This window comes from Pholis gunnellus (genome assembly GCF_910591455.1).
Source record: "Pholis gunnellus genome assembly, chromosome: 7".
NCBI lineage: Eukaryota > Metazoa > Chordata > Actinopteri > Perciformes > Pholidae > Pholis > Pholis gunnellus.
The window spans coordinates 8,305,841-8,450,019 of record NC_136533.1 but is presented as its reverse complement, the minus strand read 5'-3'; the positions used below and the strand labels follow the sequence as shown (position 1 = coordinate 8,450,019).

The 144,179-nt window shown below is 42.6% G+C and overlaps 2 protein-coding genes across 2 annotated transcripts; both read left to right on the top strand.

Moving 5' to 3' along the window:
* Nucleotides 1-31,099: 31,099 nt before the first annotated feature.
* nrcamb (neuronal cell adhesion molecule b) lies at nt 31,100-53,261 on the top strand (the record flags this gene model as incomplete). The annotated part of the gene is made up of 30 exons (XM_079163538.1): nt 31,100-31,181; nt 32,986-33,091; nt 33,834-34,027; nt 34,389-34,511; nt 34,806-34,976; nt 35,643-35,699; nt 36,910-37,021; nt 37,129-37,313; nt 37,503-37,637; nt 38,094-38,237; nt 38,347-38,458; nt 38,539-38,705; nt 39,214-39,361; nt 39,505-39,629; nt 39,956-39,982; nt 40,735-40,836; nt 41,546-41,743; nt 41,989-42,059; nt 42,280-42,505; nt 42,625-42,740; nt 42,873-43,059; nt 44,050-44,172; nt 44,567-44,743; nt 45,900-45,935; nt 46,421-46,480; nt 46,802-46,921; nt 48,059-48,220; nt 48,909-49,040; nt 49,687-49,765; nt 52,525-53,261. The coding sequence occupies 30 exons, from the start codon at nt 31,100-31,102 to the stop codon at nt 52,760-52,762; spliced, it is 3,915 nt and encodes a 1,304-aa protein (XP_079019664.1). The 3' UTR covers nt 52,763-53,261.
* A 6,869-nt stretch (nt 53,262-60,130) lies between these two features.
* On the top strand, nt 60,131-119,966 carry cntn1a (contactin 1a). The gene is made up of 24 exons (XM_079163659.1): nt 60,131-60,143; nt 89,399-89,533; nt 91,448-91,486; nt 98,690-98,816; nt 99,620-99,798; nt 100,192-100,287; nt 101,358-101,564; nt 104,191-104,290; nt 104,799-104,980; nt 105,293-105,417; nt 105,921-106,038; nt 106,337-106,484; nt 107,392-107,519; nt 108,215-108,387; nt 109,259-109,382; nt 111,883-112,044; nt 112,364-112,513; nt 113,113-113,183; nt 114,200-114,434; nt 115,508-115,611; nt 115,856-116,039; nt 116,149-116,261; nt 116,378-116,534; nt 117,665-119,966. The coding sequence occupies exons 2-24, from the start codon at nt 89,479-89,481 to the stop codon at nt 117,739-117,741; spliced, it is 3,054 nt and encodes a 1,017-aa protein (XP_079019785.1). The 5' UTR covers nt 60,131-60,143; nt 89,399-89,478; the 3' UTR covers nt 117,742-119,966.
* The last annotated feature ends 24,213 nt before the right edge of the window (nt 119,967-144,179 follow it).

Sequence of the window (144,179 nt, the reverse complement as noted above, 5' to 3'; positions counted from 1 at the left end):
TTGCAGCTTCTGCTTATCTTTTCGGAGCCAGTTTCTCTGACATCGTGCATTCAGGCACAGCTTGTCTGTCAGCTTCCTTCTGTTACTAATTTATTCATTTAAGCAGCGGCAGCCACATTCAAAGACAATGGTGCACAAGCTCTGCGATGAATTAACCTCAATAATTATGCAGATTTAGGGAAAGAAAAGCCCAATTGTTACACACTCCTCAAAATTCCGGCCCCCTCCTGTGCTTGACATCCAAGTGTATACATTACTAGACTCATGAAAATGTTCAAACTTTCCCTCTTAAGAAGCCACTCTGAACAACAGTGCACTGCATTATTAGTGTAAGAATATTGTGATTGTACGCTCCAAGGTCAGCCATTCTTGTTTATGTTTGCTCTACTGATCATTTTCATATAGTCTTCAGCCTAATGGAATCCATGTATCCACAATGAGTGCATTATCCCATGCCTGTAGTGCAGGAGATCCATTTTCTCAAAACATTTTAAAGGAATTCACGTTAAGCGTTTCCAATACAGACCTGGTTGAAAGCGCTAATGGCTCGTTTGATCAATACATGAGCCTTTCCACTGTAAATACCAAAGCTGGTTGAACACATTTGAAAGGAGAGCATTAGAATCCATTAAGTGTTCATTAGAATCCAGGAGCCATTTGAGCTGCAATAGGATGTTTATGGATGTTGTATTTTGAGGATGTATCGTATCACTCACCCATGAAATGTCATGCTGTTAAGATATATTCCTATAGTCTTATAGTTAGCTATAGTTTAATTTCTGCATCAAGCCAAACATTTGGCCTTATCCCACATGGGAATAAAACCAACTGCTGTATACATAACAATAACAACATAACAACATAAATTCCAGTATACAAAAATACTAAATACATCTACTTAATATAAACATGTTTATGATTATTTTCAGCTTCTCAAATGTCAGATGCTGCTGCCTTTCTCTGTTTTACGCTAATGTTGTGTGAATATCTTTGAGTGTTGGACTGTAAGCCGAACAAATGAAGCAATTAGAAAGAGCTTTGGACCAGAGAAATCGTGGTTTGACATGAAATGATTGATAACTACAATACTTAGTTAGTTAGTTTTGCTAATACTCAAAAGAGAACATATCAAAACTTGTAAATGCTGGACAGATGCCTCAGTAACGACACCTGGCCACATCTAATCACACAGTTGTGATCTAACAATTGAGGAGTGTGGAAGGAAAAAACCGACAACAACAACGGATCAAAACAACAGTAACAGACGCCCATTTGCATCCGGTACTCAGCTGCTAAAAACAGGGGCAGCTGAAATTCTGGCTAATGCACAACGCGGTGGAGGAGATGAGAGCGTCTCTCCAGCAGTGTGTCTGGTACTCAGCCGGTCCCACATGAAGTGTAATGACGGATCTGGAAAATAGGAAGCCCAGGGATGTTGTTTTTATTCAAGGGGGTTTCAAAGAATAGGACAGAGAAGTCTCCTCACCGTCTGTGTTTACACGGCTCATAATTGGCTTAATATCTGAGGTAATTTGTGCTGTAATAATGCAGAATCAGTCCGTGGGACACGTGTTCGCCTCAAACCAAAGTTATTCCCCGGTTCTCTCAGTACCATTGTGTGTTTGTGACGACTGCCTCCTCTTACTCAAAGACAACCTGTGTCGAGTGTGTGTGTGTGTGTGTGTGTGTGTGTGTGTGTGTGTGTGTGTGTTTGTGGATAGAATGTGAGGGTGAATTATTGATGCAGTGTAAATCCAATCTGCCTCATGGCAGGTGTGCTGTTTGCTGTGTGTGTGTGTGTGTGTGTGTGTGTGTGTGTGTGTGTTTATGTATGTGTGTGAGACTTTGTCAGAGAGGAGGAAGGAGCAGCGCTGTAATTAAAAGGCAGCACAGTCTGCAGTCCTGCCCACACATATTCAGCTATAGGCACATAGGCGATAGGCTCAGTGTAGTTTGCATACACACATGACCACCAGTGTTCACACACACAACAACACACACACACACACTGATGCTAGAGAGAGTACAGCTTGTCTTTCCTCCTCACTCTTCCTTCCCTTCTCCTCCATTCAGCCTCAGTTGTGCAGTACAGTTAGTTTTTCTCTCTCTCTCTCCATCCCTCACCCACTGTCTCTCTCACTCTTTGCACTCCTTATTTCTCTGCCACAAACTTCACACTGTGCCACACTCGAGCTGCAGCCGTCTGTTATTGTGCAGCATGCAGACAAGCTGCTAGGAGCCGAGCGGTGATATCATCCCATTGTCCCTGCGCTGTCACCTGCATCAGAGAGCATGGAGTCCGGGAAGAGAAGGGAGGGAAGGACCGGAGGACGGAGAAGGGAGTAGGAGACAAGAGGTGGAGAGGGAGAGGGGTGTAGGACTGTGTGGTCTTCCTCCACTGGGCCAGTTAGAAATGGGAAAGACACTTAAGTCTTTTGGGGGCAAACAACAGAGAAGGCCAAGCAGTAATCATTTCTGTAACACGAAGGTCAGGGCCGATATTTACCGTTGTTGGAAACCTATTCGAGACAGGCCTGTATTTATAATTTCACACATCGCCAATAACCAGGTACTTTTATTTTGTCCCTTCAATGCTTTGTACCCAGCCTTTATTTGTTTGTCCCGGACAATCGCCCGGTGGTTATTTGAGAATTTACACTACATCCCCACACACACACACACACAAATACACACTCACACAGGGGATTCATGTTTCAGTGATGTACTCGTATGCCAGACACACAACCGAACACTTACACTGACGTCCAAACACAAACATTTGCAGATTCATGTTGCACAAACGTTCACACACACACAAACACATATATATTGTTCGGTCCACACACATAGCAGCTAGCTAGCCAACACATCCACCGCCCTTCACTCCTGCTCCTCTAATTTGCTCCTGCCTTCAGCATACCTCCTTTCTCTCCTACATTTCATTCTGTCTTCCTGCCTCTGCATTTTTATCTCGGCACCTGCAGCAACATAATGTGTGTGTGTGTGTGTGTGTGTAGCATCAGTCTACTGTAGACAGGCTGATTAAACCCTTCAGCGCTGTCTCCTTCACCACTGGCCCAGCACACCTCGACATAATGCCGCGTCACTGACACCCCCACCCCGCCAGCTGTCTGCGACTTGTTTCACTTCGATCAGAGTTATTTATCTTTTCATAGGTATATCTGTCAACGCTCTGTGTATTGGAGGAGTGAGCAGAATATGTTATTTTTACGCAGCCTTTGCCTTTCTTCCGTTGTTGCTGTTGACTCATTGAGCAATATGGATTTCACATGAGAGCAGGAGTAGGAGGCGAAAGATCAGATTGTCAGTTTTTGGACTCACTAAAAAGCAAATACTTTTGCCTCACAGCGTTTCCTGTGATGTAGGTGCTTCAAGGTGTTTCTCTTTGCTTTTGCTTTGCCATCTGTTTTATCTCGCTGCGTCTATCTCGTGTAGTCGTGTATTTGAAGTGAAGCCTGTAGAAAGTTCAGCCATTATCACCTTTATCTGCTCATTCAGTACATTGCAGGTTGGAATGCTGATGCAATCAATAGGCCAACGTTTGCATATTTTAAGCTAAGATGGTGAACATCGTACCTTCTAAACATCAACATGCTAGTATGCATGTTAGCATGCTGACGTTAGCATATAGCTCAAAACTGACTTTGCTTAAGTGCTTACAGAGCTGCTTGCATAGCCCCGGTTAAACTCCCAAGTGACTGCTTGGAGCTTTGTTTAAACTCACGTGAGGCATCGTGGCGCCTCCACAGATGGTGCGAGCTGCAAGCACGCACAAAATGCGCTGTTCGTTGCATTATTCTCCGAAACGCCAGAGGGAATACAAACAAAATATACTGGAAAGAAGCATGAAGTCAACTGGCAAAACATGAGCTAAACTCCACAATGCCGAGAAAGAATTGTGATTAACTGTAAACTCATATCTCATATTAATGGACACTTGATTTGCCAACATGTCTGATAGTGAAACGAAGGTTGAAAACCCTGTAAACAATCTGATTTTGCTCACAAACTTTTTTGTCGATTTGTAAGCCCTCCTGTTTCTAAAGCGTTTTAAAACAAATTGGTCGTGTTTGTAAAATTGCCAGAAACTTTAATGCATAAATTAGCAGCCGGCACCTAGTTACAAATATTCAGAGGTGCACAACCGAGCGCTGCAACAACTTGTGCTCGCCGCAAAAGCCGTTTTCTGGCGTGCGCACTTCGCTCGGACAAATTCTGTGTGGTAACAACAAAATCCCTAGAGGACCCTCATGGTTGCATGAAGTATATTTCATCTTGAATTAAAATGTACGTTTTTTTTTGCACCGAACACCTCACAGCACTACTACATCACTTCTGTTGGACTGTGCGTGCGTTTGTGTGGGTACCATATGTGTTTGTGTGGTCTTGGGAGGCTCAGGTGGTGCTGAGGAGACAGGTGGCGTGAGAGCTGAACACACAGCATGGGTGAGGATGAAGAAGAGGATAAGAAGGAGGGAAGAAGAGGAATCTCATTCCCCTCCTGCTGCCACAAACATGCACTTCAAAGATGGCACCGGGCGCTCTCAGCTGTTGTTGTGGTTCGCTAATGAAAACTGATGACATGTACATCGGGAATGACAGTCGAGGAGCGAACGCTAGTTCTGCTTTTTACTGCGCTAACGAGTTAATGCTTTAGCTTGCCGTTAAATGAAACTGACGTCCATTCATCCGGGCTGTGGCTGGAGTGTAATGCGTCAGCGGGCCGGGTTGTTTCTGCTCATGGCTGCAGTGTTGCCAACAGTAATGAACAGCCTGGATGACGCGCCCCGTGCAGCATCGATCGCACACTCTCACACAGACGGTGGATGGAAATTGGTCCTGGTGGGGAAGCAAAGGAGGCTCACACATGCCTGCGCCTTCTGTGGACACATATGGATGCAGGGCTGAGCACACATGTACATACTGAGAGAATGTGTGTGTGCGTGCGTGTGTGTTGTTTGTGTGTGTGTGTGTGTGTGTGGGGTAGTGTGTTATTTTTCCACCTCGGATGCTCACCGGACCTAGGATGATCTTCTTATTGGTGACAGAATGGAGCGTATAGAGGATTGAGACCTGCTCAGTGGGCCTCTCTCCCTCTTTGCTGCGGAAAACTCTGGATCCCTTCCACCTCCCCTCACGTCCTCAGCTGGTGCTCTCTGCAGTTGGAGGAAAGGCCCTCGCACACACTGTATCAAACCAGGCCGTAGTGCTTCCTCTTCTGCTTCATTACCACATGAATGGTTGCCATATTGCCATATACTGTATGGCTATTGTTGGCAAGTCACTCAAAGTCATTGACTCGAACATGGTGAGTTAACAATAGCCAAGGGAGGAGGGGTTCCTGTTTCAGTGGGCTACGAAGCAGTATTGGTGGTCTATCTTCAAAGCGAAATTTGGTTTATTACAACTTGGGCTTTATTTTTTTACAATTTTGGCTGAGTTATGATAACATTATACTCATCAACTCAATTGTGGAAATCTGGGAAAGCAACACCATCGAGGATCAGACGGGTTGCAAACAAGCCAACAATCTAAATCACTTCATACTTAAAACTCAAAATGTGCACAGTGGAAATATCAGTGGTAATTCTTCATTGCACAGAGAAGCTGTGCAACATGGCAAACAGCAGCGAAACATGCAATACAAACAAACCTAAAGTGGCCTCCAGTTACAGTACAGTCAAACAGAAACAATGTAGACAGCAAGTGTATTTGCTTTTTAGTCCTTCTGAGATACAAAGCTTATGATGTCCATCGAGTTGGGAGGAAAACTACGAGTTACTACACATTAGGTTTTATTGGCTATGATACCATTGTACTCACCAAAGTAATTACTGAGATCCAAGAACACAGCAACATTTCTAGAAATGGATACAATGAGGAAACAAACACAAATGTTCAGACAATCGTACATGTAAACAAATCCTCTCATCCCAGTGACTTATTTGAAAGAGATAATGAAGGGGAACATTCAAATTTGTATTCATTGTCAATAATCCATTGCAATTTACACATTCATTACACTACTTGCTGTAGTTGTGTGCGAGTTTCTCTCTCTTGGTCAGTTGCTTGGACAATGGGTTTACATTGGTGTTAGTTGAAAGTCTGGTGCGTCTCGTACACACACTAAAGCGTGCCTCGGTGTGTCAGTATCAGACGCCGAGGGCCACTGACCAAGCTTCAGGATTTTAAGATTGTTTTCTCGGAAGCCAACCTTTTGAGTTATAACTTCACCCTTTGCCTTTCTTATCTCTCACAAATAAGTTTGGCTCCCCTGAGGGTTTGTTTGAAAATCTGTGTGATTGTCTGATCGCACTTGTTTCTTGCCTTGTTGGACTTCCTCTTTGCAGTGTTGTTGCATTCCCAGTTCTCAGCAATTAACGTGAATATTACAATGTATATATTAATTATTATAGGAATAATGGCCTAAATTACAAAAATAAGACCCAAATTGAAATATAACTCAATTACTCCTTTTAAGCTAGGGTCGATAATCTTGAGAAACTACCAAGAGTATACGTTTAGATTTTTCCAATGAAAGTAGCTAGCAGCACTGCTAAAGTTGCTAAATTTAGCCAGAAAGTCTCTAAGTCGGCAACATTAACAGCCCGTTCCTTAAGGCCTCCCTTGATGATCATTAGGAACATAAACAACGAACATGGCTATTGTTGGTACTTAAAACTGTTAAGCTAGCAGCTTGTAGAAGACTCCGGTGACCATCAATGAGTGCAGGAGCAGAATAAGCAGAGGCAGGCAGGTAAACAAAGGTAGCCGTCTAATTGTTTCATTTGGGCGATCGAGCTCATTGGAGTCCTGCGACAGCCACAGATCGTTTCCTCTTTTTGTCCGAGCATTTGATTATTGATAGCTTTTGGGATGTAAGAAGAATTCTTCCAAAGATATCCTAACTTTTTTTTTAAGAAGATTACCAACCCTAACTCTCTCACAGAAACAGAATTGATGCTGTAAACTGTTGAGGGGAAAGTAAAAAGAGACCAGTGCTTCTCTGGCTCCTGTTAAGTTGGACTATTGTGTGTTTTGAATTGTGTCATTACGGGTCTTTCAGTTAAAAAGAAATACGATACGAGACACTACAGGTCCTTAACCTCGGGGACGGTCTGCTGCCTGTGTGTGGTAAATCTCTCCTATTCTACACTTTCTTTGTTTTATTTTACTGCGCTCTCTCTGCCTCTCTCTCTCACTCCGTCCTTTTCTTTTTCTCTCCATCATCCTCTCTGTTGTCTGTGAGCATGTTAACACTCCAGCCCTGTCAGTGAGCCTCATGGCTCCATGGTAACCAGTCACACCATTCTTTACCAGTGTGTGTGTGTGTGTGTGTGTGTGTGTGTGTGTGTGTGTGTGTGTGTGTGTGTGTTCTGAGGAGAGGTCGCGGCCGTCCCTATGGGCCTCTTGCTGTAATTCATGTAAATTCCCTTAAGACCCCGTCCGCTTTGTTTTCCTCACAGTCAGATCAGATGCCTGTGTCATCAATGCAGCTTGATGCAACACAAGCAAAAAAAACAACAACAATCCTTAATGCCTTCACCCAGCTCCTAGTGACAGTTAACCAGATACCTCAAATTATCCTGATAGTCTTGCTACGTGATACCTCTGAGTCCTCAGCGTTATTGTGCTGTAATGAGTTCAGCCAGAGTTAACAAGGCGAAAATTAATACAGACATGGACGAGGGCAAAATGAACAAAGTACCAGAGAACAGCGCTGTTCTGTGTTATCGGGGGTTATTGTCACGGCTTGAATACTTGATAGAGGATCACATTCAAACCATTGCTGATTCGATGGCCTGAAAAACGTGTTTTGGAGTAGTCAAACAAACAAGCGTTGAAAATTACTTTCATTAGGAGAAAACTTAAAAAGGGCTAAATCATCTATACTTGTCTGAAGTACCCCCCCCCCCCCCCTCTGCCTAGATAGCCTTCTGAACCCAGCCCTCATTCTCTCCTCGAGCCAATCATATTTCACTCCCATTCACATTTCTGAATAGGACATTTGAAAGGAGTCCTCGCCACGAACACCCACTGATAAACAAATGCACACAAACACACACACACACACACACACACACACACACACACACACACCTAAACACACAAAACTACACACACACATAAAGACAGGGTGCAGCTCTAGTTAGGAGGGCTTGGTCTAGACCGCAGCATGAACTTTGTTCTGTTAAAAGTTGCCATTGAAATATGCAGTTGCCATTGAAATATTGTTATTCTATTGGTGTTGTGACAAAGAGCAGGGAGGGCGTCGGTCCTATCTCAGTGTGAGTCTGAAGGAGCAATGGGCCGGCGGGGTTCGCCCAGTGTCTCCGCTCAACAGAGTCAGTGTGCAGAAATAATGCCCATTAGACTTGGTCAATCACGCCCCTCGCTCAATGAAATATGGCCCTTTCTCTCATTTCATCCCATAATGCATACACCTCACCGCTATCCATCATCTCTCCCAAAGATGTCTGCCTATGAATGCTTTTATTTATGATACATTTTTTTAAATGAATGCCTTCTCATGCGGTGGCGTTGGATGCTGTGAAAGCTCAACGTGAAGAGTTATGTGCACATAGAAAAACGACTGAAGCCGTTCATTAGCGAATTAAGGTGGAATTCCAGCGCAGAGGTTTCTGCTCTCTCGACCACCAATGAAGCCCTGCCGCTCTGCAGGCTGATGGTTTCATCATGGTAAGTGGGAGGAAATGATATACTCGCAGTTGCATGCAACAATAACCATGTTGTGAAGCCATTGAACTTCTCCCACTGCGGTGGACAGAATTCATATGCCTTTGTGGGATAATTAAGTGGCTATTCACAAGCCTGCAAGGAACACCACACATAGTACTCAGAGGTTTTACTTAAAGGTGGGCAACTAAACGCAATGTTTGTAACCTTGAGCTCAAACAAATGTGTGAAAATGATTTGCTTCCTCACTAAACATTTGCAAAAATTCAACACATCCATGTTTACTTGCTTGCAGTCTTCTTCTTCTTCTTCTTTACATCTGCACCAACTTCTGCACCAATATGCAATTGCAATATGGATGTAAAGGTATTTTGTCACAAATAAGTTTTCCACCATATTGGCCAACCCTTCCTAATACAATGTATTGGTGACTGGTTCAACAGTAACATTTCCTCTTTTACTAATTGTTGCTGCTGACACTGCATCAACGTGTAAGCAGCATTTTACCGTTGTGGTGGAGGGTAATATATATATATTTTGTATATACTCCTAGTCCAGTGGTTCCCTAGCTCGGGGTTGGGCCCCTCCAAGGGGTCACAAGACAAATGTAAAGGGTCTTGAGACGATTCATAAAAAAGATTAAGAATCACTGCTTTCATTTCTTAACAATTTGTTGAATTTTACACGCTCATCATTTGTTCTTCTATGTAAAATATTAATCTGAAAAGTATCTAGTCTGCCAAATAAATGTAGTGGAATATAGTTATTTCCCTCATGTTGTACATGAAGTACAGTTCATAAGTAATTGTACTTAGTTACTTTCCACCGCTGCAACTGAGAGGGAAAAAGTGTTAAAAATGTTTTTTAGATACTGGCGTCTAAATCATTGTTCAGTTTGACGGACAATGTGCTTTGAGGCAGATAACGTTACATTTTCTGTGCTTTTGTAATGAGAGGAGCATTATTTAGGGCCGGGCCCAGAGAATAGTGACTCTTTCAAAGGGATAGCTCCCACCATTGTTGCCCTCTGCAACCATAGCTAACGGACGTCAAAAGACCTTTTCCACATCTATTCTTTTACAGCGGGTCGCTATAATACCGGTGAGGAGTCGGCAATAAATAAGCTTCCTCTCACGGAGTCGACTAGATTGGATTGCATGGGGACATCTGTTGAGTGTAGGTGAGCACTTTCTCTGGCTTCTCACTGTCTGGGAAAGGAAGTCCTCGGGATGTGCTTTGAGGCCTTTTCCTTTTTATTCATGTCACTTTGCTGGTTTTGCTCCACCCTCCACCCTCCATTGAACATGCAGAAAGCTGCATTGACTCAAGCACAATCAGTGCAGCTGACAGTTATTCTAGTGTACACTGGGTGCCATTTGATTTAACATGCAATTACAGTGTCAATGTTGCTTTTATGCTCTGCCAAATTCATATCGCAGCAGGATGTTCTGCTCTGTCATCTCCTCATCCTGCCGACGGTCGTTTTGTGATACGAAACAAATAACTTATGGAATATTTAATGCGTCTGTACAAATGTGTTTTTAAAAGAAAAACCCACCCGGTAACTTTGTGGGTTCTGCTAGCTGTTCATGTGATACCAGGAAATGTTTAACCTCTATTGTAGAGAGACAAAAGGTTGTTTTAATCCCCCTGTGAGAGGGGAGGGAGGGTCAGGGGAGGGACGTGGGAGGAGGGGGAGGAGGGTCTGTGGGTGTGTTGGAGGGGGTGTGGGTGGGGGGGTGGTTTTGTGAGGGGAATCGGCTCGTCTCTCTTTACTGTCACTCAGTCCCAGCAGACACATCGAGGAATACGCAGCCTCTGGGATTATGTCAACTGAACTATGCTCTCACACAGCGGACGCTCACTCTGAGGGGACTTATTCTTCTTGACTCGTCCAGAGATAAAGGTGATGTATTGTCTCTTTTGATTAATGGGTGGTCTATGACATATAGTCACCCGTTGTGTGGAAAGTGTAGCTTTTGTGATGCTCTTGACGGTCTGCAGGTGATCCAAGTCAAGTGAAGATTTGTTGTTAAAGTTCAGAAGATGTTTTTGCTTCTCCTGAACTAATGAAACTTCTTGAATGATTCTACTGCTGAAACATTGAATCGATCTCCTCATCAAGAATTTTGATAATCAAGAAATCGTTTATTTATAAGGAAAAATATTATATTAAATATTTAATGGTGTAAGCCTCTAAAATGTGAGGATTTGCTGATCTTCTTTCTTTTAATTTGATAATTGATTAATCAGGAGTGATTTTAGTCATTTTTTCAAGCAAAACACTTTCAAACATTCCTTAAACTATTTAAGCAATTTAAGCTTCTGCATTGTGAAGATGTGCTGTTTTTCTTTTTCTCATGTGATAGTACTCTGAATATCTTTGGGTTGTAGACGGTTCGACAAAACAAAACATTCAGTTTGGGCCCGAGGAAAGTGTTGCAGACATTTTCCACTATTTTTTTTCCTATTCACAAAACAATGAATCGGTAAGAAATATGATCAGTTACAGCTCTAGATGATTTGCAAAATGTCTAATAAAACAGCAAATCCATTTGTTTTTGTCTGCTAACTGAAGCCTGCAGCGTGACAGTTGAGGATGTCAGGATATTTCTTACAGTGTGGTACATTTGATGCTCATTGAGATGTACATTGAGATGTCCTCTGACAATCAACTGGGTTTTTAACAGTCTCATAGATAGTTTGCACTTTTCCAGCACTCACAAAACAACACATCATCTTCATAGCGCTGTTTATTCTGCTGAATCTCATCTTGTCTTCAGCATAATGGCATAAAAGCAGATCCCCGCTTCTGTGAGCCGTGTCCCGTGATGTAAATTCATCATAGAGGAAGAGAGGCTGTGTTCCGGCTGCAATTATTTCTCCCCTCTTTGGAGCTAATGATGCTTCATCGGGAGAGCGGTATCTTCTGCAGCCATACTCTGCCTCTCATTAGGCAAGAGTCTAAAATTAAACCCACAGGCCGCTACGCTGGTGCTGCTGAGCCTCCTTCCCTTTTCTGAGGACATACACAAACACACACACACACACACACACACACACCTACACACACACACACACACACACACACACACACACACACACATCAAAACAACACAGCCTGCAGGAGACAACCAGCAGACTCTCATTAGAGAAATGTGTGACACCTCACTACCTTTACCCATTGTCTCAACAGGAGGACATCTCACTTCACTGGACAGTCGCGTGAAGCGACTAATGGAAACGTAAACTATCTCCTCAGAAGTTTAAATGGAGGAAAAGAAAGTTTCCCAAGTCTGTAATGCAGCATTGCAGTTCAGTGACTGCTGTGTTGAATGAAATGAACAGCACTCATTCAACTGTGTGTCAGCATAGTCACATTACTGAATACTAAATATCTTATATTTCAGAATTTAAATTCATAGAGTATTCATGTATTTCGTAAAAGATACCCAGGATGAATCATTTATGATGCAGCTCTACTATTTAGCAGCTTTTTGCAGCCTTTATTGGCCTCTTGGAGGCAGCACCACCAGCTGTAACCACAACACCGATGTACGATCACTTTTTAGAGTTGACACGGCTAACGTGTTAACGAATGGTTTCTTATTTACACCAGCTATGGAGCAACATTATCATTCATTTGGAGTCGTGTTTCTGGCCGTGCCGATGTTAGTCATTTTGATATTCATTTGATATTATCTCTTCAGTCACTAAACGTTACGTTCTGTGTGACATCTGTTGGTGGGCAGGTAATATACAGTGGACTGGTTTTGAATGCTGTGAGCAGTGAGAGTGAACCAGTGGGCTATAAAACCAAAACTAGGTACTAAAAACCCTCAATAGAGCTCAGAGGAACTGTAGTCAGGTGATGATTCTATGTGGGTTCATCAACCATGAGGAAGCCCTTTTGGGTCCCACATTCATTTGATCAGGTGTTAACATAAAAATATTCATTAGTTTCAGGACACACAGTTCCTCTGTTTTATTCTCTGTTACGTCTAATGCTGGTATGCGATCTATATTCAGCTTCGTTTGTCGGCACTCGTGACACGAGAGTGCTCCCCAAGGTTTTGAGGCCACCGCGTGTCTCCTGCTGTGTGGTGTTTTGTAGTCCTGCTCGACTGTCGGCATCCGATCTCAGGCTATTTTCAGTCTTGTTTCTCTCTCCTTATCACCATGGCAGCCGAGCTGGACTGAGCTCAGCTCGCCTCTGTGGTGTCGAAGAGCTGAGGTAGCGTGGCGGGATGGCTGGCTCGGTGTCATGGGGGGGGGCGGCGCGCGCTTTTGATGGGATCAGCCCTTCAGTTCATTCAAACAGGATGTGGAAAGGTCATTTTGCTGTTGTGTTTTATTCATAGGTCTCAGCTGTAATCAGATGTTTTACTGCCATCTATGCACAGCGAGGCAGCAATGATCCTGTAAAAGAGCCGAACAACATGATAGCCGGACTGTGTAGCTCTGTGCACAGGTATGGTGTCAGCACAGGTGTCAGCAATAACGTGATGCTGTGAGTGAATAGTATATATGTCAGTGGTTTATAAATGTGGGCCAGGAGCCTTTCAAATTCAGGGCTGTGGGACGTCCAGATTTTCTGTTGTAATATTCTGTAAGAAGTCATATTTTATAGAGTAGAGCTCTAAGGCTTTCTGAATCCTTGTATTGCACAAAGGTTTGAAGTGAATTATGAACGTTTTAGGAGAACAGCATTAAGAAACACATCAAATGTTTCTCGACGTGTTTCCAGTGTGCACGTGCTGCAGGATCGATTCCTGGGTGGTGAGAAAACAACCGAAGAAACCACATCTGTTATTTGTGTGAAACAGAATTAATATAAACCTGTATTTCGCAACAGTGTCTGGGTAGCGGTGCAGAAAGCAGTGTTCGTATTTAACCGGGTGGAAACGGCAGCGTCTCTCAATGGGGCTTCCGCACTCTTATGTGGCGCAGCAGACTGAAGTCGATAAGCCTTTGCTAGAAGTAAATTGGATCGGCTTCTTCAATCATTTTCCCATCGATTCCGATATGTGTGTCTGTGTTCACTGTGACAGTGTTTGAGAAGAGGAGAGGATCAGGCTTGAAATAAAGGAGGGGGGGGGGGACATAATAACAAGGTAGGGAAGAGAGTAGATATAATGTAAGGAGATTATTAGAGAGGAGGAGGAGGGGGAAAAAGGACAGGACAGGTTAAGAGAGGACATTGGAGCCTTTTCTGGGCCGTGACCTCGTGTTAAGAGATAATCGGAAAGGAGAAGACAAAGGAAAAGGACATAATGGATCTGAACAGACTGTTCTGACCCTCCCAAATTCAGAGAAGAGCATTGAGTTGTCATGTGAAACACACTTTTGTACGTTCTACTACTGAAAATAGGATCATCCATATATCATTTAACATCACTTTCTGCTTTTGGGGGTTTTGATCTAAAGGCTGAAAAACTCTGGGATGAAGGAATTTAAGGAAAGGAGATTATTTGCTTCTCACATCTGCATATTATCCGTCTCCACATGGGATCCTGAACGTAAAGTACCAACACTAAAAGAAGGGAGGAGATGAGTAAAAAAAGACACGAGATCAGGGAGATGAGACGAGACAAGAGGAGAGACGAAGGGAGGAGATGTGTCCTCTTCCAGCTCTCAGCATCAGGCTTTTGTGTCTATCAGTTTGGATTACACACACAGAAAATCCATGTTCACACTTTGGTTTGCACAGCTTGGATGTTTGCTTTCTTTTCTCCATCAAAACTAGTCACAGCTGGAAGTGATTTAAATACATTTCCAAAGAGTTAACACACTCAAGGATGATTACGCTTAAAAAAGAAGTCACTCCTTTCACAAGACCAAGCGTTTGACGGAGAGGAGAGATTTAAAGTGGGAACCCACCGGTGTGTAATCTGTGACAGAGCAGGAGACTTCCAATATGATAAGGATTTTAACAGATTGTAATAAAACCAAACATGGATGAGTAGGCCCATTGTGAAGTCAAATTGATCGACAGGTTGTTAGAAAATATGCGTACTGTTGCCGCGCCAAATTTCTCCCCCGAAAACTTAAGAAAGATTGTATTTTCTTTGTGGTTGGTTTAAAGCCCCGGGTTGAGAAATCTGAGTTATGAGCACTCAATCTTTTTATTCTCTCCCATTTTTGTTGAACCAGATTGAAGAAAACCACAGAAGAAGACGAAGCAGCAGCAGACAACTAGCCAGGGAGGAGGAGGAGAGAGGGGATTTGAGTTTCTGTGGTAAGTTGGAAACATTTCCATCAGGCTTTGAATCCATTTTTTTTTTTTTTTCCCTCAAGACTTATATCTTCACCAACATCATCATTTTCCAAAACTGTGTGAACTTCCTGCCTCTCGGAATCAAACGTTCTTGTTCTTCTCAAAGGCATTTCCCCTCCCGTAGGATGTGAACACACACAAATGTCAGTCTGTTTGCCATGCCTGGCAAGCGTCCCCAGTCCAAATATCTCCATCTATGCTACTGCCAGAGTGTGAATGTATTAATACGAACGCTCTCTGTGGAGCTCCTCCGTCCCTGAGCGACTTCCACCGCTACGTCTCTTCCTCTCTCGCTCTCCGTTGTGATGCCTGCTCTCTTGCTCTAGCTGGAAAGCAAAGGTCACCGCTTGCTGGACTGGCATTCGTCCGCTGGCAACGTGTCTTTTTGTGTCGACCTCCATTTTGGCAGCCAGGTTTGGCAGGGAATGTATAAGAAAAAACAACGGATTTCAAGTGTCGAACTGTGTGTTTGATGCATATGGTTGTCAAGGTAACACACCCTCTCATCCTCACCCACTGCTGTGACGGTGGGCGTCAATACGTAGAAAATCACGAAATAGCACTCAGAGCCTTTATTATATGCCAAGTGGCGCTCTCTTATTGACACATAATGCGTCGTAATGGAGCACGCAGATGTGTAAAAGTTCCCTAATGGCAGTTGCACAATTAAGAGCTAAAGTAGCTCCCTTAAGCAGAAGGTCTCGGTGTGCATTAGAGCCCAGAGAATTGACCCACAGCTCACACAGGTTACTTTCATTTTTTTTTTTTTAAATGACCCTCATTAACCTTTGGCTCATCCCCTCATTCGGTAGTACTCAAAGTGTATCTGTGATTCAGCGGGGAGTTGATCTAATGCTCTGTGAGCGGAGGTGACACGGTGTGATGTGTGTCCACCGCCCAGTGGAGTGTGAAGGAGGGATCCCACCTCGGCCTCGCAGCGCGCCGAGCCGGGAGGGGAGGGGAGGCTGCACGCACAGCCCGGGCGGAGAGCTAAGGGACTCTGACGGCTCGGAGCTCATCTACCTCTGCTGTCGGTGCTGCTACGCTTGTTTTATTTCTGCCGATAGGTATGGGCTCGCGCTCTCTCTCTCAGTTTATCCATTCATGTGCCTCTTTTAATCTTTTCGCTTTGCCCCTGCCTATCTGTCAGTCTGTTTGTCTCTGAATCGCTCATTCTTTCCGTTCCTCTCTCGTCATCCCGCTGTGGCAGTCGCGGGTTTGTTGTTGTGAATGTGCGCTGCCGGGCCAGAGAGGCTGAGTCCACATTTTTCAATGGCCGAGTCATAGAGGGCCACACTTAGGAGCGGCAGACCGAATTTGCGGTTTGAAACACAGCGAGGCGTGAAGCGACCATTGTGAGCAGCAGCATTCAGGTCCCAGGCCCTTCAATAGAAGGCCGCAGAGGTTTCTGTTTACCTCCATAGTGCTGTCTTTCACTGTTTTTTTTCTCACATGGCCGACAGGGAGTGTGGTATTATTGTTTGTGTGTTTTATTGCCAAGTGGGGGGAAGGTGGGGAAAAGATTGGGGATCGGCCAATCAGAGCTTTGCCTTTTATAGAAATAGCTATGATATTGTTAACTCTACATGAGTATGACTTTTGATTGATTGCATAACCCGGTCTTTTCATATACAGTGCAGTCAGAACGCATTTGTGGATTGATGCACTTTCTATTTGACTCTGCTCCAGCACATTGGATTAGAAATGAGAACGTGACTGTGAGGTTAGAGTGCTGACTCCATCATTTCACATGAAGAGAAGGACGCTTAGCCCTTTTTAAAAGCCTCAATTTTAATGCTGCAGGACGACAATCTTCAACACACAGAAATGGCAACCGAGGAGTTTCACTCTTGATCGTCTATCTGACCTCAGGCCAGCTCATCATGTGTTTCACTTGCTCAAGACCAGACTGAAGGCAAGCAAGAAGTGCAGATGGCTGCAGTACAGGCCTGGCAGAGCAACCGCAGGGAAGATGCCAATCCTCTGATGCCTATGGGTTGTAGAATCCAGTCATTTTCTGCAAAGGATTTGCAACCAAATATTAACTATGATGATGAGATACTTAAAAGAAAATAAATCTAGTGTATTGCTTAGAGTTTAAGGATAACATGAACTGCAAAAACCTTTGCTGCATCTCATTTTACATTCCAAAACACTTAAGAAATGAAATTAACAGTAATTAAATAAAACCTGTTAATTACGACTTGGATGGTATTAGTTTTAGTTCTTCTCCCATCATTTGTATCAATAATGATAACTTCACGATCGCTCAAATACGTTTGGCTCACTTCCTCTGACTGCTCATGTTTCCTGCCCTGTATGACTTCTCTTTACCAATGTCACCATTTTCCCACATCTCCTCAGCTAACAGGTGAGTACAATGTTGAAATGCATACCAGAAACCAGAATTCCCCCTTTAATTTGTCCAATTATAAAGCTTAGAATTGGCACTTTAACCTCAGAGTTATTGTTTCTTTTCAAAAGCAATGTACCGCAGCGGTTCTGAGATTAGACGAGCTGCAGATGAGTAAAGGGATCCAAACGCCCACAGAGGGCCCCTGGGCAGCTCCCAGTACGCCGCAGTTTCAGATGAACGCGTCGAGATATTTCTTAGGTACCACTTTCACAAGCCTGACAATTCTCTGACGGTTCTGTGTCAACGCTCCTGTCGGCGCATGTTACGTGCAAGAGCTACTGTGTGAGAAACAGGTTGTGTGGATGTGATTGAGTGGATGTCTATGTGTGTGTGTGTGTGTGTGTGCGTGTATTTCAGTGTCTCGGCAGGCCGCATGAGAATCAGGGAGACACAGCCTAAGTGTCAGAAAGAAGGACATGAATAAACAGATAGATGAATAGATGGATACAAAGACGTTGAGGGAGAGAGAAAACGGCTGGGTGATGTGAAAGAGGTTTGTGAGGCCCCTCCTCAGGGGCTTCTGCATCTTTCAGGCTTGTGGAGAAAGCCGGCTTCATGCACAACTGACTCACAAACTGTTCAGCAGACAGCCCGGAGAGTCTGAGGAGACACCGTTCTATATCCGGCTCTGCGTCTCCGTCTTTCTTTTTCTTTTCCCAACTCCGCTCACCTTCTCTCACCTGCACAACCTTCCTCCAGGCCCTGTTCTACCTCCGCTGCCCTCTCTGTGCAATTATCTGGTCCAGTCCTCTCTTGCACTGCTGAATGCTTCGATACTAACTCCTCTATATTCTGTATTCTATATAGAAAAACAACAGCTCAATTCGAAGAATTTCAAGTCGACCGAGGGGTCACCAACAGACAATCCAGCTCATTGACTTTCAGCGGGCAGCCCCACTATATTCATTTGTCATGTTAATGACAAGTTAATTAATCTAGTGTTAATTAGTAATCCTGAGGCCAGCAGCCGATTAGCTTAGCTTAGCATAAGAACATAAGCAGCCGGCCGGGGTCTTTCCAAAGTTGTGATTTTATCAGTGAGTTATATGCTGGAACTATTTTTCGGACAAAGCCAGGCTAGCTGTTTCCCCCGGCTTCCAGTCTTTATGCTAAGCTAAGCTAATCATCTCCTGGCTCTAGCTCCATATTTAGTGTACAGACATGAGAGTGGTGTCAATCTTCTCATCTAACTCTCTGCAAAAAAATATCCAATAAGTATAGTTTCACATTTAATGACTTATTCCTTTAAAAGACTGATCCAAGAAACTGGATTTCTCACTTGAGCTAAAGGAAGAAAAGATGTTCAGACAGAATACTTGACTGGCCACAGAGGTTGGATATTTTTTTGAAGTGTGAAAGTAGAGCATGTGTAGTCTTCTCTCTTGTAGTGAATTTATTCTTTATATTGACAGAGTGATACAAGTAGAGGAAATAGAGGCCGGGTTATATTCGCCCTATGGTTCCAAACCCTAACCATCTTAAAGCAGGCGTTGTAAAGAAACTCAGCGTGATTAAAGATATTTTTGTTTCATCTTTTTTGACTTATTATGCCTCTGAATCCTTCTTCACACCGTGGACATATTCGGAGTATCGACGTGGCTTCAGGACGGAGAATATTGTCCTCACACCATCATAAGCTGGTGGGGTCTCTCGGTTTGAGGGGCCTCTAAGAAACCAAATGATTTATGTGGCTGTTAGGCGCGGGTCCTGGTCCAAGGCCAAGTCTATCTGCTCATCAATATAAACAGCCTGCGCTCCGGGTGTTGTGGTGGAATACAAATGGATGAATTTAGATGTAACCCCTCGCTCACCTGCATCTCCGCCAATTCTAATGAGAAATCTCTCTCTTTACATACTGAGAGAGAGAGAGAGAGAGAGAGAGTAAAGGAATGAGATGAATATGAGAGCATACTGAAATAACAAGCTCTATACTGTAGTCTTTTGTCTCTGGATTTTTACCACCTAGTCAATTACATCAAACCTCTATCTACCAATATTTTATTTTTTATGTAAAAAAAAAAAAAAAGATATTTGTATTGTGATGCATTTTGTAGTCTTAGATGGAATGATCATTTTTACATTTATACATCATTAAATTATACTTTTTACAATTTGACAGACATCAGTATTCTCATCTTCATTGAAACATTGTGTGATTTTTCTTTTTGCGCTTTCCACTATTTCTGGTCTGGCTGCCTTTTTTTTTTAGAATTTAACACTGAATACCCTGCTCTTAAATGATTGTAGAAAAGTGTACCAGTGCATTTGAGTCCCACTGTTTAATGCTATATTTAGGTGACCATAAAATGCATCCATTCATTCGTCATGTGCAGACAGCGGAGGGCGAGGTGGTTCCAGCAGAGCCACTGTACCATTATCGGTTATGGCAGTAATTCATTCCTCTGTCATGTTTGACCCTGAGGGCACAAACACACCGAAACACCCTCTGGTCTCCCTCCCTGGAGGCAAGTCACACACGCCTTGTCCAGCGGTGCTGCTCAACCTCCCGGTGCCGACCTTTTTATATACAAGCACCGAGCGATAGGCAGTCAGAAAAACCTCCACTACCGCCTCCACCAGCCATTATCAAACCCTCAGCAGGTACTTCTCCTGCATTAGGGACCAGTCTCATCCCGTCAGACACAGACACAGGACAGAGGCTGTTAGCGGAAGCCGGGTGGACTGTTAGTGTTAAACGGGAGCAATGTTTCCGCCGGAATCACCATTTGACAAATGAGGGCTGATGGTGCAGTTCTTGCCGGGGCCATTATTTCTGATGGGGCCAGACGATCTGTAAGGATGGAGCACTGTTTGTCTGAGCTGCGACACCCTCTGGGCCGAACACCAGACCCACTCGAAACGCACTCAAACTCTGCACATGATGGATGTAAAAGGGAAAATCTCTAAGCTATAACACCAGGAAACGTCTGAGTCTCCGGTGAGTTTTCACATCTCGTCTTCGCATTACTTAAGAGTTTTGCAGCACATAAATGGACTTCCTTTATGAGAAAGCTAAGTCCTTCGTTAGCATCATTATTACTCATTAGCCAACATTTCAGTCATCCCGACCCATGAGACGGATAGAAACATGTTCACATGTTGCCTTGTTGAAGGGCCATCAGTCAGTCACCACCAGGGGCTTTTCCGTAGTATTCTTTTATCTTTAAAATTCTCTCTTTAATTTCACAAAAAAAAAACAGTGCTTCAAATAAAATGGGGTCATCCAATTAGTTGCTAGCAAAATAAATACTTCCATTCACTGAAGGGAGATGTTATCTCTTCCCCTGTTATTTAACTTTTGGTAAAATATCATATGTTTCTCAGCCTCAGAACTGAATTAGATCAAATTCCATCAAAAGTCAGGATGGGGAAGTTTTAAAATTCAAATTCTCGTAGGTTCAAATATAGTCTGAGGAGTTTACTTCGAGCTATCTTTGATGAATTGTTCACCTCCCCTGAGTTGTTTGTTGAGTTTAGCATATGAAAACCTGACTCGTGAAATAAGTGGCAATAGCTCAAGCCAGTGTAATCAAAGCTCATTCAGACTTGGCTGAAAGAGAGTGTTTGGATCAGTGCAGCTGGCACACACACTATTCTCACATTAAGCAGCATTTCTGCATGTGTTATTTCGGTGTCTCCAGTGGATTATATTCTGCTTGATTCAGTTTTCATACACTAACAGGTTGGATGAATGCTGTGTGCTTAGTTTCACTGCTTCTGTCTGAATAGAGGGACTACAAAAGAAATGGAAGTCTGTCCAACATTTAACCAAAAGTGTCACTTCAAGTCGATTCATCAATTGATTATGATGATGCAGCTAGATTAACTGTTTTAAGTCATTTATCAAGCAACAATTATAAAACATTACTGCTTCCACGTGCATCAATTAGTCGATCTGAATACTAATCGCTTAGTATTTGGCTAATCAATTAAACATTTTGAGGTATTTATTCAGCCTTTAAATTTAACGATTTCTTACTTTTACCTGCCAAGCTTTTTTATCACAACCAGAACAAGACTACAATGAAATAATATTCATCAGAAATAAAACTTGAAAGAATGATGAACATTTTTGTCAACTAATACAAACTAAGCAATGATGAGCAAAGATGGACAAACGGACATGTGACTTAATGTCACGCTTTCCATGATGCCCATGTCTATTATGATGCATTATGAACTTATAATTCATGAATATTAGAATTTAAATTGTTGGAATAAGTGTTAACCTTTTAATAATGCTTTGTAATCACTGTTATGATGCATTATAATGTGGTTATAAGTGGCCATTGTTTGCTTCATAGAACGTTTTAACAAATGAATTACTCTTTCTGCATGCGTCTGCAAAATCACACATTTTTTTATCTCGATGAGTGAAACGGTATCTCCGCTGACCCAAACCATCTCCTCTTTAGAAGTCTCTCTGCTTCACCTGTTGCTCTTGTATGCAGTATCCTACGTTTCAGTAATGGTCTGTCTCATCTCATCAAAACAAGTAGTGAAACAAGGAACAAAGTAATCATTAGTTGCAGTTATGTTTCAAAGCTTTCTACCATTATTGAGTGAAAGACATAACTCACAGATCCTTTGATAAGTCTGCATGAGAGCAGTGTTGTCAGAACATTTTGCAAGGGTTAACTCCTGATTGTGTCTTTCATTAAAAGAAATGCCATGATTTGATTTTCTCACATTTTGAAAGGACTATTCTTTGTGTCCTCTATGTCTGAAATTGGATGGTGAGTCCTTTTAGAGAGCAGCGGAGGGGAAATGATTTGTATTCACCTGCCGTATCTGAAAGGAGCTGAGGAGGGGCTGAGCGAGGGGGCAACTACATAGTGCCTCCTTTATGTGATAATGGATTGCTCTGACATTCACACACATTGTGGTGTGGTGTGTCTATCAGTCAATACTCACTAACTCGTGGGATGAATGGCACATTTTAAACAGATGCCATTAAAGAACTGTCTCGCGGTGACACCACAGGTGACGGGGTTGTGTGTTTCTGTCCCGTCTGAATACGCTGCACTAACGCATACATGTGTGTCTTGTCGTCATCCAGTCCTGCAAATGAATCCTTTTTTCTTTCTCTTTTTTACGTAACTGCACTCTCTTTTATTGGCCCGGTTGGGCAAATGGATTCTTCCGTCAGCTGCACAAAGGAGACAAAGTGGAACCGGGGACGGGCGGTAATGAGCAACTCCTCTTACAGTGTTGCATGCGGACCGGCCTCGGTGTGGGGAAGCCTTCTGGAGACAATGGAGGGGTTTGAGAGGTCCCAAACCTTCTGAAGCCCCCTCTTTGATTGAGTTTCCTGGCACTGGGCTCCAGTGTTGGGGCTGATTGTGGATTGGGAGCTGTAGGTTTAGGGAGGGGGTGAGGACCCTCCTCTGCGCTGACCTTTCACAGACACAGGTGGGGTGGAGTGGAAGGGGCTTGATGAGGAGGAGGGGAGCGACAGGAGAGGCCTATTGTGGTGCTCTGTGAATGTAGAGGTGGCACTCAATAACACTAGACCTCGCTGCCTCTGTCCACCTGCTGAGGATTTTCTCACCAATACTTTATCACTGGCAAAGTACATGTTCTGGTAACAGACTGTCCCAGCACACTGTATGTCTTCAGGCTTTGTCATCTGATGTTGTAATTAGATTTTTCTAGTTCTACTGCAAAATTTGCTCTTTTTTTTTAGCCATGCAAGCGATTTATCTCTATTGCAATGCCGGTGTGTGGACATTGGTTAGTCGGTCCACCACTTTGATCCAGACCAAAATATTTCAACAGCTATTTGGAAGATTTCCAATGCAGGCATTCATGGCCCCCAGAGGATGAATGCCACTGACTTTGGTGATCCGCTGACTTTTCCACTAGCGCCAACAAGTTATCATTTTTGTCTCTCAGTGATTTATCTTGACAATTGATAATTGGATTGCTATGAAAGTTCGTACAGATATCCACGATGCCCAAAAACTTTGGTGATCCCCTGATTTTTCCTGTAGCGTCAGGAAGTGTCTCAGTAATTGTTAGCATGTTAAACTAAGAAGGCACATATATTATATGCATTATACCAGCTAAACATGAGCATGTTAGCGTTGTCACTGTGAGCATGTTAGCAAGCTGATTTAGCTCTGAAAGGACAGCTTCATAGTGCCACTAGGAAGGCTCTAGACCCATGTTTCAGCGTCATTTAGAGGTCTATATCGTTTTAAAGACTGCATGAAAGGTTTTTCCTTCATCTCCTATACTTGAAATGCCTCTGAGTTCTTTTCACACGGTGGAGGAATTCCAGCATGCTGTTTAGTCTGATTGTAAGTACCGACATGACCTCAGGGCAGAGAAGATTGTACTCAATAAGACGAGACTTTGCTGCCTCTGTCCACCTGCTACTTTCTCACTGGCAAATTACATGTTCTGGTAACACGCAGTGGTAAAGGATCGTTCCAGCCCACTGTCAGTGTTCATGCTTTGTTATCTGATGTTGGCGGCTGATGCTTTGCTAGACTGAATGGTACCATACAAAAGCGTACACTGCTCTAAATGACTCGCCGCTGCCTGCCTGCCGGTACTGTATCAGCACAATCCAAACTCCACCAGAACAGTGTATATTATACAGTAGCGTTTTTCCAGAAAGGCCTGGCCGCATTAACTGTTGACTCTGAGCAATCATACATAGACACTGTTTCTTTGTGTTAGCCCGGCTCACTTTGCCCGCAGGGGTTCATTTGCTGCAAAACATCACGGCTGCCAGATTTTGTGTGTCCGAGATGAACCTTTCCTCCACTGCCTGTCTCACACACTCTTTCTGTTGCGCCCCTAAGCTTTAAGTAAACTCCACATATTGGCCCCATCGTGAGAGACCCTTCACATGTGCAGTAAGCCATCCGGTGCGGACACGGTGGCAAACTGAGATTCTAATCATACCTCTTTTGTTGAGCTCAGAGGAGGTTGAGACGTTTTTTTTTTTTTGAGGCAGAGCAGATGCCAAGCGTACAGTTTCTCTCCAAGGTTACTCATGAGATGACAAATGGGTCTGGACCTCTTTGTTCCTTTATTCTCCCCTATATGTCTGTGTTTGATGAGAGGGTTGACAACTTCTTGTCAGCATGGAGATCTGAGAACAGGAGGGGATCTCCATGGATACAGAGTGCCCTTTTGGAGTGCACTTTTGAGTGGCTCCGCTCTGCTGAAAGCTGTATGGAGTGTCCCTGTATTTAGCTTTAAAATACTTTCCTGCATTTGCTGAACTGTGAGTCAGTCGTATGGATTAAATTGTATAACTATAACAACGTATGCACGGGTGTTTCTGTCTGCCGTCTCAAAGGATTCGCTTGTCTTGCCACAGAAGATTGGTTTTATGTTGATTACTTTCTGAAAGCTGTTATTTTTTCTGTATCTAAAGTGTGTTTTGTGACGTTGTATGCCGAGGATTCTGAGAGTCCTTTTTAGCTATTCAGGAAGCCAGGCGGCATGCATTCCACCCACTCTCCTGCATTTGCTCATGATAATGAACCTCTGCTCAGCATATGAATGGCTTCACCCATAACACACTCATGTGGTCGGGCCTAGCGTACTCGAGCTCCATCTTGAATTGTCTGACCCCCCCTACACTGACCCAAAGACTCTGTGAACACACACACAAACAAGAAGGATGCAAATGGTTGTAAGCGAGTAATTCACATCCACAAAATACATGAGCAGGACTGCTTGGCAATATTGAATTGAAGGAGTAATGACAGCATTGGGATCAGCTATCAAATAAAGGTCAAGTTCAGATCCACAGTTGCGATCGTGAGGCAGTGGGAAGATTGAAAGACCTCCAATTTGCCACCAACAATGATCCTCAGGAGAAAGAGAGGGCTTTGTATAATGCTGGTATAATGTGAGGACGTGACTCGCCGACTATATGTCATATTTAGCTGGTCTGCAGTGATAAGATGAAAGCAAAACGCCCTTCGGTACCATTCAGGTTGAACAGGCAGGGATTTCCTCCTTCACACAGCCGTCCCATCTAGCGGCGCTGCTTCCATCTGCATGCTAAAGAGGAGCTCCCTCTCAGAAGTGCCGGCGCCGGCAGTGATTAGCATTTGGGCAGAGGGGACAGAGAGCAAATCCCAGAGTGTTTTTGGCGTGTACATGCAGGCAGCTCAGTGAATGCCAATGTGCGGTGCTCTGTGAAAGGAGGAGGACCAAACAAATTGCCGGACACGTTGCATTAGTAGCAGATGCCCATTAGCATTAGGAGTCGAGGTGGATTGATAGCTGGGGGAGAAGTATTTCAAACACGGCAACATATCTTTACAGGACTGCGCCAGTGATTTAATATGTGCCGTTCCATCAAGTTTATTGAGAATGATCCAAATGTATGCAGCAAAAGTCGAAAACAACCCTGACTTTTACTTCCTGGTATGGCTCCAGCTTAAAAAATGTCCCATAATGCGGCCCGATTTTTTTAAATTAAACTCTCCCTGCCTATTGAATGCCTGCATTTTTAACTATGCATCAGTTTGCCTGTTTGTACCACGTGCTTTCTGTTAAAACCGTGTAGCCTTCAAACCCAAACCAAGGTTTAAGTTCATGATCTTTTAATGTGTAAAATGTAGGTTTTTTATCAGGAAATGTAAGAATAATGTGGATCAGATGTCCATGTATCAAAACTAGTTTTAGTTTGCAGTATTCATCCATCAAGAGAGAAAGGAGAGGGGCACATTCACCGTGTAGCAGATCTTCTCTTTATTGTCTGGCATTGTACGGTGCAGATGAAAGGGCCACGGCGTGTTTTTGAGCTGCCGGGTCTCCCTGAACAACAGGACCCCAATTCATATGTTAACCACACCAATTATTTGCATACGGTCCCCCAATTATAAAAGCTAATGAGAAGATTATAGGAAACGCACGCTGAAGCCGGCCCGCGGAATTTAGCATTGTGATCCTGTAGCTGCAGATACAAGGCCTGTGAGAGGTATTAGTCAAAGCCACTGAACATTCATGGCTGTAATTCATATCAGTGCTTATGCCTAATGTCAGCTACATTAGCTTTGAATCCGTAGCAGCACAATTAAAGACAGTAAAACATGTAATGCTCCTTTCAGCTTTTGTTTAAAAACGACATACATTACATTGTATCCCAATCTAATATGATTGTGACTTTCCAAACATAACCAAATGAAGGACTTTCTCACATCATCTTCTACATCGAGGCCTTTCAAGCAACCTCCCTTTCCCCCATAGATGTTTAATGGCACAGAGAAATGGGCACGCAGCCCTGGGCGTGAATACCATGCAGCGACATCCTGCGCTGCAGCGGGAGCGCCCGGCAGCCTCGGAAAAATAAACTCTTCCAACCGCATCCGTTTTCTCATCACCACCTTCCTGAATGCGAGCCATTCTCATCATTATACCCCCACATTCAGCTGCCTGTAGGGGATCCCCGCTGCTCCATTAAGGCCATACCGAGGCTCACAACCCCCCCCCCCCCCCCCCCCCCGATTTCATGAGCCATCAATACCACTGATTATAGGAGTTAATTAGGGTGCTTGGCGCGAGAGAAGGGCTTTTTCTTTCATCATGGATGTTAAAACTGTACACAGTACTGATGCAACGGAAGTGATTCTGTCAGCGTTGCAGTGTCCCATCACTGTTGTTTGGCACAGACAATGGCAGTATCCTCACTAGTGGTTAGCATAAAGCATATGGAGTAGTATTATCTGTTGCTGTAAGAGAAATTCAATTGGGCTTTTTTTCCCCTGCTGACTGCTATTCATTTACACGTGGTGTGCTTCAGTTCTCGGAGCTCGTGCCCCTGTCAGCTCCATCTGTGTGCGCAGACATGTCCTGACCCTCACGTTCTGCAGCCAGCGTGCATGCATATGTTGCTTGTGTGTGTGTGTGTGTGTGTGTGTGTGTGTGTGCGTGTGCGTGTACGTTGCTGCAATGAGCTACGTCTCTGACATGTGCACAAAACCAATTAGTTTTGGGAGGGTGAAGTAGCTGGCCATGGAAAAAAATGACAATGGAGTAATTGAAGAGGCTGGAAGAATGAGTGACCAGACCGCTCAATGCAGCTTTTACACAAGCACAGAGTGTTTTCTCCACGGACAAAATGAACGGAGAGAGAACCGAGTCCTGATTGAAGGTGGTCTTGTGTCGTTACAGACAGTAATTAACATTGGAGAATTTCATTTAGCTTATTTCTATTGAAGATACACAATATGGGTTATGTAGTGGCATGTAAAGGTCCTTAAAGGTGGTTTTGTATTCATTAGTCCATTTAATACAAATCTAATTTACCTTACATCACAGCTTACCATTTTGTGAACCATGCTGTTGTGTTTCAGGTTGTTTTTCCAAGCAATCCAGGCAGCCATTGACTTCCACCACCAGACGGCAGACAGACCCGGTCAGCCACTAGCTGGTGAACATAGTGGCGCATTTAGCAGCTAAGGAGCCAGATAATTCTCTCAGGAGTTAGAGACCAAACAAAGAGGGTGAAAGGGTGAATATTGGACTTGCATTCATCAGGTGGCCAAAAAAACGACATCACTACGACTTCAACTGCTGTTTGCCAACGTGTTCATCATATCAACTTATAAGGAGATTTGCCCGAATGGCCAAAACACAAGTTAAAGAAGTTAGGAGTTTAAACTCTTTAATGCAATACAAGCACTCTTGGAGTTGTCACCATGAGGTAGTGACTTTAGTAACTATTGTTCTGAGTTTTTTATACAGTAGCTCTGTTTATCATCCTCTTGCCCTCATCTATTTTGAAAGATTGCTTAAATTCCTCACTGGAAGTGGACCAACCTGCCATGTTTCTTTCGAAGAGACCATTTCCTGTTCGATTTCATCAGCAGTCTGACAGCTTTTGGCACAGCACTCCAAACACTGCTGTGTTTTTATCTCGGCCTCAGCAGTCTGTGCCCAAGTGAGCCTTATTGACTTTGGCTCTTCCAGTTCCGTCAGCACGAGATGCATAGGAAGTTCAGCAATTGTGATGGATATTTTCTGATTGCGTGTCCCCTCGAAGAATCGTGTGTTCAAATGAGAAGTGGGCTTTGAACTGTAGTTTCCTCTTCAAGATGCAGGGCTTAAGCTCAGAATACACTCATTATGCAAGCTTCTGCCTCATGTCACATCGGTAAAGTGAAGGTTTTAGAATTAAGAACCTGAATACTCCACTGCTTGATTTAAATAGGGTGAAGTCTGGCTGTTTTAATTCATTTGTGTGCTCTCTGTTCAGGCAGGATGTCGGTAGTTTCTGGTGGTTAGTTTCACGTCTTAAGAGCCCCAATTGAGTTTCCACTGTCGTCCTGCTGTGAGAGGGATGTAAGGGGTTGTTCCCGTATCACTGCAGCTCACAGGGATAATTATAGCACACATACACACAAATGAATACAGGCACAGACATGTATAGTATGCACACAGAGACACACACATGCTGACCGGCTTGAGCTGAGCTGCTACACCTCATTAAATTGGGAAATGAATCCTGGATGAAGCCCTGGCTCCTTTCCAGATAAGAATCACTAGGCATTCGAGGACTCACCGTAAGATGTATAATTAACACATTTATTCTCTTGCTGTCGCATGCTGCCCCTCCCCCTTTTTTTCACTTCACCTGTGACTGTGCACTGCCAAGTTCAGGCTTTTTTTTTTTTAAATGTCTTGTTTAGAAATTATAGAAATCTTAACAACTTCTTACATCAAAAAAATGTATTTGGCACTGAGAAATTATAACAATGCAATTCTTAACTAATCTGCCATCTGACTGTAAATTCCGAACACATTGCGGATTGAAAATAGACATCGATGACAAAAGTGTGTTGCAGGTTTTCTGCTCAGTGCTGCTGCAAACACCTCTCCTTCCCTGCAGCCTATTAGCTTGATGAAATCCCCCTCCTCGTTTCCCTCCCTGGATCTTTTAATGTCAAACAGCAGTGGGATTGGCTGCCCTAGGCGTATAATACATGCCTTCCCTAGAGAGGTGTAGTGGAACCCGGGGGCAGCCGGCGTTAGCCTTGCTCGCTTCCCATGGCACCAGACGCCGGTGCCAAATCATGACTGAAGGGCAGCACTAACAAATACATCACATCCCCAAGGAGAACCAGGCCAGGGTCTGACTGCCTAGCCTCTGGTCCCAGACACAGCTCCCACCACCTCATCTGCAGCCCTGACCCGCCCCAAACCCAAAGGCAGGAGAGCAGCACACCGGCAGCTCCACTCTTAATGGGCTCGGTTTGATTCGTTCATACAGTAACCGGCATTAGTATCTTAAATTTGATAATGTGCTTTTGTGATAACGCCGCAAATTACTCCGCCTGAGCTCCAAATTGAGCTGTGACATTTTAATACTGTGCCAGCGGATGCCTGGGGTAAGACAGACAGGAGAGCAAGATAAAAACAGGTCAGACTGTAGTTTTTGAAAGATAGAAAACGACTCCTCATAAGTTCCGTTTTACCTTTTTTACTGGTCATTTGCAAGCTGTGCTCACATTCATAGGAAAGCAATGAATTATGCTTCTCAGTTCTTCGTGACAGTGCTGAATTATGCAGATGAATATGAATTAAATTGCGCAAAGTCGTTTTGACCGAGAGTTATGATTATTCTCTGAAGCATGGGGGTCACGCTGGCTTTTATGACCCTGGCACTGATTATTTCAACATTAGCATTTTGCTTTCATTCCAGCTTTTTCTCACAAAAATAATTGCTGATGGTTGGATGGAGGTGTGATTTGGCAACACTGAGCTGCCTGGCAACAAGAGAAAGATTTCAAACCTGTTCAATACAGTACAAACATGTTTGTTTCCAGTCTATTCACAGTCCATCCACACTGATGTTGTGATGGAGGCATAATTAAGTTATATTGTGTAACAAAGGAAAAGAAAAGCCTCACTCCATTAACAGTTAATCAATAGCCAATTAGCCTTTCACCATTTGGAAAACCTGTAAACAAGTCACCTTGCTTGAACCTGAACACTCTGTTGAACTTGTAACATCTGTCCTCATTGGAGGGTGTCCACTGAGATGTCAGAGATTGAAGATCCGCCCAATCACACACGATGTTTCCCACGTCGACAGTCTCTGTGAAAGGTTGATGGTTCGCTGCCTGGGATCTGACCTCATTGCGGATCAGTCTGCTGCAGGCTCAGTCCGTCACTCAGTCAATCACACTGATGAAGCTGAGAGTGAAATGGAAAGTAAAGTCCCCTTGTTTTGTCAAACGGCATGTCATCTGCCGGCTGATGTGATCGATATGGCAGAGAGGCCTAATGGCATCGCTGGCCACGGCGGTGATTAGCCGAGCAAAGTGAGCCCATGTGAGCCGTGTCGGTCTGCATTGGAGTGCACCAGATCAAAAAGATAGCTTCCAGCCAACTGCACTGCATTGCAACTAACATTGATCTGTTGCCAGAGCTCATTCTCTCTCTCTCTCTCTCTCTCTCTCTCTCTCTCTCTCTTTCTCTCACCATGAGCACAAAACAGAACAAACTCAGTATTATGATGGATAGAAGCAGTAACTGGATGTGCTATTCAACCCAGTGATGTTCCTGCCTCTACCCTCTTATCTCTGACGCTTTCTTTCTTTCTTTCTTTCTCTCCCTGTAGTTGTGGATGAGCACGTGTCCTCAGACAGTGTGACTGAGCAGAAAGGCGGGGCGTCGCTGTATTTGGGGGCAGACCTTCGCGGCACACACCGATGATGGAGAGGAGGATGGACGCAGCACTGCTGGTGCTGTTCCTGGTACACCTCGCCACAACGCTGGAGGTCCCACTAGACCGTAAGGCAACACATCGCACAGCACAGAATGCATTAATATCCAAGAGAGTGTAACCGGACTAACGTCTGCGCAAAAGTTACAAAAGTGCAATTTGATGGTTGCTTCTTCTCAGATGTGAGGATTTGCTGCTTTTCTTTATCGAATATGAGAAAAAACTGAATGTGTTATTTGGACAAAACAAGCAATTTTGATATATACTGTAACTGCGGGCTAATTTCTCAATCTTCTGACAGGTTAGCCGTTTCCCTCTGTTTCCAGTCATTGTGCTAAGCTAAGCTAACTAGCTGTTTTCAGTATAATATTTACCATACAAACAGGAGGGTGGCTTTAAGCTTCTAATGTAACTCTTGGCAATTAAGTGTATAAGACTTTTCCCAAAATGTTTAACTATTCCTTAGTTAGAAGACAAAATAATCAGATTGATTGATTTGGAAAATAATTGTCACCGTCAATCCGTATTTTATCAAATTGAGAATTTGGTCGGTGAAAATTCCCCTTTTATTTCCCCTTAAGAAGCCTTATGGTTCATCTTGTTACACTGTTTGATATCATCACACTAAGGAATATATTTAACTGTTGTAAAATAATAATCTCAAAAAGTAGTGAAAAATGAAATTCTATAAACAAATAAAAATCTAACCTAAAAAACTGAAGACAAAGACATTCAGTCTAACATCGTGTATGACAAAAAAAGCATCAAATTTGAAAAGCAGGAACTGGTGCCTGTTTGGCGTTCTTGCTTGAATATTTAATGAAACAAATATGTTATTATCTACAAAGCTGCAGATTAGTGTTCTGAGGATTGATTAATGGAATACAGTCGTTTCCGCTCTAATCACATTTACTCTACCCATCTATCGATATATGGTCGACATATCTACCTATTTCCTGTTTTCCTGTTTTATTTTTGGAGGACATTTTGTCTTGGTTTTGTAAAGCAATTATTGTTCCTCCTTAAGACTGATGTGGAATAGCGGCAAGTATTCCAGACTGACATCCTGCACCACAGTCTGATGTCCCGGTGGCACTCTACTGTCATAGATCTGCTACATATTGTTTGGTTGGAGCTGTTGACCACTGAAGGCTGGCGTTCCACAACTGGGAGCTGGCCTTGTTTAAACTAAGTTTGAAGCTGAAAGATCTTTTTCCTCCACTAACGTCCGGTTCTCTTTACTGTCACAATGTTTCTTTCTTGTTTGCTGATTCTTGGGGAAAACACTAAAGTTCTGGAAGGATGTAAGTCTCAAACTGGTGTGCATTGACTGCTGAGGTTGTGCTAGCGTTTTTGTTGTGCATTAAAGGCTATATTTCATCATTTTTTTATTTATTATAGTTTTGTATTATATTTTGTTATAAGATGCTGAGTGTGTTTTGCAGTGGACTTCAACATATTGCATGCATTGATCTCTTTGTTTCTCTGGTTGCTGTTTTTGTTCTGTGTGTTTCTGCAGTGCTAGAGCGTTTTCCGTAGAGCGTTATTGCAAAGAGCATGAGTATCATTTGTGTCGTCATGGTCCATTAGTTATTTCCCCGGCACTGACAGGAATACATTAAGCATCGGATCATTACAATAAAGGGAAATGTACCTGCGTGTGTGCCGCATGGTCTTTTTTTTTTTGCTGTTGCCAATGTTATGAGAGCTTTTCTTGTCTTGTCAGCAAACAGCCGTCTGGTTTGTTTCAGTGTGGTAAGTCTGCATGTGATTGGTAATGGCTGCTTGTGTGGTCAATACAGCTACAGAAAAAGGCTTAGTTATGCAGTAAAGGTCATGATTAAATATCACACTCTTTCTGATCGCCTTCAGTGCCGCAGCCACCGACCATAACTCACCAATCCCCCAAGGATTACATCATCGACCCACGAGAGAACATTGTAATCCACTGCGAGGCGAAGGGCAAGCCACACCCCAGGTAGGAATCTGTGAAGTCTCCAGAATTTCAGTCTAAATGTGAGGAAGTAAAGTTCTGGTTTATTCAAGCTACAATGAATAAAGAAGGAGTTTTATTCATGCACCGGCTACCCTTGCCAATTGATGTTTGTAGCTAATGCTTTTGAATCTTTCGCTCCAAGTTATGGCATTCTCTTTGCTTCATCTATCTCAGTGTAACACCTCATTCATCTGCTGGCACCAACACTGCATGCAAACGCACCGTACTTCAATACTTGCAAGGACTCTCATTGACAAAATGTATTCATTAGCCCTGAACCTTCACTTTACTTGAACATAACCTTAACCCTGAAAAGTCTTATGTACACCCCTTTGAAGAAGTGAAGCCCAGCAAGTGCAAAAGAGATTGAGTCTTTTGAAAGGCTGTTTTAAAGCCCCATGAAAACTTGAATTGAAATCATAAGAATTTCTCTTTATTATTAAATCAATGCGAGGATTTACAGTCAAAAAGCTAAACAGCTTCATCAGGACTTGTGTGATTTTATGAGAATTGATTGGCTTTGATTTAAATGTTGCAAACCTCTGATTGGTGCACAGAACTACAGTATGTGACATCATTTCAAAGCTATTTCACCATCCTAACCAGTAAACGTTTGTCTTAACCTTTCCTCAGTACCATTTTAAACCTGTATTAATATACAGTGTTGTGTCTGTACACTTTCACCAGATTATCACAATTTAACACAATGTTTTTTTCCCCTCAGTTTCTCCTGGACCAGAAATGGGACCCACTTTGACATCGACGAGGACCCCAACGTGACCATGAAGCCCCACACTGGGACCCTGGTGGTGGACATCAGCAGAGCGAAGGCCGAGCATTACGAGTGCGTGTACCAGTGCACAGCGAGGAACAAACATGGAACTGCTGTTTCCAACAACATAGTCGTACAACAGTCCAGTAAGTGGAGTGCAGTCTATCATTTCATTTTTCTTTCTCTTCCATTTTCTCAATGTCATGCATATGTCACATCTTTCTCTCATCATTCTTTTTTCTTTTCTTTTTCTAACAATTAAGTTGCCTTTTCCATCTTAAGAGCGCTCCTGGAAGGTAAAGGTTGCATGTAGGATGTGAAATAGAGCGAATACCCCTTTTGTATTTCCCCTTCTGCGTATTGTTATTCAGTTAGGCATCATCCCTCTCATTCTACCTCGTCACATCTGTCATCATGTCAGCGATGGCTCATTAGCAACCCACATGTGATGTCAAATTACAAGACTCCTCATCCACTGATGTGTGTATCCTTCTCCCACCGATGCAGGGTCCCCCTTGTGGTCGAAGGAGAAAGTCAAGCCGTTCGTCGTTCAGGAGGGCGTGTCCTTGGTGCTGCCGTGTCGACCCCCTGCTGGCCTGCCTCCTCCCATCATATTCTGGATGGACAATAGTGAGCGCTTCAGTCGTGGAAGATAACGTTTTGGTTGCATACATGAGCACATTACAACACACTGTTGCTGACACGTGTCCTTGATGTGTCTGCTCTCAAAGAATCCCCATCAGTGTTCTTTTCTATAGATTTATGCCTCTTTTCAAAAACAGTTGCTTGGGATAATCCACAGAACACGCTGTGTATTTCTTTAGTAGAACGATGTGCCAATGAAAACTTGAAGGCCATACCACTTATCAGCATGTATTGGAATTGCTGTATGCTTCAAATTATTAAATTTGCGGTACATTTCAGACTTCCAGAGGCTGCCGCAGAGCAGCAGGGTGTCCCAGTCCCTGAACGGAGACCTTTACTTCTCCAGTGTACTCCGAGAGGATTCCAGGAGCGACTACATCTGCTACGCCCGCTTCCCGTACACACAAACCATCCAGCAGAAGCAACCCATCACCGTCACGGTCCTCAACCGTAAGTCTGACTGGAGAGAGAGAGAGAGAGAGAGAGAGAGAGAGAGAGAGAGAGAGAGAGAGAGAGAGAGAGAGAGAGAGAGAGAGAGAGAGAGAGAGAGAGAGAGAGAGAGAGAGAGAGAGAGAGAGAGAGAGAGAGAGAGAGAGAGACCAAGTTAAAGGAAGTCAAATGTGGGTCTAATTAGTGAGCATCACTGAGACGCCGACAGTGTAAGTTTGTGTGCAACGTGCCCGCGTGAGAGGCCGTTAATTCACAGTAGTATGTGCTAGCGTGACTGCGTGGGAGGGAAACAGCCTTTCCTATCTCTGATCCTATCCTCCGAGACGCCAGCGGTCGTCATCCCACTGAAAAGACATATTGTCAGAGCTCTCATGGCCTCCCAGCGCTATCTGCCAGGCAGGCGTGCATTTTATTACTTCTGTGAGACGTTCTGTATACGCATTCTCCGCCAACAACAAAGGCCGCTCTCATTCAGGGAGGCATTTTGCAGTTGACATTTCTTGATCCCACAAGATGTTTAGGATTATCATTACTCATCTCCCAACTTTTTGAGTCATTTTACAGTTTTGTTTTAATCCTGAACACTCATGTTGATTTGTTATTTTTTTCTCCATGTGCCTGATGATTTCAACTTGTTGCGTGTTTGATTCTTTTGTTGTGTTACAGTGGATGCAATCAATGACACAATGGCAGCTTTTTACAATGACACTGATTTATTTAGTGGTGAGTTTTGGCACCCTCTAGTGTTTACCCCCCCTTCAACGTAGAGCTCCAAACTCTAGCTTTTACCCACTAACACTAACCCTTCTCCCGGACAACCCAAAGCTTTTCACCCTCTCACTGATTTATTTGGTGGTGAGATCTGGAACCCCCTAGTGTTCACCCCCAAACATAGAGCTCTCAACTAAAGCTGTTACCCACTAACCCCTAAATCCAAGAAGTTAATTCTCCATCCCTCTGTCACTCCTGCTCTATCCAATCGAAACCCTTCTGATAACTATTCACTTCCTCCTGTGAATTGCTTAAACCAGCACTGCATGATGATTCTAATGTCAACTGAGCTGATCGTGTAACTTGGACATGTAACATGACTGTGCAGAATTGATGTTTGATAGCTACATTTTAAATAATATTAAAGTGGTTAAGTAACAATGTGAAAATGTAATCTGATGAATGATAAAAAGTCCTGTAACTCCTGTAAGTATAGATTTGTTCAAATTCTCCTTTTTCTTTGCCTTTCCTGTCAAACAGCCGGCTGCAATCTTCCTCTTCAAAATCACGCTTTACCCGCTGCCCTGCCTAAGTTTAAAGCGCAGCTAGTTGTTAATCTCTCTCTGTCACCGATCATTTTCACATCACTTCTTTTCTAATTGCTCCAAATATCTTACGCTTTGTCTCTTTGTGTAAACTTTAACACACGTTTTCTAACCCGAAACATGCAAGCACTTTCTCATCGAATTGCTCACATGCCAGGGTGTTAATTAATCATCGTCACCATCATCACAAACATTTAGTCTGACTTTTGTATTATTGGTGTAGCAGATTACTTCTTAACACATTCAGTAGCAGAAAGCAGCTCTTAATGTCTCTAATTCTCAATTCCGTATCGGATTCATTTGAGTCTTTATTATAAGCCCAGAGGGGGATTAATTGGCTATAAACACCCACAGAAAACAGTGCAGTAAAACACAACATGACAATAAAATGTACATCAAACCATAAAATATGAGAATGTGGTGTGTAATGAAGTGGCTCAGTGCCTCGTGCATTACAGACCCATTGTAGGGGAGATGTTACATTATACCGCAGAGAAGAAAGGATTGTGAATGTGAAGGGTCTGTTTAAGGCCTGGATCTTCACTCTGCTATGGACAAATGCAGAAGAGCTGCTCATGGTTCTCTTTATGCATCTGTGTGTGTGTGTGTAACTATAGAAGACCCAGCAGATGAGAGGAAGCCAACCTTCCTCATCCCATCTGGGCCCTCCAGCTCCAAGATGGTGTTGAGAGGACAGGTGCTGGAGATGGAGTGTATTGCCGAAGGACTGTAAGTGAAAGAATCCGCCATTACTTCAGCCCTGAAAGCCTCAAGTGCCCACCTGCTCAAGTGCCATCATCACTTTTTTCTCTTTGTCTCTTTCTATTTGAATCCAGGCCCACCCCTGAAATATCTTGGACCAAAGTGAGCGGCGACCTCCCGGCCAAGCGCACATCTTTCCTGCACTACCAGAAGACCCTACGGATTGTGGACGCGTCAGAGTCGGACGCAGGAGATTACCGCTGCACCGCCAGGAACCGGCTGGGCTCGGTGCACCACACCATCCACATCACGGTCAAAGGTGTGTCTGTGATGAAGTGCCCGGTATCCCATCAGGCCATTCGTTCACCATGTGGCGACACAGACAATCCCTCTTTCTGTCTCTTCATTCTCCCTCCATCTCATAATGGATTTATGCACAGATGCCAACAGGGCAGCATGTTCAGTGATTAATTCTCCAGCCTTCTGCTGCGCTCTGTTCTATTTTCAGCTGCTCCATATTGGATCAGCGGCGCCCCCAGGAACCTTGTCCTAGCTCCAGGAGAGAGCAGTGTGCTGACCTGCAGGGCCAGTGGCACGCCCAAGCCCTCCGTCTCCTGGTCTATGAACGGCATCCCCATAGAGAGTGAGTGCAACCTGTTCCTTAGTCTGAAACTCACTGTCTTTATGGCCTCATTCATTTTAGAGCAGCTGTGAGTTTTAATATTTGAGACATGATTTTGGTTCTGATTTGTAAATGCCTCGGTATTGTGTAGCATTTTCTTCCATATGCTGTTGATGTTTTATATTTACGTTACCTGAGAGAGCTAACAGAAAGTGATGTAAAAAGCAGAAAAAAGATTTTGTTACTTTTGGACTGAACCATGCTAGATTTCCGCCATGTTTTTTGTCTTTATGCTAAGCTGAGCTAACCAGCTGCTGGCTGTAGCCTCTCCTTTAATTTGGCAAGAAAGCAATAACTATTACTTCAACAAAGTGCAGCCATAAAATAACTTAAAATGAGGAAATATCTTCTCAATAAGATTCATCGGGAATTCAATGAGCCAGAGTTACATCTGTAACCTCTGTTATCCACACACAGATTCCCCGAAGGATCTCAGCAGAAAGGTGGAGGACGACACCATCATCTTCACTGATGTGCAGACTGGATCCAGCGCCGTCTTCCAGTGTAATGTCTCCAATGACTTTGGTTACCTGCTGTCCAACGCATTCGTCAATGTGCTCTGTAAGTTCATTTCCAAAGATCCATTTGTATTAGAATGCTGTTCCCCATTCACATTGATTTCCGTGGTGTAATAAATAACATGGCAATAATTGCTGCTGCCTCACTGCAGCGGAGCCGCCCAGAGTGCTGACGCAAGCCAACAAAGTTTACCAGATCATCAAAAATCACCAGGCCTTGATAGACTGCGCTTCCTTCGGTTCACCCATCCCGAAAATTACATGGTGAGTTAATGACCCTTTTTAACTGAGGAGAGCGTTTTGTGTTGCTTCAAAAGCTCACCGTGGCTGCCTCTCTGTCTCAGGTTCAAAGACAGTCGGTCCAGTACCCTCGATGGAGACCCTTACATCCTGCATGACAATGGGACTTTGGAGATCCACGTCGCTCAAGCTCACAATAGTGGCAAATACACATGTGTGGCCAGAAACATCCTCGGTATCTACGAGAATCACATCTACCTGGAGGTCAAAGGTGAGAGTGTTCCTTCACTTAAGATCCAAATATGATCACAACTAGCTCAGAACTCACACGATGCTATTGCAGTGGGATATTTATGATTAAGCATGTACAATTTGGGTATTTAAAGTACATGTATGTCAAAAATGTCTGGTTACGGTGTCCAACAAGAAGAAGTGAAGAAGATCCACAAGAAAAGTCAATTGAATAAAAGTAGGAAAAAGAATAGAAATAGATAATGAATTGTTTAAAACTGTAAAAAAAAATAGTATTTGTGGATACATCTTCTCAAATGATTTGCTTTTCTCCTGTTGTTCATTAAAGAGAATACAAAATATGACATTTTATCACCAAAACGATTATTGATCAATCAAAAAATAAAGTTTTGTTAATCAAAATGATAGTTGCAGCCCTAATATTAACCTTTGGAGTCAGCCCTATTCCAAACACATGGTATGTGTTTGTTCACACTGATGAGGCTGATAGTTCATTCAAACTGAACCGAACCTCCCTCTCCCATCAGAGCCCACCCGAATCCTGAAGCAGCCGGAGTACAAAGTGGTCCAGATGGGCAGGTCTGTGGTGTTTGAGTGTAAGGTGAAACACGACCCCTCGCTCATCCCCACCATGACCTGGCTCAAAGACGACGGAGAGCTGCCCGATGATGAGAGGTCAGCGCTGTCTGCAGAACTCTCACTTCTTAGACCTGTGTTTGCTGTCTGTCTACATTAGTTATGATCCTACCTTCTAAAAAACAAGATTTGACACAGTCAGATGCATCGCTAAACTGTCTGTTTAAATGCCTTGTTCACAGATTAATCGTAGACTCTGACAGCCTCACCATCCTGGATGTGACAGAGAACGATGCGGGGGTGTACACCTGCATCATGAACACCACTCTGGACCATGACTCAGCCAGCGCTGAGCTCACTGTTGTCGGTATGTTCAGCTTTGCCGGAGCTCAATTTCACCGACTCCGAAAACAAACTCACAAATTATTAAAGTGTAAAACTTCTCTCCGCCTCAGCTCTTCCCAGAGAAGTGAATCTGTCCAATAACTGACACGACAGATTGCCTTTCAGCCCTTCAAGATTAATTGCCTGAGAGTTTACTTAAGAGGGCCGGGACGGCTTTAGTCAGCTATCGTGTCAGCAGCATGAATATTCGATTGTTGTCTTCTCGGCGAGCCAGATAATCTTCTTTGTTTACTTACGGCTGACTGACCACTAAACTCCCTATTTCACTCCTGTCCTCCTACCTGGCAGAGGCCACGACACCAGCTGTTGTCTACGGTAAACCTGCGGCACACAAGAGCACCCAGATGTGCTCAGCTGACATGGGCTTGTGTTGTTTGTTGGATGTTTTTGTTAAGTGAAGCATGTTTTAAGAAGATTTATTTTGGACAATCACAGAGCATTTTTGTATTTTTTGTATTTTATTTTGATGTAATTGTATTTTGTATTTTTTTTTTCTAAATTAATTGTTTTTCCATTTTCACAAAAGTGCATAAAGTTTGAATGCATTAACATTTCAGCAAAAGGGAGGACATTTCCACTCGTACCCAAGATAATTTGTAAAGCAGACATCTCCCCAAAGCACCGGTTGGATTCTTTTCAAATGCTCCGTTTTCCTCATGATTAATTTATTCCAAGCATGCCTTTCACTCTATCATTACAATTCCAAAACATGAGCATCAATTTAACCTCTCTGGTGAGCCCGGGACTCTATTTCATGCAGCGTGATTATGGAAGATGCTCAGTTGAGCGTCAGTCGTTTCATTTGCATGGGGCGTCGTGTGCATGTGCATCACCGCGCACATAACACGGTCTAATGTAACATGTAAAGAAACAGAGGAGTAACTGAAAGGTGTGCTTGATTAAACCAACATACACAGAATCTGTTATGATACTAGTATCAGAGAAACACATTTATGCAACCAGATACCCTGTTTTGTTTTTGCTTCATCTTCTCGTGGCATGAACCCTCCATATTCTGTAACTGTAACTGTGTGTTGATGTTGCTGCCTGTACTGTTTCTCCCCCAGAGCGACCCGACCCCCCAACTGACCTGGAGCTGACAGACCACAAAAAGAGGAGTGTTCAGCTCACTTGGATCCCTGGCGATGAACACAACAGTCCTATTCAGAGTAAGACTTAAGTGTGTTTGTATCAGGGTGTATTTATCAGTCTGTTTGGGATTTTTAATGCGAAGGGACAATTCACTTATTTCACATACGAATAGAGATATTTGTATTATCTTCTAAAGGAAAGCCTGTATTCAAAACATGTGTCGATTGAGAGAAGTTGGCATTTAGGATGCAAGGAGGGTCTAATTCAAAATGCTTTTAATTTGCATTATGGGAATTGTAGTATCGAGCATTTTTGGAGCTTGATCCATACAGGGACTAAAAGATATCTTCAGATATGCATCAGTTTTGACTTTAAAAAGATAATTGTCTCTGATGGGTCTCCCAAAGATGCAAAACTAAATCACTGAATTCACCTTTTGATTAATTACATTGTTGACATTTACCTAGGTATGTGAACAAAATCACAATGATTTATAAAAAAATCCATAATTACAATCAACCAATAATATAGTCCGCAACCAACCCTACAGGACTGAGAGGGGTTAGTAACGGAGTGTAGTTTCTTCAATGACAGCTGAGGTCAGCTTGAAATAATTGGTTACTATGGGGTGCAATGGTGAAGTTTTAACAGCATACATTTTTTTTGCTTTGAGTTACAGCATCCAAAAATTACTTGAGGGCATTTATTTCAGTTATGCAAATATCCTGTCAAGCTGGGTATCAAGTTTCCAGTCATGTACAATACTTTTTTTCAAATTTTCCACAGAATTTCTGATCCAGTATGAAGACTCCCTGCACCACCGAGGGCACTGGCATAATCTTACCGAGGTCCCCGGCACCAGGACGACAGCTCACCTCAAACTGTCACCATACATCCACTACACCTTCAGAGTTTTGGCCCTCAACGCCGTGGACTTCAGCCGCCCCAGCTTCCCCTCCAGAATGGTTAAGACAGAACCTGCAGGTACAGACTCCTCCGCCTTTTGTTTGGGGTGTTTCTGAGGCCTGTAAATTCATTGTGTCACGCTTAAATATCACATAAATAATCGACTAATCTTCTAAATACAAATGATCTTTCTCTAAAAATCACAACTGTTTTGTGAGTAAACGGGTAACATCAGATTTTGAGCTGAGCCTCAGTGACGTTTTTTCAGGTTTTCCTTTAAATACCTTTTCATTTTTTCTTTATTATTATTTTTTTGTTTTTAGCTCCAGACGAGAACCCAACAGGTGTACAGGGATTTGGAACAGAACATGATAATCTTGTAATCTCATGGAAGGTAATAAAGTTGTATGAAGCCATCTGTTTTAATCCTGAAGCATTTACTGTTGTCCAGGGAGAACCATGAGAAACGTGTCCTTGTACTGTGAAGCATGGTTTTGTTATTGCCTGTTCTTATGAGATTCCTATCATCTGCCAAAATCATATACATCATGGTGTACAGTCATTGTTCTCCTGAAAAAAATGTCATGAAAAATAAGCCACTTTCTCCTCTGCAGCCGCTGTCAGGCCTCCAGTCTAACGGTGCAGGGCTTCACTATAAAGTAATGTGGAGGCAGAAGGTGGTGGACAGCGATTGGACCGCAGTGACTGTGGCTAACAACTCAAAGTTTGTTGTGTCTGGAACGCCCACATTTGTTCCTTATGAGCTAAAAGTTCAGGCAGTGAACGACCATGGAGCTGGACCTGAGCCTGCTATTGCCCACGGCTACTCAGGAGAGGACTGTGAGTTGGATCGACTCTTTTGACCCTTCAAAATTAATTATGTGCAAGAGTCTGGGGCGATGCATTCGGCTGTGTAACCTAAAACATTTACTCTGTATGTTTCCATGTCTATTGTACAGTGCCAGTAGCAGCTCCAGAGAATGTGCAGGCCATGTTGCTAAACAGCACTCTGGCAGAGGTGCACTGGGATCCTGTTCCCTCTAAATTAATACGAGGACATCTCAAAGGATACAAGGTACAGTCCAAAAGACCACATGCAGTGTAACATGTACACCAATCCCGCCTACCATAACACACACACACACATACACACACACACACACACACACACACACCTCTTACTGTATACTAACTGTGTAACTCGCAGGTGTACTACTGGAGAGAGCACAGCCTCCACAAACACAACCAGATCCTGACCTTCAGTGGGAACCACACCCACAGAATGCTGCCTGGCCTGCACCCCTTCAGTGTCTACTCATTCAATGTCAGGGTTTATAACGGCAAGGGAGAGGGTCCCCCCAGCACCCCCCTGCAGTTTCGGACACCTGAAGGAGGTAAGACAAGGAATACTCTTAGTTTCTTTTTTTCTTTGTATTTTATCACAACTGAGACCTATTGTCTTATGGTGCACCTATTTAACAATATATATATATATATATATATATATATATATATACTGTATACATAATACCAAATATCACTTAATCTGTGTTAAATCCAATCATACGTCCTTCCTGTTAAACCAAATATGACGTGTGCTTACATAAGCGAGTACCAACCAATTTCAACAGATTAATGACATCACCCATCTATCAATTTGCAGCTTTTAGCAACAATGGAGGTGTGTGTGTGTGTGTGTGTGTGTGTGTGTGTCTCTGTTGCTCTGTATTGTGCTGCATTTTAAGCCAGCCTACGCTTTAGCGGTCCAATCAAATGCAAGGGATTTGATTTAATTCTCTTTTGTAACTACCGATCAAATGTTCCGTTTCACTGGAGAATGTGTCACAGTGCAGAAGCTGAGGACACTCTAACTTCTGTTTCACTGGGTTTTTAATATAACAACATCAAATGATACAAAAGTTGATTAAATCTGAAAAATCAATTACCGAGAGAATAAATGGACATCTTCTGCTTCTCCCTCATTGAAAAACAATCCAGAATCCATTAATAAACTAATATTTTCAAGTTTAACTACTGTTAGAAATTGCCTTCTACTTCACTGAAAATTCCAATCTCAGTGCATCACCACTGGAAGTTTCAAGCATCAAACTTGTTGCAACCACGATTGGCAAACTAGTTGGGATGTCACAAAATCATGCTTCATCTTCTACACGTTTAAGACTGTGAGTTGAGCACGGAGAAACTTTCCTCCTTTAGCAGATGAACGTAAAATGTTAAACATCCAAATGAATTAAGAAGAAGCAAAACCCATGTTTTAGTGAAAGGGGGACTTTAAAATTCCTTTCAAATATCATTTTGTAGTCCTGTTTAGCTTTACATGGATGAACTTGTGGAAGGTTTCATGATAACTGTGTTTTCTGTAGTGCCGGGTGCTCCTACTTCCCTGGTAGTCACCAATCCCAACCTGGACTCTCTGACCCTTGAATGGAGTCCTCCTCATGACCATAATGGACTCATCACTGGCTACACCCTCAAATATCAGCCAGGTGAGGCTTCTATATCTTTGCCTCGTTCCTTCATGTAGTTTGTAGTTTTGTACGTCTTCCTTTTACATGTCTTGTAGTGTCATCCTGTTCAGAGATTATAAGACAGAAAGAAATGAAAAATAAAAATGTAGAGTAGTACTAAGACCATTTAAAACAAGTTATTTTGCCTAAATTACAACGCAAATTAACAAATCAACTTTTGTCACTCCCGTCTTCTATTCCTGAACCCTACACCTCTGTACCCCAAACATTTTCATTTCCACCTTTCTCATCATTGACACTGCGACCCCATCTCCGACCTCCCCCTCCTCATACCTCTATTCAACTTATCTCACTGCTTCCCAACCTCCATCCCCGTCCCATTATTCTTCTCACCCATCCTCCATCCCAGTAGTCAATAACTCCAATGAGCTGGGCCCAGTGGAGGAGCTGGCCCTGCCCGCCAATGAGACCTCAGTCACTTTGCTCAACCTCAAGTACAGCACGCGCTACAAGTTTTATTTGAATGCGAAAACAGTCAGGGGGGAAGGCCTGGCCATTTCTCAGGAAGCTGTCACCATCGTGGATGAAGGTAAGTCAGCAAATGCAGACTGTTTAAAAGTAAATGACCTTAATTGTATTCATGTTTCTTTAACTGGAAAGCTGACTGACAAGAATTAATATATCTATAACTCGGGTGAGATAATCCAAACATGCTGTTAATTTACAGATCATATTTACAAAGTATGAAGTCCATGCAAAAAGAAAACACATAACAGAACTCTTCAGTACACCATATTTCATTCGCCAAATGTTTTGACTATGTTGCCTTCATCAAGAAGCATATATTTAAAAAAGGATGACGGCAATGTAGTTTGTAATTTATTTTTTATGTGAAACCAGAATCAGACACCATGGAGGCAGGGCGGCCCAAAACATTAGAAGAATAAAGCATGGTGTTCTGGATAGGAGTGTGTGACATGTTTAAAGTTTGGATGGAGTCCCATTGAAGCTCACACTGGTTGCACCTCGCTGTGTGTGTCTTCTCAAATTTAGAAATTGTTGGTTTGAATTGAAAAACATTCCTCCAAACAGTGAAATGCTCTTTATTGTGAATCAGGGCGTTTTTGTTTTTGTGTGTTTTCTGTAAAGTAGTGGATAAGAAACAATAATTCAATTTGATTAGTTGACACTTGACAGCATCAACAGCCAATTTTAAATCAGAAAATTGCTGTTTTTATAATTTAATACAGTATGTTGTAGTTTTGGACTGCTGGACTGAGAAAACAAGCAATTTGAAGGTGCCAACTTCAAGATTATGATCTGCATTTTCTTACTATTTTCTGACATTTTACAGACTGAACAATTAATTAACTGACAAAATGCTCAAGACATTAATTGATGAGTCAGAACGTTGTCGTGTGTTTTGTGAATGTCACATCCTCGTCATTCTGCCATGTATGATGCACACTATTCCATAGCATCGTGTTTGATTTCTAGCATTTTACATTCAGTAGCATGACGTACATAAGCTCTTCATCCACGTCTAGTGGAACATGAGTGTGATCCAGTTGCATTGTTACATAAGGCGACCCATGCCGTTGTAAACATCGTCTCTTATATTACTCGGCATGAGCAACATGAATGTTGTTACTGTTTCATGCAGTGACACGGAGGGGGGGGGGGGTGGGTCCTCCCATAGTGACCCGTGTCCTGTTGTTTCTCTGTGTCCTGTTTCTCTCTACAAGCTCTAATATCACAGCATGGCGTAGATGTGGGCGCAGGTACCGCTCGTATCTAGACTCGTGCATGTTTTTACAGATACAGCCATAGCTTCAAATACCCCCGCAAGCATGCACTCATTGAGCAATTTCCCCTCGTCTCTATCAATTTCTGCAGCGCACCAAAATGCTCCGCTGAGTTCAAAGCTGAGTAAAGTTCAAAGCCACATAGATAAAGATGCTATTTGACGTGTGCCTTTTTTAATGCCATGTGATAAAACTAGATGAGTCTCTGCTGTTTTTTTTGTTTTTTTTTGTCTTTCTGTGCCTTTGGCGACTTTGGCTCTCTTACTCACTTCTTCCACGCTGGCCGCTAGTGATGCTTCCCCGCTGCATGACAAGCGTTTGCTTGGCATGCTAATGAACTGTGTGCGCATTGTGTAAGATGACTTCAGTGTCTGTGGTGTCTCTGCCTGTGGAAAGTGTTTTGCGTCTCTTGTGTGTCTCGTGTGTGGTGCGGTCTTCACCCCTCTCCATGTTGTTTACAGGAAACACGCAAACCCCTCATCCCATTGCACGGTCTCCTCCACGCCGTCCGCCCCACCAGGGTACAGATACTGCTGTGATCTTAGTGCACTACTGTACATGTCCGATTTGTTACATGGTCAGCTTTGTGTATTCCTTTGTTTGCTGGCATAGTGTCCCCATTTTTAAATTGCTGTTGTGTAAGGCTATGAGGTAAGATAAGATAATCCTTTATTAGTCCCACGGGGGGGGGGGGGGGGGATTTGCTGGTTCTAGATTTGGTGATGCTAAGAGCTTTTATTGGGACTTAATTTATAAAATCAAAGCAAATAATTGCCAGTTATTGGACTGTCTTTTGACCAGCAGACCGAGCTTGATGGTTGTCTCTTCTTTTGTGTGCTCAGCGCTGCCTGTGAATCCTTTCGGGAACGTTAGCTCCTCGTTTGGAGAGGACGGGACCCTGATCAGTTGGGAGTACTGGGGCCCCGAGCAAAACTTTTATGTAGAATACATAGTGAAAAACAGTAAGCAAAGCAACACACCTTTATTTCAGTTCCACACATAGGTGGCAAGAGACTCCTACTTCATTATTGGCATGTGCAGGTGAATAGAAATATTGGCAGTCACGTTGACGCTGGCTCCTGCCAACGTGGACCCAGATGTGATAAACAAGGCCGTCTGTGATTGGATTTCTAATTAACCAGGCCTGTTATTGATTGGAGTTGCATGCAGCTCCCGTTAACAATCTCGTTGGAATTTACGCAGACAAACATCATAAAAGGCAGAACAAGCATTCTTGTTGTGCCAGCCGATTTTGACTGAAGCGCTCTCCATTGTTTTTATCCACCTGCAGTGAGGATGAAAAACTGTGTTGTTTGTAGTATGGCTCTCTCTCACCTACCGTTTAAATGGCTTCAATTAGGGAATATCACAATCATAGATTCCCAGTAATTTAGAAAAATGTTGTCATCAAAAACAATATCTTGTGATCATCAGTCAAACACATGTCATATTTTAGCTCATCACCACATGTATAATTCATCGTGGCCCCGAGAGCTCGACACACTGCAACTTAAGAAACGCGTGCAAATGGACTCAAGAAAAGCTAAAAGAAGAAACGATCTCCACCAAGTTGACAACACGTGCACAGCAACAGATGTGGCTACCGTGGCTAACAATGCTGCAAAGTGAGATAACCTAATACAGGAAACAATCACAAATCACTGCAAATCCTGCAGATTATAACACAAATGAGTTACAAAACAAGTGTCCAGGTGTGTTTAGCACTTTTTGTCGTCCCCTAGAAACTTCGGCTTTGTAACTCATTTGTGTTGCAACTTGCAGCATTTCTGTATATGGTCATGTTGCAGCATGCTGTACGTGTTGTTAGTGAAGTTGGTAAAATGTGTTTTCTTAAATTACAGTGTGTTTTTACTTTAAGGGCAATAATTAATTCATAGACTTAATTGGTTTTAGAACTCCATAATCCCATGAATATTAACAGTTTAAAGCTAATATAGACAGAATTATTTGCAGCGTAATCCTATGTAAGTAGATGTTTGTTCAAGTAATTAGATCCCATGATCCCGTGATGTCATGATCCCATTTGAAGTGTTTGCTCCCCTCAAACGTACCTCTCTTCATGAACGTCCCTCCTGCAGGTGAAGGTGAAGAGAAGTGGCAGAAAGAGCTTGTGAACGGCACTCAGAATGTTATGCTGAAGGGCTTAAAGGGGGGCCACTCCTATAGGGTGCGTTTGGTGGCCAAAGGTCACCACGACCAGCCGCTCCACCTGTCTGAGGAGCTTTTGGTCTCGGTCCCAGGTGAGGCAGTTCCTCGGCGGTCGCCTCCACCATGGTCTGGCCCGGCCTGGCCTTGCACTGTGCCGCGTGTGAACTGTGTGGTAGTTGGTGCCGTTGTGTAGTCATAATCCAGTCAAGCATGGGTTCAACAGATGTGTTGTGGTGGCTCTGTATGCCAGGCATGTACTGCAACGACAGAGAGACAGTGTGTAGCAGCGTGCATGATTGTGTGGTTTCATTTCAGTTTAATTAAAGTCAGTCCTGTAGATTTGGTAATCCTCATATAGAAGTTTGATATCTGTTTAGTGATATAATATCCCACCTAATTTCACCAACCGTAATCCTCCGTACGTACAGTTTGTGTGTTATCTGTGTGTATCTGTGACTGTCTGTGTGTGCACCTGTGAGAGACGGATTGATTTCCTACGCTGTGTACTAATGTGGTTTCGATAATGTGTCTAAGTCACCATTAGCTTAATCTAGGAGATTTCTAACTTCTCTAACATGAAAGTCGTCCTTTTCTGTGACAATAAGCAATCATGATCCACACTCATGAACTGAATTCTCTTAACAAATAGATACCAAGAGGATGGCTTGTTACACATTTGTTTTAGCACATGACTGTGGATGAATGTTTCTATTTTACCGTCCCAATGGGAAAAGATCATCCAGTCATAAATGTTATGTCTTCCTCTCCTCCCCTGGCCAGCTGTGGCGAGCAGACAGGTGGACATCGCCACTCAGGGATGGTTCATTGGCCTCATGTGTGCCATCGCTCTGCTCATCCTGATCCTGCTCATTATCTGCTTCATCCAGAGGAATAAGGGAGGAAAGTACCCTGGTGAGTAGTCGCACAAACACAACCACTTACACACTCGCATATAAACCCACACTATAATGCTTCAATTATGTTTAATATGATTTTATGATTAGATTTTATGTTTTCTGCAATATTGGTGTGTTTTTATAGCTATTTGTGGCAGTGTGTGGCTGCCGCAATGACAACAAGATATTTGCCCAGTTTTTTTTATGAAGATACATTTTCTCGGATCATAATTAATTAAAGATCCACAAACATCTTGCTGCAATGTTTTTTTTACACTATAACATATTTAATGGTATTTTGACATTTCATTCTCAGTATGTCATTTCTTGTTACGACACAAAATCAATATCTGTTTTCACTAAAACAACATGCTGACTTGTCTCATTAAAGCAGGAAACCTTTCTCGTTAAAACATGTGGAAGTCTCTTGAACATGCCAATGTATTATGTATTAACATAAAGTCATACATTATTATAACGGGTAATGTTTCTTGTTTTAACCGGTTAATTTGATATGTAGTAATGACAAGAAACATATCTTGTTCTACCGAGAAAAGGGTCTGCCACAGCTTTTTGCCACATTCCGTCTGAATAATGAGGAATTATAAACATTGTTTCTCACTTTACCTTATAAGCCGGTTTGCTTCCTCTCCTCTCACTAGTCAAAGAGAAGGAGGACGCACACACAGACCCAGAGTTCCAGCCAATGAAAGACGATGACTGTACTTTTGGGGAATACAGGTGAGAGAAAAGTGCTCCGGCCTCTGGAGCCCCCAGAGCCCCATTGTACCCATCAACCCCTGCTCCGTCCCTGCTTTCTGCCCAGATCTGCTCTCTCTGGCTGGGCTGAAGCTCTGCACTCCCTCCCTCCCTCCTCTCAACCTTTACAGCTGACCAATAACTGACCCAGGATCAACATTAAGAGAAACACAAAACAAAAAGAAGAAGTGAACCTCTTCTGAACCTCTTCTGAACCTCTACACCGTGAAGCACAAGATTTTTTTTTTTTTTTTCTTTTCTGGGTTCTGGGAGGTCCTGGATGCCACTTGTGTCGGACTCTATTAATATGACATTGTGGTGTCATTTGAGAAGCAGGATTCTTCAGGTTCAAGGGATTTGGGGTTTAGATGTTTTAAATCTTTAAAGAAAACTGTCAGGAAAACAAATATATAAGCTAGAATCATTTGCAACGCATCCTAAACTGACCCAAAGCATCAAATCCCATTCCAACTAATAAGCTATTCATTAACATCCTGTGTACAGTATATATAGTTTTAACACTTTGCCTTGTGTATTGCTACTTACATACACGACCCTGATAGGATTGAAAATCGCTGAAATCATCATTCCTTCTAACTTACAGCAGTTATCCAGATGTGCTTGTTAGCATCCTCATAGGCTGCTTCTCCAATCGCACGCAGAATAAAGAAAAACAAAGCACTTTACTTCTGTATACATAGCATTATTGAATTGTTTTTTATAAGTCAATTTATAAAATGGTCTTGCTTTTATATTTTATATTAATTTTTGTATTATGTAAACATAAATCTGTTCTATGGATTTTATGCTGTGATGAATACATATCGATACATATATATAGATATATATATAATATGTGACATGCATGGTGTGAAGATTTGACATATGAAGATTAGCTCTAGGCAATAATGTGTTGAATGGAATCATGTTCATATATAGATAAACGGTACAAAGATGAATACGGATCTTATATGAAATTATCAGCATGTTTGAGGGAAGCAATCCTCACTGAGTGTACAAGAGCTGGTTATTGCTGTTTATATGAAGCCAGTAGCCATTCTTTAATAGTCATACATTCTTAAAGGATGAGGCTGTGATATTCTACATTTGTATTACTGTCAACAAATTCTTTTAAAAGACCAAAAGTCTCACAATACTTTTTTTTATTTTTAAGGTCACATATATAAGTTATAAGATTTCCTAAAACTGCTGGGAACTTTTATTTTTTTAAGTTTAAGAAATACATTTTCAGCCGCAGAATTAAAAATACACAGATGTTCATCGTAATGAAGCAATATGTCGCTCAGTGTGGTTCACTGGTGTTTTGTTTTTGTTTTTGGACAATAATGCAACACTATGGCCCAGAAGTAGAATCTATGTGAGACTTATAGAATGAGTTCATTGATGGTTTTGGTCTTTTCACAGGATTTGTTGACACCACCAGACTTATCCTTTACAACTCATGTAGAGAGACCCATTTACACGGCTGGGGAATCTCTCAAATGGACATCAACTCGAAGGACGAAGTAGACAATAAATCACAAGGCAAAGTGTACAAATATTATAGTGCCTTTGTGAGAGTATACTTTCTATCCATGCTGTTTCATTAAGCTCAGCTGGAACCTTGCAGTATGTCAATAAAGGCATAACTTCACTCTACTGAGCTGTTCTTGTTTGACTGCAGGAGAGTGTACTGTAAGTTCAGACTATACGTGTACGTGGCGTATGTGCCTGTTAAAGTGCATTGTGAGGAGTGACCGTTGTGTTGTGTGGGATCTCAGCTGGATCTCCTCATCTGACGGCAGGGGTGTAGGTCTCAGGAAAGGTAAGGGTGACGATGGTGTGTCGGTGGGTTGAGGGTCAACATGTAAATCTAGCACGTGAGGAGGGTCAGTGGACAGCCACGTCACTGTGGAGAAAAGCGCTCGCTGTGTTAGCATCCCAGGTTCTTTCACGGCTGTCATCAAGTTTAATATTTGGTCATAAAGCCTTCATCATGTCTTAAGTCATTAACTGCTTACCTGTGCACGTTTTCTCCCTGAAAAATGCTTTTGCCTCCCGATTAATCTCTATTCTAAATTTAAAAACATTTCAGCATTATGATGGCTTTTGTGATCTTATCTCATTGATGTTCAACTCATGTATGTGGAATGTATCTGATATCCAAAGAAATCTTTCTTTGCAGATTTGTCATGCATTGTGCCAACTTGTGATTATTATCATGCTTGCTTTGGGGGGATGTTTGGCTGAAAACCTTGCTTTTCCAAGTTTTATTCACATCATTGCCTTGGATTTTCTGTTTTTCATCACAACCTCTGCCTCGGGGGGGGAGGGGTGGGGGGGGAAATGCTTTTGTCAAACAATACATTTATCACTTCATATTTGGTTTCAGGGGGAATTTGAACAGGGTATGGCTGCTTGAGCTTTATTCCCCTGTTGCCTGATGGAAACCAACTAATCATTCATTGCTACTGTTTTTTTTAGACATGGAGCAAGCTAAATCCAAATTTGCTTCTTGTGCAGTGGTTCACTGTTGCATATTCATGGGCTGAGTTTACACTTTTAAAAAGTGAAGAGCTAAAGAAACGAACCAATACGTTAGTTTTACCATAACCAAAAAGTGCAGTAGGTTTTGGTAAAATTAGCAGTTCAGTGCTCCATCTAAAAAAAGTCACTAATCTCCTTGTTGCATCTGTCACACCATCTCACCTGTAACACCTGCATGTTATTTTCTCCTTCAGTGACAATGAGGACCATAAACCGTTAAAAGGGAGCCGCACGCCGTCTAATGGGACAGTTAAGAGAGACGACAGTGACGACAGTTTAGTTGACTACGGGGAAGGAGGAGATGGACAGTTCAACGAGGATGGCTCGTTTATCGGCCAGTATAGTGGAAAGAGTGCCACCAGGGAGACTGCTGAGGGCCACGAGAGCTCCGAGGCCCCGTCCCCGATTAATGCCATGAACTCATTTGTGTAGCCAATCAGTCCTCACAGACCGGTATGAGGCGCTGCACGGACTCCTCAATCCCCCACATCTCTCTTAGAGGGCTGTCCCAACGCTGCATGGCTTTATGATCACATCTCCATCCCCAGTGTCGTACACGAAATGCACACAACTCATCTAAGACATTTATGTTTTCACGTGGAAGTCTTTATGGAGAGGCTTTTGGAGACCTGTGGCTCATTGTACCTTACGCAGCATTTAGGAATGAAGTAGCTCAACCACACATTTGATTTTAACAGTGCACGCATGAAACACCTGATATGACCCAAATCCATATTTAAATGAACACTTTGATAGTAACAAGTGAAGCATTCTTACCGGAAACCTCTTATGGACTATGCAGTGCTCGTCTCAACTATATTGGATTTTGTTACTGGTTATTATATTATCTACTATGTTCAAATAGTAATCAGTGTCTAAAGACTATTACTCCATGTTTTGTTTCTTCAACACAGAAGCTTGGACTAGAATCTGTATTTAATTATGTAATTCCTTCATGCAATTCCATCAGTGCACAAGGCAGATGTACAGTGTGTGTGTATGTATATATAAATATATGTATATATACATAAAGTGAACTATCTGTAAACTGAATATTGGGAGCCGTGCACAAAGCATGCTTGAGATCTCTGCATTGATACATCCTCATCTGTCACCACTCTGTATTGAATGATCCAACTTTACCTATGAAGGAGGAAGCTGAAATGCTGCATGGCGTGTCATGTGACCCTCTGACCCGCATGTAACCTGTTCTTATTGAGCTTGATCTGAAGGCCGATGGGAAATGCTGAGGGTGCGACAGCTTGCGTCAGTCCCTGCAGTGCTCCTTCAGCAGGTAGTGCCTTTTCTTCAAAGCATCGATTCCATTCTGGAGTCTCTTCCCGGAGTTCAGTGACTGGAACAGAGACAGTAGTAGGACTGCGGAAGTCACATCCAAGAAAGGATCAGATAAGCTTGAGAAGAGGACTCTGTGGAAGGAGGAATAATTCATATACTCTTGTTATCTTTTTTTTGTAAAGACGTCCCAATGCCTTGAGACACAGGACTGGCTTTGATTCCTCCAAGAAGCTAAGCACACCTCAATTGGATCAGACTGAAACATCATTAAAACCACGTCTGGTGCATTTTCAAAGTCTGCAGTCATTATGTACAGAACCTGATTGTATTTCTGCAGTGTATGAATGTATGGATATCTGAGTGGGTATGTGTGTGTGAATACTACACATTATTCAATTCCTTTTAGGCAAAGATCGTTCACTTGTACTAACTACACTTGAGGGCCTTTGGATGGAATCAAGATTTCTTTTCTCTTAACTTGCATCAAGTTTCTTTTTTTTTTTTAATGACGTGTAGAATATCTGTTGAATTTGTAAATACCTTAATTGATTGTACAGGGACAAGCAGCCGAAGAGGCAATATTGTGCATGGTATGGTTTAACTTGTTGATAGGACTGTATTAAATATAGAGTACTTGTAGAAAATATATATATTCTTTTTTTTTTTTTTGCTGTGCAGTGTAAATTGTATTGTAACTAACTGGACAGAAAATTGCATATAAATTTGAATTTTGATCGTTTTCTGAGTTGCTTGTCAGCGAGTTATATGACTTTGGTATTGTACAACATGTAGTATTTAGCAACAATATTAATTGATGCACAAAACTCTTATTATTCTGATTTGTATTGGCTCTACGCAGTCCCAGTTTACTGCCGAAACGATGCTCTTTTCTGACGGTATTGCAAATGGTTTTGTATTTAAGAAACTGATTTGTACTAACAGATACTTTCTTTGTCTCTATTTAAGTTTCTCCTTTTTAGTGCAAGTATGAAATTCAAGCTACTGGAAATATAATGAATGAATAAATAATGATCTGCTTTAATTTCAGTTTCCAGACTGTTTACTCAATAATGTCATTGCCCTCTCTCGAAGAGATGAGTAGTGATCTGAATCACGTAGATTTCAATTGAGTCATGAAAGTTATTTAGTCCATGCCTGCTCATTGCTACATTAAGATAACCTTCAATTATTTATTCTAACAAAAAATACTTTTTATGAAATAATGGAGAGTTTTACTTATTTATGCCTCAAACAGTTATTGAACTGAAACATTTAGAGAAGTTTAGAGGGCTTTAGTGGATCTGCTAAAATATCTAAAAGGTGACCAGGAGTCCCAACTAGACGCTGCCTTTTTTAATTGGGAATCACTGATTTATGGTGTGTTATATTTTAGTTTAATATATATATTTTATGTAGAATATATTACCTACCAAGTAGTTACACCTGTCAAATGAATAGAGGGCAGGGAGACCTCTTAATTACAGTGGAATAAAAGTATATAGTAGCATAAAATGGAAATCTTCCAGTATTGTGCCTCAAAATTGTGCGTTCAGTACTTGAGTAAATTACTCTAAATGACTTAACACCACTGTCAGTGTGGTTGTGTTGGCATTGGACCAATACCATCTCCTGCTTCACGTGCCTGGAATATATTTAGAGCGAGATGGATTTCAGCCCTCCAGAACTTCATTGCAGGAGTAGCAAGACCAACGTACAAATGCACACACAGCCATGTACACCGCACACTTGAACCTACATCCTCAAATACGCACCGCACAGTAACACTCCGCTGTGCAGTGAGCAGGGGCTGCTGGGGGCTGTGATGCCAACACCTGCCTCAGTCTCCTTAGTGTGAAGCAGCTATAGTGAGGCCTTATGGAACACGACAGTTGGGCTCCATCTTTCTGGCTACTACTTGTGGCACTTCCACTTCCATTACAGTCATATTGTCAGGGTAATAGCGAGAGACCAGCTCGCCATCTGGTGCATTATGACACAGTAATGGTGTCAGGAAGCGAGGAAGTCTGGTATAGTGTCTTGGAAATATTTTTCTCTCCCTCTGGCAAGGACTTTTTCAGCCTTCTGTTCCTTCAGGTACTTTAATTCATGTTCCCAGGTAAAGCTGTTTGGGGATATTTCGCAGCATTGTTTGCAGATAACAACAGCAGTGATAGAAAATGAATTACTGCTACACATATTAATGAACTAGGCTTGATGATGTTTTTTTTGTTTTCCAAAATGAAAGCCAAAGATAGTTTTGTGAAGGATGAGTGCATCGGTGTGAGCGGCAGCTGGTCGGAAGAATGTCCATAATATCTCAACCGAAATGACTCTCTCTCAGCAGCAATGAGCTCAAAGACCTGATGACCTTCAGCTACCCGGTGACGATTCATCAAGATGCAATTTGACAGATCTTTCCTCTTGACTTTACTGCCCCCTAGTGATGTGAGGCAATTACACCGATGACTGAAACAAGCAACAGGCTTTTTAAACAGTGAATATAGGAAATGTCATGCAAGGCACATGATTTAAACTCTCAATAGAATTGTTTGAAAACATTTTTTCTGGTAATCCATTTCCGGGGGACAACAATGAAAAAAATCGTAACTGTATTCAAATCACAATATACTCAATTACCTCATACATTTAAGCCGACAGCCTATGAATTTGTTTGGCCCTCTCTTGACATCCCTACTCCTCAATTACAAAGGCTTCCGGTAAGAGGCTTAGCTATTTACTTTCATGGCAACAGAATCACATTATTTGTCTGTCGATTGGTGATGATTGAGACCAAACAAGCAGCTGCCCCATTACCCCTCTGAACTCCACCCACCCCTCCTTCCTGCCGCTCCACACAACCCCTCCCTCCGTCCTCTCATTCCTCATCCAATCCTCGGTGGATTCATTCAGGGTTGGCTGTGCGTCTGCCATAGCATCCATTACCCATTCCTCCTCTTGTGTCCAGCTCCTTGATTTACTGCTGGGCCGAAAGCCTGGTTTGAGTTGATCTATGGCTGGTTTTATGTCTACCTCCAGTCTGCTTTCAATGGGGGAGTAAGATCATTACATGGTCTCTCAGTGATGTTCTGTTTCCAAACCACCTGCGAGCTTTAAAACGCATCATTTGCATCCCAGACGCTCAAGTGAAGGACATGATCTTTCAGCTTCTACAAGCTTCCCAACAAGACACCATGTAGAATAAAGGACATCAAAGGCAGGTATTAGTTTCTGATATTTCTTAAGTGTGCGCTGAGCTTGGGGTCATCTGTTTCTTAGATGTGAGTGGCAGAGCCTTTGTGTCTTTATGGAGATTTGCCCTATCCTGAATGCTCTGAGAGCTGGGGAGGATAATTGTTTATGATTACTCTGTGACATTTCCATATGGCTGACAAATGGTTTGCCAACACAAACACAAACACACACGCACACACACACACACACACACTCACTTATGCACACACATCTGTCAAGACCAAGCTGCTTGGAGGCAGAATGGTAGGTTTAGTTTGCCTGAAATTGAAAACCCCAATTGTAGGAGGAAATTCACCCCTTCCAAGTGTAATGGTATCTTTTCTTCCCCAGTGTTTCTATCAACTCAAGGAGGATGATTTCCCTGAGGGGGGGAGGGGAGTGAGCTGATTTGGTGGCAGATATCATTGGCGTCCTGTTGGATGGATGCTACATAAAGTGAGAGTGCTTTGTTCTATTGATCAGATACTCTAAATCCCCCCCCCCCCCCCCCAATACTTTCTTTTTTATCATGATAGCACCAGGATTATAGCTCATTCCCTGCCCTGATTCCTATTCCCCATGCACCCCCCCCCCTCCGTGTCCCATGTGTATTTGGACTGAGTGGGTGGGGGTTACCTTTGCATGAGCCCCCTGTGGAGATCATCGGGGCTAAATCATATTTACCCTCACCCCTCCCTCCTCTTCCTCCTCCTCTGCCAGGCAGATAGATGACAGCCACCCATTCTTTCCTCCAGACAGCAGGGTGTTTGCTGTTCCTCTTATCCACCCCAGAGACCGGCATTGTAATAGTGTTATTCACCAGCAGGATCTGTCTCTATTTGCATTGCCATGTTGTAAGAGGAACAAAAGTGTTTGTCTGAGGCTTGAATACACCTAGATCTTGGATAACCCGCACACAACATAATATCCTTCTGGGCCCAGTATTGTGCTGCTCTATTTGGATTTCATGAATTTCCTCAGTGTTACTGAATCCCTCTGGCTTGGCTATTTTCTGTGGAGCGACATGTTTTTCTAATACATCCCCCTCGGCTCAAGATAATGTCTTTTTTTCTTGTGGATTAACAGCAGTTCCCATCTCAAAGGAAACAATACGTTTTTTTTGCTGAAATTCTGAATAATAACAACAGCCTTAGGGAACAAAGCAGCAACATTCAAAAAGAGATAGAGCCATAACCATCATGTAAAGTCAGTTTGTGGTCACATTAAGAAGATATTCTTTAATATGTTCCCCCAAATTCATCCAAGAGGGCTAAGACCCTCAATTAATTCTACCCTGCTCTTTCTCAAAGATTCCTGCATTATTTATGGGCCGCCGCCACAGCAGATTATTATTTGCTGTGTGGTGTTTACATCCAAGATTTAAATCTAATCCCAAGGGATTGAGACGGTCTCATGTTTGGACCGACACGCGGGCAAGGCTTTGTAATTAGCAGAGGTGCCCTTTTGATATCTGCCAGATGAAAAACATGGCATCGGTTAACATGCAGGCTGCCGTGTCACTCATTTCTCATCTACCCCTGGTTATGTCTAGTCATGCAAATGCATTTAACTGCTCATGTTTTGTGATTTCTTTCTCTGAAACTTTAACTGCTGCTACAAACAATGGAATGGAATGGAATTAACTGAGAGGTAAATACACTTGGAAAGGTTTTTAGAAGCATTTTGATACAAACCTCACTGTCAATTTTTATAAGGACTCCTTTTTTTGAAGAGGTTAAACAAAACATTGTGTGATCTTTGACATCGCTTAAACATATTTTTTTTGCGAGAATCAAAGACAAGAATGATGTCTTAAGTGTACCAGAGGTTGATGAGCAAAACAGTTCATCATTACAAGAAGTGAAAGGAGGCAAGATGGCATAGAGGTCTAAAAACCACTGTGGACAAAAGTGAATGCTTGGTGGGAAGCAGGTGTGTAGGCAGGAGATCGGTCAGGTGATACATTGTTGACAGGAAACACACTGAGGACCACTTGTGGCCAGGTGAGGAATGACAGGTAGTGACTGGAGAGGATAGCAAAGCCTGACAACTGAAAAGAAATAAGAATTGGAGTCAGAAGCAGATAAAGTAGATGAAACATCACAGTTTTGTGACATAACAGATGGTGCATCCGCTATTCATTCCTGTGAACGAATAGCATGATGACAATATCAATTTATGTGCACACAGGTTTTTTTTTACTTTAAATTCAGGAACATCGTTATTTATTTGTAGGCACAATTAACATAACTGCAATTCTGTCCATTTGAAGAAAAAAACAACAACTCTGCCATGTCTTTGGTGAAGATATGTCACCATTTAAGATACATATTCATATTTTTGATATTAATACTGAACAAAACAAACACTGGAGAAAGCCAACTCTGCATCTCTATGAAGCTTTTCCCCCCCTTTTATGACTGCACATTTAATGTACGATTGAGTTCCAGCAGCTCTTATCATCAACTGCCATTATGAGCCGTTACCAGCAACAAAGCTCTGATAAACTCCCTTTACGCTCCCTGCCCAAACGGGAGACAAAGATTAAGTTAGCAAATGGAAAGTGAACACAGTAAAGCCTCTATCAAAAAACCCAGATATGTTCTCAGGAGTCGGGGGAGACTAAAAGAGCTGACAATTAGTAACAAGCATCGGCTGAAACCACGACTAAAGAGTTAAATTACATCACATTAATAATAAAACAAAACAATAACAAAAACTAAGATATTGTGGATGGCATATGTTTCCCCATTAATTACATGTCGGTCAACTATGAATCCACATGGGACCGTTTAATGAAAAGACCCCTCAAACCATTAGTCCATTGACAAGACCATTAATCAACCCTTTTAAGGATTTTGACTGTGGATATTGGGAGTTACTGCTAATCAAAACTGATATTATATTACACGACGAGCGCTTATGTATCTAATTGTATCACACACTGAGGCAAACGTGTGTCATTAAATGTATAAAGATATTAAAGGTTCTTTTAAATGTCCCTCAGGTCTTCCTCGTGCTGGGGAACCCCTTTGAAGGAGCTCAGGAGAAACCGGACACCACTGTGGGAGCCACCAGCTCCGTGTTGCTGCGTGGAAAACAAGCAAGTCTAGCGCCCCCCTAAGTTGACAGTCATAACCCTTCATCCAATCCACGGGGACAGGACCGCCAGTTTATTTCCCCTCTCTTGAGCGCCCGGCGATGCGGTGCTGAGCAGGTGCGAGCGTCGTGAAGGGCACACGGACGGACGGACGGACGGACGGACGCGTTTAACACGCTACGGAAGGTAAGGACGCGAGCAGCGGGCAAGATATAAAGTGAAAACGGATTGTTTTACAGTACGATCAGAGATGCCGGGCGCTGCATTTTGACAGCTGGGAAATCAGTGTTGTTTACAACAGACTGAGTGTGGGATGCGCGGATGGGATGGAGCTCATGCAGCCCCTCCGCAATGCAGAATCGGACGACATGGTTACGAGGAAACTGCATTTTGTTGTTTTTGTGTGTGTCGTATTGACAGACGCAGAGACATACTGCCTGTGTGCAATATCTGACATATCGTGGCGTGGTGGTGGGGAGTGATGCTGTAACATGATCTGCTGCATATCTTGCCATGCACCCCCCCCCCCCCAAAAAAAAATGAGTCGATGCACAGAGCAGATGTAAGGATGTATTTCAACACACAGCAAACGTGCTTTTAAAGCAATTCATTAAGTATTACATTCTGCAGACCACGCCAGAGGCCATAGCCTATAACAGCGCCGCACATACCGATGATTCAAACTGCCGCCTGCCTTACAGCCACAAGATTTCGAAGCACCCGACGGCTGTAAACAATTCCATCTGGGGTGGAACTAAAACGCGTGTTCTGGTGTTAGTGCCGCGATCGATTGAGGCGTGTGATTCGGCTGTGTCATCTTCACTGGCAGATTGAGCCGTGTTGTGCTCGGTAATGGCCCATCGCAGGGTTATTCTTTCAGGATGTCAGGTGCTAGAGAAGGTGTCATGGGCGCGTCCTGACTCACCAGACTAAAGGGCTTCAGTGGAGAGAAACCGTCCATTGCTACATGTTGCTAAAGTAATGTTGAGGGACCTCAGGAAGTTCTAGAGAGATTACTAAGGGGGGTCTTCATTAGTAGTTATTCTTTTTGTTATGATAGTTTGTTTATTGATGACATATAGTAAAAAAAAAAGGATGATGGTAGCCTCATAGAAATCATGCAACTATGCACTGACTTGTGAATTACACAAATTCCAGATGTGAGTTTTGAAATATTACATTGGTTTTCTGCATCTAAGTGTGTGTGTGTGTGTGGGGCGGGGGTCATTGATCAGACATTGTTTTTCCTGTGATCTCAGTTAATAGCTGCACTGACGCCGGTCACCATGAATAAGCTATATGGTCAAGTCTCTGCAACTCAAAATTGTTGATTTGGATGCAAGCGCAGTTATGGTTTTCATAATGCCGTTGACTAATGACTTGGTTTGGCACAGCTCCCTGCAGCAGATAGCAGAGTATGATTTAAGCAGCCACAGCTTTCCATTGTGGTCTAATGAGCTTTCAAAGCCTGTGATTAATGATCAGTAATCAATACCAACAAACTAAAAGGGAATTATGATATCTCATGGACTGCTAGAGTTGTTTTGCTGAACCACGTGGTCTCTTGGTTTATTGGTTCTAGATTAACATGTTAATGTTGGTTTATGGACAAGTTGATTATTACAGCATATTCCTGTAAAATTGCTCTTGGCCTTGTGTACCTGTGAGCTGTACGCAAAAATGTGTATATTTCCAGATGATCAATTGATAAATGTCTGACCTCCTCCTGTTCCTGGGCACTGTACACCTACGTGTTTTTGAGTACAATTTTCATTTCAACCTTATTTGCCGTTCGGTGCCATGTGTGAAATTCTTCACTGTGTATTTGTCCTGATTGAATCAGAGCAATAAATGTGGCACACAATGTCAGAGGGATTCCGTGGCCGCCTGTCAGGTGGAGCACTTTGTGAATCTTCTAAGCTTGACTGCTGCTAATGCATCCTGTGCTGTCCTGTGTACACCCCGAGGACAGTCCCCCTCATCCATGCTAGGTGAATGAATTTACTCTGCTCAGAAGTAGGCTAACCTGCTCCATGCAAAGGCATCATCTTACATTTTTGATCTCCCTTGCTGCGTAGCGAAACATGTCTTTAAATTTTGCAATGAGCTGTTCCCTGCCAGCATATTGGCTGTGGTCTGCATGACGGGGAACTTTTTTTACGTAACACAGTACCCTGCAGGATGATGCCGTTCTGTGATGCATTTCAAGGCTACAGCCTCAGCCTCCATTAGTGTCACAGTGAAATGACTCGACATAGCCCTATACACTTACTTCTCCTTTGGTTTGAAGCTTCGGTCACACATCTGTCGTAGCCCTTAACGGTGGACAGGTTAACCTCGACTCAGGCAGAAAATAGAGCCGCCTTCAACCTCCCCATCTCCACTTAAGTCACAATGTAACTTATGAACATGAGTACGAACGTGAGAGAGATTGCTTCTATTCATCTGGTGTATAAATGTTGACTGCAAATTTGTCAAATGCATGAACAGTTTTAGTTTTTTTATATATATATATACACAAAGACAATGATTTTCCAATTCAATTAATGTCTTTATACAAGCAGCATTATTTTGGTGCTCAAAGTAGTACCTTGGCTGTAAGCCATGTAAGATTAAGTCATTTTAGAGTCGTTTCACGAGATTAGATTTGTTTCCAGATGTCCTTCTGAGCCCTGGGCGACAAATTTGTGGGCAAAGAGTCAAAGCATTAGCTAAAAAGAGGGAAAGATCTTGTGTGCGATTTTGAGCAGACTTTAAACTGATTGGCATCGTTGGCATTTGCCAGCAACAGGGCTGGTTTGTTCGTCGCTGTTTGTGCTGTCACACTGAATACAGCGTCGGTCACGCTGGAGGGAATTCGTCCTGTGGACTTGCTTCATTGCTGAATTGAATGCACTGAATGAATGAGGATATATCAACACGAGACAGCCTAAGCACATGAACGTCTGTGTGCAGAAACACACACACAAACACAAGCCCTCATTGCGGCGACTGTCTTCACTGCATGTACAAGTGCTTCTCTCTGTCCTGCTGACAAAACTGCTCTCGTCTTGACGCTTCCTTTAGATTGCTCAGCAATTTACGCAGTGGCGATCAATAGCGAGTTCCACTAATGGTACGGGCGGTGAGGCAGAGGCGTGACGTCTTCTATGTTTGCCTGGAGACAGACCTCTCCTCTGTTCATGCCTGAGGAGGAGAAAGGACCTCAGTCCCCCATCTGCCATCTCTGTCTGTCTGAATACAGTTTGCACCAGACCGACCATAGATTCTCCCACTGCGGACAGCTCCCTGCTCGCTGCATCCATGTGGCAAAGCTTTCAGATATTTCATAGTTTTGTAAAATGGTGGTACTTGTTGGCTTTGTGTAGCCAATAGGTAGAAAAGAGAGCCATGCAGGTTCGAGCTGAAGTGAAAAATTGGGTTGTTTTGGTAATTCAAACACACTTGCTTCTAGCTTCTCAGATGTAAGAAATTGCTGCTTATCTTGGCTGATGTGATAGCCAGCTGGATCTTTGAAGCACCTTACATTGTGTTAAATACATAGGACTTTTCTCTCAAATCAGTCACTTTGTTTCACTGAATAAGGTTTTGTTGCCGGGGCTCAAGTTCTATTTCTGGGGCCATTGTTGCCTACTTGAATCTAATGATCTTAAATAGCTGCTCCCAGCACTTCTGGAGGCTAGTTACTTTTAAAGGCAGAACCCAAATGAATAATCATTCAGCCACACTGGATTAAAGTTGTTTTAGTGTGCGCACGCATAAATGCATGTGTATGGCTCATCTAGGTCTTCTGCAGTCCATGATTTGTATCTGCCATGTCTAAGATTTGGATAAAATACCGCCTGCATAAATGGCTTTTTGTTGCTTTACACAAAAGCAGCACAATGCTGAAGATAAAAATAGTTATTTGATTTCAACTGCTGGCTTTTTGTCTATTTATAGCATTAAAGCTCCCGGAGAAAGATGTTATTCATTTACTGACAAGGTTTTTGATGAAATGGCTTAAAGATGTAACTTAAAGTGTCTTTTCTCCTGGAACATTTAATCTGTTCCCCTGCTCTTTATCAGTGTGATTTTGTTTGTTGATAAAGTGCTGAGCTTCCTCTGTGGCTCCTACGCTTTGTCTATCTAAACTGATGTCTCATTCAAAATCAGATTACTCCATTTCCATTAAGATAATGTGGGCCGGACAAGCAGGTAGCGTTCTGAAATGACCTGGTATCGCCCCCTGTCACTCATGGGGGAAATAAGACGACATTGATCAATGTCATCAGAGTGTTATCTAGAAGTGGGTACAAGTTTCATGAGCAGGGATTTGTTTGTGGTCTGTTCGGGAAGCTCAGGGCTTCAACTGCTCAAAATCACATTTAAATGATATTGAGGAACCAAGCATGAAGATTTATTTATTAAAGAGGTCACTGATGAACTGGGTAAAGGATTCATTTTCTGAATGATTAATTAATTAAAGACCTTCTGTCTGATGATTTTAAATGTTGAGTTGAAGTGAAGACATCATTTAACTAGGTTATATTTGACACGTTTCCACTGCTTTCCTCTGATTTGTCGCTCAGTTTCTCTATTTTTAGACTTTACAATCACAGTAAATCTTTTGGGATTTATGGACTCAATTAGAAGAAGATTACAAATGTGTGCCCTTCGCCTCCTAATTTCTATACAGCATGATCAGCTTTTTGAGATTTCTCAGATAATATTTGACTTCCCTACATTACAATAACAGCACAAACAACAGTTTGTTTTCTTATTAGCAGAGCAAACCTTATCTGGCTCCATTGGCATGCATTCAATTTCCGCAGTAATATCAAGAGTTGTTTGCTCATCAAATACTTAATTGCATTTTGCTTTTTATCAACTCGTACTAAAGACTTTTGTATTTAATGAAGATAAGAAGTGAAAGTGACAGTACTGGAAGGTTAACAAGTTCAGAGGACAGTTTCCCCTAATTAAGTAGTCAATTTGAAGCATCCTAATATGAATGGGTCTTAATTAAACTCTTTCTCTAAAGTGTCAGATTACCTCTTGTGTATTTGTGAAACATTTCACTGAGCAGAAAGATATATGAGATATGCACAGTGGACTTCTGAGCCATCTGTTTGTGCACCTTCTTAACTGCAGTCAGATACATTGTTTACAGGGCTGCTGAGAAGCTGTGCAGTCAGACAACACTATCTGCTATTTTGGTCCAGTACGAGGTTATTTTCAATTTCATGCAATTTGAAAATCATTGGCGTGTGTCTGATTTATTCCCTGGGATTTCAGCCAGAGTGTTGTTTGTGCAGTGGTTAACATGTACATTCCTCATCTGTTCAGATATTGTAGTTCCTTTCATGGCTCCACACATTTTTTTTTTTGTATCTTAATCAGGCCAGATCATAAGACTGCAAAAATACGGGCTAGCTTTTGTACAGAGTAGAAGAGACGCTTTGGATGAGTAAAGGTTGCAACAGAAATAATCACCTTTGATGCTGGCAAAGCCTTACCTATACAGCCATATCCCATCTGACAGCAATTTATTCCATAATCTTCACATGAAAGCAAGAATTTAGCATCATTATAAAGTTTAGTTTACCTTTGTATCCATCGTCATTCATAGTCTCAGTAATGGCCTGCATTGTTTTGGTTTTAATCCTATTTAATCTGTGTTTATTATGGGATTGTGAAAGCTTAACCGTAGTTTCAACCACTAGCATTGTTATCTTATAATGCCGGGGATAAAAAAAAACAAGCCCGATGGTGCAGGGAACTGTCCAATTAGGTACCAAAGCGTCTTTCTCATTGGGGCCAAGCCACTCTTGGGGCCTTTGAGCAAAGGCCTGTTGCTATGGCGCTGGGAGCACGTGTGGAAGACACAACTTCATCTACATGCTAGTTCAGCACGCAACGCTCCCAAGCATCACCAACGCACTCCTCATCGTATACTATCACCTTTCAGGTATACTGAATGTTGTTTCTCATGCTATCCCAGTGCACGCTACCTCACAGTGATGATGCATGCTGTTTACAGCTCAGCCCCGTCACTGTGATACTAAACTGGAGTCATGAACTCTCCGTCAGTTGTGTGTGTTGAATGTAATGAAAGACTGAGGGGGGTCAAAGTGGATTCCTGCACTAATCAGAAACGTCCTTGGTGAGAAGCGTACTAGTTCTTTAGCTGGCTGACCTTTAGCCTGCTCCGGGAGGGACTGTATGTGTGAGGAGTGTATGGATGGAAGGCTAGTCGCAGAGAGACCCAAAGGCGAAGGCCTCCTGGCACGCGGAGCGAATACTGAGCTCTTGGGAAGCCTCATTATACATTTAGGGGCGTCCTGTTTTCCCTCTCTCTGGACAGCTGGACAGCTAAATTGTTTGTGGATCAATAGTTTAGCTTCCCACTGGCTCCACAGAGTGAGCAAAGTGCATTTAAACCCAAGAAATCCCATTACCTTTGGCAGAGATGGGAAGCATAGCACTCGGGGGCCTCCGCAAGTGCTATTGCTATGCCCATTATTCATTCTCGCTGTTTGTTTACCTGCACTGCTTCTGCTGAGACCACCCGTAGTCATTCTATGCCCATGTTATCAAATTGTCTTTGATTTCCAGTTTCTTTGCTATACAGTTTCATCCATAAATATCCCATGGTAATCCCATTTGGTGTTATTTTTAAGGATAATGCTATATGCACTGCACTTTTAAATCATGTCATTTCCAGGACACTGACAGATCCTCACTAAGGTCGATTGAAAGTTCCAAGTTTGCGGTGTGCAAGCTGATTGTATATTAATGCTGCTGACCAGAGCCTGGCTACCAGCCTGTCTGTATTGATTCAACACTTATTTAAAATGCCTGTTGTTTGTCAGTTCAGCTTTTCGGTTATGTAAAAGGCAGAGAGAGAAAGGGGATTGAGAGAGAGAAAGAAGGGGGTTGGGGGGGTTTGGGGGTATAATGAGAAACGGAGAAGAACAAAACATTTGGAGCTCTCCCTTCATTCCTTAGATCAGTGTAACCAGAAATAAAAGCTGTGGCTGGTGCAAGCTCTGGGCTGCGGGCCGCCGCTGTCCTCTCCTGGCTCTGTTGCTGTGCTGCTGGCACGCTTGTGTTTCACTGGTCAGCCTCCGAGCTTCCTGGGCCCAAGGCTGCATCTTGACATGAAGAGCCCATTGATGTGGCCAACATTAGCATTCGTTGTAGGCGAGCACGACAAACAGGTTGGTTTTCCGTTTCTCGCTGACAAACCTGCGCTCTCTGGATCCTCTCAAAGGGTCTCAAATCAACCCTCTTGTTGCATAGATAATGAGCGCGGATAAAAGAGGTCAAAGAATGCTAATGCAGGCCTCTTTTAGTCCAAGCTGTGTCCCATTTGTATAAATCACAGCCCTGCCAACTGACACGTCAGGGCATCGCTGTCACATCTGGCTCACAAACTCACAAGGTGATGTAACCACCTGCGTCATGTTTTCTGTAAGCGCTGGTGGGACAATACACCAGCGCTAATAGCTTCCGACAAACTAGCCTAAAACGTCCCTGAACAAAAGTTGTTCCTTTCAGTTGGCATATCATTATTCAGATCTGAACCCAGCATTCTGAGGGAATCTGGCTGACTTATGCATGAGATTTGTGCACTAATTATGCCGCAGATTCTTTTCCTTGGCTTGGTTTGTTGCTGCAGGAGCTTTTGTTGCAATCTGCTAATTCACGCTGCTGAAATTATCCTCGCAATTTTGCTCAGCAACATCTAATTGCCCCCAGAGAAGAGGCGGGCTACTATCACCCCATGGAAAATAACACATTCATCTTTTTTTTAATTATCATGAGTCAAACTACTGCTTGAGCAAGTCATCCTGGTGCCAATAGAGAGAGAGAGAGAGAGAGAGAGAGAGGTCAAGGGCGAGAAGGAAAGAAAGAGAGAGAAGGGGAAGCCAGCTTCCTAATTATAGATCTTTTCCTACCATTGTACATTCCAGCCTGACTGTAAACGAATTTATATGAACAGTAAATGGGCATCTCCCTTTTTATTCTCATTACTGGCAGTCTAGACTGAGGGAGGTGCAACTCACCGCCCGACTGAAACTATCTCTCACATTATTCCATGTAGAAAACTAAGCCATGCATGCATATTAATATGGCATTTGTTCAGAGTTCAGTTGGGCATGGAGGTGGGCTGCCTCCACACTGTATGTGTGGGCCGGGTGGTGAAATCTGTCAGTAGTATAGTGGTCAGTGTCACTGGTTGGATTATTCATGAGGAAGGTGTAATGACAGTGAGTGGAGGAAAGGGCATCCAGAGGTGAATCTGACTGGGAGAAAGGACACTGAATCATTTTTTTTGTGCACACACGCACACGCACACACACGCCTTTGCAGCGCTCTGACTCTTATCTGCAACACACAGCTTCACTCATGCTGCACACACAGGGCCATAGTGTGTGGAGGACAGACGGAGCGAAGGGCACAGTGTCGAAGCCAGGCAAGCACACATGGACTCCATATGCACACTCACAAACACGCACACACACACACACTTTTCTTAATTCCCCTGCAACAGAGGACAACAAGACAAAGCAAAACACTGCTCTTCTCTGTGACTGAAGAGGGGTAGGAACTACTCTGTGTTTAGAAAGACTTCTGGAGACTTAATGTTATTCACACTGACCCATGACCAACCAGATTATAATTTGGCTCCAGCACAATGAAAAGAAACACTGAATGCCTCAAATAAGTGAGCATGAAGCTAAATAACTTCATTTTCCACAAAAGGTTTTCAAACAAAACACAAAACTGAGAATATTATCATGGATACAAAATTAGAAATAAGTAAGTAAATTGTTATACCATTTTTTATTATAGGAATAGTTTGACATTCTAAGGAGGTGATTATAATGTCTGTCTGTTAATAAATATGAAGCTGGAGCCAGGCAGACAGGTAGGTTAAGTTAGCTTAGCATAAAGACTTGAGGCAGGGGAATATGGCTAGCTTGGTTGTGTCCAAATGTAAAAGAAACAACCTAAACCACTAACATAAACATGTTGTATTACATACAAAAAACAAAGTCTAACATTCACAAGAAGTAGTTTTAGGGCGAGTGCAGTGACTTCTTGGAGTCTTGTTGTCACCATTAGGTTTCCCCCTGCTCCCTGTCTTTAACTGTCTCTTGGTATTAATCTTCTTCAAAACTGAAGAATTGAAAAAAAATTTTTTTTTTGTAATTTTTCCATGAAATATGAGATTTGCTGAATACAAAAATATAGGTTAAATTAGGGAGCGAGAGTCATAACAATATTACTTAAAAAAAACACTGCTCAGAGTTGCAGTTTTACTTATTTACTGGCAGGAATAAAACCCAACACAATGTAGGTGAAAAGGCCCTGTGAGAACTCTTTGGGCAGTCAAGCAAAAGAGTCTCGTTTGAAGCATAAAATATGAAAAGTCTCTTAACCTAGTTTAGCGTTCTGGCTGCTACTGTAGAGAACACAAGCTTGATTGGAAATGCTGTAAGCTGCGTGGGCTGTTATCGGAGCTGTGTCTTCTACAGCAGTTGGACTGTGCGCAAGCAGCTTCATAACAGTGCCGATGGTTTCCTTTATGGGATAATCTTGTGATCTGAATGCCAGAAAGCTCCTACACATCTGCACCTCCGTACGCTGACACAGCCACGTAAGGTGAGGACGTAGCAATTTTGTGTTAAAAAACGTCAGTGTTTGAAGAGACGGCACACTAGCCTTGTCATAGTTGCAGAATTATCTACACAATTGGTTGATCATGGTCTGGCAACATGACCTAAGTACTGTTTATCAGTAACTCTGTTCTTCTCTGTTGTTTAAGTTGGCACCTGTTCGGCCTTATGAGCCACGATCACATGGCGTGACTTGGCCAAAAGGCACCAGATGACTCAGGTCTTTGCCCAGGCTGTGCTCGTTGTCAGTCGACACACACACACACACACACACTGCTTTTTCAACAGGCCGTCTGACTGTGGCCATGTGCTCTGCGCTAAACACAGCTCACTGGGTTTGTTGACATGGACACTGTGTCCCCGAACATGAAGGTATATGATGGTGGAGGGGTCTGGTCCTAATGAAGTGTTTATCCCCGTTGCAGATAGCCCTGCTTGCACAAATGAACAGAATCTTTTAATTCATGCAAAGGAAACAACCAACAGAGAAACAGTAAATTGGATAATGTGTTCACATGCTGTAATATTTCAGCAAATATTTGCTTGGCCAGCTGTCATACTGAGGTTTCTAGCTCATGCTGACTATTTTAAATAGTATATGCAGCTTTTGAAGGAGGGAGTTACTTGAGTGCCTAATAACAGGGGAATATAATTTTACACATAAATGCAGCCATTGAGACAGACTGTGGAGCTCGCCGTGGCACAAGAAGTGGAGAAAGACGTCCTGATGGGTAGGCATGAATATGCATGGCACTGCTTAGAAGCACCGGCACACACTAATACAGTATGGCAGTCTATGGTCTCACAGAGCAGGCTTTGTCTCGTGTACACTTTCAACTCTGAAAGAGGTGTCTGAGCCTCTTGTTTGAACTGTTCAGCCCTGAAGTGCCTCTGCAGAAGTATCAGAAAGAGAAATCTCTCATGTTATAAACGCAACGAGGAGCCTTATTTTGTGTTAATTATGTCTCCTCACTCGCTAGTTAATCACTCAGTAAGATCGTAGGGTGTTTACATTCCTCTACCCTACTTGGAATTATGACTTTTCATTTTGTGATTTATTCAGATCGAGTTGGTTTAAAGAACCGCTAAGTGAAAAGTTACCACAGTAAACAACTCAGCATGTGTGGTGCACAAGGGATCGTTAAAAGGGCTTGTTAATATGTCCCAACAAAGATCTTCTTATGGTCCATACGTCACTTCTTCTCATTTCCTGGAATGATCTGTCATCCGCCCACATCTGCCTGGGAGAGAAATTTGGAAATAGGAACTATCAGAAGTAATATCTGCAGAGCTCGCTTAATTAACCCCAAAATGCTCCCGCCAGCGTTGTATGAATGGGAAGGTGCATGGTAGTCCCTGCCATCCATGTATGAATGGGTGAATGATGACATCTACAGTCCATTTACTTAACAATGTGAGTGAAGCTGCATCCGCAGGTTTCTCTACAGGGACAGATGTTGCTGAGGAAAAAAACTAACAAAACAGATCTGGCTGTTTGGCCGATCCATTTCAGACACATTGTTCTTGTACAAACATACAGCCACACACTGCTGATTGGGAAGGAAACATAGATATACAAATGTATATATGCTTGTATAATCTGAGCAAAACAAAATATGGGGACTTGCTGTATATAGCAAAGTCAGGGTTTAGTGTAATTTCTGTGAACAAACCATAAAAACTCTGCGAGATTGCCTCATGGCACGAAGGGACATTTCATTACAGCATGAGAGTCTGCGCAGGCTCCACTGCAAACAAAGAGCTTTTCAATATGGTGAAGTAACTGAAAGGCCTGTTGTAAAATAATGTCCCGGGTAGAGTACTTGATGTTGAAGCCTGACTCCCTCTGAGCATGGGGAGCCAAGAGGCCCGACATCCACAGTTCATCAGGGCTCAACAATGGAGATTGTTAGAACAATGTCCTACCGTAAACACTCACTTGGGCACCAAATCCACAGCGGAAAAGTACCCAACACATGTATTATTCAGTCCTAACACAGTGCTCAGCTGCTTTAGGAAATTATTTTTGCAGTTTTTAAAAGTTAAAGTATATATTCTTGAACAGTTCTGAAATATCTTTTTCCTCAGTGGCAATGACTGTGCTGAGAGCCCCAGACAGGGTTGGGTAGTCAGAAAGTAAACACGGATGGTTTTGGTCTATACTTGGGCTTTGTTGACAATAGGAACAATACAGAATAGCACACGTCTTTGTTCGAGACAGTGGGAAACACAACCACTAACTGCAGCACTGGAATCAATGGAGGTTCCTTCTGTAAGTATCCTAATTCTAGGGTCCCATGATACCGAGGTATTCAGCACCGTATTAACAAATCAATTCAGTGCGATTGATCCAGCATCTCTGACTCAGACTTACCTGAGCTTTACTCACGAACATTGATTCATCTCCTGATGGATTCCCTTTCTCAGGCATCGCTCTGTGTATTCTAGTGCACAAAGTGAATTGATTTATAAATGTAAATGATTGGCTGACGTCTCGCCCGCATCCACAAAGACGTTGCTGTATGTCTTGCAGTATCTCTCTCAGTGGTCATTATATTCTCGTGTGCTTGGAAGGTATACCCTTTCTTCCTGCCATTTTACAATCATTTTTGCCAGAGGTGAAAACGTCCACTCAAGTGTTGAGGCGACGAAACACTGGACTCCAGCTGACTTGCACTTACAAAAGGTTGGCACTCACACACCCACCCACACACTCGCTCACTCTTGAGTTGCTGAATTTCTCTGACAAAGCTGATGAAAAAACGCGTAAATTAGGCAGTGAGTGGAGGATTGTTTGGTTTGACTGTGTGTGTCAAACCTCTGCTCCTGAACCTTTCCCTTTAAATTCTTAAAGATGCAAATTGGGCCACGCTGCCCTTTGGCAATCGGGCCGCTGTTGCATCAAAGCTACAGTGGCGTCGGGAGTTAACAGCCGCGTCGACTTCACCAAATGCAATTATCGCTCCAAAAGCTTCAGCGCGTCAAGTAAGTCAAGTAAGTCCTTCTGCTCCTGTCTGCATGAAGCTGTACGGTTTGACATTAGAATGTGAGTGAAGCTGCATCCACAGGTTTCTCTACAGGGACAGATGCTCCTGAGGAAAAAAACAAACAGAACAGATCTGGCTGTTTGGCAGATCCGTTTCAGACACATTGTTCTTGTGCAAACATACAGCCACACACTGCAGAGTGGGCAGTTAGCTGCCATGGACACTGTGTCTTTATGATTAATGCTTTGATATACAGCAATAATTGACAGACAGCTTGATTTTCAGTGTTCAGTTCCATACTCTATTGTTGGAGGGAAAGAGATTGTGTTCTATTTATATTGAGAATGTTTGCATTTGGGTGCTTCAGAGAGAGAGAGAGTGTCACATCTCCAGGACAGTGGGAGACACAAACGTGGGACATGGGCTCTGTGCTGTGACCTTGTTTGCTAATTAAGTGTCAGACCTATTTTTCCACTCCAGAGAAAAAAAGCCCATGTCTTAGGGCTTGGATTGCCAGAAGGCGATGGGAACACTCATTTCACTACTGTTGGCCGGCTCCCCGGGTTTTTTATTACTTTGTCTGCGAGCGTGTGTGTATGTGAATAAAAGTCAGGGGTATCATTAGATACAACTCTATGGGCTGCCCTTTCTCATGAATACTGTATAAAGCTGTGAACATAGACGTAACAACGCGATTCAATGCGGCAAAAATGGCACTCTTACTGTCACAAGCGTTGGTTCCCGTGATCGGTTTCACCAGGGCCCAGTTTGGCACGATCTGAATCCTTTAAACACAAATAGGAAATTTGTCACATGGAAGACAACTCAAGAAGTAGAGTTGAGCAAGAAGTCACTATTGTGAAGTAAGATTCAATATGGCCTGAGATACGGTTATTGTTTATTGTTGTATCTTTAACATTCCAGGCAGTTAGGCGGAGCCCCATTTAAATAATATCATTTTCTAAGCTTATTGTGTTTGGCTCAATAACATGACTCATTCTTCTTGTTTGCGCATCATAATCAAATTTAAAGCTAATTTGCCAGGAAATTAATCTGCAACCATTTATAAGCAAAACCGTATGGGTTTCAGATTTTTTTATGTGAATATTTCAAAGCCTTCTATGATATCACATTTATTATCTTTGTGCTTTGGTCTCTTCGTAAGCGGAAAACAAGCAATATGGCTATTTCAACATGAATTGTGAAAGGCATTTCTTTCTTATTTTCGACATTGATATTTTGGCATTTCTTTGCAAATACTGGCCCATGCTATTATGTTTCATCCATAAATGGTTTCTCAGCTGAATTACAGAAAATGTGCTTCAGTGTGTAATATATGACTGTTGTGATATAAAGATAGTGCGGTGGGAGATTGTAGCCTTAGCTGACCCCAATTTATGCATTCTTAACTACTAGAGAGATCATGTTTTTTCTTTCCACTAACATCCATCTACCATTCCCTTTACATCAAATTCCAGCCTTGAAAATGTGTTGTCTTGACATATTTTCTCTTGTCTCTTTGCATCTAGCCGCCCACTACGTACATTGTATGCGTTTTGTTCAGCGGGCATGAAAATTGCCCTATTTAATGACGCCCTACCATGTTCCTTAAGATGCAACGCTTCTTGAAGCACAGAGAACAACTCACTGACCCTCCCCATATAAAGGCTCCTTTAACTTCATAGAAGGTGCTGCTTTAAGTGAACAACAGATTTCTGGTGTGTCCCCGTTTGTACAGGACATTGTTATATTCTGACGCTGCAGGGCATAAGTGATTGTCTGTCCAGTCCTTAAAAGAGCAGCATTGTGTGTGTGAGACATGTTAGTCACTTGACTGCCAATGTTGACCTATATATGAAGACCTGGGTCAAAGGAGGGGCAGGCTAGCCACAGCACAGGGCAGATATCTAGTCTAATGAGCCTCAAAGCGGCACCCAGTGACGCAACACACGTCAGACTGTGGCACGCACAGATCGCCGAGAAGAGACTGGATTTCTGTGGCTTCGGTGAATTCCTCTAGCTGAAACAAATTATCCTTATTTTTCTGGGTTTATTGTTGTGCAATGCAGACCGCTGCCTTCTGGATAAGAATGACACGCATGAAAACCTTCCCACACATTTGCTAGGGACTCCATATCCTCTCTGAGTCCCCTCTCCGCTTAATCTTGCTCCTACTCTCATGTCTTTTACTCACTTAGATACTTGTGTATACACCTTCAGATTGGATAAATCACAATTTTTAACCGAATAATCCATATTGTAATTTGGATTTGTGTGCATCTTATGATGGACAGGACAGACAGTATAGGACAGAAGAAGATCGATGTGAGGGAAGGATGCAGAAAATTCAGTGTGACTATAAGCCTTATTATCTATGCCTTGATGACTTCTCTGGAGCAGGAATCAATACAGTCTGACTGGCTCCAGGGGCACGGGGCCCACTACAGGAAGCGGATATCTCCAAACTATCCATTATGGATGAGAGGAGGGTTGTATGGAAAATTAAAAAAGAGGAGGAAGCATGGAAGACAAGGCCAGAAGAGATGGATAAGAGGGCGGAAATAGAGAAAAGAGAGGGAATGAGAAGAGGGGGGAAGTGAAGATGGGAGGAAGAGTTGATCCACAAGAAAAGTGAATGAGTGAAGGAGGAAGAGGGGATGAAGGTGAAGATTGCAGCAGGGCAGGGAGCCCTCACAGCTGTTTTTTTGTTGTTGTTGTTGTTGTTGTTGTTGCAGCTCAGCTGCCTCGCTGTGGCTGGTTTCCTCTAGTGTGGTTATATTGTTTATTTCCAGCTGAGGGAACAGAGAAAGTTGTTGCTCTTCTTCTTCTCCTTTTCCAGCAGCATCCCTCACATGGTACATACTGTAATCTTACTTCTCCTTCCATGCTGTCATTTTTTCCTCCCCTCTGTGACTGCCATGCTTTCTGGCCATACCCTGTCATCACTCACCCTCTCTATGTAACACACACACATATGCAACCCCATCCCCCTCTCTCTCTCTCTCTCTCTCTCTCTCTCTCTCTCTCTCTCTCATCACTCTCATGCTCTCTTTGCTCCCCCTCCACTGTGATGTGAGGTCACAACTGGGAAGCCATATGATTTGACAGCTCAATGTTTACGTGAGTGCGCGTTTGTTTGTGAGTGTGTGTGTGTTTGTGTGTGTGATGGAGAGGGCTCCTGTGCCCCTGAGTGCTTGTGATAGAAGGGGGCAGGATGCCATGACAGCGGTTGCTAACCAGCACTAGCAGACTAGTGGTTTTATCCCGAGGCATACTGTAGCGGAGAGATATACAGCTGGCACCACTGCTGCCAACTCAACGCTCGCAGGGCTGCAGCTACAGGGGTGTTGGGGTGCGTCTGCGTGCACCTCAGGGCTGTGTGCGCCGAAACAGAGGTGGGTGGCCGACTGGGCTCACTGTTTGGTCTGTGTGTGTGCTGTGTGGAAGAGCCAGAGCAGGGCGAAGTTCGCTAGCTTCTCTTGGGCTGTTGTAAACTGTGTGTGTGTGTGTGTGTGTGTGTGTCTGCTGGCTCTGTGATTTTGTCCTCTGCAGAGGGAATTGCTCATTATCTGCCCCTCAGAATGAAACATCCTTCGTCAACACTGCAGTGCTGCACACCGAAAGGATTAACCTATTGAAGCGTTATGTGTGTGTGTGTGTGTGTGGTCACTGAACATGTGTCTGTTAGTTTGCAGGATGTTATAAGGAATGGCATCACAGTATGTGTGTCTCTGTTGTGTGTCTGTAAGCGCATCATGTAAGTGACAATAGTCTTGTCTTGTTGACATTTTCTCCACTTGAGGCATTACTCGCACATGTTTGAGCCAACAAGGCAGCAGTTCATCAAATATGAATTGTTTATTTTCATTCTTTTTGGTGCATTATACTGTATCAGGTGTCACATGGACAGTGTTTGATTTATTCACATCAAGCCTTAACTCTGAGGTATTTGTCCTATATGCCCAGCGTAGCTTCTTAGGGCAAAACGTAGTCTAGCTTTATCGTAATGTATGCTGTGATAATGTAATGTGCCCTATATGTGCATTGTTCATTCATGTATGTTGCGTTTGTAGGCCAGAAGTATTGAACAGTGTTGGAAATGTCGCTTGTGGTGAGTGTTTTTCCAGCTTGGAAGCTGTTAATGAGTCTCAATGACCTTTTTGTATCGCCTTTCTATGCATCATTTTATGTCATTGGGCCTGTGCCATCAACAGAATGACATGTTTCCTCTCTTTCTCTAAGAATTCAGGCGCTCTCGCTTTGCTTTCAGAATATGTTGCGAGAGCCAACCCTCCATGTGCGATGGTGACGGAGAGATCATTTTCAACTAAATGAGCAAAATGAATATTGAATAAATTACTTTGGTAAAGTCAAGTAAATGAAAACCCAAGGTGAAATAACCTTAGCTTGAATTTGGCACAACTTGAAAGGCCATGGAAACCTATTTTCTCATTCAGCATTTTACTGATAGTAACGGGGTTCCACATGAACACTGACATGTCTCAACATTTCTGGTTATTTTACAGACTTCTGCTTTGAAGTGGGTGGGGCTCAGTTTGAAAAGACATGATGTGACTTACTACTGTGCACCGAAAAGGATTTGGCAACATTCGAATCAAAATATGATGAAAGATTTGGGGATGATTGCGTATGTCACCAGGTCACTGTCAATCAAATTGATCAAAACACACACACACACACACTCCTGAAGAAAAGGATTCTCATTAGCACATTGCATAACCAGCCGAGTCATTGTGAAACTCGTATTTTTAGGGGCTTGAAAGAAGTTGTTTTTATTTTCTCTCCCCGATCAAGTAATCAAAGTAATCCAATTGTGCTCCACTCCCTACCTCATTCCCCAGCTGACGTACAAAAACAGCACTTGCTATAAGAGCTGAACGCCTTTCAAGGTAGCTTCATTCACCCAAACCTCTCAGCACGACTCATATTAACATGCACACAAAAGCTCTTTTGGGCAGGTTGGGCCCAAATGGGGCTCTTCTCCGAAGTCACAAGTTGGCCAGCTTTTGCTGCTCTGTTTTGACACTCACTGAGCAGCAATGAAAGGTTTATACAAAGAAAGGATCGGATCTGGGCAATCAGGGGTAATTTACTTTGGCTTAAAGTCAAGCCATGGAGAGACTGTCGTCGTGTCTGTGCTTTTATCAATCAACCATAAACAGCAGCAGTAAATCCATATTAACATTATGCAAGTTGGTTAATTCATGTGTGGCGTCAATACGTTCTGATTCACTGACCTGCTTTTAACCTGCAGTACACGAGGTTGCAGTTCACTACTTTGAGCGGGACAGCTGGTGACACACACACACATAGCTACTTATTCAGACGCTCTTATCTACATGAACCAGCTCACAGTTTAAGAAACCCAAGAGGGTGTTTTGGAGAATAAAAACGGTTCAAATTGGTAAACAACTGTATGTTAGAGGTCAGGAATAATGGATGTACTGTTAAAAGCTGAAGAAGAAGATTGTAGACCCCCAAATCTCTGTAGAGTACAGAAAACAAGAACCATGCACATTGTCGTTGAATATGTATTTCTGTTCTTCCTTTTATGCATCCAGTCTCCTCGTTATACTACTGACATGCAACTCCAAATCAAATGTGATCATAGGGAGCAGACAACCAGGGCAAGACAGATATTTGAAGGCGAAAAAACGAACCACAAATGAGGCTCACGTGCCTTCCATCAGTGTTAAATAGTTTAATCTGGTTCATGTTAACACCAGATGAAACCGTATTTGCAGTGGAGCAAAAGGAGCAAAATGTGTCACTCAGCTACTGATGTTATTGTAAGATACTCTAGATAATTGGTGAATGGTGGATGGTTTTTAATTACATTGCTTATGATCTGAGATTACAGCCAGTTTAATGTATTGAACCGAAAGCCAAGTTGCAAATGGAAAACGCGTCCTGCACATTAAGTGCGAGTTTGGAATTTCATTGTTTATGTTTTCCGCGCACTTTTAGACAATGTGCTGTGTTTCTTTAATTGTTTATTCATTTGTTTTCTGCAGCTGTGCTGTAGAGCACAAGGTGGAAGTGGGTATGGCATAATTTTGATTCATATATTTTATTGGCTAAGTGAGAAATATTGGCAGAAATAGTGTTTTTGATGAGTTTGTATGCAGGTATAAATTGGAGTGTATTCCTTGAATGACTGTATTCAGTCTCCTTTGTGTTAGCTTCCTTCCTGTATACCTTTGTCCCAAGTACAACTGGTCACAATACAGAAGAGAATATTTATGTATAATCAATATGAAATGCCGCACATCTCACTTAAAAAAAACGTAGTATTAGTCTCAGAACATCTAATTCGTCCTTCCCCAATCTAACATGCAGTTGACTTCCAATAAACACTCAGTTGCAGACTTTACAATATTAAAGTAATTCCTGCTCATGTTGTTCCCCAAATGATATACAACAAATAACTATATCCAATTAAAACAAACAGCAACATTCATCTGTAACTGCTAATGGCATTTTTGCCTTTTGTGGTCAGAGTGGTAGTGAGAAGCAGCACAAACACTATTTACCCACTCTGAATGTATACCGCAACTCTGTAACATAGACAGAAGGGAGGAAAGGATCCTCTTGTATTCCCGTCAGCGGTGGGATTGTGCTGAGTCAGATGTCTTGGGTAAATCGCATCCGAAGAAAAAATCCGGAGCAGTGAGGCCAGCCAGACACAGGCCGTATGCTCTGCCGCTGCGCTCTGCCCTGCGCCACATGCCGTATGCTTTTGACAGATTTGCATCGGTTTAGATTACCCAGGGAGCTCATGGTTTATGAAAAGTAACGGAGTGTTTGCTAAAAAGAAGAAATTCTACTTCTTGCTTCTTTGCACAATTCTCCTGGCTTTTGAGTGTCCTGTCTGACTGGTCTTAATGGAAGCCATTAGGTTGGCTTTTGTCTCAAGCATCATCTGCAGCTCTCCTCTTGAACTCATCCATTAGCTTTGATGACTTGAAGGTTAAGTGCAGACATTTGTAGATTTCAGATTTCATTAGGAACATTTTAGTACGAAATGCACTGACTTTTATCTGCTTTCAGCACTGAAACACACTGCTCTCACCACTTGCCCTCCATAATCCCTTTTATTTTCTGTAATCACTTATGTAAGTTGAATGACCCACAAAGTTAATGTTACTTACAGCCTTAGATGTTACGAGTGGATCTTCTTTACTGTATTTTATAATTCTCCAGTCTTGTCTGGGTCATTCCCAATCCCTCCATGACATAACTTAAGGTTTTAGGAGTGAATCATATCAATTAAGATGCAGTTTCTTCCTTTAGAGCTTCAGCCGGACATACATTACACAGTAAGATAGATGGTATTAGGGTATCTGGACCTCTGCATGATTAAGCACCATGGAATCCAATAATTTAAATCACTTCATTGCTCTCTGTTTTGTTGTCCTAGCATAAAGCCTGCCTTTTTTTTTTAGCTCGACTACGCAATTTATCATGTTGTCAAATCTGGCTGGGCTGAAAATGCTGCTGCGTGTGTTAACACCAACATAAAGCTCATTGAAACAAATGTGTTTTGTGGGCCATACAAGGCTCCAAATCTCCTAAATCTACTCTAGTGCCCCCTGTACCAAATCCCTGCACCACTTGCTCTGCATTTTCCAAGTTAATGCAACCCAAAGGCACCATGTGAGAGTTTGTTTAATGGTGGCTGCCTCCTGTCCACAGAACAGAGCACACACCACTTAAACCCCACGTCACCACACAGGCTCAGTGTAAAACTCACAACAACTAGGAGCAGCTGAATAATATATCATCATCAGGCTGTTAGCGAGTAGCTCCACTGGAGAGGTGTGGGGTTCAGTGTCTTGCTTAATGGTTCTTGACGATAGCTTTTCTACCTTATTCTACCTTTCTCTGTTGTTTTATGTTTTCAGTCGGGTGACTTCCGTTTGCCTTTGGTTGAAACTGGAGCTTTGAGATATTCAATATGCTCATTCGTTAATAAAAGCAGAAGAAAGTAAAAGTAGAATTCCATTCAAGCAGAGGAGATGAATGAACTTCAAAGAAACGCTGAATTACTGTTGGCTTTCTTTAGTAAGATAAATAGAAAAGAAGAATGGAAATAGAAAAGACTGAAGAAAATTAACTTCAGTATACTTCAGACTGACTTTCAAGTTACTAATCCATATCGCAGCAACAGCCGTATCGTCACTTCGTTGGTCTCGTACTGACAATCAGACTTTTTTTTTTTTTGCAAAGCGTGCATTTTCTTGTCTTTTTCAGCTCCTCACAAATGGGCATCTTTTCCAGAAGAGAAATAGATCTCTCTGCAACGGAAGATGAATTTATGACAGTGCTGATGACACGTCTGGCCCGCTTGTCAAGCTTACGATGAGAGTGATGGTGGGTGGGGTGCGGGTGGAAAAGGGGTGTTACTTTTGGAATTGTGTGTGTGTGTTTTTTTGCTCGTGTGTCTGAGTGGGGTGGGAGGGCTTAAAAGATTAAACCCCAGGCTGGCCACGGTGATGAGAGAAGGCCCCTCTGTGGAGCGCTCTCACTGTAGGGAGGATCCTTCACTGGTGTCCCATTTGCATGGCTCCCTGTCCTGCTCGGGGAATTAGCCTTTTCTCTTTTCGCCATCGTCCCTCCCTCCTCTCTGCACCTTGGAGAGAGCGCTTCCATCCAGCAGCGCTGCTCGTTTCTGAGTGCAGACAATGGAGCGGAGCATTTAGGACACTTGGCAGGGTTGGCACGTTGGAGGGGATGGCGACACGGGCTGCTAAGTAGCTCATCTTGTCACATAGCCACTGGCGTGATAGCCCTCCACAGCAAGGTAAGCACTGTGCAGAGCAGCACCACACACTCTCCTTGCCCTGATTGTTTCACCGGGCTTCTCTTATAGTTTTGTGCGGCGATTGTTTTCCACTAATTGGTGACCTCCTCCTCTTCTTGACCATGCAATTAAACATTCAGTTTGTCAAGTTAATCTGGAGCCTAATGTTGGATTCACACCCTCTAATCCAATAAGGGGATGAAAGGGATATGTCGTGGGGAAGGCCCAACTTAGATTAATCTTTCTATTGTTTGCATTCATTGTAGCTAGGGAATAAATGCACCGCATTCACACTTTCCCTCCGAGACCTTTCCTTTGTGCAATCTGAAGGTATTGATTGTTTTTCTCAGCTTACTTCAGGACGCACTAATTGTAATATATGCACTCTTCTTCCTTGTGCCTTTGCCATCAAGTGTGAGATTCACTCTGTCACTTATTAATAACGGTTATTTACAGCGGAGTGTGCAGCCATCGGTGAAAGCATGCCACTGCTCCCCTATAGAAGCCAGTATCTTTATTGGACAGATGTGGCGTTAAGTAATTAAGTTAAGTACTCTTTCTTTATGTGAGTGCACGTCTCCTCTGACCTTTGCCTATATGGCACCATTTATCATACATGACATACTTTCCATCCTTGGAAGCACATCTAGTATTTCATATCTTTCTCTTGAGTTTTATTCTGACATAAACTGCATCACACTCTTTGGTGGCTGTTGCACTGAAAGGTCAACGCATTTCTGTGTTACGATAAATTAACCTCAACATTAAAACGACTGCAAACCAATTTTATGTTGTGACAGAGATTTCAGTGTTGTATCTAAACATCAATGTTAACATCCAGGTGGCCGACAGAAGAGGACACATTTAATCAGTTATCTGCTCTGCTCTAACATTTAGTCCTTTTGGAGTAGAAACGTTGGTAGCATGTAAAATATTATAAAGGCCTGTTTGGAATTGGATTATCTTTGAATCATCTTAATATAATCTTCATCCAGTCAAGAAATGTTTGCTTCGATCCTGAAAGAGTAAGGAAGTGGCTAATATTATGATTTGGCATGCAGGTCTGCTCTGTTCATTTGAGGCAGAGAGATTGATCATCTTGTTTTATGATATATGGCCACCACAGGTTCAATATTTGGACCAGTTGATCTCTGCTTCCTTGGAGTTTGATGTTCTTGGTTTTTTGGGGGGGGTTGGGGCAAGTCCGTAGATTAAAGATGTAGAGATCAGTTATGGAAATGAATTACAGATTTTCTACTTTTATTGACATTTAAAATGCTTGCCCCGCTCATAGAAAACTTTTCTGCATATCAAATGAAGTGCTTCCTAAACAGCCAGCCACCACGGGGCAATTGAAATGTTGTGGCTTCCCTTCTGGGGAGTTGTCCAGTCTGCTGTGTGTGCACCCAGCATAGAGCGGCAGCCTGTGAAAAACTTCCCTGAATGTTGCAGTAGAAAAGTAATATAGTATATATTCCTCCTTTTGCCCGTTTGCTGACTCAGCTCTCACTGAATTCAGTTGAAGAAGAACTTTATTTTAAGTCTTATTTTGATGCAAAAAAAAATTATTAGCAGGAATGTAGCACTGCGGACCAGTCTTATTGTCATGCAAAGATGCATACATTAGCAAGGCTGTAGAACAGTGAAAATGTGAAAGTGCAATAAAAAAATAGTCTCCCTAAAAACAAGAAAAAAATCGTGAGAAATAATCGTGATCACAATATTGATGAAAAATAATTCTGTTGCTCATTTCGTGCAGCTCTCTTTTTACATGTCCTTTTTTAAAAATGTGTACCATTCTGTGAAACATTTCACTTACCAAGTGAACACTTAATTGGATGGGATGGAATACGGCAAATAAGCGGTGACAGAAATGGAAAAAGCACAAGGTTTAAATCATCACTTTATTCACTCAAGATAGCAAAATTATTCCATCATCATTATTCCATCATTCCCTGCTCTCGGTTATGTCACTCGCAATTCAGAAACGGCATGAAATGATAGCTTCCTCAGACTCACACTGTGAAAGGCAAAAGTTGTATTCATCTTTTTCATGATTCAAGTCACATGTTTGCTATTGCCCCTCTGCATTAGTTCTCAGACATTACCTGAATTGAGGTTAATGTAATTCATACCGAAGTCCTGCTCCAGATTTCATGGACATTGACTGGTGTCATTGATATTCAGGTCAGCTGTGGTTGCTGAGCTGGTGTGGCCCTGGGGGGGGGGGGGGTCTATTGGGTGAGAGACAGAGAGAGAGGGAGGGAGGGAGAGAGGGAAGGAGATGAGATAGACTGACACGGTGAACGAGCCATGACTGGATGGTCTGCAGCTGGATTACATCATGAATAATACTGTACTTCGTACGGAGACATGCTGCCTGTTCTCTGGGTTCAGGAGGTGTTGAGGTGTTTTTGCACGGGATGGACAAGAAAGAGCACGAGATAGCTCACAACACACCAAGTAATAACAGCCTGAAGATGAATAGAGACTCAATTCACACCTCACTAACACAGTTGTGACACAAAATATTTGTTGCAGGGATCTTCCATTACATGGCAATGTAGGTTTAGGTGTTCATGAGATTCACAATAAATCCATGTTAAATCAAACTGTACCTTTTTTTTTTTTGTTAAATCAATGAATAATACTGAATTATTGGACAGTTTCTCATTGAAGAGAACAAGATGAACTGGATTTACGCTTGTAAAAGATGGCTCTGCTATTTACTGCCCTAAAAGGAAAAGATGCAAAGTGAATTCTGGCTGCAGAAATGAAGCAGTTATGAACTGAAACATCATTTGTTTCTATTAAATGCTAAATCAGTTCCTGCTTAGCAACAGTGGACCTGTGCAGCACAAAGCACAGAAAGCCTATTTTTTTTTTCTGCATGTGTTGTTATGTGTGTCTTGGGGTTTACTGCTTTATCCTCTGTGTAATAGGCGTGGATAGCCTATGCCTGTATCCTTTATTTGATTGAATCATTCTGTTGGTCTTCTGGGAGATACAAACCTGTTTGTCTGTAGCACAGTCCAGTCTTGTTTTGCACACAGATACAGTATAGAAGGAGTGCTTCGCTCTGAGCTGAGGTTGAAGTGACACGCTGGCTGTCTGTGGCACATTTCTCAATCAAAATCAATGATTTTGTCATGAATAATTTATAAGTAAGCATAAGTGTATCACCGCTGCTTTGTGGTAAAATATCACTGATTCAGCATGAACATTGAAGAGTCACAGCTCGTGTTTCGTTCTGGGATTTCTGCTCAAACACAGTATGTTTTCATATCAGGTGTCTGATCTCATCAGATGTGATATGATTTGTGCGGTCTTCTATTTCCATTTGAAAGAAAAGCACCTCAAAGTACATTTCTAAAGTTAGCATTTTGAACCTAGCTTTTACCACCAAGCAGAATATGTAACATAGAAAATATGTAGAGAAAGTGGAGTATACGTAGTTAGTGACACTAAAAATAGAAGTTGTTGTTCTTGTGGCGGGTTAACTGGTTTCAAATGAGCTTAATATCTGAATTATTGATGGTAAAATGAAATGATCAAACTTCCCTGGTGCTTCAGTGGACCCTCAGTAGAATTTGTCTCGGGCAGCTGTGGGGCATGTTTGTGTACAATATCATGAATGTGAATCAGAAAATCAGCAACTGTTCTCAGCAGGCTCAAAAATTGAACAGTAATGAGTCACTGCTGCCTCTCGAAGATGATGTCAGACCCAATGTCTCCCTCTTTCATCTTAATTTAATCTGGAGGTACTGCCTTTCTCGCTTGTTTTTCCCTGTAGCGCTTGGTGATGACATTGAATCGTATCTGCTGTATGTGTGATTTTAGAGTTTTTAGTAGTCTTCAGAGACCTTATTCACATTAGATCCCACATTTCTTTCCCCAGTCCAAGCAGTAATAGGCTGCCCAGAGGCGGGCTGATATGACGAAAATAAACCACACACACAAAAGGCTGAGGGCGCTGCTTATTGACTCCATTGAGGCGACACCCCAAACCACACACTGCAGTGAGGAGCTGCTCTTGTTCCCCGCAGAGTAGACGGCTGAATAGAATCAATGCAGGGTTCACGAATGGTTAGCGTCACAAACACCTCTGTGCACAAATTTGTCCAAAACTGATGCATTCAAGGTAACTCTGATAAGTTATTCTATCCAACACAACGCTGTCAATCTCGCCGACCAAACTCTTCAAATAAGTAATAAGCAAGCATGTAAGGAGCCTAAAGGATAGCTTTGAGTTAACGTTAGAATACAGCTGGGCTGGCACGGTAAGCATGCTGTACTCAGCTGCTAGTCAATAGCAACTGCTCGTCCAAGTGGATTCACTTTCATTTTAGATTTTAAACTCTGATGCTGAATGTTTTTGTCCCTAAATCCAATTATTTTCAAAGACTCAAAAGGTCACATCTTCAGGAGGTGCAAAGACAGTCTGGACCAGAGGTATTAGCAAAGCAGAAAACCAAGAGACTTTAAAGGCTAGTGTATAGCTTTCGGGGATGTATTACCTGACTACAGTTTTGCACTCGATGGCTCACGTCACCACAGTCTTGTAAAGGGAGAAGTGAGCAGAGGGGTATTCAGTTGGTTGCAATTGGCAACCACACCACTAGATGCCACCAAATCCCCCAGCTACGACAACTAATAGGTTCTAATTATGTGGGAAACACTGCAATTCATGATAGTACATAGAACATAACCACAAATTGACAAATTGACTTGATTGAATAACAATGGAAAGTAAATTATAAACATTAAAATATTTCCCAGCCCCACTGCGAACTTGAACTCTCAAAAGAAGAAACACATTATTGTTATTTTCCTGATTAATCGATAAAATGTCTTGAAATCGTCCAGTTTACAATGATATAAAACAGAAGAGCAGAAGGCTCTTTGTGTCTTGGCTGCTAAAGATGTTTGCATCCTTGTGGAATTCAGACAAGACTTGGATGCCTCAGTAATTGACGCTGTGTCTTCTTCAGCAGCGCTCATCTTCTCATCTTCTCATCTTCTCATCTCCAACTGATTAAGACCAATCCAGCGTTAACCCAATCCTGGCTTCCCCTTCGCAGGATTACTGCAAATCTGTAGTTAATGACTGATGGTGATGATGTTGGGAGGGGGTCGATTGTGTCTGTGTGTGTAAGGACTGACGGTGGTGGTGGTGGTGGTGGTGGTGGTAGGGGGGTGGGGTCCTTGGAGCAACGTCTTGTTTTTGAAGTCTAGCACTCTGACCTCTCCCTCATTCTCTCCCCCAGCCTATCCTTTCCGCCTCTCCTCCCCCACATCACTGGATCTGCCAAAAGCTGATAGAGGAAGACATGTTCATAAAGTTACCCACTTGATTATGCAGCACACATCGAACCAAGCGGAGAAAAAGGGAGGGGTTTCACTACGGTGCCCTTAGGGGATTATGGGGTCAAGATAAAAGCATAAATGACAGTATTGGCCATTGGAGTGCAGCAGTAAGAATCTGCCCCCAGCAGCCTCTACTCAGTGAAATATGATTTCTGATTTCAGGGCAATGAGGCTGAGAATTCTAAGGGGAGTATAAGGAGAGGGGAAAGAGATTGAAATTCAGGGAGCAAGGCAAAGCTGGGAAAAAGGGGAGGGGGGGGGGGGGGGGGGGGAGCGTTACAAAAAATAACACCAAAATCAAACCACGAGCAGTAATAGCTCTGACAACGTCCAGGGTGTGATTTATGGGGGAGAAGAAATGGCCTCGTTTGAGCGCTGTCACGTCGAGGCCTTGTGATTTACTGTGATGACTGGAGCGCTCTCATCATGTGCATTCAGGCTGCTACGGTAGGGAAGGCGAGGTAGGAGGCCCCGTTAATACTGATTATAAGAGCATGCTGCCTTTCTAAGTGGTACTGCCTGATGTTTTTTTTACAGTATATCAATTCAGTGACAGTTCTTAATGGGATGAACGGGATTGGTTCTTTCACTATGTACTGTGGCGCTATAATGAGGCTCCTTGTCGTCTCCCCTAATCGCCTAAGTGCATCTATTAAGATCATTTATGTTTTATGAGTTACAGACATCGTACTTTCAGTATCAATATGGCGGTGGGGAACGGTTCAGGGAGAGTGGGAAGGCGGGAGTGAGCTTTAATAAACTTCTTTTTTTCTTCTTTGTCTGAGTTTAAGAGATGAATGTCTGTAATAGCTGAGCAGAGAACCGTATATGTCTTTGTTCCACAACAGCAGTGTTGTTCCAGATTAAAACGAGTGTTTGCATAGTTTCATTGCCGGTCACAAAAGGCCCCCCCGCAGCACACTAAACTGCTCCTTTTGAAATGCGTTGCTAGGATACAGGCCAGCGTGAAGATGAATTCCCCTCTGTATTGCTTTCCTGCAGCTGTACAGCTCGGACATTATGTCCAACTTATTGTGCATGTGGCGTAGTTGTACAAGCGCCTCTGCCCATTTGTCTCAATTCGTTTTTTTGTGTGCGTGTCGGTGTGTATGCGTTCGGGTGTTTAGCCGTACAGTGCAGTTATGTTTGTGTCGTGCAAAGCCGGAATATTACACCAACTCTCTTCTATCATCATACATTTTCTGTAATAAGACGACCGTTTGTCTGGCGTGAGCGCTGAGATCTCAATCCTGCTGTCACACCTCTGAGTCTCCGCCAGCTGACACCTCAGGCTGTGCACAAAGAATCAATAGTGTCTGCCTCATGTTCAATTACACTCTAATCAACACACACCAGTCCAGCGCGACCTGGGAATGAATGGACAAATATTGAGCTGATGCTCAGAACTGTAAGACCAGTAAATGAATAGACGAGGGTGTTAGATTCGGTGTTGTGAGTTTTGACAGTGCAGGTTGCCAAGCAATAAAGGAGACATTTGAAGCAGAACTGACTGACACTGACAAAAAAATGATGGCGCAAATGAGATTTTTTTCTTCTTCATTGTTTCCCTGTCAGCTCTTAAAATGTCAAAAAGATTTGATAAAGATGCTACGCATTTACACACTTTGATTGTTGTCACCTGCAAGCTGATGTTTTTCCAATCGAACTTCCCTTAAGGTTCTCTCTACGGCTACAATGATTCATTGTTTGTTTAATTTGGCCAGTTAAACATTATTAATTTGGTTAGTTGGATACCAATCCATTGGAAGTGCATTTAGTTTCATTTAAAGTCCTTGTTCCACATCATGTTCACTCATATTTACTGCAAGCTTATGTTTTCATTCAACAGCTATATCTTCAGTCTGAGCATCTTAGCCTCTGTTAGTGTGTGTGTGTGTGTGGGGGGGGAATTATAATTCTTCGTCCCGTCTCTGTCGGCGCCCCTGAGTCAGACAGCTGTTGCTTTTCATATTGTGCTACTGGGCGTCAGGCTGAGAGCTGGTGCCACCCTGGTGGTTCTTGGTGTGGTGTTATCATCTTGGGGGCAGTGAGTAAGCAGCGAGGTGCCTGCTCAGCTAAACCAGTGCTCAGATGTTGTTTTTTTGGGCAACGGTCGAAATGTCAATCATCAGGCGTCAACCTATCACGGAGCATGTGCCTTGAGGGCTGACAGGAAGCAGAGACACGGTAAAGATGCTGCGACACTGTCGGCATTTGATCCACGTGAAGGCAGGGATTGGCTGCTGACGCTTGTCATGTGATACGACACAGGCTGGTTCTGATACAGTTTCAGAAAAAACGGGCATTAATTAGCAGCATTTCTGATAATATCATATATCAATAGATTAAGGCATTGAAGACGTTACCCTGAGCTCTGTGAACTTTCAAACTTTTTTGGGACATTTTATAGACAATAAAAAATGTATCAGTTCATTACTAAATTAATTAACCGATGAATCACTTATGAAAGTAATAGTTGCAGCCCTACACATACACACATACACACAAACAGAAGCTGAAACAGAAGCCACTCCAGCCATTTATTACTGACGTTTTGACGATTTCTCTGTCTTTCTATTTTCTTTTGTCTCCTAGGAAAACCAGGCAGTCCTGCTAATGTTCCATCAGCTGAGCTTCTAGCTGTAACCCCACCTGGTGGTCCTGACTTCAACATCATGCTGCACCTCACCCTGCTCCTCCATCTCCTGGCCCTTTCTCTCTCCCCTGCAGGTCAGTAGCACATTCAGATGAAAGGGAAGAGCTACGTTTATTGGCAGAATTGTGTATTTTGAGATACAGCATCACTGCTGTGAGATGAAAGCAACACGTCTCTAAAACTCTTACCTCACAATCAGCCCTTTTATTGTCAAAATCATGTTACTTTATATAGCTATTGAATTATTGCATGACCCCATGAGTCATTCAGTTTTAAATAAAACCTTGTAAATCGGAGAAAGGATTTACTTGGCTTCAGTGATACATTTTAATTAGTTCAACAGAAATTGCAGTGAATGTTCTTTTCAAACCAAGTTGGTGAAAAGCACTTCTTGATGCATATTTTTTATTTTTTTTACAAACTGTCAATACAATGTGTCTGATATACTCCTATTGCAGCTACAGAATCATACGTAAACTTTGATTTGTGGCTCCAGCTACAAAACATGAAAATGACACAGGTGGCAGGTCGCTGATAGAAGCGCACGTCAAAACTGCACCGTCAGGATGAACGGGGCACAAAAAAGAAAAGGTGTTAACAAGCTACTAACTGTCAGCTTTAAAGACCGTAGTCAATGTAATGATGCTGGAGGTGATAACAGGGGAGAAAATAGAAATCTGATTTCATTGACTACAGTAAAGATGCGTGTTAATGTCAGGTGTAAAAGCAAACTAACTAAATAAATCAGATCTAGATATACTTAAGATATGATACACAGGCTAAGGCTAACTTAACAACAAAAGCTCATATTGTAGAAGAAGCTACAGCTTAAGTATATCTGATAGGCCAGGCTGGACAGTCGTGTGACTTGAAGGGCCTGGAGTTTGCAGGTTTTCATTTATTTTTGTGCTGCTGCTGTGCAGCCAGCTGTGTTGGAAACAAAGCAAAGTGGTCAGAAAACAGCAAGCCTGAAAATGACTTGTCTAAAATAATACAACCACCTTTGTGTTCCCGTGCCTTGGGCACAGATTTGATTTGATTTCACATGAACCAAAAAAACAGGGGGGAGCTTGGATTGGGAGTACTCCGTGTTTCCCTCCACATCTTACTCAAACAGACTTTGGGGAGATGTATCTGTCTCTTTTTCCTACTTGGTGAGGCAATTGTAGCTGAGTTCGCCAAAGTTTTTGGCAGCACTGCAGCTAAAGCTTAGAATATCCTGTTGAAAATGCGCTGACAATCGTGGGCGGAAGAAAACGCTCAGAAACACCACATACATGGTTGCACGACACACACACACACTCAGTATATACAGTTCACTGTATGGCTCCTCGATCTAAACAGACAGCAGCCAACATGCAGACTCTGGTCGTAATCCTGGATCATTGGCTTGACATTTTTGTTTAGCCCCAACAAGAATAAAGTTTGATGATTAATATAATACTCTGACAGCAGAACAAAAGCACACACATATCCTACAACTAAAGTATAGAATGGGAGTGCGTATTCTCTGTGGATCAGCTGGCTCATAGCAAAGCTTATACTACAACATGCAGTGTAAAGATGCAGCAGAATGATTGTTTAATCATCAGGTTGGTATAATGTTTTTTTCCCTTCTGTAAAGGTAGATGACCATTCGCATACAGCATTACCGAGTAATTAAAGCTATAATCACTGAAGGCAAACTCTTGAGTTTTCTATTTTATTGTGAAGAGCAGGATGTAGTGGATAGATAGTGGAGATAGCCCTCGGCCTAAGGCAGTGTTTCCAGCTACTCGTTATATTCTCAGCAGCATAAAGGAATTCTGTGACCTGCACCTCTCTAAAGAAGCTCTGATGAATGATGATGACCATTTGTTTTGATACATTTTCTTGTATCCTGCGAGGAAGTGACTGCGGATGCAATTCAGATGTGGATATTAGCGGTGATATATTTAAAGCATCATAGTTCAATATGTTGATATGATTTCCTTTGTTAACTCTTGCAGATGCATCAATGCACGAGGATGTCCCCGGCTTTTATGGAGGTAAGACTGATTATGATACCAAATAATAATGGATACTATGGAGTTCTTAATAGTGATGGAAATAGATGCTTCTTGGTTTTGGCCCGTGTTGAGACACACACACACACACACACACACATTTAGAGGACATTTCTCTCTGCTGAATATTTGTACAGCGAGCTTGCCAGCACCATCAGTCTAGCCAAGAAACTCCGCCACTCACTGTCTTTGATGTGAGTGAGTCTAATAAAAATGCTACTTCAAGTTTTCACACTCGATTCGTGCACTTAAAAAAAAATGTACTTATGTGTCCAAAGTTTTGTCATTGGTGACAAGGTTTCAAGATCAAGGCAGAGAAACACGCTGCACCGGTTTACTGGTGGGTTGGTGAGGCTGTGGTGTTGGAGTTCAGAGAGGTTAAAGAGGCTCTGATTCAATTCAATTTTATTTATATAGCAACAAATCATTCATAGTCAAGGCTGCCCCACAAGATCTGTTAGAGCTGAGAAAGGCCTGTGACTGGTGATAGCTTTTTGCATTACTCTGTCAAAACGACTCTTGCGCAAGAGCTTTTGCTGGTATGAAGTTTTGAATTCAATTTTATTCTTAATAAAGAAAACTCTCAGCACTGAACGTTAACTTCGTTGTTTTTTTCACGGACGATTTTCACAAAAGAGACAAATACGCCTCACCGTCCAGAGAAGGGGCTGCTTTCCTTTTGCACAATGTTCTGTGTAAATCTAGTAGGAAGCCAAACCACATGGCATGTTCTTTCATGTGAAACACAACCAACAATGCCGTTTCATGAAAAATAAGAGAGGCAGTACGTCAAACACGGCATTCAGCTTTTGTACTGTTGTTTTACTCATTTACTGAAATACAATGAAAGCCGAAGAAAAGAAGTATGTCGGATCCAAACAGGCTTCGGTTGCAGCTCTGCCCGTCTTCTGCCCACTGCAGCCCCTGAGGTGGTAACACTGCAATAATATCTGCCTGTCTGGATGCGTTAAGGGACGGGCAGTGACAGACGGCTCCCTTTGTCATGGTCCACAATAGGACGGGACTAATGGAAATCTATCTGGAGGTCATGTTTCTTTCAACTGTAGCTATTTCTGGGATTCTCCTACTTACAGATGCACATAAATCCTGATGGAGATGGTTGAAGTCCAAGACATGAGACTTTTCTGCGCAAATGAATCAAGGATCATTAGAGCTAGAGACCGTATTAGAGCTGCCATGCCTCATTGTGTAAGGGGGGTGTGGGGGTGTTATTAGTATGATATTGGTATGATGGATGGCAGTGTGAAATCTGTCTTATGCACATATTTCATTTCATTTTTTTTACTGTTATTTTTAAGATTGTTTATCCCTTTTTTTATACAACCCATCCATCGTTGCTGATAATCCTTAAATATTGCGTGACAAACTAAGAACTGTTTATAGGGATAGTTCAACATTTTGGGAACTAATTTGCTGAATTGTCAAGAGTTAGTTGAGAGGAGATACCACTTTGATACCTGCTGCTTTACGTGTCATGTAGGCTGCAATATGAAGCGACAGCCAGCAGCCGATTCAAATGTAGACTAGAAATGGGGATATATAGCCTGGCTCTGTCCACAGGTAACAAAACCAGCACATAGAGCACCACAATTAACATGATTTGTCTCGTTTGTTTAATCTGTACTGAAACCCAAGTGTATAACTGACATTGTGAGGTTTTACAGCGGGATGTGTGCCAGACTGTTTCTTGGTGGGGCACATTTGCTGCGAGGTTTCCAGGCAACCAGCAGAAACTCCAGGAAGTCGCTGCCCAGCCAAGAAATAGTCCATAAATAGTCGACATCAATCTTTTCATCGAACGCCCTGCAAGAAAGTGAATACATGCATTTCCCAAAATGTTGGCAGAAAGGAATCCAAGTGCAAGTGTGATTTTCAAAGGTGCAACTTTTTAAATATAAAACATCCAACAGAGAGCTGTAGCACTCTCTCCATGTCCAAAAATACTGTAGGTCTCTATTGATAGATATAAATTGAGGGTTTCTACAATATAGAGCAGCTTATCGTTTACTGTACTGTCAGTGTTAACTTCAGTAGCTGCATTAAATCTGTTCCATGCTTGTTTCTCTCTGGGAGAAAAATAAAGTGGAGGCAGACTGCCAGCGGGGGGTAAATTGGAAAAAAAGGAAGGCTTGCTGATTCGTTGCCTGGGAACACGTTGGGATGCTGCATGCAGGTTGAAATGTTGAGGGATTCAGTAATGAGACTAATAATCTTTTTTGGTGGCATTTCTTTTTTTCCCTATCCATTCACTCGCTGTTCTGCTCTATGAAGCATCGACCGTATGTAACTTTTACAGTCTGTGTTCCTGTATGGAATGTCACCTCCTGGACTCTTTCTCTCCAGAAATAACGCAGCATGAAGCAGCTAGGACTCTGCTCAATGCTTTTGATGCGACACACATCAGTCTGATGCACTAGACCACCTTTTTTTTTTTTTTAAAGTCCCTCAGCACTAATAAATGTGAGAAATGCTGCTTAGGCTTTAAAATGTTGAAAGCTTTTGTCAAACTTGGACATGGATGAAAGCGTAGCCATAGGCGGAGGCAGTCGATCCCGCTCTCCTCGAAGGTCAGATCATTGCGTAGGTGGCCCTCCAGCTGGGAGAAGATGAAGAATCCCTTTTCTTTTGTTCTTGCAAGTGAACTGCTTATCATTCAGTCCGCAGCAATGCTAATGCGGATCATTCTGCTGTTGGAGCGACCATCACCCCCTGCAGACTTGAAAGATGGCTGTAGAAAGTTTGTAGTTTTCACCGCATTAAATAGTTTGAACATGTCTACAGAGACTTCTTGAATCACTTCTCAGCTGTCCAGACATACAGTCAGTTTTCATATGGACGATTACACCACTTCCATCTAAATGTGTTGGCATGACCTCGTTGAGCTTTGAGAAAGTGGGTGTTTTGGGTTGAGTGCCTGCCCTGCAGTTTATTTAAAGTCAGTCTATCAACAAAGAGTAATTTGCAATGATTTTCTCATTGTAGAATAACCATTTTTAGTTTTTTTTTTGCAAAGAAATAACAAACAATTTGTAGTTTTATAGTGCTGGTTGCAGATTTTGAAATGTGAAGATTGGCTGCGCTTTCGCAGTCGATTAGTCGACTAAATGCTCTTTATGGTCAACTAAGATCTCTTTAGTCGATTAGTCGTTTTTTATGCCGAATGACTTATTTTCAAGAAACTTAAGAGCACATCTCTGGTACACACAAGTTTTAAAGTGGTACTTTTGTGAGATTCTCTGTAGAGAAACTCAGGTTGAGGCAGCGCCACATCGTGAGCTGCGGCTCTGTTGAAAGCATAAGTGAATAAATATGCTGAACGGCTGGGAAGTTATTTTAATATGCTTGGGGATGGATTCTTTAAAACCTTGTCATCGATTTATTATAGCAGACTCTGTTTAAGATGAATGTGTTATGGCTTGTAAAACATCTGGATTCAAGTTCACCCTCTCACATGTCCTGTTTGAATACCTCTGCTCTGTTTCAGCCCTCGTTTCAGAGAATCATTAGTTTTGACAGCACTTGTGATTGCACAGCTGGCACTCTCATGTCCGCACCTCTGTAAAATAGTTTTGCTGGCAGTGAAACAGAAAAATGATTCATTCAACATATGAAATTTAAAGAGTAGATTTCTACCCAAGGGACAATTTAGTTGGCCTCCGTGCCTCATTATGTGGCTCAGGGGCTTGTGGGTAATTAGTGCTACACTGTGCTTTTGGTGCCTCCAGGAAACAATATGTTATCTGTCCCACTTGGACACTCTTGGCCATGCAAACAAACCGTGCAGCAGATGTAGCCGAAACACACAGCTGTGAGTAAAGTTAAATTCATTAGAGGATTAAGTTCCTCTGGGGGTTTTGATTAATTATGTGACGATTTAAATGTGAAACAAAAAACATGTATTTTGCAAAGTGGGAAGTACAACCCTTGAAACAGCTGGAAACTTTGATAGACAACATTAAACAAGAAAATAATTTAACAAAGAGGACAGATGATTGCTGCTGTTTTATGTTCTTGTGTCTTATATTGTTTCAAGTCTTTGACATGCACATAAAATGATACCTGAAACCTCAATGTATAATTGATGTCTCATTAGAAACAGATGCTAGGGAAGATAGCAGGCTCCTAAATAACAGCCTTTTCGGTAGCTCAAATTCAAATGAGAGTCTAAATTTACTTGCTCTTCAGTTGAATAGGAGTCTGTGTTTTATAATGAAATCTGTCCAGAGGAAGCTCACTTACAGTAAGCCCTGGAGACACAGTCTCCGAGTAGTGTGTGTATCTGTCTTCCCCTTTTCATACAGATGTGGTCTTCCCTGAGAGTTTGTTCTGTCTTTGATTGTGTGTGTGTGTGTGTGTGTGTGTGTGTGTGTGTGTGTGTGTGTGTGCGCGCGCGTGTGTGTGTGTGTGTGTGTGTGTGTGTGTGTGTGTGTGCGTAAACAATTACTTGCTTGTTAAACCGGGCAACTCAGGGAATCCACAGTCAAGTCATTTTTAAAAGAAAAACAAACAAATGTTTTATGCAGAGGAAAAGAGAACCTGAGAAACAGAGAGATTGAAATAGCGATGTAGCTTCAGAGAGTTGGAAAGAGATTCTGTGTTTTGGACAAAACATATCGGGCATGTTTAGGATGAGGGTGGAAACAGCTTATGAGAGTGGGTGGAAACAAGACTCAGAGTTTACATGCGTTGGGGCTCTAGGCTTTAGGTTTTAGTTTTTCCATAAACCAGGGCTGGCCAAAATGAAAATGTGACCTTATGATGGTGCTAGTTGGAATATTCACCGATGTTAAAACAGTTCATCCTGAGGGGGACATGGATGTCTGTACTCATTTTTGTGACAATCCATTCAACGGTCATTAGGGTTTATTCTTTGAGCATCGTGAATATCTGTACCAGATATTGATAAAAAGCTATCCAGGAGTTGAGGCGTTTCACTCAAAAACAAAAACGGCAACATCACGATGGCACCAGACTCTAGGATCACCAGTCAAGACCGTAGGATGCATTCTATAGTGGACCATGAATGTCTATGTAGAATTTCCTGGCAACCCATCCAATAACTGTTTGAATATTTCAGTCTTGCGACCGACGTCGCCCTCCCTGGAGCCATGTAGGTACCATGGCTAACTAGAAAGTTGAGAGACCTTTAGAATGGAAGTAGATGTAGAAGGAAGTCCAAGAAAGGTAAAGAAAGAGGAGCAGAGCATGACAGTATATAGGTTAGAGAGATGGAGTGAGGACACAAGCAAAGCCAGAGAGAGTTCGAGACAGATAGACGGAGAAGGTAAAACGTGGCAGAAAGAATGTAAGAGGCCTGTGTGCGTGTCTCCAGGCAGTGGGCCTTATGTGGCCTGCTTCAACACTCCCCTTCACCATCTGTCACAACCCACATTGCAGGGAAAGGATAGGAGCGGCACCAGTGCTCATCTCTCCAACTGCTATTTCAGCACTGCCTGCAGAGCCTTTGTGGCTCCCATCCTCCACCCCATCCCGCATTTATATTTCATATTTACATGCAAAGCATTTAGCAGACACTCATGCAGAGCAATCCAAGTGCAACGGTAGAATAGGGTCACTACTGTACTATATTCTCTTTACTCTACTCATCCCTGTGTCTTTCAGTTCTTCTTCACTCTTTTCTTCTTTCTCTCTTGTTTCCAGAACATATTTTCCAACTTAATTTGCCTTCCATCAGCCCCAGAATGCCCCATTAATTCTCTCTCAGCCAGCAATAATTCAGAGTCCTTGGGATTTGCATCAATGTCGAGCATTCACACACCAACGGCTGCTGGAGTGTGTGAGTGGGAGGGGATCCTGTCTCCTAACGTCTTAATTGCTGCCTCCTGGTTGGCCGTCCTGGTGCGAGAACGGTTAATAACTTGCCAGTGTGGTTACAAGTCGGTCTTCATACTGGTTAGGATTATAAGATTTGTAATTCCCCTACAGCAGAGGCAGATACACATTCATCTGGTTCACTGATGCTTAACTACATAGTATCGGAGATTACTGTACCTCAATGTCAAGCACTCACACACGTTTGACTGCTGGAATCTATATGACTGTTCCTTTATTTTCTCGTTATTTTGCCCAAACGCATCCAGTTTTTGTGGGAGTAAATAGTTCAAACGCTCTTTTGTTCAGGTTTCTAAAGGATGCTTCACCGTCAGTCAATATGACATTTTCAGAGGTAGTGAATCCTAAGCGCCAATGCAGGCCCGGTTAGAGGGATCGAATAGAAGCAGGATGTCACCGTCTGAAAGGGGCGAGCTTCTCCCCATTGAGGAGTCAGCTGTGCTCTCTTAGAACTCGGAGACGCTGGGGAATAACACACGTGTGCGTGCACACATTCACACGCGCCGCACATTTGTATTCCTGCAGTCACCTACATACACTCTTGATGTGAGAGAATAATCAGCGTTTGGGAACATTTCGCCTCATTGCTTATTCATAGCCCGGCATTGTGTTTATGAGTTATTCATGCCTCTGCCCGTGATGTCTGTCTGTTCTAATGAGTAATTGGGGCTAATTGTACGTGTGTGTTGGTGGTGTAAAAGGCATTTTCATCAAGGAGCTTCTTCTGCCTGGATTTGCCTGTGCAACCGCTTCACAGCGGCACCGAGGATGACACATGCAGTATGAAAGGGTTTTGGATTATGCTAAGTCAAGATTGCATTTCCAGTTCCAGGATTTGTATTAGCGTGCAACAATATCATATGCACTGGCAACAGATGAATGTTTGGCTATGGCCTGGCACCTGAGTGAGCACAGCTCTGTCATAATTAGTGTGGTGTTGTGATTTGGGATAAAGCAGGGGCTTATTACTGTGCATCATGCTCTAAAGAGGCAGTTTGAGAGAAATCAAGGATACGATTAGTTTCAGCTCCAACCAAGATTTCTCTGAAACTCGCTGCTGAGCAAAAGAGGCGTGTGTGAAAAACCACAAACCAGACTGAAATATCTTACAGGGCCGATCTCACAGTCTAGTCAATATGTTTTTTTTTTTTTTGTGTGTGTCTTACATCTGATCCCTGCTGTCTCGTTTTTTTGACGGAGCTGCCCCAGAAGTGCCAGACAGACGCTGCGCTCTAACACCTTGATGTTTCCTGTTTGTAAGTCTGACCCAGCTTGTTATTTAACCCGGTCTCGTTTGTTTGTTTTCGGCAGAAGAAGCCACAGGTTACGGGCCAGTGTTTGAGGAGCAGCCGGTGGATACTATCTACCCAGAGGAGTCGCCCGAGGCAAAAATCACCATGAACTGCCGGGCCCGGGCCAATCCACCTGCCACATACAAGTAACATATGTTCCCTCTAAACCCAGTCTCATTACTACCCGCTGTGCGCATCCCGTGTGCCTCCCATCGCTCGTCATCTCTCAGGCTGAATTCTGACTGTTTCAGGATCTGCCTGTAAATGGCAAGGTCACACAGATGTTGATCCTAACCACGATGCACCTCAAAGGTTAATTACGTGTGTGTGACCATCCGGCAGGGCATGATTGTGTGATACATTTTCCCCAAATTATTGTGCTGTTGTTCAACAACCGGCACAACTTAGATTGTTGTTGTTTAAATGCCCAAAAAATGACACGCCGGAAAGAAATGAATAACAAACAGGATGCTGTTCCTGCTGCAGCTGCACTAACAGCACTGCCACCGCGTCACAAACGCATTTTGCAACTCAAAATTTAAAGCGCTTCGCATGATCCATTTCAATTTAGATGTAAATGTATGTAAATGATATTGCTTGGCATCCTCCAAATCGGTTTCACTGTCAGAGGGCCCAGAATTCGATGTCAGAGGGGAAGGAATTAGCTTTGACCACAGCTGACATAAAGTGTGTTAAGAGGGTTCATCTACACTACAGTCTGTTATGCCTTTCAAAACATGAAATTTGTTATTGATATAGAACAGCTTGGTTAATTCTTACAGTATGTGCAGACGTCGATTGCAAGTAAGAGCAACTGTAATGCAGACTCTGTTCAGCTTTTGACCTGCTTTGAGGGGCCAAATGTAGTTATGTACTCCCATGTCATACTTTACAGCTTACTGCTCTCACAATGCACTACTCTATTGACCCTCATTTGTTTTTCTTGCAGGTGGAAGCTGGAAAACATAGAAATTGACTTGTATACACAAGGCGGCCACTACAATTTAGTAGGAGGCAACTTGGTCATTAGCCACCCCATTAAAACCAAACATGTAGGACAGTACATCTGTTTGGCTACCAACACCTACGGCACAGTCGTCAGCCGAGAGGCCTCAGTCCAGTTTGGATGTAAGTAACCCAGATGTGAATCCCATTTGGGCTGCGATGATGTACAGTACTGTACCATACAGACCTAACAGAGAACTGCCCTGGAGCTGTACTTTCATGCATATTAAGCGTACTGAAATTGCAAGGGCAGCTGGGACAAATCATAAGTGGTGTGGAAAGTGCAATTATTGAATGGTCTAACTTTATGATGCCAGCATGACTAATGTACTTCTTTTGCGTGTATACTACAGCTCAATTCAAAATCAGTCGTTGAACTTTGTGCATCCTTCAGTGTTGGTTTTGTATAAATTAGCTACAAGAGATGCTCAAAGGTGAATGTATGGCAGTAGATTCTGAGTAGCTCTTGAATCAGAAACGGTTTTACAGTCGATTCTTGTCTCTGCCTCTCTTCAGACCTGGACCTTTTCTCGTCGGAGGAGAGGGAGTCGGTGTACGTCAAAGAGGGACAGGGGGCAGTGCTGCTCTGCGCTCCCCCGCCACATTATCCAGGTACAGCATGTGACAGCTGAGTGTGCTTCTGCTGAAGTGTTCCTACAGGTCTGTGTGCAACCTCCATCGTCACCGTAGCATCTGATTGATTGAAGTGGGTGGATGGACGTTGGCACAGTAGTTTGCACTGTTCCCTGTTGTGAGTTCTGGTCCTCTCTTGTGTGTCATGTTCTGTGCTTGATTGAGTGGGTTTACTGTTGCAGTCCATAGCCATGCAAGTCAGGGTGAAGAGTGTACATTTCCCATACATTTAAATGAAAGTGTGAGTATCATTAGACATTACTCTGAGCTTTTTTTTTAGTGCACATGGGGGATTTCATGACACTGATGAACTGATTATATGAAATGAACCAAAGTATATATTTTGTCCCCTGTTGGTTTGGGAGTGAATTGCCCTTCTTAATGTCCTCTAAGGTATAAAGATAATGACATCACTGACTTTGTCACTGTCTCATTATGAGTTTTAAGCTTTTTTTCTTCTCAGTTTGTAGTCATCCCCGTGCTGCTTTCAGTTCTACTCCCTTATGGAAGTAAAACGGAGAGAATTCAACATGTTTTCATCAGTCTCGTATCTAGTTCAAGCTAAAATGTCATTACAAGGGTTGTTGTTTATTTTCCCTCCTTCTATTTGTCTGCATGTGGCCTCATTATATAAAGCGTTTTAATAGCATTGCCGTTAATTTAGCCATATCCATCAACCCAAAAAGCTGTACACATATTTTCCATATTCATGCTTATGCAAATCTTTCAAACACAGCAGTCTGAAAGCATTGTTAACTCTCTCTCCATCAGCATCAGAATTACCTCAAAAAGCCAATGTGCTCACAGTATTCCTCTATTATGCCTCTCAGCTAAAAGAATTATAAGATTTCATCTGAAAGGTCAATAGACGCTTGAATAATAAATCCCCCTCAGCGCCAAAGAATTGTGCTATTTTTATTTGCATGTTTTCACATTATTCAAAGTGAGTCAGTTCCACATCCAATCCCCTCGGCCCTCTCCAAAGCTTTTGCTGTGTGTCAAGGGCCTTGATTGACGGGCGCCGTTTTGTCGTTTCTCTATCTGTGCAGATGCGCTGTCATTCCGATGGATCCTCAATGAATTCCCCACCTTCATCCCTCTGGACAAAAGGCGTTTTGTCTCCCAGATAACGGGTAACCTCTATATCTCCAAGGTGGACTCCTCCGACAGCGGCAACTACTCCTGCATTGCGTCCAGCACATCCATTTCCAAGAGCGTTTTCTCCAACTACATCCCCCTCGTACCTCTGGCTGAACGTTAGTACCTCACTTTCTGCTTCCTAATTTTCGTTCCAGTTGCTTATTTCTGACCTTTCTTTATATTATGATTACATTGAAGCTGTTTGCGATTCCTGGTTTCTTCAGTTTTACAGCCAGTGATCTTAAAAACAACCCACATAAAAGCCAATGTTAAAATCTGGGTTGGTTTAATTCTCCTGTACCAGATTGATCACAGTATTATACGCTAATTACATGCATTGCACTGCAATTAATGCCACTCACTTCAGTATGCAATACAGTACATATGTTTTGATGTATAAAATGCACTTAAGCTGGTTACAATCTTGCATTAGAACAGAGAGATTGAATGTGTGTGTCTCTATAATAGCCAGACATCTTTAAGAAGTGTTCGATAAAGAAATAGCATCCAGACTGTGCTCTTCTACCAGCCAAATGAGGTGTGAGTGTAAAGACGAGTTTCAAAAATAAGCTCGACGATAGGAAGTGACTGCCTGGCTGCAGCAAAGTATCCACATCGATCGTTTTTTCTCTCGCGTCCCTGCTGAAGCACCGTGCTTAATCACAACAGTGCTTGTTTTAAATGTGATAAGGTCACGCCACTGCTGTTGACTCTTTAAATTGGATTTATAGGAACAAATTAGCTCAGAGGTAAACTGACACGCACAAACTTGCTCTGAGACAGAGCCAGCATTTTAAATGAACTGGAACATGAACAGCACCATAGATGGAGACCACAAACGAGCGTACAAAGGAGCAGTTATTAATGCTCTGTGTGTATGTACAAGGTTCAAACACAAAACTAGTTGACAATTTCAGCATTTTCCAAGGTGGCCTTCCCAGAAACCATCAGTTATTCCTCTGTTTGGTTTTGACTTTCACGATCATGTAACTTGTAGCCTGCTTCACCTGTGGCAGATGTGTTTTGAAAAGTACCATCGTTACCTAACATAGAATCAAATGTTTTGTCCCACCAAAGAGGTCAGGATCAGAGCGGAGCCGGCCAGTTGTTTGGGCTCTCTCATGCATATGTGCATTATTATGAGATGGCTTCTGGGTCTGTTGTGTCCTGTTTTCAACTCTAACTAGTTTGTGTTTTGGAGGGACAACATACCGTTGCATTTTGTCAGGGCTTTTTAAATGCCTTGCATATGTTTAGAGACGACACAAAGGGCCTCATGCAGCAACATTCTCTGAAATTGCTCTTATGTTTTATATTCATTTTCTGTTCAGAGAAAAAATCAACTCCAGATGCACCAAACATTCTTAACCATCTACATATGCTCCTACCTTGTCCATGTTTTCAGCATGTAAACACCATAATCTGGTTTCAGAAAGCAGGATGAGCCCTTACCTACCTGGATGCTACCTGAAGTACCCTGATTGAAACCTGGATACTTCAGCATGTTAACACTTTATCCAAGCATCCAATCAGTCTGTGCAGTGTGGGCACGTCTTTCATTACATTTAGTTTGTTTGTTGTGGCAAAATGACGAAAAGAGACGCTGAATTGGAGTTGCAAGTATTTTAATGAGCACACGGCAACATTCAACAAAATCCAATGTATTACTTTTCACAGCTTACTCTTATAGTCAATTTTCATTCCCCTGAAGTCACTTTCCACCAATCAAACCAGTCGATTGAACCACAAACACAGCACACCTGGTCCCTTCACTGTGTCATGCTCTCATGTCTTCGTCTGGGTCAAGATAACCTTTTGGCAGAACACACGATTCGTGTACGGGAAATGTTTTGAGACAAATTGGAGTGATAGATTACAATTTGTCGTCATCACTTCCTAAGAATGTTTTTTTGAAACCAAATGTGTTCAACATAACACAAGTTATTTAAACTGTTTTCTTCTGAAACCAGATGTGTTCAGTTCAATCCTAAGTTATATGATGGTTTTCTTCAACAAGTTATGTTAGTAGTTTGTTCTTAAAACAAAAAATGATGATCTAGAAATAAAAGTGATAATATGACACCGGTACGGATCCATTTTTATTGTTGTGCCTGTATCCTGCTGTCTTACTGCTGATGACAAAAATTCAAACCATCAGAGCGGTAAATGCTCTGGTACTCTCTATATTAACTTAACTGTGTCTTCATTCTCACCTGCTGAGGTGAGAGAGGCTGAGGTGTTGAGAAATCAAAGGCACAGCTAGATCCACACACTCAATCTTGATCCTGACAATCCCGAGATGAAATCAAGGTTACGGGTTTCCTTCTAAAATTACAAACTCCTCTGACTTAGGCTGCAAGAGACAAAACCCAGTAGAAATGAGGCACTGCAACTTCCTGTAAAACAACAGGAATACAGGGAGGCCAATAAACTGGTCTCTCATGTTCCATGTAAACGTCATCACCCAAATACTGTAAAAACAGCCATTGTGCTGCTAACCTAAAAAGCCTTGTTATGTAATGCTGTTTGTGTGTGTGTGCTTCAGTGGGACATCTGAGTAAAGAACATTTACAAAGAAGTATCTTTTGTTTCATTTGACCCACTGAAATAATGAAAGAAGAGGCTTTTAACGGTTCAAATCATCACAAAATCATTTGGGACCTCTATTTGTTTCAGGCTTAGCATCTAGAAATGCTTTTTATCTCCAGAGTCATGATTCTGGCTTGTTCTTATTCCTTTTAGGTCCCATCAGGAAATACCCTGCCGACCTCAAAGTCAAGTTCCCAGATACCACTGCTCTGGTGGGGCAGAATATCTCCTTGGAATGCTTCGCTCTGGGGAAGTAAGTGTGAGAGATCATTGCTTACCTCTGTTTGACATGTGCAGCGTTTGGACTGAAAGGTTTCATGAAGATCCGGTATCAGTGAGTCTTATCTTCTAAGTTCCAAGTGTTGTGAAATGGATCTCAAGGGAGAATTTAGATGAACACAGATCACGTTTCAGAGTTTTTTTCATGCTGACTCAGTAATGAAATGAGGAAAGGTTTCTCTTTGTTATTATTGTGGCATTAAATAATTGAAATGATGCAGCATATCAATACATATATATTAATTATCAAAAACAAAAATTTTAAATATAGGGATGATGTATCAATCTCTCAATGGTTCCCCCTAATGCCCAGTAAAATGTTAATTTACTGTAGCTTAGATTGACTGAGCTAAATCATTCATAAAGCATGTTTCAGAAAGATGAGGACTTGAGTGCGGCGATGCATTACAAGTTGAAGCCTGCCTGCCTGCCTGCCTTGTGTATTATTTCTCTCTCTCTCTCTCTCTCTCTGCCCTTCCCAGTCCTGTCCCCGAGATCCTCTGGAAGAAGTTAGACGGACAGCTTCCGCCCAATCACGAGGTGCGGATGGCGGGGGCTCATCTGCACCTGTACAATGTGCAGTTTGAAGACGCGGGCAGCTATCAGTGCGAGGCGGTGAACTCGAGAGGGAAGGACTACCACGCTGCTCGGGTGTCTGTAGAAGGTAGGAAGTGTTTCATGTCAGCCTTCTTCTCATACAATGTATAACAGGGAATACACTCATTCATCAAATGTAAGGCTTATTCTTTATCAGCTGTATTTGTTACAGTATCTCCCGGACACTGCTGCGTGGGGTACATTTACCAGCCCTTAGTTCTTTCCAATGCCGAGTATAATTTCTCAGGTTTTTCTTCCTTTAGATCTAACACCCACTGTTATGCCTCAAGTATCATATCACATATTATTCAGCAGCTTTTTTTTCAGTTTGCTTCGATTTTTTTTCAAACACTGTAACTCTGATTTTGCTCATTTGCAGCGTTTCCTGAGTTGGTGGAGCACATCAGCAGCACAGAGAAGGACCTCAGCAGGGATTACACCATGTCCTGCATAGCCAGCGGCAAACCTGAGCCACGCATCCGCTGGCTGAAAAATGGACAACCGGTAAAATCCAAACTAATAATATACGTCGTGTCTCACGAACCTTGATTTAGCTCTAGCTGTAATGTTAGCAGAGCCCCTCTTAGCATCACTGTGAGGTGCACAGTGTGCATCCCAGGGTTGTTGCAGTAGCACAGCAGTGACAGGAAGCTGGCACTGTGGGTACACATCATGTCAGGAGAGAGTACCTGTTGGTGTTGAGTGTGTGCCAGCATGGGTTGTGTAACCCTCCATAGAAACACCTGTCATCAGGCCTAAAAAATACCCAAGAGAGTAACAATTAGTGGCAGCCGAGTGGGGGAGGTTGTTTGATATATGCGGCTAGATAAACCATTATGTATTCATGAAATCCTCTCCCAGTCAAATAAACTAATTGTCTTCTGTACCTCTGTGGATGTCAACAATGGTTTCAATCATTTGCTTACTAATAGAATTGAAACTGTATGAATGTGGTTAAATGTAGATGTGATGATATTTTAACTTCACACTCCTGTTATTTTCCACAGTCTAACAGGAAGGAGATGAGGTTCAGCAGCTTGACGTTTGATGATTCAGGAATGTACCAGTGCATTGCAGAGAATCACCACGGAGTCATATATGCCAATGCTGAACTGCGTGTGTATGGTGAGTCACACTTTGGCTGCATTAGAGATTTAAAGGTCAAGTTTCAAGCTGGCTAATTGGAGCTCATTATGATTTATGGAGTGCAACGTCAGATTTTATACAGAAAAACAACACAGCGCAATAAAACATAACTTGAGAATGTTGTCTAAAAATTGACATTGGTCATCCAAAGTATCTTAGTAGATCAGCACACTACACATTTGTATTAATGTAAAATGGACCATACGTTTCTGCATTTCTGCAGTCAATGCATATTCTGCGATGCTTGTGATGAGTAATCCAAACTGTCCCTCCTCAGCCTGTGCTCCCACGTTTGAACACAACCCCGTGAAGAGAGTCCTGGCAGCTAAAAACGGCCGGGTGGTGATCGACTGTCGACCCAAAGCGGCTCCAAAGCCCACCTTCTCCTGGAGCAAAGACACCGAGCTGCTCTTCAACTCCACCAGGTGGGCAGTCTCCTCACAAAATGGCACACTTCCTTTTTGTCTTCTGATCTGTAAATGTTGTATGGATATGTATTCTTTTAGAGAGGCTGGTTTATCATGAATTTTCCTTTCTACTGTAGTTTTTAGTGCAAATATTCGTCCATCTTTCTCTGGCTGGGAGACACATTTGGGTTAACACGAGGACGAGTGACCGAGAATGTGACGTCTCTCTACCCTAGAGGGCCTCGACACATACAGTTTAGTGTTTTTGGGGATCTAAATAAGCTCTAGAACTCTTAAATTTACTTTGCGCCAGAAAATCGTACGTGTTGTTGTTTGTCAGTGGCTGCTGTGCACTGCTCTGCTGTCTGTCAGTAGTTGACATTAAACTCAATCTCAAGCTCATCAACGTGGACAGACTGGATGTGTAAACCCCCGTCATGTCCTCCTCACTGACAAAACAAGCCTAATCTGAGAGCTCTAAGCCCCCCAACCCTTCCCCCCAACCTACACACCCCGCCATGCACCGCAGTGGGGACTCGCATAGAGGAGGAGCAGTGGCCAAATTACTATGCAGCATATGCTTCATAACAATCTCTATGGTGGCTGTCGTGGTGTGGAGTAGTGACGGGCATCTGGCACGATGCTATTTGTGATGCATGAATATGAAATATGCAGATGAAAATGAATCAAACATTGCCGCCTTGCTTTTAGCGCAATTCGAGTTGACGTACTTGTCTTTCTTGTAAAAACATATATCCCATTAGGGAACCGGCGAACATTCAGAGTACTTTCATCCTTTATCATTATCCACATATCTATGGAAAAACACACGCCAGACTTTTGACCTTCATATCGTGCTGAATATTTCATATCGCATAGCTCTTTCTTGTCAGTGGGGAAGAAATTAATTCTGGTTTCTTTTCAGGGTGTTCATCTGGGATGACGGGAGCCTGGAGATCCTCAACTTGACGCCGGCAGATGAAGGCAGGTACACCTGCTTCGCCGAGAACGACCGGGGCAAGGCTAACAGTACGGGCTCTCTGGTGGTTACAGGCAAGTTCTGGCTAATGAACAATTCTTAATTAATAACTCTCGTCATACCTCTTTTTTGTAATCTAGGACAGCTTGTGTTGCTTTGACTGATGTCAGCCTTCGCTGCCAATCATTTCTGTCACTCTCAGTCCCACTACTAAAGACCCGACCTCCAAATTTCTGCCGTTGAATTATTATCCCTCTGAGCAGAGTGACAGTACGCGGGCTACTGGTGGATATTCAGTCATTCCCCAAGGACAGAAGGCGAGACGGGATTGCTTTAGATCCGATGTGATGAGACGCACTGTTCAATGAGGAATGAGGAGAGGACTTGAGTTATGAACCTGTTGAGATAGTTTGATTGAATAGCGAATAATAACATTGATATGAGTTTTTTTTGCTTGTGATTTCTTTTCTTCAAACATGCAATCTCAGCTGTCAAACAGTTTGTTACAGTTGCTCTCATGTGGTTCTGGATGTAAAGCTCTTTTCTGCCCTCTTCTGGACATTTGTGCACATTGAAGAATTCTATCTATTTCATGTTAACACCATATACTTTACCATTGAGCTGTCCGCCATGTGACTGCTCAAGATCATTTATCTGTCATTTTCATCCATATCGTCACATTTTTAATAACCTAAATGACGTTTCAGCGGCTGGACTGATCGCTTTCTCATCGTCACTGATTCCCTCGTCCTCCTGTGTTTCTCCCCAGAGTCCACAAAGATCACCTCGGAGCCGTCCAATGCTGACGTTAAAGTGGGCGAGGACACCAGGATGCAGTGCGGCGCGTCACACGACCGCTCCCTGGACATCACCTTCATCTGGTCCGTGGATGACCGGGTCATTGACCTACACAAGGAGAGTCTCCATTATGAACGCACCCCGGTGAGACAACGATGAAGTATTTTAAAGGGAAATGAAACGTAAATAATCACAATTTAGCTTGATAGCCCTAACTTTGCCCCCTCTCGCAAATCTCCGCTCTAGTCTGGAGTTCGTCCAGTCAAATCATATTTCAGGTCGGGTTGCAACCTGCATGATGTCTGTAGTATTTTTATTGGAATACCTGAAATGGAAAAGCCTGCTTTAAGTAAATATGGCTCTAAAAGCCATTTCACATTCCTTCTTGAGAGGAGTAGTGCATTGTATATCAATTTAATGGCAATTTCCGCTAACATCCATTATTGTTGACATGACCTACTCTCTCTCTCTTCGTGCAGCTCTAACCATCACTTAGCGGTTAGCATTTCTTATTTGCCACTCTGCCCACTAGGCAAACACTATTATGATTGTGATTGATGATACCGCATTTTTGTACACAAGGAGGATTTTCCCCTCGTAAAAATGTGGTCCAGTTCTACTTAATGCTGTTTGTGTGGTATGAGCAAAGCATGTGTGAGTCTCAATCTGCGAGTTCTATGCAGTCATGACTTTTTACAGGATGATTTTTTTAGAGTGCAAACACTGTGTGGAGGTTGACATTTCCTCATAGGAGCAGAAGTGATGCCCTTGTGCTGGAGCCCATGTCCAGCTCACGTTCAAGTTGGATAACTCAGTCTTTCTGGTCTTACAGAGTTATGTTAGTGTTTGAAACAATATCTCCTTTTCCATATTTCTAGATAAGTTTCAGGCAGAGGGAAAAAATATCTAACATTGTAAATTTGCTCTGACAAGAACACAGTGGGAAGGCTTTTTTGCCTCGTGATCTATGACGTTTTGCTTTCTCCTAAATTAACCGTTGTGCTGTTTATTGCAGAATGGAAGCTCAAACGGCGAGCTACTGATTAAGAACCTCCAGCTGAAGCATGCTGGACGCTACACCTGCACTGCACAGACCCCCATTGACAATGTTACCGCCTCTGCAAACCTGGTCGTCAGGGGTGAGTCATGAGCGGCACAATTACACATGCAGTCATGTATAAAAAATGACTCAAAGGCTCTTAAGACATCCAACATGAACACACTATTCTCTGTCAATTTTCTATCCGTTTTAGTTATTTTACATAGCAGATTTCTGTGTTTTGTGTTTTGTTTGTTCTCTTCTTCACTGTGGTTTGTTTGGGTACTGTCGTTCAAATCTGATTGAGCTACGCCCACACAGTCCTGATGAAGCAGTTGTTAGTGTTAAACTGCTTAAAATAATAAGTATTAAGAGGTTTTTTCAAACTTAACGGTTGATATTTATGAATATTTAATGTTGTAGAGAAATACTTAAAATTTAAAGCTACTTTTTCAGGGGCGTTAGTTCCATAGAGCTTATTAAACTGAACACAAGACGAAAGAATTTCACAGTTCCTCAGACACATATATTTCTAAACTACTCATTAAAATTTTCCCCCAACTCCTTGTTGTCAAAGCCTACGTGTAAAAAGAGAGAGAGAAGAGACGGAGAGAGATAACACAAGTACTGCATCCAACGTGGGTTTGAAGAGAAATTAATCTTTCCAGAGTAACCAGACCGGAGACGATTTTGCCGGATAATCTGTCGACCCCGAGACTCCGGGGCAAAGGACAGCAAAAGAGAAAGCGCGATTTATCAAAAAGAAACTCTGTGTCCAGCCAGGCAAAGTATATCAATGTAGTTCATTTGATAAACTGTTGCTGTGGTTGATTAATTAGAAACAGTTGCAGATTTAGTTTAGCTGACAAGCAACGCTTCTGTATCATTATGAAGTGTTTTGAATAGAGTGTCAGCCTCCACTTGTCTTCATTATAACTGAATAAAGTCTCTCTTTTTATAGGGTAGCCTGAGAGCTGTTGACAGCACAGCAACGAGTATGTTTGTGGTTGTTAGTTGTGTAACGTCATGTAATAAGTATTTGATGACTAAAGTTTGTAGGACATCATAGATTTCTATCTTTCACCAAAATATTTTGACACGGAGAGCTGCTGATTTCAGCACTTGTTCTTCCAGCCACATACAGATATCAACACGCACAAAATGAACACCGCCGTGCGCCGTCTGTCACTGACTGTATTTCACCTCCTGGATGATTCATCAGCTTGTTTTCACCCCTCACTTCCTGATGAGTGGGAGCTTGCCTTACAGCCTGCCCTCGGCTCTTGAAACAGGCCCAGTGTTGGTGGACAAAGGGCCTCTTCAGATAGGAACCCAAGAGCTCCAGCAGTGATCTGGTTGCCAGCGATCCCCGTTGTGCCCTGGGTGTGCTGCCGCCGCCGCTGCTGCTTTCTGAGCAGGTGTTGACAGATGGCCAGGTGAAAGCACAGCGGCTGACTGTAACGTTTCCCAGAGTGCAACCAAAACACAGGCCCTGGGCCGCTCCTAATGGAGTGCCAAGTGCCAGCAGCCCGGGTTGCAGCGAGGTAGAGATGAAAGACGGCCATTTATCACGGCAGATGAGGAAGCAGATCTGCTTTGGGAGATTGTCCGAGCTAAAAACACAGCTCTGCACCTGTAGCTTGTTATTAGTGGGGATTTGAGATAGGGAGAAGAGCTGTTTCCATATGACGGGTGTGTGTGTTGTTGTAGCGTAATGTTACAGGCTTGACTGGAATAGCGTTGAAATGTGGCTGTGTTTATGTAATTGTCTGTGAATTGGGAAAACTACTCGTAAGCTGTGTTCAATTTGGTTCTTGGGAGTGAAGGATGTCAGTTAGTTTAAAGCGCTGAAGCGAATCAGTTTAAAACACATTGTGCTCAGCATCCATATGACACAGTGTTGTACAGACACGGGAAATCTGTACAATATTTCATCCCTGACACTGAATTGTACAAAACCGAAATATTTTCACCACTTTACTTTCTCTCCTGACTTGTAGAGGGGAGGGGAAGCTTCGGGGCTGTGTCTAATTGCCTTACTTGTCTCGGCTCATATTCATGACTTGGAAAAAGTCAATCCTGGCTGATTTCTGAGGCTGTGGGTTGGGAGGCTAACTTTAACACAGTCTGGGTTTTCAATTAGACCATTTTTATGTTCCAAAGGAAGACTCGAGGGGAGCAGGAGGACCAAGAGAAACACTGGATTCAGAAGCTTTCGCTTCAGCCTTAGTTCATGTGTGTTAATGGCTTCCAATGCTGTAATCCACATCTGTCTTTGCTGGCGTCTTTTAAAGAAGAGACTTAAAAAGAGAAAATGTAAGAGCTTGAAATGTGCTGTGTTTCATATGCATCAAACAGAGAAGTATTACGTTGTTTCACGGCTCATGACTTTTGCCAAGAATTTCCTCATGAGCTTGAATAAAGCTCTTTCACAAACGCTACATCCACTTTCTGTCTCTCCACAAGTGGCTACTTGTGGGGATTTTAACTTGAGAAGGGACAGTGTCACTGTTCTCAACACGACTGTTGCAGCCCCACTTGTATTCATCATCCACCGAACAACACTTTTAACTTGTCTCCTCTTCTCGTCTTTACCCCAGGTCCCCCCGGTGCCCCAGGTGGGGTGCGAGTGGTGAACAAAACTGACAAGAGTGTAACGTTGCAGTGGAGCCGTGGAGCAGACAACCACAACCCCATCTCCAAATTTACCATCCAGTACAGGGACTCCTTCTCAAAGGATGTCTGGAAGAATGCCACTACATGTGAGAACTTCAGCACGCTAGTTGGTCAAATAAACACTGCTAGCTTAATGCTGAGCTGGCTCCCGTGTTATAATTATTTGGGTCATGCCACAGTAATATCGTAGGCCTACATAGTCGTTAATGTCTCTTAAAGATGGCCAAAATAGAATTTCGTCATGCATCGAGGCTTTGAAATACAGGAATGTATTCTGAAAGTGGAACTTCATTATTGTTTTAAAGATATTTTTGTTAAATAGAGGGAAAGCACAACCTACACTGCAGCGCTGTTTAACCCTGAACTTTTGGCTTTCTAAAATGAAATCTGTGTTTTTCGCTCCAGCTCCCGCAGATGTAGAGGGGAATACAGAGATGGCCACAGTGGTGGATTTGTTCCCCTGGATAGAATATGAGTTCAGAGTGATAGCCACCAGCAGTCTGGGGACAGGAGAGCCAAGCAGCCCGTCACCTAAAGACAAAACCCTGGAAGCATGTAAGACCATGTCCTGACTTTGGATCTAACATTTGGAACATATAACTTACAGTAGGAAGACGCAGAGTAACTTAAGATGTCATGGAAATGTGGTCCTACAGTCTAGCTTTCCATCCTGATATTTATTCTTCATCATTCAATTATGGCGCTGTTTACTTATGTTAAGTATCGCTGTAGAAATGAGTCAGCAGAAATCCCATCAATCTGAACTTCCTACGGTAGAAGCATGCTGCCAAACTCACCACACAAACCTCTACAAATGAGCACTTTGCTGAAACTGTATACTGAAATTCAATTATAAAATGGAAATCACAGGCCTACGGTGACCTCTCTTCAAAAAACACAACCTTTATTTGAGAGTGAGCTACTAGACTCGAGGCAAAACAAGAGAAACCTGTGCGTCCTTTAGTGGCAAGGTTCCCGCTTTGACATAATGGTGTTGCGTTTGGCACAAGTCAAGACATCGATATTGTATTTGCAGAGGAAGGATGTTTCAGCGCTGCTGCCAGGGATAGGTTACAGCCTGTGTGGGTTTGGCGATGTTTGTGTGGATTCTTAGCATGTGGGCCCAGAGTTCTGATGTTGATCTCTGAATGTAGTTCCTGTGGTGGCGCCCTCGGACGTCGGTGGCGGTGGAGGAACTAGCAGAGAACTGACCATCACGTGGACGGTAGGTCTGGACCTTCCACTGGGCTCATGTTAAAGCTCACAGAAAGGAGACATGCCGCCCTTATCTCACCTCAAACTAATTCTAAGTCAGAATGTATTCAATTCCTGGTAACAACAATAACCTTTAGAGCACTGTTGCTTCGCAGAAGAAAAAAATAACATGCCGGAACAATGATGAGGGAAAAAACGCACATCTATTCCAGTGAGGTGGTGGCTCACAGGCAGACATAAAAAAAAGAAAGAAAATGGATCGTCACACGCTCATCACTCCCGTAGCATCTTTGATCAGTGTTTTGGTGAAATGGGCCATCATTTTGACGAAACAAATAAAAGTGGTCCATGAATTTAAAGTGAGCCATTGATACGTTTTCCAGTCACTTTGGAACACAACAATGTAGTATATCAAAAGACGAGCAGAGGAACTGAAGCATTGAATAGTCTCATACTTTACACCAAACAATCACTATCAACAAAAATCAATTTCCTGAACTGAATCATTATCTTCTATTTCCCCGCTGCAGCCGTTGATAAATTAGCTCTCGTAGGTAAATTGCCTTTTGCTCGACTGAAGCATTGGCTTCTCAGCTCTCCAGCAGCTGGAGGATGAGGCGTTGCGTTTAGAGATGGGTTTGCGGTGCCTAAGAGCAGGCATGTCTTACTGGAAATATGATGATGAGAATAAAGCCAGAGTGCCAACAAAGGAAATGAGGCGTGAGGACAGATCAAGAGGGACGAGCCAGCAAAGTGTCACAACTCTAAACTCTTGTGTATCACTCACAGAATGCAATCATTTTACCGAACACTGTGTAAAAATCATCTGATGAGTGGAATTGTCCTTTTTTGAGTCTTGCTGTTAATCCTAGTATACAGGACAAGCATAAGTGAATGATATTCATATTCATAGTGCGAACTCTGACCGGATTACGTTTAATCCACATTAGGAATACGCAGGCTTCAGAGGTGTTTTAGATAAAACATATGCCACATTAAAGTAATGTTTGATGTTTCTGTCATCAGCCTGTCCAGCCACAGTACTACTATGGGCCTGATTTTGGCTACATTGTCGCCTTCAAACCACAAGATGGGTCCCAGTGGATGAGGGTGACATTAGCTGACCCCCAGGCCAAGCGCTACGTCCACAAAGACTCCTCCATCCCTCAAATGACAGAGTATCACGTCAAAGTCAAAGCATTCAACAGCAAAGGAGAGGGACCCTTCAGCCGAACAGCCTCCATTTATTCTGCACAGGACGGTAAGCACTGAAGAGATCTACAGCTCTCAACGCTGAAGCATAAAAAGGGAAAATGTGGCAAACGAATCTCAAAAACGATGTCACAGATCGACCTGCTTCTGTTTTCTCGGCAACACAGAGAATGAGGAGTTCTTCAATATGCCAACACTCCGCTATTTCAATATGTCAGTGTCAGCTACTTATCACGAGCGGGGTTTTCAATGGAGTAGGACTCATTTAATAGGAGTTCTCATGTATAGTTGTGAGGAATTTTAATACCCCTTGAAAGTGAACCTATCTTCCCCTCTCTCCGTCTTCCCTTGCGGGGGGATTACCATGATCTATGTAGCATGAACCAGAAAGCTGATAATTCGCCCAAGGATGCAAAGCATTTAGCCTAGTTATTAACTTCCACTGACAGACAGTTGAGATAACCACTGGCAACCCAGACATGATGGGTTACAGAGATGCCCCGTTGCCACGACAACGCACTTTGGGAGCGCTTGCCGAGTGTCTGTGACTTTATAGCTAAGCCCTGCAGAAGCACTTTGCCTCCAGGGATGTGACCATTTCTAGTCGTCTGCACGCTTGGTTGTGCAGCATTGTTTTTGTGCATTTGTTGCTTTGTGCAACACAATGACTCTGGATGTGATGGGCTGCTGGTTCGAGGGCCAGCGTGACAATTTAACATTCAAGGACGGATTCTTGGCCGGGGCAGCCTACTCAAAGTGTAAAACTGCCCAATAAGTCACGGGAAAGTGTCAGAGTGCCCAGTGAAGGAATGTGGGCCGAGAGAGATTTGTGTCACTTGCCTTGTACCTTACAGTGATTCATTCACATTACTAAAATGATGCCTAAGCAACGCTGAGAGAAAAATGGCATCATTAAGTCCAATAGACACAGCAAAAGGAACACTAGATAGTTTATGGTCATGGTAGTGGCTCCATTAGCGCAAAATATGCTCATACATGTAAAATATGCTACGTTGGAGTTTTTGCGTGGTCAATATATGAAGATTAGCTCTGATGGACTCTAGGAAAATGGGTTTTCTTACTGCAACTTGTTTACCAAACTGTACTCTGTGTCTTCATTAGCTCCATCTGAAGCTCCTACAAGGGTTGACGGCAAAGCTCTCTCTGCCACGGATGCCGTCGTGTGGTGGCTGCCTCTCTCACAGAGCAATATAGATGGATACCAGGTCAGTGGGAAATGTTTTATATATGAAGTGTATAATAGGCAATTTTTCTAAAGATAATTGTAATTTCTTTCTCTCAAATTCTCCCACCTCTAGCCAAAAATGTTACTTATTTACTTTGCTTTTTATGACATTTTCCCCTTCCTCCTGCTTTAAATCGGTTCTTGGAAGTGCTGTAAAAGCAAGGTGTGCACACCAAGCTGGTGTTGGATCCTAGCCATCTCACCTCTGTTCATCTGTGTCCCAGGTGAAGTACTGGAAGAATCAGGAAGACAGTGAAGCCCAGGGGACGGTGGTAACCGGCAGTGAGAACCACACCAGGCTGGAGGGTATGAAGCCAGACTCCCACTACCTTGTTGAGGTTCGGGGCTACAACTCTGCAGGATACGGGCCGGCCAGCGATCACCTCCATATCCACACCAAGAAACCCCGTATGTTGTGCTTTTAAAGCAGTTTAGTCCAGGGATCTGCATGGGTAACAACAACACGAGTCATTTTAATATACTTGTTATTCATTACCCCTTTTCTTTCTTTTAACAGCTCCAAGTCGAGCTCCCATAATACTTGGTCAAAAGTTGAAGGGCCCGTTCGTAAATATTGCCTGGGAACAGGTGGAACCCCTCACTAACGAGGCAGCAATAGAAGGTTATAAAGTGAGTACAGTTCTACATTTACTTTTACACGTATTACTATAATCTCTCTGAAGTGAAGCAGTAGCTGCTGGGCACCTTGCGTATCTTATAAAGGATGTGTGTGTGTGTATTCCTAGGTGCTGTACAGGGAGCAGGGCCGCTCCACAGGCGATCTGTACACAACCACGAAGCGGAACATAGACCTTCCCCTGTACGTAAATAAGATCTACGTGGTGGAGGTCCGGGCGCACTCAGAGGGGGGAGACGGGGCTGTGGCACAAATCAGCATCACAGGTAACACGAGAATCCACCATTTACTTTACCCCTTCATTAACAATTCTGAATAGTGTAATGTAGTATTTTGAAAAACATTCATCATCCTTGTTTTTTTTTTAAACTCTCCTGTTATAGCCTGCATATACAAAGAAATGCTGAACAAAGACACAAATGAATGCGTAGAAAAGAAGCAAAATTAACCAAAAGTCAACCTCTAGAGAGGGTCGTGGTACAATTTAGATGCCTGAGTTTTATTCAGTGTTTACATATTTTTCTTTTTAGTAAAGATGTATCCTCGCTCTAATAAGTGTTGGGTTCCAAGAAAAGCAACTGGTACTTTATTACTTCCTACACTAATTGTGTTTTCTGTTCGATGAACACTGAATGATTTCAGTGTTCATCGAATTTAGTGAGCGAGAGAAAAATACTACTGTGATCTGTTTTCACCCAGGTTTAGTTCCATCAGGGGATCGAAAATAAAGAAAGCCTTCAGTCATCTGTTCTCATTTTAAATCCATAGTGCTGAGGTGACACACTGTGACGGTTCGTTCCTGGCCTGCCATTTGCTAGTGAGATTATGCAAGGTTCAAAGTTGGCGGTGGGTAATCATTTGTCACAGCTAGAGGGGTTCCCATGGGCCAAAGCAGAGCTGACACTTCAAGTTTCATACCTTAGATTGGAGGGCTAAGATGGGAAACCTTACGATCCGTGACTAAAGCCTTGATAGCCCCCTGACTCGATCCCCTCACTGGCTGATGGACTGACAGGTAGGCTGACTGGATGGAGGAGGCCTTAAGCCTCTGTAATTGATCTTGATGAGTAGAGGAAACCCCTCCCGTGGTTTTCCTTATTCCTTATCGCTCAGACCCAGACCCATCTGACAGCTTGATTTCACAGACCCGGGAATTTAAGCCGTGGGGGATTTCAAATGCAGGGCATTGACAAATGGAGGGGCATTTAGGGTGATCTCCACACAGATGGGGTATAATATCACACTTCACACACCAAACATGGTCTTTAGTTTGATGAATGAGAGCTGGACACTCGAGAGACAAATCTTTTTTTCCTCAAATCAACGGCAAATTTGTCCGTCAGTTCGGGTATTCTGTAAGCAAAAACTGACATACTTCTATCTCTGTGTCTCCCAGGTGGAGGTGTCATGTCCGCCCCGTCTCTCAGCGTACTCTCCCTGCTCCTGGTGGCTCCCCTCTGCCTGAACCTCTGAATGTAGCGCCATCTTTGTCTTCACTTCCCGTGAAGGAGACTCTTTATGGTTGACGACGCCTATGACGACTTTGGGACTCTTTCCACAATCTTTTGGTTCCACCCCGTAACCCGGGACGTCATATTCCAACTCGTCCCCTCTGGAATATGTTTGTGAAAATAGACACAGAAATGGAAAAATTGGAAATGGACAAAGACATCCCTTATTTATCCACAAAAGGCCTCTTTGGAGGAGTGTCAAAGGAGTTCTGTCAACTTTTTAAATATGCCTTATATAAATGACTGCACTTATCTTTCACTATAACTTGTTTTAAAATGGATCATGACTGAGAGTGTGAAGATTACACTTTAGATTGTCCGTTAAGTCTATTTACATCATGAAGCCGACCTTTCTTAAAGTTGCTGTTTGTTCAGAAATGTGGGCTTCTTTTGATCTGCGATATTTAAGGAGAAGCTATCCTACAGTGCATTCCATAGTAAAAGGTAAACTGTGAAGGATAAGTGTATGAGTTTATAAAAATGTCTCTATGTCTTTCTTTACTTGCAGTTCAGTGACATTGTCTTCTATTTTCTTTTTAAAATGAAGCACACCCTTTGTTACAGAGATACAGTCAAAGCAAATCTTATCCTTTCATACTTGCTTTTTAATAACAAACATCATAGAGGAAAGAGCAATTTATGTCATGCTGAAATAATACATCCAATAATAATTGGTATTGTTTTGCTATCTAATACACTATGGATGTTATTTGAAGAAAAATAGATTGGGTTGACCTGCAATCAGTGCTTATTTACAAATCATAGCACAAGCTCTATTGATCGAATGCCACTTTCATAGTGTGTGCATGTCAACATCGTTACATGGAAGGAAAGTTTGAAATGGATCATAAGTGTTTAGGAGTTTAGGCACATGGATCCATATTTGCAAAGTTGAATGTAAAGCAAACCATAAAAGCAGGAAGTAAACATATCGGACGTGCAGTTTCAAATGTTTCGAACTGCAGCAAACATTGTGTGACGGCGGTTATTTTTTAGTGCTTGTCACCTCTGGTAGTATTGCATACATGTATATAAGTGTGCAATGATCAATGCTTTGCCACAACATCTGAGTCATTGCTGAACTAAACCTAAACTAAAAAAAACAACAACGTTTGTTTTGACTGTATCATTAGGACCTCCGTGGTACCAGCTGGTGCTTTGTAAAGAATGTTGGCATTTTATTTGGTGTAAACATTTTTCACTTCATCTCACTCGTTAATGGCTTTGTGTGAGAGTCACTATTAACAGTTACAGTGAACGGTAGCGACGCTCATGCCCTTCAATAAGCGTGCAATTCATTCATCTGTGGCTACTTTATATTTTCTAATGAGACAACTTGCCTAGCTCCTATAACAGTAAGCTAATTTCCTTTTTAATTACCTGGCATAAACAGATGATAAGCAAAGCCATCCATGTCAGGGGCAAGAGCCCATCCAAACGTTTTTCCACTGCATTTTTTTTTGTCTTTTTATTAATATGTGATCAGAGATATATAAACATTATCAACTGTTGGCGTTTTTTGTTTATGATTATCATATTTGTATGTCATGATCCACCTCTAGTTGGACAGTTTCAAAGTTTTATTTCCCTCGAATGGAAGAGAACAAACGCTGCGTTTTTGAATTCCTCCAAGTCATTTCTTGTGTGACTGATGCTGGCCATGCTTCTACATTGTGACTATATCAACATCCACCACAAAGTGCTTTTCCCAGTTTTCCTTCATGCGACAAATCATAGAAAAGAGTTGCCAAATGCATGAATGCCTTGAACTTTTGACGTTTTGGAAGAAGCAGCGGCTCTACATTCTAACATGCATGACACTGGAGACGAAGCGGTACTTTACTTTGCAACAAATCAACATCGCAACATCGCAACTTGTCAACCTCTCTCAGCTTCATATGAAACACATTCCATTCCTGAGTGACATCCCTTTACGTCAGAGACAGCGCGTGTGTGCATTAGCTGCTAAGCTACGCTAAGCCAGTCGTTTCATATGGAGTCGTGGAGAGAGGATTTTAGAGAGAGTATTAAACTGACAAAAAAAGGAATCTCACTCATTCAAGGTCAGAAATGGTGCTGCAGTCCGGAGCGCACACCATGGTGAGGATTTGATAGCGTCACTGGTGGCAGTGTTTGGTTGTTTGCTGGACGTTCAGTGCTTCGCTGGACTTGTGAGGGATGAAACTGGATCCTCTCATTGGCTGGACAAGATACAATAAAAGTGTAGTTAACTATTAAAGTGCTCCGGTGTTGTTGTTTTCTTTCTGACACTGAGTGCTCAACACTGTGAGTTTACTGTAAGCCTGAGTGTGAGAGCAGCTAAAAGCTGACAGTGTCTGTCTGAGGTGTACAGTCCATGGTGGAAGAAGTAGCAAAACAACAATGTAGACATATTCCATTACATTTACAAGATTAAAGTTAAAGTGTGTAATTATCAGGAAAATGTGATTTAGTATCATAATTAGACATACTCGTTAAACACAATGGCTCCTTACAAAGAAGGATATGCAGCACAAAAGTTCTCTCTATTTGAAGTCTTAATTGATATGGATGAAGCTATTCATACAACTTCTCATTTTTTTATAAAGAATGCATTAATAGAAATCTGTACCCGGTACTTTAATGTCGGAGCTGGTTGCGGTGCCAACATTGTTTACATACAAGGAATACCTAACTACTATAAGAAACAACCATATAGTAAAAATGGTAACTTATCTCTTCTCAAAACAATAGTTTTGTAATAAATGTCAAATGAAGAAAATAAAACATTACTTTTACTTTAGGAAAGTTACAGTAAATGTCCATACTGTGTAAAGCGAAAATACACAGAGCTGCAATTGAGTACTTTTGGGCCTTTTAATAAATTTGTATTTAAAAAAAAGCACAAATTAAAGGTTAAAGGTACAGAAAGAAATAGAAAACAATGATATGAAGTCATTAGGAACAAATTGATTGACAAGGTGATGAGAAATTGGAATGATTGGAGTAAAACACCTGTAAGATACACAACAGTTTATAAGGAAGTGTACTTACACTCCACCATAATCAAAAGGTTGTCGTCACTGTTCAGGATAAAGATGTCTCAAATATGACTTTGACTCTCAATCTGTAGTTTTACAGTTTGAATCATAAATGTCATTTTTATTGTTATAATGAACAAGAATATACAGATGAGGAGCTTAAACAGATGCATGATGAAAGATGCAAAATATACCAATAAATTCAACCAAAGTTTAGAAATAACCATTTACCGCCTATGACAGACCTCTGAAGAACAATATTAGTCGTGGAAACACGACCTCACCACTATTTAGTTCTCGCAGCTTTCGTTCATATCACATGATCTTCATCAGCGGCGTTGAGGTCCAAAGTTAACTCTTGAGCAGTTCAGAAAAGAAAATCTCACCACCGGGTCCATCGAGTAGCCCGTCGTGAGCTTTCCATCACGTCACATGATCTTTATCATATTGATTGCACTGAACAAAGTTAGTGGACTTGTGAAGGACGGATGACTGAAAATGTCCTGAGAAAGTCCCAGTTAAAGGTTTTAGCTCGCAGCGAGTCAGCCTGAATGAATTATGAATTGCGTCTGAAATAGTGATGTTATTTCTACATTGAAAGTCCATCCATGAAAGCTAAAGCAATGCAGACACCCTGGGAGAATATTGTCAGACAGTTTCACTTTAAACACACACACACCGAAAAGCAAATGTGTCAAAGGTTGTAAGAAGTGTTATCAAATCCAGACAGATTCTCCACTGGGGTCAGACAACTGGTGGTCTCAGGTGCGTTTCACTCTGCTCTTAGATGTGCCCACACTCCCGAGGTGGATTTAAATTTTAAAAAAATCTGCAAAAAGGAAGCTTTGTTGGAAAAGAACAACCCCCACCAGTCATTAGTGCTTTGGGATTAAAGTATTGTATAACTGTAACTTTAGACTGGACGTGTGACACATTCATAGCAGTGTTTCAGCTCTCACATAACAAAAACACGAAACTAGAGCTTCATATAATCTATGAGTATCTTCCGTTATCATCTCAAGCATTTGCAGCAAGTGTTGAATTTATGAGTCGATTTTTCCTTTTTATTAGAACTTATCTGTCTCCAGGAGACGGCTATTGTTTACCAGGACCAAACATGTCAGAGAAAGCCTTTCAATCTGTCCTCCATTACAGATAAGGCCAACTCTGTCAATGTCTAGCTTTTCAGGCAGAAACAGTTGTTGGAGTTTTGTCTCCTATCGGGAATACAGCAGATGAAAAGTAGATTGATATCACTTCTCTTCATGGATTAGGTCAACACCAAATCAATCAGATTTTTGATTGTTTTTGAGCTTTAGGCCATCTCTCCGTTTCAATCAGGGCTCGTAATGGTAATTCACTGAAGTCAGCTCACAAAGAAAACAAACGACAGAGATGTCAATGGCTTATCGGTCCCAGCATACGGCCTATGTGATAGATCTGATCCCAGGTGGCTGAGTAACAATTTACCCCAAAAACACCCTCGCAATCACTGTTACCCAGGCTGCTGCTTGGTTGAGTCCGACTGCTCCTCCTGATCCCATCCTCCAGACTATGAACTGTTCTGGAAATATAGCTACTTGCTGACAGCCGACTTAAAAATAATTTAATTTAATATCGAATCATGAAGTAATACAAGAGCTACTATTTCATCTGCAGTGATTGACATGAGGAAAAACATGCTCCTCTGACCTCCTTGTGCGTGTGTTTTGGCAGACAGGTGTGCAGTCCCAGGACAGATTGTGCTATTGTCTTTGTAAGTCTACACCTGCTCTCTGACAGCTCAGACAACACAAAACATACTTTAAAGTGGTGCACAGCAGACTAGAACCAGACCGCTGCTCTGGGAGACCTGAAACGTGATGCCCCTCTCTGAGAGGCCTGCAGTATGTCATGCTGTGTCAGGCAGCGAGACCGGCCCACACTCATGCAGGAAGGCTTTATTAGTGAAGGTCTCCGTGCGCAGATATTGTGTTTCAAGCCGGGGGTTTAACTGTCCAAGGACCATCATCCCCCCTGAGACAAGTTCCCCTGACATGTCGTCGCTGCAGAACCTGTAACAGAGGCCGACTGAATTAATTTAACGGGGTTAAGATGAGGCACAATAAAACCCCATGATAATGCCAATCATGATGGGGACTGTTGCATTTGAGGGATCTGTTGCTAAGTAACCCCTTTGAGAGTATAATTAGCGACCTCTGCTGGAGAGCTTTTAGAACACACATCAATCTCTGCGCACAAAGATTGATGTCTTTAATTAAACTGCACGAAAAACACCACCAGAGTGTAAAGATGCCTTTACACCTGACGTCAAACTAAAGTCAAACACATGATGTTAGTTTATGTGAACAGCAGGAAAAACACACTGACCAGAGCGAGAGAGAGAGAGAGAGAGAGAGAGAGAGAGGGAGAGAGAGCACAGGAGTGCGTCAGCGGGGAGAAGTTTTCTCCTCAGAGCAACATCTCATCACATGTGTGAGAAGTGGCGCTGCCCCCCAGCTCAGCTCAGCTCAGCGCGAGCGGCGCAGACAAACTTTTAGCGCACGCTTTCATGCGTTCACACTTGTAACCCCCCCCACACCAGTGTGCCGCACTGTAAAAGTTGCCTAGCGCAAACTATGTGCGCTGTTTGCCGAAACTTCTGCCAAGTTTCGAACCCCAGGCGCGATGGAGTCACACACCGAGCCGGAGACGGGTCACCGTGCTGAAGGTGTTTGCCAGAGAGGATGCGGGCTCCTGCTGTCCGGCGAGGACTTCGACAAAGGGGAGCACCGTTGCGTGGACGCGCTCCGCGCGGTCACCGACGCGCTGGAGGAAAGGAGCGCCGCTCTGGAGCACGAAACCCGGATGACGAGGCTCAGGTGGAACAGGAGGGAGCAGTCCCTGCTGGCCCAGGTGTCGACTCTGCAGAACGAGGCCCAGCTGTCGGCTCTGAGGTACCAACGCCGGCTGCACCAATACATGCTGCACATCAACAGCATCGCAGAGCAGGTCGCCGGGTACTACAAGGTGAGAGGTGTTTGACGCGAGAATGGGGTGCAACAACCGTATGCTAATTAGCATGGAAAAGTGTGATTGGTGTTTGTTTTTTTTAAACTTTGAGTCAAGACTGGATGTCCTAGGCCTACACAGCAACAACACGGCAGATAAACTTGACACACTTCTGTGCTTGTTGGCTGATTTTAGAGAGATGCGAAGACAACTGATGCCACGCAGAGCCAGATATCAGATACAGCAACACGTGCAGGGGGAGAGCCACAGGAGCAGCTCCAAGCACCGGAGGTAAGAAGAGAAGCGCACTCTCACAGCTCATCTGTGCTCCTTACTGCTGGAAAACACTGACATTGATCATGGCTCATTCATAAAACTGTCAGATCACAAGCTCGGTTGTGCTCATCCCAAAATGCCCAGAGGCAGCAGTGAGTTGGTGAAACACTTCCCAAATGTTGTTGATAGCAGGATTTGGGTGTGTTTTTTTAAAAGCAGCTTCTCAGTGCTTCAGGATTTTTGCCTCTTCCCTATTATTCTGTTTTCACCTGCTGACTCAGCTTAATAACCCTGCTGCTGGACAAGTCTTTGTGTAAATGTTGACTTTGGGATCACAGTGGCAAACTCTAAATCTGAGGACAGTTGAAGGAATATAATCTCTCCTTGCACCCTGTTGTCGTTTGTCGTGGTGTGTTTTCTTTTCTCACAGCGATAATGTGTGTTTATTGAATTGGATTTGTAAATATTTTAGCTTATATATATATATATTTGTAGTCAGTGTATATGTTTGCAAGTAATACGTAATAACCTCTGTGGAGCAATCCGTCCTGTATTTCAACTTGTTTTGTCCATCCTGTGGGACTTGAGAAATCCTTCTAAAGTGGTCTTTGTCCTTTTCTTCTTCTTTGGTTCTCAGCTGATCTGATGTCATTGTCTGTGTTCATAGTGTTCAGGTCACAACACGGTATCACATTTCACTTCATATCACTGCATCCTCACTTGCAAAGAAAAACACGGACCAAAACGTCTTCGGAGAAAATTCAATGACATGGTGCTTTATATTAAATGCAACATATGGATTGTAGTGTATTCAAACAGGATATGAGTGAGCATCTTCTCGAGGTGCTCTTTGCCTTGAGCCCCATATGGACACTTTGCATATGCCTGCTGTAGTCACGCCAGAATGAAAAATGATTAAAGAACTTTTGGTGTTAACAGCTTGTGTTAAATGTTAAACATCATTTGCTTCTGGCTTTTGCATAATGTGTTTGGTGCATGTAATGATGATGGGCTGAACTACGTGGACACGGCTTCTAACTGCGCCACAATCTTTGTGATTGCAGGGTATCATTTGTTAAACCTCTCCACGTGGCTGCCAAATCTAAATCCAGCTGTTTTAGAAAGCTCAGAAGGTAGCCTGAACGTTTGGGTAAATCACCCTCCAGCCACAGAGTCTGTTGTGTTTGGGCTGCTGCTGAGGGTTGGATGGGTTTAACCGAGGCGACGGTCACGTAAAGTATCTCTCTAATTGCCTACAGCATGCTGTGAGTGCAACGGACTCACTTTTTATTAATGTGGAAAACTGTTCACTCTCCTCTGCTTGTGCTGGGCAGAAACACAGCAAGCATCTATTTTCAGCTCCTTTTTTTTTTTTTTTTCCTCTTTCATCCAACATCTCCACTGTAATGCCTCTTTAATAGTTTTCTCACTGTGCCTTGTTCTTCTTTCGTTTTCCAAATGGATTTTTCCAACACTTGAGAGAGCTGGGTCATCAAACAGAGTTTTACAGTTTAGCAGAATTCCACTTTGTTAACAGATTAATGGGCTTTCTGTCTGTATCGGACAATAGAGCCGGATGACGAGTAAACACCCCGGTAGCAGTTATGGATCGTCCCGTTCGAGGTCCTTTTGTGTGGACTGGAAAGTCTAATTGACCTTTTAGCTGCTGTTACGCCGGTCACGCCCTCCGTACTGGCGTGGCACACATGCAACGTTAAAGGGAAATGTGATTTCCGGCAGGTAGATAAAAAAACAGGTTTCTCAACTATAGCCAGCAGATTTCACAACTGTGCCACTTCTGAATAGGATTTTTTTGTAATGCTACCGCACAAACCAATGTAGTAACGTTAAAGATATGCTCCTTGACTTCTGAGGTACACTTGCTTGCTGCTGTATGTATGTATGTATGTAAGCTGGGCATGCGGAAGTTTGCAGCTTACGAACAAGCAGAGAGACATTTTTATTCCATTCCTAACAATTGCTACTTGTGTTTTGGTTTTGGAAAAGCTAAAAACACCCTCCAAACTTACTACAGATCCATGCACGCCGCTGCAGCATTAGGGGAAATCCTTTTACCGCTTTACAGGCCGGCCATGCCCAGTTACCGTTGCTAAGTTATGATTAGTTATGAGGACAATCGTTGTTCAGGGGACGCGTTTAGCAAACCGCCCATTGATGTTACGATCGGCGTAATTAATTGAGTTACATCTTGCCTGATGGTTTGTGGACTATGACATTATTGTCAAAAAAAAATGAACAAAGAAGCCTTTGAGTGTGTTGTTGAAGCGGCTCCAACAACTAAGCAGTTCCACAGATGCCAGTTGTTCTTTATTGTCAATGAAGCTGATGGCTGCTGCAGAAAACAGCTTGCTGAGAGCTGCTTCAGTAACGTGTGTGTGAAAGGAGAGAAAGACTGTGACCGAGTGCGAATCACAGCATGGTTTCCCGTGCACCTTTTTAGAGATGTACTGATCTAGATCCAGCCGATCTGTTCACTGGGCCGACAGTTGAACGCAGTCGCCGGCCTGTGTGTGAGTCAGCCTGTTCTGCTACGTTGAAGAGGGATAATGGACGCACAACATTGAAACGGTATAACAGGATTAGTCACCTTTGCAAAAACATACAGTTGTCTCCCGTATGTTTGATTAAAGCCAGATGAATACACAAATGAAACCGCAGTTGAGCTAAAACAGTCCCACTTTTCCTCTTGTCTGCAGCAAACATCCTCCGAATTCTAAACTTTAAGTCAGTTCGGAAACTAAGGAAACGGATCGTTCGTTTCATCGTCCATTGCCAGAGCTGTAGTGTCCACAGGAAATCTATTTTACTGACCCAAACTGTGCCTGTGACATTTGAGCGAAGGGCAGAAACACCAAGGCCCCTTTTTCCTCCTGTGTGAGAGTGAGCTCAGTAGCTTCAGGTAATTCTTCCTTTTGTTCAGATCAAGAGAAAAGAAAGGGGGGAAGCGAGGAGCGAAATAGTACACAGCTCGAGTATCGGTCTCATCAAAATCCAATCTTGCGTGACAGTCGGGGACGAAAGCAGGCCAGTGTGTTTGCATCCATAACAAAAGATGGCAAGAAAAGATTGCTTCGCAACAAGAGAAAAGATAGATTTATGACCTCGGCTTTTATGTCAGTTGATTTGATTTTTTTTCTTGCACCGACTGAGCCCCGAAAATAAAATGCTAAACTCGTGAATATATGTTTTTTCTCATTGAAGTTGGACATTTGTGTGGTTGAGGGGGGGAGGGGGAATCAAGTTGAACTACTTGAGAAATATGGAAAAAAAACATTTTTATATGTTGCTACAAACAAAGGCAGATGTCTAACGGCCAAATCAGTTGGGCGCACTGTTGTACACATCTTTTTACTGCTCGTCTAGACAGCTTTATAGTCCTTGTGCTCCAATTCTCCAAAGCACTCTGCCGAAAATGGAAGAAATGGAACGCTTGTATTCAGATAAAATGGCATAAAGTCATTGGTTTACTGCTTGCTGTCTGTTTCCCTCACAGCTGACGGACCAAGAAAATGGGATTGGTGGATATGGAAATTGAGTCGGTCCAACAGTCCCTTTCACGTGGTGGTCGTGTCCTGTGTGCTTTAACCCTCTGGAGGTGTTTTCTCTGTTCTGCTCTGTCATTTGCCCCAGAATTTACATGGCAGCTGTTTATCCTTTGCCTGCGAGACAGAGACCGCCCTGATCACCATTTCCTATTTCCTCTCCAATTCCACACACACTAAGCTGCGAAAACAAACTTCAGCTTGCATTAATTTAGATTGATATCAGTTAAAATGAATTCAATTTAGATAAGCACGTCATTACTCAATGCCTCTTTAGCAGCATTTAGACTTCTTGTTTTAATGTCTTACTTCTTATCTCCGTGCATTTTTATAGGAATTCATTTAGTTTAAGTTTCATAGGTGTCGTTTTGGCAAACCATATGTTTTTCCAAAGTTCTTGGCATGTGCCTGTGTTTGCTAATAAGGCAGATGTTGAGATTAGGATATTCCAGATTCCAAGGCTGTGGATTTGGGCCAACCAAGAGCAGTGGCTGTGGAGTAAATCATGCACCTTTTGTGGGTTTTGTCCTGAGCTGTGAACGTCTGTTTGTGTATGTTTTCATGTATTTACTTAAATAGCCCAGGTCTGTTGTTTTAGGCAGGAGGTGTGAAAAAGAAAACCGTTCCGCTAGAGACCACCACGCTCGTAGAAGAGGAGCACTCTGGGTAAATGTGTCCCTACCTGCTGAAAGGCCCCTTTTGAATGTCAGTGGGATGTTGGTTAGCTTGGTCCGTGGGAGTTTGGACAGTAAATCATCAAAACCTGAGCTCAGATGAACCGATTTCATTTTATCGCACTTTGATGTCAATTTATGTCCCTATTTAGATGGCTTCATCGAAAACATCTGCTGAGTGAAATATACAACCATATTACAAAGCAGCCCCTTTGTGCTGCTGGTTTATTAGATACACCGAGCTAATATTAACACAGCAGCCAGCAGTACATACTTTCTTTATGAAGGTTATAGTAAGAGTTTTTGTTGAGGTGTTTCTTGTATTTACTCTTACCTCATTCATGTAAATGGGGTGGACAAACTTAATTTGTGTGCTTGTGTGTGTTTACAGGCATGTGCTTGCTTCTCTGTTACAATGTGGTCCCAGTATCGACCTTTCTATCCGAGTATCGGCGGACAGTTTCTATGCGTGTTTTCCCAGGAACAAGGCTTGAACAGATGTTCATGCATTGCAGCTCAGTCTTGTATTGTGGCTCCAGGTCTCGGGTGTACTGCAGGAAGCGCTCGGTGACGGGAGCGATTCATCATTTCAGTTATCCAGGAGGAGAACGCTTGGCTTTATTCACACCATAATGACTGTAGCCCGCCGCCCTCTGCTGCATTTCTATAGTGAGAGCCACGAGTTCAGGATTCATCAGCCGACATCTGGAGAAAAAAAAAGCCTTGTGTCAAAGAGGCCGTAAACCGGGAGGTTGAATAGAAACTGATGAACTTTCCAGGTCACTTCCTTGTGTGGCATTTTAAGGAATCCCACTGCGTACATGTAGCTGCTTATTTATACTCAGACATAGGTTCATACATGCATGTACGAACAGACATTTGTAATATATATGCACTGTTCTGATACACACACACTTATCATACACAGCTGGCACACATGATGTGTACCTCTTATAAATGATGTCATGGAAAGCTCCACTGTACACAAAAGAGCTCTCGTGCAACCAAACGCTCCCGTCTGTCTCTTTTGTGTGATGAGAAAATGGCTTGTTGTGAAGTTGATTCACCAACTAAATATCTGCGGTCCGGTCTAAATTCAGTCGCCCCCTCTGTTCCCATCTTTACCACCACTGGGGGGCGTTTGGTTAGTCAGTGACCTGATGCCTTTTGAACTCTCACGGACCTACTGGTTTCCCCTCTAGTCTTGATAAACATGTGGCTTTAACCTACAGCTGTTACAGGGAGATTACAGCAAAAGCCTTGAGTCAGCATGTACACACATGTACACAACCAGCTGCCTGTGTACACACACATACACACACAAACACACACACACACACACACACACACACACACACACACACACACACACACACACACAGCAGTGGCCACTCATCACTCATCATCAGGGTTCTCCACACAGCTTGTAATGAGTGTGTAAATGAGGTGAAGTTGTGGCTAGACCTTCCACCGGGAGAGCTAAGAGCCGGTGCTACCGAGTTAAACTCAACATGGCCAGTGCGTGTCTCATGGGACAGTTATTCGTGATCAAGTATTCTTCACAATTAGTTTGATAGTTAATCAATAACAATCTCAAGTATATTTTTTAAAGAACCAGAGTAAATATGAGAAATATGACCAGGTCTCTTTAAAGCTCCTATATGTAGATATTTTATGTATTGCTTCCACCAGGGTGGTTCTATTTCTTTGGTTCTGTTTGTTTGTTTGTTTGGCAGCAGGACTACAGAAAAACTACTGGCTTTATTTCGGGCTAGGCAATATATTCAAATCATATTGATATTGTGACATGAAACAAGATATCGTCTCTGATTTTGCATATTGTAATATGGCCGTAAGTGTTACAGCGTTACAGTAAAGTGATTTCATTCTCTGAACCTACCAGACTGTTTTAGCTCTTCTAATATTTTCCGTTACCCTCTTTGTCATAATGTCAACTTGGTGGAAGGGTGAGCACATTCAATACATGCGTAGTGTCTTTTCAAAATAAACCTCTGTCTTCACAGGAAGTTGGGTTTAGGAAACCAAACCACGTACTTGGGTTTAGGAATAGAGTGGGGTTGACATTAACTTGAATGAATTCAGGTGTCTAATGACTGGCGTGACTAACGACTTCCTTGACATTTACGTTTAGATTGGCACAGGACACAAACAGCTGTCTCCTGTATTTGTTTGACCCATCCAGCTCTCCCCTCCATCTCGCGCTGTGTGGACTATCTTTATACTACGTCAGTTGCTTTGACTGTCTAATGTTGATGCAGGTGGGTTTACAGTGGAGTTAATTGAAAGTGCTGTGCGTTGGTATCAAACACAGAGGGTCGCTTAACAACTGTTGGCATTCTACGAGTTGAGTGCGAGACCGTGTTAGAAGGTTGTAGCATGGGCCAAGGAAGAACCCATTAAAGCGGATCTGAATCATGGGGCGGATACACTTCGTTATTTTTCCCTTTTATTAACATTGTGAGATAAGGCATGTATTATTACTGTACTGTCATATCATTGTACAACAGTCAACGAATGAAAGACTTTCATTAGTCATGGTCACTATTACATAAAACAAGCTGGAGTAGCAGCCAGAGCTGTCCGCACGTTTATTGTAGTTAAGCCTGAACCCATAAAAAATTGGGGCCTCACACTGTTGAGTCCATTACACATAATCTGGAGAGTTTAAAATGCCTCTGTGGATCATGTTGGGCTGCACATCATGGCCTTTGTCAGAGAGGACCGTGACTTTACCTTTGGCCTTTTTTTACTGGAAGCGCAGTATCATCAAAGCACCATGCCTGCAGACTGTATTTACTGCACATTCATCGGCAAACTGAATTAAGGCTGCCTCTGCTTTTGTCGACAGGAGGATTAGGACTTAATTACATCTGGGCAGAGGCTGCCATATAGTCGGGGAAACGACTGTTCAGTGGGAGACCGGTGCAGTACATTAGGGAGGTGTTGAGGAGAGGGATAAGCCTGTGTAATATGCCAGGTGCGTCCAGGGTATTAGCAAACACTGGCACGGCACTGTGCGCCTGCCAAGACAAGGGATCAAAACAAGCCTACCCCTTTTGAATCCTCGCTCCGATTTCCTCGAGAAGGCCAACACTCGCCTGTGTCGGGCATTGTTGGGTGGAAAAAAAACAGGACAACATTTAGTTTTAGATCAGCAAACGGCATCATACAAAATACAGACAAACTCACAGGCAGAAATTGCTTCGGTGTACCGGTAAGTTTTGCTTATTGGTATCTAGTCATGCAGACTGTTTTCTTTGTCTACATTTGAAGAGTTACATCTTTGAGGTTTCTGCCTTCATTCCAGTACAAGGGAGGACTTTTGTTTGTGGTCCGCATGGCACTGAAAAATGACATTAGAAAATCTTTTCTTCTTTCTTTTGGAAAATGTACAGACTTCAGACTTTTACTGAGAAAGATTTCATTAAAAACATGTTTACAGCAAGGCAATACCTGGACAAATGAAATCAAAACTATTTGTCTAAATCTGTGTCTAAAAACCAGTAGAGGGAACCCCCCCCCCAAAAAAAACAGAAAAAAAACAGTATCTGAACCAGCTCTTTAGAGGTTGCATTTTTCATCAGGTGTATCATTTACGAACAAGACTAAGAGTGTATAGCTGTGCTAGAAGCTCTGTTAGGCTGCAAATAGCCACCGTGGTGCTTTGAGCTAAATGATAGCATTAGCATACAATCATGCTCACAGTGAGATAAAGTGGATGTTTAGCTGGTGTAATGTTTACATGACATGTTTGCTAATTAGCAAATCTTAGCATGCTAACAATAGCTAATTAGCTCTGAACACACAGCTGAGTCTGATGGTGTTGTCAGTGGTTTAGCAGGTAGTTTATCAAACCAAAGTATTACAACTTTGATTCTGATGGTGCTCAATTCCAAATGTAAACCTCATGATGGCGATAGATTAAAAAGTCTCAAAATCACCAAAGATTCATCCTCTAGGCACCATGAATGTTGGGACACAATTTCGTGGCAATGAGATATTTCAATCTCAACCAAAGTGACCCACTGACCAACCAGCATTGCCATCTGTAGAGCCGCTGTCAGCATGGCTAAACATGTTAGAATAAAGTGATAAGAAAGAGGATTTCAATATTTCCATTGCATGTGCAGAGTGAAATTCTGTGCACATTGTACCACCTGTCTTGCTTGTCCTAACAAATAGTTTTTTGTTTGACCCCTTGTCAGCCAAAATAACAATCGCCACTCCTCAATTTCTACCTCATGAAAACACAGGCTTCCTCTTCCAGAAACGCTACCTCGTGAATATTACTTTTGTTCTGTTATTTTTGGACCGTTATTTCTGTTTTAAAGACTCATTCCATCATTCCATGATAATAATATTATTATTAACAGCAACATTAAATCTCAAGTCGTCATCACAGTGAATGAGCGGGCTCCCTCCCGGAGTGGTGTTTGCCTGTTGTAGCGTGACCTCTTAGGAGCTAGTTAGTGACGGGCTCAGAGTATTATTTTTACAGCCTGATGGAGCTGTTTAATTCTATTCCAATCATCGCCGTCGTGTTATTGCTGGATTTGAGACGGGAAGCTCTGACGGATGTTTTTAATCAGCTATAAGGGCTCGCAGAGAAGTATGAATATTCATTGTGATCACTGTTATCATACAGATGGAGCTTAGTTTTAATCATAATAGTTTAGGTATCTTGAAAGAAATTGTTTCAAATAAACTTATTAAATGATATTCTTTTTCTAGTCAAGCACATAAATGAAATCTTAGGCAGTATGTAGTCCTTTCATCCCCATTGACTATATTATTTACAGAATTTAAAGTCTCAGAAATAATCATGTGGACTTATTGATTGCACTATTCATTTACAGGCACTTAAGTCTCAAATCTTCTAATAACAAGTGTCAAATAGAGTCTCAAGTCTAACAGGAAAAGTCACGAGTCACACACACACACACGGGCCTTTTAGTTTTCAGGACCCTGGATGCTGAAAATGTCACTGGAACATTGTTCTTTCAAAGCTCTGTTACATATTTTTACATAAGTGAGTCTGAGACCTTTCATTGCACGAGCCCTAATGATTAGTTCTCGGAAATCATGGCACGTCTTAACACCCACAATTCAATGGCAACGGAGAGAACTCAAGCTTTTAATGAGAACTGTGTGACACTATTAAAAGCTCCAGAGCAGGTTGACCTTTAGTTGAAATGGTTTTGTCAATTAGATGCCATATTTGTCACTAATTAGTTTGATCACTTTGGGAGTTTATCAGTTTGAAGCTTGAATATTTTCGCTTTCTCAAGTCTCAAAGCATTTTTTGTCTCCAGTTCATGGTTCTGCTCACAAGTGTGTGATATACTATTTTAGTGTAAGCTCATTGTCAGGCTTCCTGCAACATGCTGTGTCAAAGTTTCATCCCAGTTGTAATCACTGTGAATCTATCCTGTTTAGTTTTCTTGCAAAGTTATATTCACATTCTGTATTTAAAGCCGATTGCGAGTGTTCCTGCGGTCTAAAAATAGTGTTAAAAGCATTTCCTTTCTCGTAAAACGTCTTTTACTTGTACTTGCTGCATTTCTTGGCATGTAACTGCCACCAGTTGTGGAATAGAACAAAACATTTAGCAAGAGTGTGTCTTGTGTTGCTGCCTACTGATACTGGTGCACACGCATGACATAAAAAGAAAACGGGGATCCACTCGTAAAAAACATAGCTCCTTAGCGCTACCGGTGGCCAAACTCCAAGTGAGAGCAAAGACTTTTCATTACAAGAAAGTCTTTTTTTGAATTGGCAAGTGTGATGACTGGTTCCCTTTAATTAAGCACCACCTGTGCAAATGCTTTAAGAGAAACTAATGTTGGTGTTTTCCCTCAAAGGGAATATCACTGCAAAAATCACGTTTCTTCACCAGTAAGGGAGCACTTGAGAGTGTGGCAGCATGGAAATGCGTGTCTGAGTTTGAATTTGCAGTGTTTTCACAGGGCAGGGCACATACGTCGGTTTTTACTCTGCTTCATTTCCTGCTAATTGATCTCCAGCATGCTGAGCAGGAGGCCGATCGCAATCTGCATGTGTGTTTGCATGTGTGTGTGTGTTGTGTAACTACCGCCAACAGTGAGCCAGATCTATTGGACCACAGTACAGCTGGTGGTGTTGAGTCAGCATGTTGAGGTCACAGTGCTGGTGTTGGTACCAGACCTCCATCATGGCCGTGCCAGCAGAGAGCGACGCCAATCTCTCACCAAATCTGATTCCATCTCAGCGCTCCAGATTTGGGTCTGGCTTCGCTGCAGCCTCCCCACTTTGAGAACACATTGTTTTTGCACGTCATGTGTTTCTCGTTAAGTGCTGTTTGTTTGGCAGGATAGAAAGAAACTGAGTGAAGCAAGTGTAATGGCGGATATTTCTCCTGTGCACTGACTTGAGATCAGTATCTGCTACTCAAAAACTAACCTGCACGTTAGTACGTCTGCATGCATGTGGGAGGTGTAACAGCGGTATCTCACCAGCAGATGGCAGAAAGCACACATGTGTGCGGCCTGCTACAGATGTTGGCAGGCTGTTGATTTGTAGTTACTAAACTAATTAGGAGGGATGGGAATAGATTGCATCATGAGAACTTGTTTGGATGTTTTTCTACACATCTGACAGCTGTGTGCATTTTACGTGTTTTTGCCTTTGTGCTGCAAGTGTGGTCCTCAGTGACAACATATCATTTGGAGTTGAATATATAAAAAGGTTTGAATATTAAAAATGGGTAAAATCCAGCTAAAATATTTATTTATACAGAATTTATATTTGTGGGGCCACAAGTTGAACCATTTATTTTGAAAAAACAATGTCAACTGCTGATAAGGACCATGTGATGCACTCAAAAGCTCCAGAGCAACCTTGAGTTGAGACAGTTTTCAAGAGAAACCTCGCAAAATGAAGTTTCTTTTTCTTTTTTTTTTTTGGGGGGGGGAATAATAAGCATCTATTTTGCATTGTTTCCCGTTTTTCTTTTCAACTTCTGCATCATGAAAGAACATTTAAATGCATAAAAACATACAAATCAGTCTAAAAGTGGTGTAACTAATCTGCTCTTTTCTATGTATTTTGTGAGAATTGATCAAAATTAGAATTGAAAAACAGTACACACATAAATAGACATGTGTCTGTTTGCACATGTTTGTGTAATGTACTCCCTCTGAGCATTGAATTGTGCGTCTTTGCTCCTGGTTTCCTCTGTATAGGAAACGGCACAGAAGAGCACCATCTCTCCAATACTTGAAAGGATTTGGTGCCGATGTGCTGCTCTGCTCTCCCTCATCTCTCGTCTTCGCTCCCATTGTGACTCATCTAAGCTCTGCACTCTGCTTCTGTTCTGTGCGTTTGTATGAAGGGGATCATATAGCGCTCACACAGCGGCACGCCATGCCTTTCATGTTATACATTTCACAGAAAGAGGGTGTATATGCGGTGTTGCATCGCTTTGATCAGCACAGATATCTACCTAATAGATTATTGATAGAAAACACACTGGAGTGTTGATTTCTAGTCGTTTAACAGCTTCCACCGGCCAGATTGACCCGCTGGGAGAACCAAGACAAACTCGCCTGTTGTTCTCCCCATTAACCTCCACCAGTTGTTGATTAAGTTTCAATAGACTTTCACTTGCTGGTTTCCTCCGCTTAGCCTCCTAATAAATGCCAGGGACTATTTGGCCGCGATTGTCTTCCCTCATCACTGCAAATGACCGCTGAGTGCTGCTGCACTGTGAAATCAATAGCCTTGGACTATCAGAGCCTCAAACCCTGGCAGATTACTAATGATAGTGATTTTTTTAGGTGTTTAGTTGTGAATGTGTGTATATATAATATGTGTGCGTGTGTGTGTGTGTGTGAGTGTGTGTGTTTTGGCTGGAGACAAAGATAATGATTGTGTGCAAGAAAGAGCTTGACACAAAAGAACGAGAAAGTGAGAAATAATGATAGAAAGCATTTATTTTGCATGCTTTCTTTTTGTTTACATACATGATTGTTTTACTCCATGATAATGATTTGGCTTCTCTTTGGAAATCTCCTTCCATACAAATGACAGAAGTGTCGTCCTCCCTACAGAGCTCGGGCAAAAATCGATGTCAGCGAGCAGTCGGTGGCTAATCAAAGTGAGTAGTTGGCCCCCTGTTGCAGAAGGCAGCTTTGCTCCTTATTGTTTTTAGGGCTGTGTAATTGGCTTGAGCCGATACGGGCTGGAAAGAACAGAGACAATGCCCCTTTTTTTTTTTTTCCATAATTCTGTGTTGTTTTGTGGTGCATACAATTCACCAGGTCGGTAGCAGATGAGGATGTCAGTGGAGAGAATACGACTTTATTTCTCACCCTCATTCAGTGCATGATATTGAGCGATCCTATAATTTGCTATTCTCTTTGTCTTGAGTCAGCTGCTCGTGGACGGAGAACTTGCTGTGCCTTGCAAGGCTGATTCATCATCGTGATTCATCATTTTGGACGCATACTCATAGAATTTTCCTTCCAGTTTCACCGGCCATCTCTCTTATTTTCTTTTTCTGCATTATTAAGAAGCTGCATTATTTCAAATATTTTTTCCATCTTATCAATCTGTGTGTTTGTACACAACTAAAGGCCATAAATCAGACCTGCATTTGCACTCTGCATAATGTATCCCGTGTTTGAACGAGGACATGTGGGTGATCTTATGAATAATACAAGCTGCTCAGTCGTCGATGCCAGCGCAGATAATAATAAAGCAAGCTTCTATCAACGTGGGCCAACCAGGAGAGCCAGAGAGCCCGGTACATTAGCTGTGGATGGCTGGTGATAAATCAGGCATTCACAGAGAGGATTGCTTGGCACATGGAGCTCCCTCCGGAGGCCTCCCGGAGCGGTGCCATACGGTGAGGCAAGGCATTCAGAATACCCTCCTTACCCGCTACCACAGGTCTCCAGGGTGGCTTTTAATCGCCACAAATGGGCGGTGATAACAACTGGCCGTATTTCACGCGCTGTCCGATAGTTACGGCCTCCTGTAGCTTTTACGACAAGGGGATGTCAGGTTCCTGGCATAATTGGCTCTTCTATGGGGATTTTATGAGTCTGTTTACTCTGTGAGGAGTACTTGTCTCTTGGATGCGAAGCTCTCCTAAGGGCCCACTGGGTTGGCTGCTTGATATACTTTCAGCTTGTGTCTGTGCTGGGGGAGGGTGTCTAATGATCAGCTACTGTATCGCCTACTGATTGATGTGCCTAGGGCCAAAGCCCGGGGTGGTTAGAGTTATCTGAGCCCAAAATCTGACCGTCTTCATTCACACGCTCAGAGTGGGGGACAATGGAGTGGAGACTCGCCTCTGTCACTGTGCTGATGGATGGCTGCTGTCTGGGCCAATCCTGGGCTATTTTTCATACATTTCCATACAGCAGTAGCGGTTGGGGGAGGGGTTTGCCTCACTGGCTTGGAGTGAAGCATCCTGGTAGAGTGAGTGAAGCGTAAGTAACCTCTTTTCTTGTCTTTAACCAGGCAAGCTGGTAGTTTATACTCCCAGCACATGTTTCTGTCACAATGCAAAGCTCCTACAACCCGCGGCGATGTATACACACATCTCTCGGCGAGTTGTAATAATTTATAAGCTCAGCGTTGACCTGCCGCGTACGGAAACATCATCATGAGCAGATGAGGAAACATTAAACATAATCTGCGACGCATCTTTCAACTCAACGAGCCGTGGCAGAATTAGCGTTTCTCGTTTGATGTTTAAGTACGACGATGTGATAAAAGAGCTCGTCTTCAAATGTTTGTCTGTGAAGTCAGCCAAGTTATTATCTCATATTTCCTTTAATCTCCTTCCTTACTGTCAGTAAGAGTGTTTCACATGACGGTCACATGCGACAAACTATTAGCTAATCACCGACGCAATGAAAGGACTGCAGTGGGCCACAGGGGAAGCCAGTGATGGTGAAAGTGTTCGGACTGGCAACATTATGGCCTGTTAATAATCCTCCTATGAGCAGAAAATCACAAATAGGCAGAAACAATTACTTGCAGAACTAATTAAAAAAGGTCCTCGGAACAGCAGAAGAGTGCAGAAACAATACACACACTGTTGCTCCATGACCTGATGCTTTCTCTGCTCGTGTTCTCGTGGATTTGGGAAACATCAGGCGACCGTTGAAGTCATCAAGTTGTTGAAGTCAGGCATCAAGTTCTGCACATAGCGGGTTTAATGCACACTGTTTCCAGTTTATTGGGCACAGGTAGCGAAAACTAATGCCGTCGAATGCAACAGTCCTGCAATTAATCCTACCTTTATGAAGGTTATAATGCTCAGTTTGTGTTCATTAGTTGTTGATTAGAGAGATGTTAATTCAACTATATGGTCATTTTGGAGGCTTTAGTTTGTGGTGCCGTTAAATTATATATATTATATCAGTATAACGCAACACGGTTCAACGGCACAAAAGCTACAGCCTTCAAATTGACCATAAAGTTGAATCAGCACCTCTCTAATCAACAAATCAAATCACGTTTAGCTAATCGTGCTTGGTAAACTGGGAACAGTTTATTTTTCATGTTTGTCTCCTGTTCTTTAAAAAAAAATATATATATTAATAAAAAGGCTCCTATCCAATGACTGGGTTATCTGTCACAGTCATCATTGCTTGATAATGAAAGTAATAGTAGTGATAGTTGCAGACGTGGTGATGGTACCTTAAGCGGACTGTTAGTCCTTCCTGGTTGAAGTGTCCTGTTGCTGTCCTCTGACCACTTCTTCTGATGAATTCTGTAAATGTGCATAAATAAAGAGTGTGGTTGGTTCAACACTCATTCACAAGTCATTTCCTTTTTCGTTCCTTTTCCTTCTTTTTTTTTTTTTTTAACGGTGTTGTTGTTTTGCCTCTGTAAGCCTTCACCAAAACACGTCTCTGCACTCCCCTCTAATCTCCAGCATGGTAGTGCTTTGGTAACCGCACAGTCCCAGCACACCTCATTTATTATTTATGGTGATAAATTTCTATGATGTTGGAAGAAAGGAGTGCGTGTGTGTTTGAGTGTACCCGTGTGTTTGTGCAGATGTCTGTATATCTGTTTGAAGGTGACGGGATGTTCTCGGCTTGTCAACTGCGATCACTGGAGACCCTGGCTGATGCCACAGAGCAGACAGCAGAAAGACGGCACATTGTTCTGTAGGTAGTGGTGCGAGTCTGTCTGTGTGTGTGTGTGTGTGTGTGTGTGTGTGTGTGTGTGTGTGTGTGTGTGCCCCCGTGCTCCAACAGCAGTCACCCTATTGTCTTCTTATTTCCTCACACCCCTTCCCTGCATGACACCATCAAACTGATACACTCCCCTGTGCTTTGTAAGACACAGTTGTCTGTCGGTGACACGTGCATGTGTATTTTTTTACCCTAGTGTGTGTGTGTGTGTGTGTGTGTGTGTGTGTGTGTGTGTGTGTGTGTGTGTGTGTGTGTCTGATTGTGTCTGTGTGTGTGGTCACCTGCTGTGCTGGGGCGCCGCTGCACCTGTTTCATGTGTCTTAACGCGCTCATCATTTCAGGAAGCCTTTACAGGTCCCAGTGCCCCAGAAATAAATACACACACACACACACACACCTTGATGAATAATTAAGAAGGCAGCCACGTAGATAAGAGGCCAGTGTACCTGAAGCAGCATCTCACTCACAGCCGTCATGTCGAACACGCTTGGATTAAACGTTCTTTGTTTCCGCAGTCATACGTTTGGCTTCTCGTCTGTCAGTCGTGTCGAGGTTCAGGAAAAGATGCATTTTTTTTTTTAATGGGCACTCACTCACACACACACACACTGCATGTAACTACATACATTAACCAGTTAGTTAGCAGTTATTCACTTAATAGTTAGTTATTTAGTTAGTTAATACATCTCTGAGATTTCTTCTTTCACCCCATTTCAATGGGGGTGAATACTTTTTGTTTGTGGTACAGACGGCATTAAACCAACTTCTCTTGCCAGAAACTGGTTCTCTGGATAATTGACAGACCTCACTGTCACAGTTTCACTGTCGAAACTCACACTATCCAAAAACTGTGAGCCCAAATACAAGTGTGTGTGGTGTGGTGGCAGAAATCTATCTATATATAACAAAACTATCTGCATTGCTAGATACCATAACAGCAAGTGAGGTTTTGTTGTAGTTTTGGGTGAACCAACCATCTTAATTTATCTATTTTATCAAAACTAATTGCTATTTCCCCAAATCCCACGCCATAAAATGCATAATTACGATAACTAATAAATGCAAAGCTGCCGTGCTGAGACTGCAAACATTTCAAAGGAAATAGCGGTGTGTTTGCATATCTAGTTGTAGCATGTCGTCAGTGTGTAATTGAGGATGCTGTTATCATGGCAGTCAGAGCACTGAGAGCCATTAACAGGCCAGTCTTTTATGACATTCTGTATTATGGATGCCTTGTGCGTGCAGTTTCATCAGAGGCCATAAACATTGGCCCAGTCAGCAAACTCCACTCATTAAGAGACATTTAAATGTAATTATTTATTGATGCCTCTTATGATCTATTGTCCTGGCTGCACTAGTGTGGGTTTTTATTTTTCATGTCATGAGGCCTGGTTGCTCAGATTACAGAGGTTAACAGCTGTCTTAACTGTTGCAGAGCTAATTAACGTGCCCTTTCGGCGATGTTCGAAAGGGCAACAGAAGAGTATTGTCTATGAAACAAAAAATGGAGAAAAACATTTTTTTTTTTTTGGTCTTGATGATAATATTTGAGGTACTCTAACAAGCTGCAGTCTGTTATAGAAAAAACTCTCCACTGGCTGTTGGTTGTCCATGTTTTTGGGAAGGTTTGTGCCCTCCAACAACACCACAGATCCAATGAAAGATTCGGCAAATCACTTGCAATTATTAACTTAAGTGTGTGAGCGAAGATTTAAATAATCTCTACAAACTGTGTATTACTCAGTAATTCCTGAAGGGTTTAAGAAATCAACACAGATTTGACTAGTGTAACTACATTCGTAATAAATAGATGATTTCATGGATCATGTAAAGCTTTATTGGCCATTTTACGAGAGACTTTGATAGAGTGCCAATGAAACTCTCCCGTTTGACATTTGCTACAGCCGGGAAGATAAAGCTGTTGAACCGACACATTTTATGAAAGACATTTTTGCTCACTTAAGGTTTTATTAGAGTACAGAAAGACAAGAGACCAGCTCACACGGCTCACGAAGGGCCGTGAACTAGAGCTCAGGAAAAGTCATTAAGAGTTCAAGAGGTATCAAGACGATAAATAAAACCGTTTTCTGAGAACAAAAGCTCATATTCCCACTCGCTGTGGATCCTTTGTGTGGACATGTCTGCAGAGAGCACCGTGACATGGTTTTTTTTGGGTGCCCTGTGGCTAATGATATGTATATGGTCTCACTTGTGTAGTTTCAAATAATCAATGTAGTCCAAACTATTGCTGTAGGGTCTACAGCCATGCCAGCTGTTCTGTCAGGGCACTGTGGTGATTTCACCTCAATTCTAATGTCAGCAAGTTTGTCATTTTAGTTTAGTGTGTTAACATGCTAGAGTTGTATTACCGGCACTAAACACACAGTTCAGCTGAGGCTGATGGGAATGCCATTAGTTGGGTCGATTATGACCAAATACCTGCAAAAGTGTTGGACAAATTGAAATGTTGTCTTGATGACTGTGCTAGATGAGAAGTTAAGCGTTTTTACAATTCATCTTGAGGGGAACACGAGTGTCTGTACCACATTTCCTGGCAACGGTCGACAGATTTATTGCCACGCCGCCAGCACAGCTATAACCAACATGAATTAATGCAAAGGATGGAAAAAATATGTGAATTGGTGTTGGGGTCGACTTCCTCCCACTTCATTCATCTGTAGCTGCTTAATTCCAGTATCACCAGTGGTAGTCATGGTATTTCCGCCAGAGCAGGCCTCCTACTGTTCCTTCAGGTGCTGGAGGTTTAGATCACCAAAGACCAAAAGGCACCTGCTGGATCTAAAATTAGATAAGGTCCTGCAGGGACATGCATGCGCTAATCTCCATTCCCACTGCTCACAGCTTGCAATGTCTCCAGATGTATTACCACATTGTGTTATCACAGGAAATTGAAGCAAAGGTAATCACAAACACAATAGGGGGGTTGGCATCTCGGTGTGTATAAATGCTTGGTAGTTGATACTGGAATGTGTTAAGCAAAGTGCATTTTTCTGATAAATGCTCTGCCTTTTTGAGGAGTGTTTTGAACTCATATTGCACCTCAAGACGACACATTAGCACCCATGATGTCATATCTCCCACGCACTCCCTGCCCCTCCTCTCGCTACTATATGTCAAACTGGTCACCAACAGTAGCAAGTCTATTTTCAGTCTCTTCTTGCCCACTATCGCTGTGCCGCCTCTATCAAGGTTAAATAAGCAATCAAATCAATCAAATAAAGGGCAGAGAAATACACTAAACTGGGTTGAAGACCTGTAATTTTTCAAAAAGAGCTCCCCATACACGGGCTATATATTACACAAACAATTTCTTATCTGACATTTAGCATGAATAGATGTGGAGTTGGGGGCTCTCGCCGAGGATCAGAAGGGGTCTAGATGATTATAAACGGATCCAGAGGGATTGGCCTGCCTCAGCAGATAAAAGAGGTTGGCAGTACAGAGACGGGCTCCATCCATCAGACACAGAGGTGGCACGTCAGCCACTTTTTCACAGTACTGCAGGCTGACGGATGGCTCTGTCGCTGACATGAAGACATCTGAGGGGCTGTCATTACCAACGTTCCCCTGTAGCCAACTGGGGGGGGGGACAGTGACTAATCAAAATCAATGGGAGCGGGTAGCCAGGGAGAAGCTGGACAGACAGGCACTGAAGTTAACCTTGACATGCCAGGAAGTTACTCTAAAGTTTGTAGCTGCAGTTGTCTTTGCACACTGCTGGGAGAGTACTAGTTCAGTCAATTTCCTTAACAGCCTGCCAATGCAAACAAATTGAAGCTGTTAGAGACCCTCTCCTTACGCTGCTGAAGAATCAGTGGGTTATCATGATTGTATTGATGCTGTTGTGCATGCTTAGCTGCATGGAAGCAAAATAATGGAAAATAATATGGATGTTATGTTAGAATTCTTTTTAATTAGGCAATCAGTGGTAGTGCATGCCCATTTACCATCTGTAGAGTGTGTGGATCATTACACTACGGTGCCAGGTTTAGTCATAAGTCTGAATGGAGACGTACTCGTACAAAATAGCTCACGTGCGATGGTCCTAATGCACTGCATAATTGAGATGGATATGTTTTTAATGATTGGCATCGTTTGGTTGCCGGCTCTAGCGGTATTATGTGGAAAGAGAGGAGAGTGAATGCAGCGCTAATAAGGATGCTGTGGCCGAAGGTTACCGTTAAAGCTCATATTTGTATTTCATTTGATTTCTGCGGCTGAGACGGGGGCCATTTCTTCTTCATTTTTAACGGGGGATGGCAGTAATTGCGAGTCTAATGGAGGTTCACTCTTCAGCTAGTTGGCTCGGCAGCAGTGGCTTGCTGCTCATTTATAGAGCTAAGAGAGGGCAAGGGTGTTCATAGTTAGACATTGACATTAAGAGATAATTTCATTGTACGCTGTTTGACAGAGAGCTAACCCTCCTTGTTATTGACAGAACTGGGAGCCCAGGAGTTTGTTGCTCGCGCTCCTTTTAGGGGCATGCACACAGTTCCATTTGGGGATTAAAAGATAAACCTAATTAATCCTCTTTGGTTCGATAAATTGCTATATTAATGTTGATAGTATCTCGCCCAGTCCGAGGCTCCAACAATCCGCCATCATTAAACAGTCTGAACCGTTGTATAATCAATCTGTT

What these genes read in the sequence shown, in the direction of transcription:
- cntn1a (XM_079163659.1), top strand. Translation starts at nt 89,479, where the DNA reads ATGCTGCACCTCACCCTGCTCCTCCATCTCCTGGCCCTTTCTCTCTCC. An exon ending in AATCCACCTGCCACATACAA is followed by an intron (nt 98,817 to 99,619) that starts GTAACATATGTT and finishes TTTTTCTTGCAG; the next exon opens with GTGGAAGCTGGAAAACATAG. An exon ending in GGCCTCAGTCCAGTTTGGAT is followed by an intron (nt 99,799 to 100,191) that starts GTAAGTAACCCA and finishes GCCTCTCTTCAG; the next exon opens with ACCTGGACCTTTTCTCGTCG.